The 144,179-nt window shown below is 34.7% G+C and overlaps 7 protein-coding genes, 1 long non-coding RNA gene and 3 pseudogenes across 24 annotated transcripts; 7 read left to right on the plus strand and 4 right to left on the minus strand.

Moving 5' to 3' along the window:
* The first annotated feature begins 27,158 nt into the window (after nt 1-27,158).
* Nucleotides 27,159-35,040, plus strand: LOC132627528 (uncharacterized). The gene is made up of 6 exons (XM_060342923.1): nt 27,159-27,714; nt 27,805-27,928; nt 28,204-28,345; nt 30,463-30,496; nt 30,616-30,919; nt 34,517-35,040. The coding sequence occupies exons 1-6, from the start codon at nt 27,532-27,534 to the stop codon at nt 34,591-34,593; spliced, it is 864 nt and encodes a 287-aa protein (XP_060198906.1). The 5' UTR covers nt 27,159-27,531; the 3' UTR covers nt 34,594-35,040.
* Nucleotides 35,041-53,908: 18,868 nt separating this feature from the next.
* Nucleotides 53,909-55,390, plus strand: LOC132622856 (protein TRANSPARENT TESTA 1-like). Its single transcript, XM_060337531.1, has 2 exons — nt 53,909-54,453; nt 54,848-55,390. The coding sequence occupies exons 1-2, from the start codon at nt 54,085-54,087 to the stop codon at nt 55,256-55,258; spliced, it is 780 nt and encodes a 259-aa protein (XP_060193514.1). The 5' UTR covers nt 53,909-54,084; the 3' UTR covers nt 55,259-55,390.
* A 10,469-nt stretch (nt 55,391-65,859) lies between these two features.
* LOC132627533 (probable receptor-like protein kinase At2g39360) lies at nt 65,860-71,154 on the plus strand. Of its 17 annotated transcripts, XM_060342928.1 has the most exons (6): nt 65,893-66,105; nt 66,549-66,728; nt 67,157-67,208; nt 67,373-67,421; nt 70,607-70,639; nt 70,768-71,154. In XM_060342928.1, exons 2-6 carry the CDS (start codon nt 66,699-66,701, stop codon nt 71,078-71,080), a joined length of 477 nt encoding a protein of 158 aa, XP_060198911.1. In that variant the 5' UTR covers nt 65,893-66,105; nt 66,549-66,698; the 3' UTR covers nt 71,081-71,154. The 17 variants fall into 17 exon arrangements, 5 of the variants coding, with proteins under 5 accessions (XP_060198911.1, XP_060198913.1, XP_060198915.1 ...); XM_060342930.1 differs by lacking the exon at nt 66,549-66,728 and having other exon boundaries at nt 65,896-66,105; XR_009577900.1 differs by lacking the exon at nt 66,549-66,728 and having other exon boundaries at nt 65,860-66,105; nt 67,373-67,434; nt 70,607-71,154.
* A 1,033-nt stretch (nt 71,155-72,187) lies between these two features.
* On the plus strand, nt 72,188-74,961 carry LOC132627531 (7-deoxyloganetin glucosyltransferase-like). Its single transcript, XM_060342925.1, has 2 exons — nt 72,188-73,124; nt 73,719-74,961. Exons 1-2 carry the CDS (start codon nt 72,608-72,610, stop codon nt 74,672-74,674), a joined length of 1,473 nt encoding a protein of 490 aa, XP_060198908.1. The 5' UTR covers nt 72,188-72,607; the 3' UTR covers nt 74,675-74,961.
* A 3,307-nt stretch (nt 74,962-78,268) lies between these two features.
* LOC132627530 (uncharacterized) lies at nt 78,269-83,891 on the plus strand. The gene is made up of 2 exons (XM_060342924.1): nt 78,269-78,655; nt 80,997-83,891. The coding sequence occupies exon 2, from the start codon at nt 81,473-81,475 to the stop codon at nt 83,651-83,653; it is 2,181 nt and encodes a 726-aa protein (XP_060198907.1). The 5' UTR covers nt 78,269-78,655; nt 80,997-81,472; the 3' UTR covers nt 83,654-83,891.
* A 3,522-nt stretch (nt 83,892-87,413) lies between these two features.
* Nucleotides 87,414-88,843, plus strand: LOC132627535 (uncharacterized). Its single transcript, XR_009577906.1, has 2 exons — nt 87,414-87,984; nt 88,653-88,843. It is a non-coding gene; the product is annotated as an uncharacterized LOC132627535 (long non-coding RNA).
* Nucleotides 88,844-95,640: 6,797 nt separating this feature from the next.
* On the plus strand, nt 95,641-97,994 carry LOC132627532 (7-deoxyloganetin glucosyltransferase-like). The gene is made up of 2 exons (XM_060342926.1): nt 95,641-96,565; nt 97,008-97,994. Exons 1-2 carry the CDS (start codon nt 96,463-96,465, stop codon nt 97,976-97,978), a joined length of 1,074 nt encoding a protein of 357 aa, XP_060198909.1. The 5' UTR covers nt 95,641-96,462; the 3' UTR covers nt 97,979-97,994.
* Nucleotides 97,995-98,907: 913 nt separating this feature from the next.
* Nucleotides 98,908-100,817, minus strand: LOC132627536 (7-deoxyloganetin glucosyltransferase-like; annotated as a pseudogene).
* Nucleotides 100,818-102,618: 1,801 nt separating this feature from the next.
* LOC132627537 (7-deoxyloganetin glucosyltransferase-like) lies at nt 102,619-105,901 on the minus strand (annotated as a pseudogene).
* A 15,432-nt stretch (nt 105,902-121,333) lies between these two features.
* LOC132627538 (7-deoxyloganetin glucosyltransferase-like) lies at nt 121,334-123,158 on the minus strand. Its single transcript, XM_060342935.1, has 2 exons — nt 122,509-123,158; nt 121,334-122,414 (listed from the first exon to the last, which is right to left on the minus strand). The coding sequence occupies exons 1-2, from the start codon at nt 123,029-123,031 to the stop codon at nt 121,465-121,467; spliced, it is 1,473 nt and encodes a 490-aa protein (XP_060198918.1). The 5' UTR covers nt 123,032-123,158; the 3' UTR covers nt 121,334-121,464.
* A 5,461-nt stretch (nt 123,159-128,619) lies between these two features.
* On the minus strand, nt 128,620-129,727 carry LOC132629005 (7-deoxyloganetin glucosyltransferase-like; annotated as a pseudogene).
* Nucleotides 129,728-144,179: the final 14,452 nt, after the last annotated feature.

Raw genomic sequence — 144,179 nt, forward strand, 5'->3', positions numbered from 1 at the left:
CCCGCGTGCAACGGCCACACGGACCAACGGCTACTCGGACCTATGGCCACACGGACCAACGGCTACTCGAACCAACAGCCGTACGGACCAACGGCCACGAATGCTCGGGTCACCGGGCTTGGTCGTTCCAATGACGAAGAAGGCAGATCAGTCGGTTCCCTCGCTCCACCGGTTTGCCTCGCATCCGGTTTTTACCGTATACACTTTCAGCTTTTTTGAGTGTTTGGCTGGCCAGCTTAAAGTCATTTTGTGCTTAAAATAAGCTCAAAAAAATAATTGGACCCATTTGACTTAGTTTATCTAAAGCAGCTTATAAGCTGAAAACAGCTTTTAAGCCAAAAAAAAATAAGTTAGACTAGGGCTGTTCACAGTTTTGGTTAAAACCAAAACCAAATCGAAAATTTAACCAAACCAAATAAAATAACCGACATTTGGTTTAGTTTGGTTTGGTTTGGTTTTAAATTTGAAAAACCGATAATATTTGGTTTGGTTATGGTTATAGTAAAAAATAACCGAATAAATAACCGAACCAAACCGATAATTATATACATAAAATTTATAATTATTTATATGTATAATATTAGCTTTTCATAAATAATTAAAGATATTTTATACCTTTTAATTATTAATTTAATTTTGCTCTACTTATTTTTAAGGCCCATGTCTTAAAAGAATATGTCCAACAATCCAAGTCCAACTCTAATAAGTCGTAAGCATAAGGGTTGTTTGTATTTTGAAATCTCTGTTTGACTTGTTCTTTTAAATCTAAACTGCGTTGCAAGTTTGGTCCACCTGATTCGCCAACAGCGTGTCTTTCCCTCAATATGCAGCAAAGTTCATCCTTGTGAGCTATGAGGAAAAAAGAGTTTCATAAGAAATTTGAAGAATGTAGAGAGAGAATATTTGAATTATCACGGCTAGTCATAACCCGAAAAAACCGAACCAAACCGACAATAACCAAACCGGTGGTTATTATTTTACTTGGTTTGGTTATGGTTTTAGACATTTAAAAACCGACTAAATTGGTTTGGTTATGGTTTTAACCAATAACCGACCCAAACCGAACCATGAACACCCCTAAGTTAGACTACCCCAACTTATTTTTTTTAGCTATAAGCTGCAAACAGCTTATAGGCATAAGCCCATCCAAACAGGCTCCTAGTCCCTAGTACTATTTTCCGTTAAAGTCTTCATACTAAAAACTTGTACTTTAAATATTTTTTTAGTCCTAGTAAGATACGACTATTTAATTAAGATATTTTTTAAGAAAATAACCCAAAATGTGAGATGAGAAATGACATTGTACTCATATTCAACAAGAAAAAGTAATGAAATTGCATAAAATAAAATGATCATATTTTAAAAGTACTAAGTCATGCTATAATAAGTACGTTTAAATTATAAGGCATACAGAAAATGATCATAATCTAAAAGTACTAAGTCATGCTAAAATAAGTACGGCTAATAAGTATTAATTACATGACTAAAAATTAAAGAAAAAATAAAATGAAGTTATGTATTTTCACTTTCTAAACCAATATAAAACTAAAGAATAGATATACAATATTATTGTCATTCCTAGCGTTAGAATTGAATTTCTTTTGTTAGCATTAGTATTGATTTGATTTTTGTTGAGTTTTATTTGAGTTAATACTATCTAGCTATGGGCTATAAAACTTATTGGACCATTCAAAATTCTAATTCGAAGTGAAGTAATATGTTAAAATACAAAAAACTATGAAAAAGTTTAAGAAATATTTATAAATTACATTATAAATAAATATTTTTATGTATAAAATATTTTTGAAATTTAAAAAATGTAATGTCGGGTTGGTTTGATTCGGTTTGACTTTTTTTAGTTAAAACCAAACCAAACCAATAGTAGTCGGGTTTTTCTTTTTTAAAACCAAACCAAGTCAAATCAAATTACTAATCGGGTTTTTTTCTCGGTTTGGTTCGGATTATCGGTTTGTTGGTTTCCTTTGTACACCCCTAGTCACAACAATGTCCTTTTGCGCTAAGTGATGTAGTCCTAATTATAATTACAGTAAACCAAAAAATATGGATCACAAATGCAGTACTTTGAAATGAAACATGACATACACAAAATGAGAGATAGAGATATGAAAACAACACAGCAAAGAAGAATCAAGTACTGATTTGGTTCTTCAAGATGGTTATCCCATTGCAAAATTAGTCTTTAGACATGTAACTAAGATATACGCAAAGCGGTTCAATGAACTGTTTACCCACAACTACTTTATTTTTATTACAGAATTTGTAAATGGAATTGATGTGTAGTTCTTCTCAGTGCTCCTCTGGCCCCTCATTTCAGATCAGCAGTATCCTATCCTGCAGTTTACAACAAACGAAATCAAACTCCCAATTCCCCTTCAAATTTCAAACATCATTATTTCAAAATAGTTCCAATCTGATCCCAAAATTCCCCTAAATGGAATTGTGCTTTTGCTCAAACTTCTGATTTTCTGAATCCCCGATCATGTCTTTGTTTCAATCCACTAACTCTATGTACTACTTTCAGCACAATTTTACACCAACACATCAGAAATTACAATTAAAATCAAAATATCTGAAATTAATGCAGCTACAATTGAAAGCAAATTCCAATGAATTTGACCGGACGGCAACATATGAACTTTAGAATTGCTACACAGACGAATAAATCAGAAAGTCACCAACTTATTAGTTGAAAAAGGTAGAACAAAGCCTTTTAACTTAGAAATTCCTCTTCGCACATACATACACACACAAATAGGAGAGGGCAACATATGAACTTTAGAACATCGATAAATTGCTACACAGACAAACAACTCAGAAAATCACCAAATTATCAATTGAAAAAAGGTAGAACAAAGCCTTTCCGCACATACATATACAGGCCAACAGAGAATGAGAACATCGACGGCAACATATGAACTTTAGAACCTCAATAAATTTCTACAGAGACAAATAAATCAGAAATCACCAACTTATCAATTGGAAAAAGGTAGAACAAAGCCTTATAACTTAGAAAATCCTCTTCACACATACATATACACGCAAATAGAAAGCGAGAACATTGACGGCAACATATCAATAAATTGCTACACAGGCGATAAATCACCAAATTATCAATTGAATGGCAACATAAGAACTTTAGAACGTCGATAAATTGCTACACTGATAATTAAATCAGTAACATGTCAATTGAAAAAGGTAGAACAACGCGTTAGAAAATCCTCTTCGCACATTCATATACACGCTAACAGAAAACGAGAACAACGTATGAACTTTAGAACGTCGATAAATTTCAATCAACTAAATCTACGTACTACTTTCAGCACAATTTTTACACTAACACTTAACAAGAAAGCAACACATCAGAAATTACAATAAAAAAAATAAAAAACTGAAAATTTAGTGCGGTTACAGTTGTAAGCAAATTTGACCTGTAGAGAACATCGACGGCAACATATGAACTTTAGAACGTCGATTAATTTATACAGAGACAAACAACTCAGAAAATCACCAACTTATCAATTGAAAACCGTAGAACAAAGCCAATCAACGTAGCAAAGCCTCTTCGCACATACATATACACACAAACAGAAAACGTACCACATACCGTGAATTTGCGACTCGCCGTCCTTCAAGTTATCTTTCTCAGTGTCACCATAACCCACATTCTCCTCTGAAATAAAGCAACAGTAGATTTATGTTTATATTTTGATTTCAATCATCAAATAAAGTTACATAAACAAACAATACGCATTTTTTACCTTCACGTTGATCCTTCAACTTCAAAATTTCGTCCAATATCTTCTTCATAGTTTCAGCAGTAGCAAAAAAAAAATCATCAGGCTTACTGCATTTTGCTTCGAGCAACTTAAGTTTACCATTTAGTTGCTTCAACATCTTTCGGAGGAGTTTACACTCCTCCGATTCAGTGCTCTTTTCAGTGAACATAGAGCTCTTTTCAGTGAACATACTTTCAGATTGTTTAAACGATTCACGAATATCATCAGCTCCAACTTCATGACCATAATCCTCCTCCATTTTTCTAGAATAATAGAGAATCTGATCAGCAATTGAATATACAAAAAAAAAAAAAAAAAAAAAAAAAAAAAAAGGAATTCAAACAGTGTAATACGTGATTGTGCTTGGATAATTTCTTACTGAATCAAGTGAGATAGTTGGAGCCAAGCAGAAAAATATGAAGTATGCTCGACTGCAGTATCTATATCGTTGTAACTGCCTGGCATGTGAGGCCTTATATCTCACGTGCCAAGTGAGGTTGTTTGGTTATAATAATGAATATGTGTTTAACCCCAATTTTGTCACTAGATTAAGTAGGTGTTTGGGTGATATTTGAAAAACAAAATAAAGTATCTAATATTTAAAATTAAGTTGAAAAGAGTATTTAAAAATTGATATTTTAGTTGAATATACATTTCATTTGAAAAAATATTGAAATTTTGTGAGAGCAAAAAAATTTCTTAACTTAAAAGAGTAGTTAGAACTTGTTTTTTAAAACTTAGCTACAAAATCTTTTCCCTACTAGGACGTGCATCTTTATGGCTATGCGGTTCTGAAGACGAATGCGATCGGAAGAAATGGCTCTAGAAAGTGTTGCTGACTTAACAAGGATCTCGAGTAATCGTTGTTGTTCATTGGATTCCGGAGGAACTACTTCGTTAAGATTGGGGAATTCCTACGATTCTTCTTGAATAGCCTAGATTCTCCCGTGCATCGTAAAATGTCAACTTCAAATTGGAAAGAAAATTAATGACAATGGATAACGAATAGTACTCCTTTCGTCCCAATTTATATGAGGATTGACCTATTTGAGGAGTCAAACAACTCTTTTTGTTTTACTCAATTTCAAACATAAATTCTTCAAGTATTTTATAATAAAATTTACATATTTAAAAACTACATAAAAAGTATCAATATAAGTCTGCATATTAATAATTCACAACATATGAAAAGAATTGAAAAAAATTATCTCATCTAATAAGTCAACCCCCATATTAATTGAGACGGAGGGAATAATTTTTTTGAAGAAAAAAGAAGAAGAAGTTGAAAAAGGTAAAAAACTATGTATCCAAACAAGAAAAGTATAGACATTGCTGGTTGTAGAGGTGGTCATGTACGGTATGAACGGTTTTGAAAACTTTGGTGGAATTTGGGCTTCTGACTATATCAAAAATGCTCTACTATTACCGTATCGAATATTTAAGTGTTCGCGCAATACAGTAAGTCAATAACCACGATTTGTTCAATTACGACACATATAATGCAAAATAATGATATCGACAATAATGGGAACTGTTTCATGCTTGAAATGAAGAAAATATTTCTGGTGTTGGCTGAAAACGACACACATATTGAATAATTAATATATATTGTATATGACTATATGTAATTAAGTATTTAATAACGCTTTTAGACCTTTTATTAGTTAATATAGAGGCCAATTATAACTATTACATATATAATAATAATAATAATAATAATAATAATAATAATAATAATAATAATAATAATAATAATAATAATAATAATAATAATATGAATTGTGTATGTGATTAAACTTTTAATACAGTGTCATTTCAATATATTCTTTATAGATATTGAATATCGTACCGAGTAACAAAAAAAAAAATGCACATCTAATGCCATATAGAAAATTTTAATTTTGATACGATAATTCGATGTTTATTACCGAAATATGCATGCCCGTAGTCAGTTGTGATGATCTTTTGGTACGTTGTTTTCCAATATATATTCACTTTGTCTCTATTACGAATTGTATTTAGTTAATTGACATAGGCATAAATACGTTTGATCTGCTTTAACAAATAATTAGAAATCGCACTAAAGCATAATCCAATAATATATCTGTCAACGCCTATAATTAGAACCTTCAAAACTTCGCACAAAAAATTTACAGGATTCATCATTAACTCTTGATACGGAGCTTAGTTTTTCCTTATGATGGTTATGCCACTATAGTACTATTTCATTGCAATGGGCTTCACTCCTAAGTTTGGGATACTTTGAACCATGATGGCTGATAGAGACATATGAGGTGGAGTTAGAATGTAATTCAGCTGAAGTCATTAGTTTTGGCTAAAAAAAATTATATTTGTATTAAAAAATCTACTGAATGTATACCATGTAAGCTGTCTTTTCTAAAGTCTAGAACTCATATAAACTCAAATTTTTTGTATCTTCCTCTAAATAAAATTCTCCTGTTTAAAGTTCACTCCGGCCTAATTCAGGATGTATTATCAGGCTGAACTTGCATGCATAGATAGATGATTTGAGGATCGCTTTTTAAAGAACAGATGAAATTCATAAATATTTGTAGGTTTAGTCGTTTCAAAATCAACTTCAGAATAACGGATATGAAGTTTTTAAAAACTTCATATATTCGAGGGGGAAACTTCGGCCATATTCGAGAGTTCAATATTACTATTATAACTTCGGCCAATACAAGCGGCTTTTTGTGAAAAGATGAGGGGAAACTATACACATTTAAATTTGTGTTTGCCAAAGCCTAACTTCAAACATGCATGTTTGGAGTTGACATACGATCAAAATTCAAACATTTATGTTTGAATTAAGCTTGGCAGTCTCTGACCACAGATATGCATGTATCTCTAAATTTTGACTGGTGATTTATGTAGTAGTTCTGTATTTGGTGTAATTCTTTTTAATGTTTCTTTTACCTTCTTTTCTGAAGCGTTTTAAGGTTTTTAGTCCCTCAATAATTTAATAGTGGACTAGTAGCTATTAATGAAAAGCTTTGTTCTAAGGGATTCGTTTTTTAGTTATTCAATTTCTTCTACTTAATAAATAGGGTAAAAACTTATATTTGCTTTAGTTTTATCACACATATGGTGTCGATTTGCATGTTCAGTGGCACTCGATTAGAGGCTTAAGTCTTTCTTTTCCCACTTAGAAAATTGTGCCTTTTTTTATTTAAGCATGCTTTTGGAAGACTACTCTTATATCTTAATAAAAAAGATATTATAACTAAAAAAATTTCTTGAAGTATACCAATATTAGCTATAAGTTTAATATTTTTGAAAAATATAGACCTAACTTAAATAGTAGGGTGAGAATAACTCATCTGTTGAAAATTTTACGCATTATCGACATTGAAATAAGATACTTGGCTTGGGTGGGTTTATATGTGAGGTTTTTTTTTTTTTTTTTTTTTAATTTTTTAAGATAAGGGGCAAAAACACACCTCGACTATCACATTTTATTTTTTTTGTGTTTCATACCTAAATTATCCGATGTGAGACTTTTCTACCTAAACTATCACCAGATAGTTTAGGCAAAACGCACCTCGACTTATATATGATGGCCGGTGTACACACTCTCTTTTAAAAAAAAAAAACGTGCCACGTGGATAAATAATTCCACCACGGCAGAACCAGTTTTTAGGTTAAAAGTAAATTACACGTGGATAATCTGCCCACATTTGCAAAAGACATACTTCCTCATTTTGACAAGAAAATATGACCAATGAAGAAGATGACGGGAAACAAAATGAAGGGATTAGCTCTTACAGAAGAAGAAAATGAAGAACAAGGCTGATAATGAAGAAGAAATAAATGAAAAAAATCTGCACAAGAGAAGAAGAAATGAAGAAAAATGGTTGAGAAATGATGATGAAGAAGGGGGAGCTTAGGATTTTAAAGAATTAATTGGAAAATTAAAAAAAATATTGAGTCAGCTCATATATAGCTGTTGCATATGCCAAATGGACGAAATCTTTTGAGCAAATTAGGCTTCATGCGCGTTTTGTTGTTTGAGGTCAAACATTTAGTCTAGTCAGCATTCATGTGTGTTTTGCTATCTGGTGATAGTTTAGGTAGGAAAGTCTCACTTCTGATAATTCAAGTATGAAACACACAAAAAAGTGATAGTTGAGTTGTGTTTTTGACCCTTATCTCTTTTTTTTTTTTTTTCCAAAATTGTTCCTTACCTTTAGAGGTAGGTCTATCTTTGTCATTTCGATATATCCTTAAGCATTTTTAATTCTTTAATTTTGTTAAAGTGCACTTTTAGTTTAGCTAATAGACAGAGGCTAATTTAGGGTTAAAATTAAATTAAAGGTGAAACTACATGTGCATCTCATTGGACTTGGTAGAAACAAAGACCATTGGCAAAATTGTTTTCTCCTCTGTTCTCCATTATTCACGATCACTCTAGAATTCAATCGTTTTCTTAAGGGCCCGTTTGGAAAGCTACCCAAGTAATTGGAATCGGGTGTAATTGGATGTAATTACACAGTTTGGTCTATTTGTTTGACTAAGTAATTACACAGTTAGGTGAGAACTGAGTGTAATTAAGAGGGTGTAATTACACTCTCCAATTCTTAAGGGGGTGTTGAGAATTGGATGTAATTACACCCTGTAATTACAAGGTTACTTTTTAGTTTTTTTTTTTTAATTTCGTTTTCTTTTTAATTTATTTTTTATTTCTATTATTTTTATTTCTTTTTATTTTTATTTTTTTATTTCTATTATTTTTATTTCTTTTTTTTTTACTTTTTAATTATTTTTTTTAAATCTATTTTTCTTTTTATATTATTTATTTTTCATTTCCTTTCCCAACCTTTACTTATGTAATTGCTCGCATTTATTTTTATTTTTTTATTTTATTCATTTAGCATCACCGTCTTATTATTCTAATTTTTGAAACTACACATCTTAATATAGGAAAGAATGAGTCATTAACAAACTTGACATATAACGAGTGACGTTATTAAAGTGGAATTTTGTTGTGAATGAGGTTATAGTCTTATATTTTCTCTTCCTTTTGAATTACTTACTTAAGTTACGTTAGAACTTACTTATGTAATGTTGGAGTTTGACATAAGAGTATTATGACAAACTTTTTCTTTTGGATTTTGAATTTAGGTTATATTTTCAATTTTAAGTTACTTGCTTTCACATTGCTCTTTGTTTATTTTTCACTTACATTTGATGGATTTTTTGTGTCAAACAATTGAATAATGTTATGGCATTATATTTATAAATATTATTTTTTGGTCAAACATCCAATCCATGACGTTCTCACAACAAAAAAGTCTTTTTTAAGTTTTATAATTAATTAAAATTAAATATTATTTATTTGAAAAATATATCTCAATTATATTTTACAATATTAGTCACATATATATGGATATTAATTAATATATTTTCAAGAAACAATGTGATATTAAGTAACTAATTTAATATCATTTATAAAGGCAAATATTTTTTAAATATTAATTTTAAATTTTTTATAATTAAATTTTATTTTTAAATTAAATTAACTGTGTAATTACACTTGTGCAACCAAACATCACACTTGTAATTATACTGTAATTACGTTATGACAAACAAACAGTTCTTTATAATTACACTACTGTGTAATTACTATTACTAGGTTGTGTAGTTACTACCCTTGTAATTACACCCATTCCAATTAACAGGTGGCTTTCCAAACAGGCCCTAAAAAGATTTAATGTAATTTTATAGTTAATAAACTCATAAACTTTTTGTAGCTTGTTACCTTATGTTCACAACTTTTGTTAGAAAATATGATGGAGGATAGAATTAGCTCGAGGCTTGTCAAAGATAATGTCCTTAAGGATATGTTGCCCACACAACAAATAAAATAAGTAGGTATATTGTTAGAATTCAACAAATTCTTCTAAATATAAACTCGAGGCAGAAGCAACAAAATTTTAGAAGAAAATATAATTCAAAATATGTGTTTAGCTCCCCAACAACTATTTATATATAAGTATAATATTGACGGAATCAGGTTATTAACAACAAACACTAGTATATTAGAATTTAATTTAAAAAAGGGTTAGTATATTAAGAATTACTAACTAGAATCATGCTCTATTATATTTACTGACAATTTGGGACTTGGCTAATTGATATCATATTAGTTTTTTTGCCTCATTTCAAGGTATAAAATCAAATAAATAAATATTATGTAGATGTAAAAAATATTTTTTTTCCCGCAAAATGTGACTTAGATAAGACCTCGCAAAATGTGACTTAAACTGGCCCATTTTTCCTTGCAAAGCAACTCTTGTGTGTGTGAGCCCAATTCATACCCACATATCTCAAAAGGCATTAAAAATAAATATTATTTTCTCCATTTTAATTTATTTGTCTTAATTTCATTTTTAGTCCGTTAAATAATACTTCTTTCCTTTTTTGGAAACTCTTTAATTCTAACTTTTCATATGACATTTTTAAGACCACAAAGTTAAAGGACATTAGCTACATATCTGTAGTTAATACCAAAGATTCAAAAAATTTCTTTACCTTTTTAAACTTCGTGTCAAGTCAAAACCACACAAATAAATTGAAACAAAAGGAGAAGCAATAAGAAAAAAATTGACTTTAGTTGAATTTTAGGTATTGATGAATTCATTTGGTGCCTTTTGAACTATGAACAAATTAGATCAAATAAGATTTAACTTACAAAATAATTGATGAAGTTATAACTTCTATGAACAAAAAATTGTGATTCACAATTTTTGTTGTTTCGTTGCGGTTTTGGGCTAATAGGTCATACACACGCCTGATTTTCATGAGTGTTGTAGGGAATTTTTGCCATAAATTTCATAAAAGCGATCCCATTTCATACTCATATAAATTCATACATCAAGCTTATTTTGCAGCACAATACACCATCTTGCAATTTATTGGATTATGCTGGATTGTATTGTTTGTGTAAGAGATGGTAGTTTCTGATTTTTGACTGATGTGAATAGTGGGGAACTCGAGAAAAGATTTAATTTTTTTATGAATATCTCTAAAAGACAAAAATAGACCTGCTTCTAAAGATAAGGGACTATTTTGATTAAACTTAAAATCCTTGACATGTGTTGGTAGAATATATAGTGCTTCACTTTAATACTTACGGTTATATTTTGTATTATTAAAAGGCCAATGAAAATATTTTGTATTATTAATTAAAATGCCAATGAAAATACTAAATTGGGGTGAGAGTGGCTCGAAACTCTCGGCCTCAGGATTACTCAGAAGCTATGAGACCTACGCGCTAGCCAACTGCGCCACCACCCCGTTGTGAAAACCAGGTTTAACTTCGTTATTTAAAATCTAAAAAAATGAAATTTAATAATACAAAAATACTGAATAAATATATGCTGTAACTAATATCTGAGATGTGAAGATGCATTTGTACACTGGTTTTAAATAGAAGATAATCCATATGCTGACATGCTAAATCCTTTAATATTTAAAAAAGTAAGTTGGAATGAACTTAATACTCCAAGCACATTTCTCATTACAATGGATAGTTTTTGAACGTAAGGTTCATAAAATGAACTATATCCAATGTGTAGTTAGATGATTAGATCTAATTTTATCATAAATATTCAAATAGGTGAAAGAGAAACTTGGACTTAATAATTTGAAATATGAAGTTCAACGATCCCTTCAACCAAACAGGAGAGGATTTTCATTGAGACTAATTTTGTTTTATAAGTATGTTTGGTATGACGAAAGTAATTTTTTTAGATTTTTATTTTCACGAGGAAGTCACTTTCTATCATTTGTTACCGAAAATTGTCTTCCAAGGAAATGATTTTTCATCAAACAGGGGAAATGATTTTCCTTAGTTATGAACGGATATAATTTTTCTTACAATTAAATTAACTTTAATTCAACAAATTCATCAAAATAGTATTCGTTTTGCTAATTTAATTATCACATAATATTTTATATATATATATACACACAGATAATAATAGTCTTCGCTCACTTATCTAACACCAAAGACTAATTTTTAGAACAATATTTTTCAATGAAAACATTCTCCGTGAAAAGTGGCCTCTATGCCAAGTCCAAACACAAATCATTTGTTATAAATTTTTAAACATAAAAATGGAAGAACGCATATGCTTCGGGCAAGGAAGCCCTAATTTGCAATTGTATTGACTTGATGTTGGGCCTTCTAATTGCGGTACGACTTATTAGGATACCCACACATTGAAAAGTTATTGGACATCAAAGAGAACTGCTACGATTCCTACTTTAAAGACTACATTTACAACGAAAATGCTTTTGATGTCTCAAGGAAAGAAGCCAAGAAGGTGAGTTGGATAAATGTGTCCCGGTAATTTTTGTATTTCTTAAAAAGAAACAAGGAAAGTAGTATTGGGTCTATTGTTCTTGGGGAGAAGTTTCATGTTTGGCTGCTCAGCCGAAAATACTTACATTCGCCAGCCAACATATGTAATATATTTATTATGTGTATATTATATATTTTTCGGCTATTGTTTGATTGGACGATCATTTATGTCAATTTTATTTCTTTTGTAAATCGGATGTCCCAAAATGAATAGTATTTGGGCCTTCTTTTTAGCTGTTTATTAGTTGGTAAAATTACAAACAAATACCATTCGGTTATCTAGTTCACAAAATATGTACCCAAGATATAGGTAGTGTACACTTTTTACCAAATATACATATACTATACATACCTACACATATAATATACATACCTAGCTATACACAGCATATACAAGCGAGTATATAGGTAGTGTATACTTCGGCCATGTTGGTAAAGTAATTGGCCAAAGGATACATTTGTGTAAGTTTTCCTTATCAGTCATGGATAGGCCTATATTACTAAAGTGCTAAAGCAAAATACGTTGTCGATAAAGTATATACAAACAAGATCATTATATTAATTAGGAAATGAACCTCGATCTATACTATGTTCCTGAAAACAAAAACAAAAAACTCTGTATTTTGTTGCCTTCATTGAAAGAAGTTTGGTTTTGCCTGACAGGATATGTCCAGACTAAACTTCCCCCCTCTCTTAACTCTAATTATTAGTAACCTCAATTAATTAAAATACTTTTCACGTTTCATCATCACAAGTAACAATGTGTAGATAGATCACGCACCTTCTAGATACATGGCTGACCCATATGCATGGCAAGGGGATTCATCCCTTTATCGGAGTTTTTATGCATAAATAGAGTAATAATAATTGTTTTTATATTCATAAAATTTTGAATCCCTTAACATAAGAGCGATATAGATTTAAAGTGGTGTGACATTTTTCAATTCTTTTTTACTCTCCTTATTCGAATTCCTACTTAATTAGTTTCTGTGATGTACATACTATATTTTCCAAATTTATAAATGGATGTGTGTAATTACACATAATGCAAAACTGACGAAATATTGAATGCTCTTTTCACGTAATAAAATGTGTCTAATACATTTAATTGCATGTGACGAGTAAGATCGTCAGACAGAGTTTAATTTGATGAAATATTATAATTCTTTACTTCAAACGAGCATTGATAATTAGCTAATTATAATTCCTGTTTGCCTAGCATATATATATATATATATATATATATATATATATATATATATATATATATATATATATATATATATATATATAGTCGAGTAGCTTCTAACGATGTTTGCTTTGAGATATACCAAATCATAATCCGTTTGAACTTGTAACTTTGAATATAGTATCTCCACTAGTTTAGCAAAAAAACAAAAAAAAAATTGCGAGCAAATTTGACAATTCATGCAGTAGTAATTATTGGATTGTCGTCGTCCTGAAATAAACACACATATATAGTAGTACTTTTTGGGTTTTGGTTTATGGTCTGGAAGTTCAATTAGGTCAGTGTGATGGTGGTGGATGGATGTTTTCTTGCTAGCCTGGAATGCATTAATCATTCACAATCAATGAGATCAAACATTTAAATTCTTTTCTTCCCTATGCTCATAAACTTTCTATAACTTTTTATTTTTATTTTTAAAGAATCCTTTCTTTTAAAAAAAGGACCTTGTACTGCTGGCCACATACTATTATGAAAAGAGAATTAAGAAAACAAGTATTAAATAGCTCATCAACCCGTCACTTCATCTAATTCTATCTTCTTCTTTATAACGTTAATTTCCTTGGTTTACATACTTACGTCGAATCTTGCAACTAGCTATCGATTATCGAATCTTGGTTTAGTAATTTGGCTTGTAAATAATGTAACTTCTTAGTCTAAGACGTGTGATTAGAGCTTGAATTCGTTATGGATTAACATTATGGTTGATTACTAATTAAGTTGAGGCTTGACCGATCAATGGATAAAAATTGATGGTTTTGAATTCTCGAGCAAGATTGGTTGAGTTTATGGTTCATGTAAGGGTGAGGAGTAATTCTGAGACTTGGTCAATTATTGATTGACCCATGATATGTATGATATTAAGGCTGTTTTATATTAATGTTAATCGATTTGTAATACGTACTTGCATTTGATATGCTGGTTTTAATTGACGATATATGATCGGTAGTGTATAAGATTTATATTGTAACACCCCGTACCTTTAACTTAAGCTTTGACCATGATTCTAGATTTAGAAAACCAGATAAAGAATGTGGGAATTGAATTTTCTCTTCAGTTGTCAGATGGGGGTTTACGCCCCAGAACACGGACCATATTTTAGTATACGGCCCGCATTTCAAATTGTAAGTTGGCATCAAGATCACTGAGCATTCTGGAATTTGGCTTGAGGGATATACATTGTTAAATACGGATCGTATTTTGAAATACGGATCGTATTTTGAAATACGGCCCGTATTTAACAATTAATTGGAATTTGGGAAAACTTCCTTGATGAAAGTTGTAGAGCTTTGAAATAAATTTCCAACAGTATATTATGGGGGTCAAACAGACATCTATGCAAAGAGTTATGACCATTTTACTGAAGAATCACAGAGTTGTCCAAACAAAATACGGATTGAAATACGACCCATCTTTCAAAATACGGCCAGTATTTTGTTGGGCGTAAAATTTAATGTTCCAGAATAGTATATATTCGTCCATATCAGTCCAAATCATTATTTTTCATTCCTTCAAGCCCTAGAACGACCTCCTACCCTCTCCCATCATCAAGAATACCCAGGTAAGCCTATTCTAATCATTCCAAGTCAATTCTAATATATATCCTTGTAATCTAAACAAGAAATCATCATTCCTAACCTAGGGTTTTCAAGAAAACCCATCTCAAGGTTCAAGATTCAAGATTTTGGAAATCTTCTTCAAAGTTCAAGTCTTTAATTCAAGTTTTGGAGCATTACCAGGTATGTAGAGTTTCTATCCACGTGTGGGAACATCTTTGTTCTTCCCCACGCCACGTTCTTCCATGATCATACAAGTTACACCAAAACTAGGATTTTAGCTATGTTCATAATAACCCTAAGTATATGTACCATGATATACAATAATTGTATGATTACTTCGTTATTGTATTCTTAATAGTCCTTTTTGGTTATTGAGAATCTGTCCGTAATCTATGAAAATCCTTACTTTGCATTCCATGGGTTCACATATGCAAGTTATTAAATATAATGCTTATTTTTATGAATATCCTACATATCTACAAGTTTTCATGCAATTATATTATATTATTATATCCATGCTATGATACAAGATACTCATGTTTAATACAAGTCATGTTTTATGAAATTCATGGGCTTCTTAGCCAATTATAACATGTTCATGTTTTTGGGAGTTGCACAAATTACCGAAAAGGTTTCATACCTGAAACTACGTATGCCAACGTAGGATAAGGATCGCTCCGCCCAGTAGGACGATTCCTTCATATTTTCCCCATTGAAGGATTTGGATCCATTCATGTCATGTTCACGTCTTGTACCCCGGCAAGGTCCAGGACGGCTTAGATGGTCGGGCAGAGATCGGACGCCACGTATTAACGTGGTGGTTACATGTCTGTTATATTAATGCTCTCCCAACTTAAAATGTTTTTACCCATGTTATATATGTATTTATGTCCATGTCAGATACACATGTTCATGACCAGGTTTCAGTTTCAATTTCAGCTCTCATCATGTTGATTTCATTCAGTTGCTTTACATACCAGTACATTCAATGTGCTAACATCCCCTTTCTATTGCCCGGGGGCCTGCATTTCACGATGCAGGTACAGATACACAGGACGACGGATCTACTCCATAGGACCACCCATGTATTAGCTTTGGGTGAGCCCCATCTTCTTCGGGGTTTAGTCATTATTTACTTTATGTTAGTTATGCATTTAAGGTATGCTGAGGGCCTTATCCCATCAGTTACGTTTAGCAGTTCAGACTCATGTTAGAGGTTTCATAGACTAGACAGTTATGTTATGTCAGATGTTTAGAGTCGTATAGCCATCTTTGGCTCATTATCTATGACAATCCATATTCATGTTTTCTTAAAACAAGTATTTTATTTAATATTTATTATATCCCATGTTAGGCTCATCATGTTAGGCTCATCATGTTTATGTCATATTCCGCTAATTTATGCCTCATGATGATTCAGTAAGCCATGTGGTTCGCTCGGTCACATGCACTAAGGCACCGAGTGCCGTGTTACGGCTAGGCCATGGTTCGGGGCGTGACATATACATAGGAGTAGGTTTAAGAAGTTTTTTATATTTGAAAAAATGGAAAAATTTGAAATGTTATATTTTTAATGTAATTGATTTATATTACTACCACCAATTCTTAACTTCTTTTTGAGAATCGAAAAGTGTATTTCCATTAACTCATTGTCAATCAATTCAACATGGACCAAATTGATTAGATAAATATGCCAAATTATGCAGTTACAGTAAAATCTAGTTCATACGTATGGATTTCCAAGTGCGTTCATAAAACATTCAAATTAAGTATGTTCATGTTCTTGAGTTTTCCTCTTTTTTTTCCTTCTCTTTTCACTTCTCGACCAATCAGCATTTAAAGATCCATTTTATTTGTTAGGTGTGCAAATAAAGTACCACAATTGGTAGCTGAAAAGAAAAATGAGCTACTTATAAGGTGGATACTCTTCATGATGAGAGACCTTTTGGAGAAAACCGTGAGGGTTTGGCCCAAAGCGGACAATATCACATCATGTTCAGAGTATCTTTGGACCGTTTAGCCCAACAATTGGTATCAGAGCCAACGGTTTGGCGAGACGAGCATGAAGATGGCAGAGTATGGTGTGAGGCCCGTCTTAGAGCCTTTGCCTGTCTATGGGCCGACTTATGACCTTTACCCCTAGCTTTGAAGACGCATACACAACCTTTGGGCTTCGGTCACCATAAATACTCTGACGATATGGGTGACACACAGACATGTTAAATCTCTGACCTGTGAATTATGGTAATGAGCCATGTGGAACTTAGTTCGAGGGGGTGATTGTTGGGTGTGCAAACAAAGTATCACATTGGTAGCTGAAAAGAAAAATGAGCTCTACTTATAAGGTGTTGGATACTCTTAATGATGAGAGGCCTTTTGGAGAAAATCGTGCGGGCTTGTCCCAAAGCGGACAATATCACATTATGTTAAAAGTATCTTTGGACCATTTACCCCAACATTATTGTAGTCATATACTCCTGAATTGCTTGAGTTTTGACTCTAGAAACAGTGCTTGGCTCTAATCAGGGGCAGATTTACATGATGTCGAGGGTGTTCACCCGAACACCCTCGACAAAAACTTGCAGTGTATATATAGGGTCGATTTTCTATGTTTATGTACATATATTAACTTTTGAACACCTTGAATAAATGTAAAAGGTTAGCTCAAGTGGTCTAGGGGTCTCTAGCGTCCTAGGTTCAATTCCCGTCAACAACATTATATTTTATATTTAGCTTTTGTTGTTTTTTCGAACCCCCTAAGTGAAAATCCTGAATCCGCCACTTGCTCTAATTAGAATCTTATTACGGAGAAAAGGTCATTTGCTTCGCTAGAATTTGCGATGAGAGCATCAAAAAAACAATTAAAACTCCACCAATCTTCAAATTTTACGCGCATATTGATTAAGAAGTATTTTCTGTATAAACTGTTTATAAAATAAACTAGTTTTCGAACACGTGCAACGCATGTGTATTCCATGCTAATCAATACAAAACATTTTTAAACGATGTAAATAATTTTAGAATATGCAATGCATTACACGAAATTTAAAAGGTAAAATTCATGCTCAAACTGATGAATAGTGAGCCCACTCTATTGATATTTATTGTCACTTAAAATAAAAATACCTTTTACTTTTAAATAAGGATACATAATATTTCTTAAACTCTATTAAAGAATTTATATAAGAAGGAATTCAATAAAAATTCTAATACTAAAAAATTCACCACAAGTATTAATCTCCTATATTCTTATAATACTTTTTTTCCCACCAATTCTGTACCTCTCAATAATAGTTGAATGGTGTATACAATTTTCAGGCTTTTTAATATTAAGACAAAAGAAAAATAAGGCAGAAGGACAATAATTTTTTAAAGTAAATAATTTTCCAACAATGAATGAAACATGACTGTAAATAATTGTTAGAAACTTATCGGTTATAGGCTAATTTTCACGTGTGAGATCTACTTTGCCTGCAAAATATTTTATGAATAAAATTTAAATTAGTTTTCCAAAATATATATCTTTAAATATGGAAGAAAAGAAGAAGAAATTAAAGAAGCACCAAAAGTGAGGGTGAAAAGACAATAGAAAATTACAAAAAGTAATATATGAGAACTCAGATGAATATTTAAAAAGTAAAAATTCACGTACAATTTCATATCAAATAATCTCCATCTTATATTGCCACAAAAAAGAAAAGAAATAAGAGATTAAAAAAATACTAAACCGAAAAGCACCCTAAAGGAAAATGGATACCATTTCTTGCCTTTATATAGTTGTTCATTGATTAATGTTGTTTGAACTTTCGTTTCACATATTTATTAATTGAATAAGCCTATATTTATTTAGTTGATAGCTCTTCAAATTCTACAGTTTCTTACTTTTGATTAATAATCATTGCCTAGTTAATATCAGACTACTATTTAAATGTAAAACTTTTCATGTTCTGCTCGTTAATCTTGGCCTTCAGATATCAAGCTTTGTTTCCACAACAAATACGGTCATTGATTATTTCATTTGGCAAGATAATGCACAACGAATTAAATTGGGCATTAATTTGAAATCCTACTAAATTTAAACAATGTCTAAAGTAACTGTTACTTTAACCCTTTAATAAAATACAATGTAAACAGTATGATTTCTGAACGTTACTTATCCAAAAGTGTTTTGACTTGAAGTAAATTTGCTATTGATTTCCTATTAAAGATGCACGATCTTTCATTTTTCCTGATGCTATTCATTTTTAAAATAGTTTTATGTTTTTATAATAAATTGTGTTTAAGTGAAGGGTAAAATGGTCTTTCAACTTTTAACTTGGAAGCTTCCCACTTTTAGTATTATATGATGATGATAAGTATATACTCCACCAATCTTCAAATTTTACGCGCATAATGACTAAGAAGTATTGTCTATATAAACTGTTTATAAAACAATTAAGTATATATAAAAGATTTCAATTGGTCTCAAATAAGTACACATAGCTTCATCAATTATAAGGTTTCATACTCTTTATAGCAGTACCACAATAAGTCAATAACAATTCAAATCACCAGTCAGTATCTCTTTCGTATTTTGACGATTTGAAATTTGCCTAGAATATTAGTTTCCACCCACTCCTCCTAGTAGAGTTGATCTCTCGATACAAAAACTATGCTTCCGATCCTTTTTATTTTATTTTCAAAATATTGCCTCAAATCTCTAACAGATCAACTATAGAAAGAACGTGCCTATGTTGATTGACAACCACTTTTCGTGAAATCTCTTAATCATTTGAGCGATTCTAATAAGGACATGTTTATCCTAGGAATTTAAAAAGCTGGAACTATAAAAATATATCTCTAAAAAATTGATTAAGTGATTTTGTCAAAAAAGTTGCTTATAATGACGAGACTTTTTCTCAACTGTCCTATATACATTATCGAAAAAGTAGCTTAATAGTAAGAGTTTTAGAAAAAAATTGTTTGAATTATGATTTCCTAGTAATCAAAATGTTTTAAGAGTACCAACTTTACAACAATAGAACATAGGAGTTTCTAATGAATTTCAATCAATTAAAGTTGAAGTGACGACTCCAGTTATTTGATGAAAACAATTTTATTCAGGAAATCTAATTATAATTCCGACCAAGTAATGTTTAAAGTGGAAGACACGATCATTACTTGAGCCTTCCATTTTTGTTTTCTAAATGTAGTCCAGCCAACATAACACCAGAAATATAATTAACTACCACATGGATAGCAATTAATTTATGTTTGGTAGATATATAACATAAACAATTAATTGGAGCATTACTAAAACAGTTGAAAACACATTGACTATGATGAAGGAAAATTAGTTGCTGAAGATGCTAGGATTTTTGTGAGATACGAAGTAATTATAATATGCACAGGCTTTAATTTAGCTTTAGCACCAACTGGAATGGAAAGCTGCTTTGCAAGAATGATATGAATGAATAAAGATAAGAGAAACACAATTGTTTCTTTTGAGGTGGAGATTAATAATTGAAAATGAAATATCAAAATCCCATCCATAAGTGGATCACCTTGAGGAACAGTATCTAGTAATTTTACTTTATTTGCTCAAAACAACTCAACCATGGGGCTCTATATATGACCAATGCCTACCCATTTATTTGCAGCCTTTACAGGGTGGGGTTCCTTCATTTTACTAGTGGGGGTCTTTCCCTGGGTCACTCATCAAATTAAGATTTAACTTTTATATACAGATCGTTTAAAATTTTTTAAACTAATATTAATGATAATAAAAGTACTATCCATATGTAATAAGTAGAACTTAACTTGAATAAATAATACAAGTAATTGTTTATGTCAGATTAAATTGCACAAACTATATAAAAATGTTATTTAAGCGGCTAGTTGAATATAATATATTTTTAAAAGTTATCTAAACTCCAAAAAGTTATATATGTGCTGGTTTTCCTCACACCAATAGTAAACGAAGTGAAGATCAACCGCTATTTAGTGATCGATTGTGAGAATTATTGTTTACTTCAAGCATTTTATTACTGTCGATGTAGACTAGAGTGCAAGAATCAATATTCCTTCATTTGTTTATTTCAAACTTATAATTCCTTTAGAGAGGTATATACTAGTTAAAAGGAAAAAGAAAAACATTATCCCTTAAAGAGGTGACAAACGTTGATCGCACGTACTAAGGTCAATAAGAACCTTTTTAATACTCGACTAAATATGTCTTGCAGAAAAAGAACAATAAATTAATACTATCCTAGCTAGGTCCCCCGTTGCAAATTGACATTATATATGGAGTAGTAATTTACCTACTTACAAATGGCAAGATTAATTAGTTCGTATTTATATTTAAGCGTACGTAGTAAGTTATGTGTACTGACATACTGATACTATAACATTTTCTACACAATCAAATTAAGTTGACATATACAATAGCGTTTATAACAAACACTAAATGTGTTAACCTAGTGATTTTTATTTGTAAAAAGATACGTTACTTATTTGTTTTTGGGAGGAAAAGAAGGAGAGGGGGTAGGGGGGGTGGGGGTAAAAGGGGAGAAAGGTAGATGAAATCCAGCTCATAGGTGACAGGACCCCACGTGGAGGGACTGCCAGTTCACGGATTAGTACACTTCTCATAAACTATGGAGGACCCTTTAGCTGTCTCCTCGTCTCTAACGCTGGCAACAACCCTAGATTATGACTTCTTCCCCTTTTCTTTTCTCTCCTCTTCTTTTCTCTGTGGATAGGAGAAACTTACTACTACTCCACTATATATATTACTTGTATTATAACATCTTCTTTTCTATTATGATTATTTTAAGCTGACTTCACTATAGTTTTTCTTTGGGACTGTATGTTTCTTTTTTATAATTGTGTTGTTCGAGTTAGTTGGTGTGATGTCCTGATGAAAGGCGGGTCAAAACAGAGCTGGCACGTTTTTAAGTTGGCAACTTTTGAAAATGGGGGCAAATGACACCTTATATTAGACGAGTACAAATCGGAGTGTGAGAGAAAAATTAAGTTCACATGGTACGTGTGCTTTTGGGGCTTGATGTGTCATAGCTCGAAAGACAAATCTGTGCAGGCTTACGTCCAAAACGGAGAATGCATGCTATATACTTGGGTTGTGACAATGTTCACACTGAATTAATTTTACAGGGTACTTATTATCTCTCATCGATAGGGGTACCGAGTGACTTTGTTCACTAAGCTTGGACAGATGAAATTATCGAGAAAGCATAATACAAGGACAGGTGTGCATAAGCATATACTCCCTCCGTCCCAATTTATGTGACACCATTTGACTTGGCTCGGAGTTTAAGAAAGAAAGACTTTTGAAATGTGTGGTCCAAAACAAGTCTTATATAATTGTGTGGTTGTAAATTATTCTATAAAGTTAAATTGTTTCTAATTATAGAAAGATGACATTCTTTTTGGAACATACCAAAAAGAAAATGATGCCACATAAATTGGGACAGAGGGAGTAATTAGAATTGTAAACCGTGTAAAAAAATACATTTTAAATGCGAAGAAGAACAATTGCAAGAGTATACAGGTTGACAAAAGCATGATTCCAACCCAGCTGGTGCAGCTGATGAATTCTTCAAAGTCATCTACTCGTATTTGATGAATCCACCACACAGCACTGCGTGCATTCAAATATTATACTCACGTTAGAGAGAGAGAGAGAAGGGATGTGGAGAACATTATGGGCTTCCATTAACATATTACAGTACTATTTACAAACATAAGCAAAAACAAGATTAGCCTGATATAATGATTTAACTTTTTCTCAACGGGGTTTGACTGAAACTTTTGACTGTTTTAATCATTATGCTAACGGTTTAGTTATAGTTGTCTTTTTGCAGTTAAGTCCAGAGACTTTCGGTTTCATCGCCAGCCGCTCATTTGGTAACAAGTTAGGAGTACATAAATGAGAAAGAATGATTTCTTTTGTTTCTTTTCATCTCTGGAATCTGATTGATCAGAATTCAGAGCGGTCTTTAATATAATATATTATTATAATAAATAAAGAAAATAGGCTACTAGGTCAAAGGGATCTTAACTGTTCTATCAACATGTTTTTTCTTGGCTGTAAGGACAGTTGGCCATGTAACATCTTACTATGAATATTGGAATCGTTAAGAGAACGTGGGATGATGTGTAGGAATATTATTCTATATTCTTTTTTATAAGGGTCTTGAACTTTTTATTAAATCGAACCATCATCCTGACTTTGGCCTTAAAAACATCGGACCATTGTCACACAGACAGAATATTTACGTACGATTTCTATATGAAATTCTACTACAAAGTTAAACTAGTCCGATGGATGACACGGTGAAGAAGTGACTTGAAATAAAAAAAAATAAACACAAAAAGAAAAGGGGAATATAGAAGAAGCAAAATTTCTCCATATACAATTTTAAGTTATATATACTAATAATGTAAATATTTTAACACCATTAATAAATTTTGCCTTGCAATGTTAGGTTAGTTATCATTTTACTAGATTATTAATTAATACAAATAAAAGAATGCATTTGTAATTGTTGGATTTAGCTTGATAATGGTTTGTAAGTAGTTCATGTACGAACTAGTTCTCAACGATCATCCTGTACGAAGGAATTTAGTTGATCGTTCATATACGAATCGGTTCAGTGAATTGTTCTTGAATTGAAGAAATAACTAATTCTCCACTTTCTTTGCAGCTTTCCACTATGTAGGCCATGAATTTTGTGCTCTCTACTGCTCAAAACCATTCTTGATGAAAGAATTTATATATACAATATTTAGTTCAAGAAACTCTAAGCTCAAAAATTACTCGTTCTGAACTTCATACTATCTAGAGTGAGGCTTTTCAGTACTTAGAAAACTCTTGAATAAAAAATCAATGCTGCAAACGATTTAGCTGCGATTTTACTTTTTGTTTGTGTTAGATATTTTTAGACGATATAAAATGTCTTATAATAAATGACCTGCTTAAAACTTAAACTGCCAAGTACATGCTACAAACCAAATTCATGGTAAAATTAATGATGGGAAGGTGGACCACTGAATGTGAGAAGACCATAGTTTAGTTAGTGCACAATAAAAACCAAATGTGGGTGGTTCGTCTGGGTTTAACCAAATAAGGGAATACGATTCTCCCAACTAGTCTTGCAAGTAGTACAACGTCATCAATAATGATACTTAAAATGTTTGATACAATCCTAAAAAAAAGTGGACCCCCATTATCAAAATTCCACATACCTATTCAACAAAATCTTGATTATAAAATAGAATAACAACAATAATTACAAAATACAATAATGCAGAACAATGACAAATTTGATAAGAGTTTAGGGGTTAAGACAATTGCCAAATTATGCAAAAGAAAACAAAGAGAAGAGACCGCAGGGACAACTAAAAATGAGAAAGAACAGAGAAGACTATTGATAGAGAGGAAGGTATTTTTAATGCTGAGACAGAGAGGACAGAGTCAAGTGCTTCTAGTCTCGCAGCTGTCATTCGTTACTCAAAACCATGAGTCCGAAACCAAAATGTCCAAAAAAAAAAAATTAACTTTGAAACAAAATACTCCAACAAAAAAAAATGTTACAAAACTACCTTTAGCTGCGTTATAGAAATAGTTAAAAAAAAAATTCTATAACGCAGTAAAATACTGCGTTATAGAAACAGTACCAAAAAAAATAAAAAATTGACCAACTTTATTTTTTGCAACACTTAGTATTTTTTTCCATATTTTGACCAATGATTAGTCGTGTGTCAAGACTCCGAAACGTCAATAGTTTATATAGAACCTGATATTTTTTTCTGCGTACAATAATGTAGGCTCAATACATCAAGGATACGTAAACGTTCGGATCGTCATTTTAGGGGTTGAATAGGTGCCCGAAATAAGTTTTGTTTGTAAACTTTAGGTTTAAGTGTTCTATATACAGACGTCCATTTTTGTTTGAAGACTTGTTGTCATTAGCTTAAAGTTTTTTATTTTTAGGGTTTAGATTTAAGTGTGTTATTTTTTAAAGCGTAACTTTATTTTGAATATACGCGATTTTTTTCGCTCGAACGTCCGATTTACGCGTTTTTTTTTTTTTTTGCAACATATTCAAAAGAAAGTTACGCATTAAAAAATAACACACGTAAGGAACTTAGTGTTTTTTTCCATAAAAAGATCGCAACATCTTATTTTAATAAATCTTTTCTTTGCAGTGCTTAGTGTTTTTTCCATACTTTGACCAACGATTAGTCGTGTGTCAAGGCTCCGAAACGTCAATATTTTATTTAGAACCTCATATTTTTTTCTGCGTACTATAATGTAGGCTCAATACATCAAGGATACGTAAACGTTCAGATCGTCGTTTTAGGGGTTGAAAAGGTACCCGAAGTAAGTTTTGTTTAAGATTTAAGAGTTTTATTTTTTAAGGTTTTGATTTAAGCGTGTTATTTTTTAATCAAGACATAACTTTATTTTGAATATAAATATAATTCTAAAAAATATAGGGAGAAAAGCTAGTTGTAAAGTGGTCAAACTTTAGATGGTCATAACTTTGAGCTCGGATGTCCGATTTACGCGTTTTTTTTTTTTTAACTTACGTAGTTTTTCGAGATCTATGCGGACAAACGCCGCAAGGCGGTTTGGCCGAGCCGATTTTAAAAAAAACACCTTTATCCCATTCAATTTCAAATTGTCCCCCAAATTGACCTGAAATTTTCAGTTTTATTTACCTATAAGATGATAATACGCAATAGATTTCAACGTAAAAATCCCGGGGTAATGTAGCTGTGAATGTCAAATTCATTTCTGCGGTTTCAATTTATGAAAATAAAGCTGACTAATTTTCTCGACATATAAAGTTGACTAAAATAACTTTACAGTCAAATACTAAGTTTTTTCAAACAAAACTTATTTCGGGCACCTTTTCAACCCCTAAAATGACGATCCGAACGTATACGTATCCTTGATGTATTGAGCCTACATTATTATACACAGAAAAAAAATCAGGTTCTATATAAAATATTGACGTTTTGGAGTCTTGACACACGACTAATCGTTGGTCAAAGTATGAAAAAACACACTAAGTATTGCCAAAAAACAAAAATTGCCAATTTTTTTTTTTAGTGCTCGCTATTTTACTGCGCTATACAAACAAAAAAAATATATTCTTTAGCGCAGTAAAATACCGAGCTAAAGCAGTTAAAAACCTTTTGGCAACGGCTTTATTTTCAATAAATCTAAATCCTAAAAATAAAAAAACCTTAAGCTAATGACAACAAGTCTTCAAACAAAAATGGACGTCTATGTATATAGAACACTTAAACCTAAAGTTTACAAATAAAGCTTACTTCAGGCATCTTTTCAACCCTTAAAATGACGATCCGAACGCTTACGTATCCTTGATGTATTAAGCCTACATTATTGTACGCAGAAAAAAATATCAGGTTCTATACAAAATATTGATGTTTCGGAGTTTTGACACACAACTAATCATTGGTCAAAGTATGGAAAAAAACACTAAGTATTGCAAAAAATAAAGTTGGCCAATTTTTTTTTTTTTTTTTTTGTACTGTTTCTATAACGCAGTATTTTACTGCGTTATAGATTTTTTTTTTAACTGCTTCTATAACGCAGTAAAATACTGCGCTAAAGCAGTTAACGACTCCGTCTCCGTGAACTGCTTTAGCGCAGTAAATTACTGCGCTAAAGGTAGTTTTGTACCATTTTTTTTGTTGGGGTATTTTGATTCAAAGTGATTTTTTTGAGGACATTTTGGTTCCGGACTCCAAAACCATTAACCCTAACCCCCCCCCCCCCCCCCTTCCTCCCCACAACACCTCATTGCGGAGCCAGAATTTATACTAAGGGGTTTAAAAATATAAAGAGAAATCGAGGGAGTTCAACATCTACTATATACACAAAAAAATAATTTTAACTTTGTATATACTGTGTAATTTTTCGCCGAAGGCGTTCGGATGATCCCTGGGCCCATCCTAGCTCCGCCCTACTCACCCCCAATCCTCTATAGAGGCGGAATCACAATTTTTAATTTATGAGTTTTGAATTACTAATTTATTTTGCTTATTGAACTCTAAGAAAATTATTTATACCCATTGACTGAATTTTTCGAAGCAAATACAAAATCTAAATCAATACTATTAAATTATATCGAACTCGTAACTCACATTGTTCCTCCCCGCCCCTGCCTTATAGTTTGCCGCTGTCGAATCCCCGTCTTATCAAAACATTTTATTTGTTAAACACAGAAGCAATAATTTATAAACATTTCCCACTAAGCTATATCTGTTCTTTCCCACCCTTTTTCTCTCTCCATGATCTTTTTCTGCTACAAGAAGACTTAGAGAAAGGGAGAGAGAAAAAAAAGAAAGCTAGCAAAGGAAACAAACATTACAAGAGAAAAGAAGAACAAGGTACAACGCATATAGCATTGTTAACGGAGCCCCCTAGCCATTCGATTTTTTTGTGAATGGTAACACATTATTTTCTTCCTTAAACGACAAGTCTATAGTTGAAAGTTTTTAGATGCTATGGCTTATCAACATTATCGATCATCCTTTGGGGACACAACTTACACAAAAGTCTTCGTTGGAGGACTGGCTTGGGAGACCCCAACGGATAAAATGCGACATTATTTCGAGCAATTCGGAGAGATTCTTGAAGCCGTTATCATAACGGACAAGAGCACCGGAAAATCTAAAGGATATGGTTTCGTAAGTTAATTAATTCTTCTTCTTGTCTTTCGCATTATGTTTTTTTTAGCTAGCCTCTCATTTTTAATTTTGTGTTTTGGACATTTACAGGTAACTTATCGTGATCCGGATTCTGCAAGAAGGGCTTGTGAGAACCCGAATCCAGTAATTGATGGAAGGAGAGCTAACTGTAACATCGCTTCTCTTGGACGGCCTCGTCCTTCACCACCTCGAGGTACTCTACCTTTCTGTTTGATTGTTCATTTGACTAGTCAAACTTCATTTCTCGATAATCGCACCACCATATACTCAGATGAAATAAAAAACCTATCTCGATTTTAATTCATGTAGCATACTTTGACTTTGTACAAAACTTAACTAAAAAAGAGAAATATAATGCTGTCTTTTTAGAAATCTATGTTCTTCTTGAAACAAACTTAAAAGAATCTAATATCAAATAAATTAAAACGATGAGGGTAAACATTAATTATATTATTATTATTATTATAGGTAGGGAACAAGGAGGGAATCCTTACCAAGGTGGAGGAATACCACAAGGACCATCATCATCATCTTATAGTGGGGTGGCAGCAGCAACACCATTGCCACTAGCTCCACCACCTGCAACTCCTATGATATATTCACCATATGGGTAAGTGAATTAATTTGGTTATTATTATTATTATTATTATTATTATTATTATTTTTGCAATTTATTGATTGATTGTGAGTCCATGCTATTAAATGAGAAAAAAAAATGGTCCATCATCTGATGATATATTGCATAAGGAAAAAGATGTGTGATAAAATGGCAGGTATTTGCCAGTGGTATAACAACTAAAACCTCTCAATATTGATGTTGTCGTTATATGTCTTGATATAATCATACAACTGGAAATAAATATTTATTCAAAATATATCATCTAGTAATTTTATTCAATGCAGGTTGGTATAGGCAGATCAATAATAAATAAATTGATAAATGGTAACTGCTATGAAATGAGTTGTCAGTGCAGACAACGTGTAATGCTTTTCCTTTCCGTGTCGTTAATATTGGACTTTGGCTCGTCTAAACTTAAGGAAATTCCAATTAACCTTGCTTTTCTCCTTTTGTTTCCCGAAAAATCAGAGATGAATATGATGCTTTGTCCACAGCCATTTTGACAGACTTTAAATCTTCTTCCTTTTGACTTTCATGATTTCTAATCAAATATATTTTTTCTTCGTATTTTATTTTATTTTATTTTATTTCGACACCTTTTCCTCTCCTATTTCACATTTTCTTGCAATATATTTTTGTCACTTTATTTGGTTGGTCAATAAATTTTAGTGACCCGACCATCTTTGCATGCCAACGAACTTGTTGGCGATGCTTCGATACTCTCACAAATGATGGGCAAATGGTTTTGTTTACTCTCGATAAATCTCTCTCCTCTCTCTCTCTCTCCCTCTTACTGTGACACAAAAAGGCTGAACAAACCTTGGGCTTTTGATCAATTTTGCTTGTACTTTGAACAAGGCGTGAATGATATATGTATTTGTATAATTGTATAAGTATAGTACTGTAGCACAAGTGGAAGAAAGCAACCAGCAATATTATACCACTTACATATGAAATCTGACAATGCACATTGCACTCTTTCAATAACCCACTCCTCATCAGGCCATTCCAAATAGCTTGCTTTTAATCATCACTATGAATGGCTGAATTTTATCTGTGTCTTTTCTAATTAGATTTTATTCACCTATGGCAAACATTATTTTCGCTATACCTATCATCCGTAAACCATAACTACATTTTTTTGAAATGCGACTACTATATAATATATCCATGTGTAGCTACCTAAAATATGTCAAACTATACAGTAGGCTGTTGTATCTATGTACACGTACTTCCAACATTTACTACAAGGGGTGCTTGTCGCTCCATTGTTTTGTCTCACTTAACATGTAACACGTCGTGAGAACATACCGTTTATAGAGTACCGTTTACATGAAAGCTACTTGCACTAGTTCCGTAACAGTTTCATATATAATACTATTGATTTTAAACATGTTAATTTAAAGAGTTTGCAATGTTATGCATATTGGTGTACGGGTTTTTTTTTTCTCCGAAGATAAATTACTTAGAAAAATATTTTCTAGTATTTGATTGGCGAGTGTGAAAATTGTATTTGGAAAAAATATTTCTTTAAAGATTGACAATAATGTTAGCATATTGAATAATCTTCTAATGAAAATTTTGAATATTAAAGCCTGGTCATAATATCTTACTTACTATTGATAGGAGCAGTGTTGAAATAATTTTGAAAGAACATGACTTTCGCTAGAAAAGTATCCCACCTTCTTTGCCGGAAAATGTTTTCTAAGGGAAATGTCGTCTAATCAAACATCAGAAGAAATGGGAAGAAAGAGTTTTTGGCCCTTTATAAAAAAAAATTCTTAGTTTTATGATTTTTTTGCAAGAGATCTTCATTTTTTACACGATCTGGAAAACACATATAAGAGATTTGAAAAAATCATTTTTCGTCTATTCAAATTGTAAGAGGCCAAGATATCTTATTTCCTCGAAAAAAATGACTTATTTTCTTGGTAATTTTTTGGAAAAATATTTTCCATCTTACCAAATCATGCATTCTGACTTTAAATGAGACGCTCATCTTCATTTTTGCTTTCTGCGATTTCTCCTTAAGAAGTTTTTATACAGTACTTGTCTACCCCTTACCAAGAAATTATTAAATATAATCATTGCTTTTAAACATTCTGCAGGTATGCAACCTATCCTCCTGATTATTACCATCAAGTTAGTAACATCTTCTCTTGGTCTTTCAATATTTCAAATTTTCCTTATTCACATTCAAAATAAATTAGAAAAAGAAGACAGTAAAATTGAAAATGACAAGAGTTTTCATGAATGAACAGGGAATGTACAACCCAGGGACGTACCAGCAAGCAGCAGCAGCACAGTATTATCAACAAATGTATGGCAGTTCCTCACCATCTCCATATTATTACGGATATTCCATGCAAGGATCAAGGGGAACATTTCCTGCACAACGCTTTCAAGGACCAGCTACTACTTCTTATCTTTATTATCCAACTACTACTACTCATCACTTGCCCGCCGATGCTGCTGCTGCTGCTTTTACTCCTCCTCCTCCGCCTCTACTCCAACACCCTCCTCCTTCGGGTGCCACAAGGCTTCAATTTCCTTCTCCCACTACTGGTAAGTATTCTCTATATATAATTCTCCAGCTTTGAATACCAATAGGCATGCATGCAGGATGTGGTTTAATTTTCATATACACTGCTACCTACGATCAGATTAAACTTATATATACTGATAGTGTAAAGAGTAATGTTTATGCTATCGACATATATGTCGTTTTAACATGTTATAGCAAGGAACCTACTTTACTTCTATGGTACTAATCATATATGTTATGGTCGTTTATCTGTAGTTATCTATTTGATGACATGATAACATAAAAAATTATCTTAATGTAAGGTGTATAGGAGTTAAACTTTTTCAGATAACTGATCAGGGGGGTAAAGACACTATCAAATAGCCAAGTTGACGGGGTATTTAGGACTACTGATAATTTGGATGGTATCTAAATAAAATGCGTCAAGTTTAGGGGAGTCTTTAGCTAATCTGCCGTAAGATAGCATTTAATATGTTAGGAAACCACATAAGAAGCTTAAGTTGCAGAACAAATCAAACAAGATATGCTACATATATTAGATGTATGAAAGATGCATAGTAATTATATCTTTCTTATGACGCTGCTATCCTGGTTAGCTCGCATACACCTTGACTTTTTCATCGGTTATCTGTTATCTCCCACCAGCACACGTACCGTGTAATACAACCACTAAGGTTTAACAGATTAAAAAATAACCTACTCCCTCCGTCCCAATTTATGTGGCACTTTTTCGCTTTTCGAGAGTCAATTTGACTATAGTTTGAAGCTAAATTGGATTAAATTAACTCGATATTTTAACATTAAAATTTATATATTAGAACATTACATGAAAAGTACTATAAGTTGCAACTTTTCTCATTTCAATTCGGTGAAAAAATTCTACTCTCCCAACCCAATTTATGTGATACACTTTACTTTTTAGTCCAAAAAAGAATAATACATTTCCTTATTTGACAACAATTTAACTTTAAACTTTATCTTCTTTCTCAAAAAAATTTAAAACTTTACCTTTTTACGCATAACGAGATGATTTATAACCACACAAATACCTTTGGCTTGTTTTAGACTACAAGATTCAAAAGTTTTCCTTTATTTCTTAAACTCCAAGCCCAGTCAAACTATATCACATAAATTGGGACGGAGGAAGTATCTTAAAATGTTGGTCAAAGTTCATGCGATTTGAATCTCGAAAAGCGAAAAATACCACATAAATTGGGACAGAGGGAGATATATTTTTTTGGCTCCAGTGAAATATGAATGTGAGACCTTATAATTCTCCACCATTTCATGGACTACTTAAACTATATCCTTAGGATGCACAAAGATTATACTTTTAATGGCCAGATTTATTATTATAGTTTGTTATAGTTGTAAGTATATAAAATTTATGTGAAATAAATATGAAAAGGTATTAGAGTAAAGAAAGAGGCTGGGGCAGGGATCCATGTGGGGAAGGCTAGCCATGTGCATGAGCTGTCTGGGCAAAGGCAGTGATGCATCAATGGGTCAAATGAAAAATCATATGCCAGGGAGGCATGTGTGTATTTGCTTCTGTTGAGGGTAAAATAATAGTAACTGCATGTGAATATGGTCAAACAATCTAGGACTAGATATAATGGATGGTTCTGAATAGGCAGTGAATCAAGTGGCTGAATGAATACATATGAATTATCCCCCATTATCCCTATGTAAAACATTATGCTTTTTTTGGTACAACATGTAACTAGTCATCTGTTGTTTCTTTCGGTGCCTGTCCTCATTTAGGAGATTCAATGGGGGCCTTTTCTTTCCTTTCGTTTATGCTGTGGTTGACAAGATTGATTAGTATTTAATTCTGAAAGACTTGCATTTTTATCCTTTCCAAAAAAAAAAAAAAAATTAAACATGTGCGTGGGAAGACTAGAACATGCTTCAGAACTCTTAGCCGAACTATGTCAACGAACATATATGAGTTAAGTGGTAGTAATAATTAGTAGGTTGCAACTTCAATTAATAGGTTACATATCAGTAACATGTTTCAAACATTGCCATGGACCGCTGGTGCACCTATTGACATTATATTTAGCAGCTGTTAGGCACTTAGGAGTTAGGATAATTGAGTGACCTAAGAGATAAGACATACTTAGATTAGAGCTGAACTCCTGAAGGTTTAAAATTCAAATATATTGCTGTATAGTATGTGTAATCCCACATTCAGCGGGATAGGATTAGCATAGCTCACATATAAGAGTCCTACTTGGATTCAACAGTGCTGTAACAAACCTGTTCTGTTGAAGGAAAGAAAATTTAGATACTTTGTTATATAATGTTTGGACATTGATGGGCAAAATTAGGAAGTAAAATGCTACTACCTCTCTATAACGGCATCTGCATTTAACAACACCTCTTTATAATAGCCAAATTTTTTTGGAACCGATTTTTTATGTTATATTTTACTTCTCTATAACAACATTTCACCTATAACAGCAACAACCAACTTTATAACAGTACGCTCTTTGTAAAATTACCCCATATAACAACTTTTTTTTTTTTTTGGGTAATATAATAATTAACCATCTTTATAAAAATAGAATATCTATGATTACTAATAATAAGTGTAAAGATTTTGACAAAATATTTGATCATTTAATACACTATTTATGACAAAAATATCACATATATATTCCTAATTTCATCATTAAAATTTTTTCCTTCGTTATACAAAGTGTGATTAAGCTTAGAATTTGGGAATTAAAAATGAAAAATTAGATTCTATGCATCTTTTTTGTCTATAACAACGAAATATTATTCAAATGTTAATGCTATTATAGGTGTATAACAGTCACTCTATATAACAACCAAAAAATTTTGGACCCAAAGACCCTATTATAGAAAGGTTTGACTGTAATAGGTTGGTGCATCAGTAAATGATATATGCCAGTTTATTACAGACCATAGATTGGGATTCGAAATTTACTTTCCTATTTGGTATTCTTTTTCCTGCAATTTCCAGCTGTAGCTATTAAGAATTAAGATGAAATTAATGCAAATACAACTTACTCCGTGTAGACTCTGTAGGTAATTACAGCAAGATCACTGTTTTTGCTTTATCAATCACAACTGCATCAAGATAGAAATGATGACATAATATTCTCTTACACAATGTATGCAGATATTGAAAAGATCTTTTACATGATCATAATTTAACATGTTATAGTTAGTTAGTTATCATTTCTATCTACGAATTAGCTCATTTGGCAGTATTTGATTGGACATGTTAGGAAAGAATGAGATATTTTTGAAGCTTATAATCTTAGATATGCTATGAGATATTTGTGACTATAAAAACATACCAAGGTAAAATATGAATTTCGAAATATCAACAAACAAGAACAACATACCCAATATAATTCCACAAGTGGGATCTAAGGAGTATAGGGTATATGCATACCTTAACCCTTCCTTGAAAGGTAGAAAGACCGTAGTCTAATAAGAAAATACTGCCACAGAAAATAAAATAGATAAATTTTATCATCAAAGTTTTACTTATACTTATTTATGTAAATAATTACTCACACAACTTGAGTCCCTCTGTTATTGATTTATTGATGATATTTTTGTACCATTGTTACTGGCAGAATCACAAATTCCACAGCAGACCTCGGCAGAAACAACAGAAGTTGGGCCTGTGAATACACAGAGTCCAAATACTTGAGAAGAGAGTACAAGCCCATTATCATCAAAGCATATTTATCAGTCAGTCATGCATGGTGAAAATAAATAAAAAAAATTGTACAATCTTTAACAAACAAATTAATTAACGATGTCTTCTCAACAATCTCAATGACTTTACTCTATTTCAAAAGTTTATCCATAATTTTTCTTTAGTCCGTGCTTAATTATGCATCCAGAGTAAGATTGATTTCAACAACAATGGCTGATAAAGATCGACTACTCAGAGATACATGGCCACTTCATCCTTTATTTTCTTTCCTTTTTTTTTCTCCTTATTTCTTTTTCCTTTTAAAAAGGGAAAATATTTCAATTGTTGTTCATTTATTTATTTTTCATTTTACTAAACATCGTTTATTACTGTATCAACAGTAGGACGGAAATATTAAGCCCTCAATAACGAATTATGACATATTTACCACTTTTTAAATTTGTTCCATTATATTCTTTATTTGATTTTGCGTATGTGTAGTTGTCTAGAAGTAATAATAATGTATATCGGTTTATTATTTCTTTATTTTCTTGTTTTGTTTAAAGGTTGGAATCACCGTAAATCATAAGCAGCTGACCTGCCTGACCGATATTATTTACGGAGCTCTATAATTAATAATTGAACAGTACCTTACTCAATTTAACTTATCATCAGTGTTTGCTCTTTGAAGGAATATTTAATGTATTTTAGAAATGCTCTTGATATATACTTTCAGGTTAAATTTCATGAATGGTTCACTTAACTATTATTTTTTGAAAGTGCAGGAGGGGGGGGGGGGGGGGGGGGTGAATTGTTAAAATTTTTCGATCTGTTAGTCGACTACCTACTCAGTGAATACTAAAGTAAGGTGCAGAAAATAAATGACACGTATTTTATACTAGTTCAGATTCAATGTGAATCCTAGTCCTGTCCCCTTGGGTTGCAAGGGTGATCTCTGCAGCTCTTTAATAAGGTTTGGTACAATGAAGACTTTGAATGAAGTTCCTACGTCTACACTCAAAACACTCTTATTCTTTTTGATACAAAGCCTCACAAACTATAACTCTCCTTTCTCTCTTATTACACTATGAATCACTCAGACTAACAATGTTTATTTGAAAGTAAAGCAGAGCAATGGAGGTAATGAGACAGTTGCATAAATCTTGCGTTTGTGGAGCAGCCCTTTTTATAGTGTTTTAGGCTCTTCACGCAGAGAGATCAACCCAAGGGATTTGATCCCTGGAAATAAAATCAGAGATCCTATTTCCAAGAATAAGACTGAGCTTTTTACTGCTTTCCTTGTGCGTTGAGGCAGCAGCAGATTTATTAACCTTCATGAGATATGCCTTTGATGCTTTGCCTTCTTGAAACGATTTGATGCTGCTGGCAGATATCTTTTCCTTTCTTGAAGGATTTTATACGGCTGAAGATTACAGCTGTTTGCACCGTTAGGGCTGGGAAGCTGTTACATCCGGTATTTTTGTATATTCGAAAAGTTTGAGATAACTTGACTTATAATGAATAAGGTCATATTTAGACTTTACTTGGTATGACTGTGTCGGTACATTTTTCGTACTGACCCCCGGTTCTTCGGGGGCTGCGTTGCATGCCCGCAGGTACAGACGCACCTGAAGATACGCCGCCAGTCTAGGGCTCAAATTCTGCTATTTTGAAGAGCTCCTTTGTTCCGGAGCGTGTACTTTTGGTATATATCTTCTGTCTTCTGTATATTCTGTATGTATGGCAACTCCGGGTACGGCGGGGCCCTGTCCCGTCATATGACTCTGTATATCTGTTAGAGGCCTGTAGATATGTTTGTGGGTTAGGGTCTTTCTGTACGGATGTGTGTATATGTTGTGTTTGGGGCGACCCCATTCGCCGCGGCGGCCGGTCCGCATATGTTTATATATTGCTTTGTTGGCCGGTGTGGCCTTTGTTGGTATTTTCTGTGCGCAGGGTTATTTTGGATAGTATGTAAAACAAAGGAAACTCTGCCAAAATTTTTCTGGAAATTATCTAAATTTGAAATATAGCATTGACGGCTTCTGTTTTATACTTGAATGTGTTTGATAACAGTTGAGATAGCGTTGGATAGATGTGTTTGGGTGCCCATATCGGGTACTTGTCACAGCCTATATGCTTTCATAACGTATTTTCTCATATCCCACACAGTCACTGGGCCAAGAATTATATTCCAGTAACAGATAAATGCCTTTCGCTATTTCACGGACGTTATGTCTCTTCTTCCCTTCCTTCAAAGCTTTTCAACATTATAATTAATATCACTTCTTGTCACACCCCTCGGTTCCTTACCACATTATCATAATCTCACGTCATACCAAACAAATTCATAACTGGGATCGGACGCACAGGAGCGTATCGGACTGATTCGTAATCGGAGGCAAACGTACTAAACTATGGCGGACGGATTCGTAGTTAAAGTCAGATGCATGGGAGGCTATCAGACAGATCCGAGATCAGAGTCAGACGTACAGAGATGTATCAGAAAGATTCATAATCGGAGTCAGTAATGTGAAGAATTACTCCATCATTTTGGTAAAGAATCCATATCGGAAAGTCAACAAAGGACGATTATAAAAAGAACCCTCCCGAAGTAGTAAGACGCCCCATGAGGTCAATTTAACATTCGAGGACGAATGTTTTAAAGGGGGGGAGGATGTTACATCCGGTATTTTTGTATATTCGAAAAGTTTGAGATAACTTGACTTGTAATGAATAAGGTCATATTTAGACTTTACTTGGTATGACTGTGTCGGTACATTTTTCGTACTGACCCCCGGTTCTTCGGGGGCTGCGTTACATGCCCGCAGGTACAGACGCACCTGAAGATACGCCGCCAGTATAGGGCTCAGATTCTGCTATTTTGAAGAGCTCCTTTGTTCCGGAGCGTGTACTTTTGGTATATATCTTCTGTCTTCTGTATATTCTGTATGTATGGCAACTCCGGGTATGGCGGGGCCCTGTCCAGTCATATGACTCTGTATGTCTGTTAGAGGCCTGTAGATATGTTTGTGGGTTAGGGTCTTTCTGTACGGATGTGTGTATATGTTGTGTTTGGGGCGACCCCATTCGCCGCGGCGGCCGGTCCGCATATGTTTATATATTGCTTTGTTGGCCGGTGTGGCCTTTGTTGGTATTTTCTGTGCGCAGGGTTATTTTGGATAGTATGTAAAACAAAGGAAACTCTGCCAAAATTTTTCTGGAAATTATCTAAATTTGAAATATAGCCTTGACGGCTTCTGCTTTATACTTGAATGCGTTTGATAACAGTTGAGATAGCGTTGGATAGATGTATTTGGGTGCCCAGATCGGGTACTAGTCACGGCCTACGGGGTTGGGTCGTGACAGAAGCCATTTGTCGAGTGAGCCCTAGCTCGTTGGGCTGTTCTGTGGGCTTCCAATTTGTTGGGCTGTTTTGTGGGCTCACATATATTCCTTGTGTGATTTAATTACTATACCTGCACAAGTAAAATTGTCATCATAAAAACTTGACACTAACAATCTCCCCCTTTTTGAGGATGACAATTCTAGACAAAGTGTAGTCAACTTCCCTGTAACGGATGCTCCCCCTGAATAGGTGGAGGCTCCCCCTGACTAGTTGACTAGTCCTTGTAGGCTCCCCCTGAGCAGTTGACTGTCCTTCTCCCCCTTTGGCATCACTAAAAAAAAACAACACAACAAAACAAAAGCAAAAGCAAAGAACCAGCAAACAAACAACACAACAAAACAGGCTAAACCAAGGAACAAATAGCAAAGAACAAATAGCAACTAGCAGCACAACCAAGCACAAGTCCCACAAAAACATTGTTTAAACAGTTCAAAAAAAAGACCACTAAAAACTATTCCTGACGGCGGAAGACTGGACGACGAAGAAAGTAGGCTAATGTATTCACAATAGCATCCTTCATTTCCGTCAATGGGGTAGTAAGACGTTCAGGCATGGCGGCAACACTGGCTTGAAGCTTGGTGGACAGTTTGACCGCTTCCTTAATAACAGCATCCAGTTTCTGCCTCAGCTTAGAGACATCAGCACCTGTTTCCTTAGTCACATCACGAATCTTCTCTACTTGAAACAATGTGGATGCCATTAAGTCTTTGATGGACTCAATTTTTTCATCCATAGAAGAAAGTTTGGAGAGAAGTTCTTCATAGCATTCAGTGGAAACAACGGAGGGATCTGATTTTTTTTCTTTGGTGGAGGGACCATGCTGAGATGCCTCATAGACGTCCTTTAACAACCAGGAATCATTGCTCAAAACATATCCCATGCTACCAAACGCCCTAGAGTTGTAGCATTGCTTAACTGGAGTGACGGGATAGTCGACTAAGTCGATTTTGTGGACTTCTAGGATGTGGGAGATAAGCATACCATATGGAAGATTAGAAGGATTAGAAGCACACTCAATCATGTAATTGATAATGATGGAGGACAAATTGATTTTTTTTCTTGGACAGAAGGCAAAATGCAAAAATAGCATCACGCTGGGAGATAGTAGAGTAGGACCCAGCACGAGGAACAATGGTAGTTGCAACCATATGATCAAGCACACGAGCCTCAAACGAGATATTGGTCGGACCAATTTGAGCAGGAACAGAGGTGGAATTTGAGAGGGTTTTCTTAACATCGTCAAAAGACATTTCAAGAGATTCAGGCCAAAAGTTTTTGGGTAATTCCGAAAATCCAGAGCAGGTGCAACCAAAAATAGAGTCAAGGACAGAGCAATTTAGCACAACGTGAGTACCAAGAACCAATGTTTCAAGTTCATTAGCTTTAGAAGACCTAAGATTGGCATAGAACATACGAACAGGAATTTCATAGACATGAGGAGGGGTTTTAAAAAAGTTTTCCCATCCTTGATAGACAAATAATAGTTTAACTTTACAACTTAGAGAGAGCATAAGGTCAAGATCGACATTCCTACCAGAAACGATGGTTTTGTGCTCAAGAGACGAGAACAGTACTTGATGATTGTCATCCCAAAATTTCTTCCGAAGATCAAGAGGTTTATCACAGATTGTTTTGAGTTTCTTGGAGGAGGTGGAGCATGCAGCCTCAGAAAGGGCTCGCTTACCAAGATTACAAATGGGAGCACAGTTGGAGTCGTCAGATGAAGCAGGGTCATCGGAGATGACGGGGTCATGAGGAATAGAGAGGAGATTCTTACCCATTTCCTGAAGCCTTGAGCTTTGACGGGTGGAGGGAGTAGGGGTTTTCGCGTTTTTTGCCATTGAAGAGATGAGAGGATGGGCGGAAGGTTTGGAAGGGAAAGGTGAAGAGGAAGATGGAAAGGGTTTATGGGGATACGGAAAAACAAAAGGTTTTATGGAAAAGGTAAAAAGTAAACATGGGAAGATGGAATGTCATAAATATGATGAGAATACAATTTATGGCAAAGATTTGAGTAGCCGAAAATTTGGCACGGGTTGTTAAAATTTTAGACAGATTATCAATAATTCCTAAAGAGCTTCTTAGCATGTAGAAACTTTCCTCAAGAAGGGGTTTAGTAAAAATATCAGCCAACTGGTTTTCACTGTTAACAAAAACTATTTCAAAATCTCCCTGAGCAACATGACTTCTGATAAAATGATGCTTAATATCTATATTCTTGGCCCTAGAATGATGCACAGGATTTTTGGATAGACAGATAGCACTCGAATTATCACAGAAAATTTTTACAGGTTTAAAAAACAAGTCATAATCACTTAGTTGATAAGACATCCAAATTAGTTGTGTGGAACATTGACCAACAACTATATATTCAGCCTCAGTAGTAGATAGAGAGACCGATCCCTGTTTTTTGCTATTCCAGGAAATAAGAGATTTTCCTAGAAGCTGGCAAGTACCACTGGTACTTTTTCTATCATCTTTATCACCTGCAAAGTCTACATCTGAAAAACCTTCAAGCGTAAGTGGTGTTAGGATACCATAAACCATAGTTAGTTGTTCCATGAAGATATCTAATGATACGTTTAACAACAGTAAGATTAAATTCCTTTAGAGCAGCTTGGAATCTAGCACACCTGCACACACTAAACATAATATCTGGTCGACTAGCAGTTAGATAAAGTAGTGATCCAATCATACCGCGATACTTGGTTTCATCAACTGGTTTTCCTTTTTCATCCTTATCAAGAGAGCAAGTAGGACTCATGGGAGTTCCCATAGCTTTTGAGTCAGACATCCCAAATTTTTTGACAAGTTCTTTAGCATACTTAGCTTGACATATAACTATTCCAGTGTCAGTTTGATGGATTTGTAGTCCCAAGAAGAATTTTAATTCTCCCATCATACTCATTTCGAACTCGTTTTGCATAAGATCAGAAAACTCCTTGCACATAGAGGGGTTAGAGCTTCCAAAAATAATATCATCAACATATATTTGTATAATAAAATTTCCTAAGGAGGATCGTTTAATGAAAAGAGTTGTATCGATCTTTCCTCGAAAAAATCCATGACTTACCAAGAAGGAGCTTAAGCGATCATACCATGCCCTAGGTGCTTGTTTAAGACCATATAAGGCTTAACTTAATTTAAAAACGTGATAGGGAAATTTTAAGTTTTCAAAACCTGGCGGCTGTTTGACGTACACTTCTTCTTCAATGAACCCATTTAAGAAAGCGCTTTTGACATCTATTTGAAAAAGTTTGAATTTTTTAAAAGAAGCATATGCAAGCAAAATTCTAATGGATTTCAACCTGGCAACAGGAGCAAAAGTTTCATCATAGTCAACACCTTCCTGTTGTGAATATCCTTGAGCAACGAGTCGGGCTTTGTTTCTAACTACTTCTCCAGCCTCATTTAGCTTGTTTCCATATACCCATTTTGTGCCAATTGTTATACCCCATTTTAACCGGGTTGAAGCGGAGTACAACATATTGGAGATTCCTAAATTGTTTGTTTTAAGGAGTCGCCACCTAATTATTTATGGTGAATTAGGACACCTAATTTTTATTAAAGTCATGTTTAAAGTTAGCTGCGTTTAAGGTCTGCGAAACTTAAGATTATAGGTAAGGGTTCAATTAGTCTAAAGGGAAGGTATTAGGCATCCTTTAAGACCCATTAACAATAGTTAACCGACCGGACTTATGATTAGTTAGGCTAAGTGCAAATATTATAGAAAGAAAGGAAATAGCTTTGTAAGGATTGCTCAAGTTATAAATAGAAATAGAATGTTATTCAAAGTAACACTTGTAGAAAAGTAATAGTTGCATAAAAGAGTTTAGTTACAAATAAATTAAAAGAAAACGAGATGTGTAATGTTTTTATGTATTTGGAGAAAGTAAATTATGCCGATTAATAAATTTAGAACAGTCGTTTGTAAGATTAATATTAATAAACTTTTTAAAGGGTTTTATAGAAAGCAGTATTAGTTCAAGGTAAATTATGTTATAGAAAAAATACCAATTCAATATAAACTATGTAAATGTTGTTTCAACCAATACGTGATTCAAATGTTGGAAAGGAATTAAAGTGGAATAGTGACCCGTTGAAACTAGTTTGCCTCTTTTTTTTAAAATAAGCTAACGTTAGTGTAAAATTTATGACATTTTAAAACTTATAAGTAAGTATAAATTATAATTCTTTTAGCCAAAATATGTAGTCATGCTATTTGAAAATCAATTACTCAAATAAATGTTGTAGATAATACCATAAATAGTTTAGAACATAAATGGAAATGAATGTAATTTGTGGAATTAACTACCCATTACTAAACTAAAACCCTTAATGTTACTAAGGTTTATCTAAATTAGCAAACAAAATGTTAGTCATACAATACACATTAAATGCACATAAAATAAAGATAGAGGAGTAGATATAATGTAAATGGGCACAGCCCATTGTGAGGCTGCTGCTGTTTGCTGCCAATGTGATGGGCCTCGGCCCAGAATTCTTTTATTTTTTTATTTTTTTGCGGGTGGGATGACTTGAGGTAATACAATTGTTTGATCTCGCGACAAAGTCGAGTCTCATTCTCGCAATCCCGGATGTCATGCAAAAGAAAAGAAAAGAAAAGCGGGATTAGCAAAGGGAAAACATAGGCAGTCGACTAATAAGAGTGGCTTCATGTAATAATTGAAATGAACACAGAACACTTATTTATCTAACCCTCAGAAGAGGCATATAAAGATTACCAAAACACAGAAAACTTCATTCTACACATAACATTTTATATCAAATTACACACGTAATAGTCCATGATCCTCATGATGTCAAGTTTGCAATTAAATCTCAAGTATAGACAGTCTCAAAAGCAGTTTCGTGTTCAACTAAGTACATAGACTATATGAGAGAAGCAAAAAAAAACAAATCATACTCAAACTCCAGGCAGAGATACATACAAGAGGTGATTGATATGCTCAAATGGAATTCTTATGTCAGAGTAGGACAAGGGAGCATGCCCGTATTCAATCCTAGATCTTAACACAACTCCATCTTAGGGATGATTAAGAAAGGAATGGCATGGAAGATACTTGGCATGAGAAATGTTGCTTCGGATTTTACTCTCACAGTATCAAAGTAGGTGACACGATAAAAAAAAAAAGGCTCAACTACATCTTAGTTTCATAACCACACATATACAGTCTAGCAAGCTAAACGAGTTTACACCAAAACAATGTTTGAATCCCTTGAATACCTATGATCATGGGATTTTTTTTTACACTTAAAGATTCCTGCTTCAGTTAAACAACAGGAGACCTCTCAAGACTCGAATTAACCTGCACTTAAAACAGACACACAAACAAGCTATAATCCAGGCTTAAGGCAGCATTCATCTCTGGTTTGACAAGGAGCTTTCAAGGACACACACGGGTTAAACATCCTAGTCTCATGCTCATGTCATAATCTCGAGCTAGTACTTCATTGAACACTTATTTAAACCAACCAGGATGATTACTTGAACCCAATTGTATGCTAACAGCTACCATACAACATTCATGCTAATTCATCCCCCCAAATGACTTGTGAATCAGTTCTTATATTGGTGCTAACCTAAACTAATCATAATGAGAAGCAAAGCACAAATCATATTATGGTTAAACCAACAATACTGCAGTATTTAAACGATTGCCAACACCCTTTAAAGCTTAAGACAACACCACTTTTCTGTCATCATTAGGCTACATATTTTAAAATAAATCTTCTCAAAACAAACCAAAATAAACACTTATATGCTAATGCGAAAATGAATGATAGGACATATTACTTGAAAAAATAGAGTAAAAGAGAGACAATGCTGGCCTGTTCTAATCGTATATGTAATATACCTAAGATATACATACAGTGGAGTGTATATCAGATGTATATCGAATGTATATCTTTTCCTTATCTTGATAACCCACTGTATATCCTATGTATATGCGATTTCAAATATGTCTTAAGTCCTGGAAATTCATTCTTAAGCAACAATAGACATCTTTCAAATTCGAATAATGATTAATATCCTATCCTAACAGCTCCCAAACATCAAACAAATAATGCGACGACAACGAAACTACATAACCACTGAACATACAGCAGAATAAACTAAAAATCTTAACCAAAATAGAAATTAAAGCTTATGAGTGATAAGGTATCGAAGTTTACCTCTTTTGTGTGCAATGAACTGAGGTCGTCGGGGCCTCGAATCTATGCTCGAATTCGAACGAACGATTAAAGTAACTAAAGTTCCCAACTGGAAAGTGAAAATAGAGTAATATGTGGTTATTTTTTAGAATTGAGGCTATCTATTCGATGATAATTTCAGTCCCAAACCGTATATTTCGACAGAAAGGGTTTTCTGATTTAAAAGAAAATCCAGACCAAAATAAAAAAAAAATTAAGACTCGATGACAGAAAACTCGTGTATCTTCCCAAAAAAAATTGAAAAAATCCCCCTTTTATGAATCAAACCAGATATAAAGAGATTAGGGGGTTCCTTTTTCTTCCAAACCCCTTTTCTTCAAAGTGCAAGCTTTATGTTTTTTTTTTGTAGAAAGGTTTTCCGATCTCCTAGATTTTGGGGGTTTTCGATCTGTTTCGATCTTGTTTTTTTCTTTTCTTCGACTTTTCGATCCCTGATCCTCTCCCCTCGGCCGAGGACCTAGCGATGTATTTATAGGAGATAAAGGCTAGGGTTTTCACTCATTTTTTGGGCGGGGTTTTTGAACTTGAATTTCGGAATTGAGTCAACGTTTTGCTAATCCGAACGTTGAGGTTTTTCACGTGGTCCGCTCCAAATCTTGCTCAAAAGGATAGATCTTCTCTGGTATTGAGGATCGTCCGCGTCTTGAAAAAATGAAAGATTCTCCTCTGTCAACGACAGAGTAAGCAAGTGAAGCAGAGGTGGGGAACAAAGGTGACAGACGCATGGGGGACATGGGATGGAGGAGACAAAGAGGATGGCAGAGGCATGGTGGAAGGAGACAAGGGAACGTGGGAGAGATGGAAAGCGTGGGAGAAGAGAGGAACAGGAAAGAGAGGGGGGAATGCGGCTGAAGGTTGAAGGGGAAAGAAAGAGAAGGAGAGAGTTTAGGGTAAAAAAATAAGGAAGTGGGCCGGGTCGGTCGAGAATGGGTAATGGAGTGGGCTGGTCCGTTGGGAAATAGATAATGGGCTGGTCCGTTTTGTATTTTAGTTGGGTTAAAAATGTGGGTTGGGTATTAAAATGTGGGTTGTTTATTTGGGTAGGGAAATAATATTGCATTTGTATTTTGGGCCATTGATTTGGCTGAAAATTGTTGATCCTTCCTCCTCTATTTAATTATTTTTGGGTTTCTAATTTAATAGCTAGTACAGTACATGCTATATAAAGACAATTAATAATTAATATGTAGAAGATAAGGATTTTACATAGTGTTGTCTTGTAATTAATTTAACGATTCCAAACCCGAAAATGAAACGATGACGAACATTTAAAATTTGTGATAAAGTAATACTAGTAATATTGATAGTAAAGTAATGAAAATGAAAGTAATGATATTAATTATAGTAAAATAAAGTGTTTGGCTTATCAATGAATTTAGAAGCCCGAGTAAATAAAATTAAATAAGGAGGGACAAAATTGGGTGTCAACACCAATGATTGAAGCATTCTCAGGTTTGGGAACTAGATTCCACACTTTGTTCTTTTCAAATTGATCAAGTTCCTCTTCCATAGCCTTAGCCCAGTATTCATCTTTTAAGGCATCACCAACTTTGTTTGGTTCGTATTGAGAAATAAGAGCAAGATTTACATTATTTTTAGTAGATGCTCTAGTTTTCCTCCCTTCATGGATGTCTCCAATAACAAATTTCTTTGGATAGTCAGGTTCACTTCTCCATTCGTTTGGAACTGTTCCAATAGTAACATCAGTCGACTGAGGTTCATCAGAAGTCGACTCATAGGATGCCTTTTCTTCAGTGGGTTTTGTAACCACTGCAGTAAGTATTTGACTGTCTTCTTCATTTGCAATTTTTCTTTTCTCGGCCAGGTGATTAGTATCATCAAATACAACATGAATAGACTCTTTAATAGATAAAGTACGTTTGTTATAAATTCTATAAGATCTACTAGTAGGAGAGTAACCAAGAAATATACCTTCATCACTTCGAGGATCAAACTTACCAAGATTTTCTTTCCCATTATTGTGAACAAAACACTTACATCCAAACGGATGAAAGTAGCTAATATTCGGTTTCTTACCCGTCCATAGCTCATACGGAGTTTTCTTAAGAATTGGTCTAATTAGGCATCTATTCAAAATATGACAAGCTGTACTTACCGCTTCTGCCCAAAAGTGATGTGGTAGGCTTGTTTCTATGATCATTGTTCTTGCCATATCTTGAAGGGTTCTGTTCTTTCGTTCAACTAAACCATTTTGTTGCGGAGATCGGGGTGAGGATAAATTGTGTGTGTATCCTTGATCATTACAAAATTCCTCAAAAGCTTTATTTTCAAATTCTCCTCCATGATCACTTCTAATGGAAGTGATGTAATATCCTTTCTCACGCTGAATTTTCTCACAAAAAAACTTAAAATTCTTTAAAGTATCATCTTTATGAGCAAGAAATATTACCCAAGTAAAATGAGAGAAGTCATCGATTATAACAAATGCGTACCTTTTTTCTCCAATGCTAACAGTTCTAGTAGGACCGACTAGATCCATATGAAGTAATTGCAAGGGCTTTGATATAGATACAATATCTTTAGAACTAAAGGAGTTTCTAGTTTGTTTACCTTTTTGACACGAATCGCATAAGTGATCTTTTGTGTAGTTGAGTTTTGGCAATCCTATTACAAGATCAAGTCTTGCTAGTTTTTCAATTAATCGCACACTAGCATGCCTAAGCTTCTTGTGCCACATCCACGGATCTTCTCCCATTGATGCCAGGCATATATGACCTTTAGGATTTTTGACAGAGTCCACAGTGTACACATTTTTATTTCTGCTTCCAGGAAGAATCTTTGTTCCAAAGAAGTCTTCTATGACACAACCTGATTTACTAAATCTTATCTCAAGATCTGAATCACACAACTGACTTACACTTAACAAGTTATACTTAAGTCCCTTCACCAACCAAACATTTGAAATGTCACATGAATTATTAAAAGTAATAGTACCAATACCAATTACCGTTCCAGTTGAATTGTCTCCAAAAGTTACCAATCCTCCATCAAAGTCAGCGACTGATTTGAATAGATTTTTGTCGCCTGTCATATGTCTTGAACACGCACTGTCTAGATACCATTTTCCCTTTTTCTTTTTCTTGTGGTGTTCCTGCAAGACAAAAAATTTATTCTTGTTTAGGTACCCAAGAGTTCTTGGGTCCTTGATGGTTAGTTTCAAAGTATTTAATTTTCTTGGGTTTCCATATCAAACCAGGTGCAGTTGAAAAACGAAATCTGCAGTTATAATAGTTATGCCCGAGTTTTCCACAGCAGAAACATGTTTGAAAAGGTTTTCTTTCCACAATATAGGAATCGGCTGAACTGTGCATTCCAGATTTCCTTTCAGTTATTTTAGGAGTTCCAGTCGACTTATCAGTGTTCAAAGGACCAGTGTTCTTTCCTTCAAAATTACTAGTTATTTGCACAACCTTTTTTCCAGTGAACTTATGTGTACAAGTTGATTGGTTTGACTTGACATGGTTATGGTTGGAAGGTTTCAATAAAATATCTAATCTAGGTTGTAGATTGTAAACTTCATTTTGAATAGATTTTTTTCTTTTTCACAAATTTCTAATCTTGATTCCCATTCCTTTTTCTCTCTCTTCAGTTTTCTATATTCATCAAAGACGTTATTTAGATCTATAAGAGTTTGATCTAATAATTCTTGAGTTTCTTCACATTTAGCACAGGAATGAGAACTTACCTTACTGCCTTCTTCGAGAGCCATGAAACACATATTTTCACCTTCTTCAGATTCTTCATCTGAGATCTCATCTTCACTCCAACTGCTGAAGGCTCTTTGTTTTTGATAGCCTCTGGTTGGTTTTTTTCTTATCTCAGGACATTCAGACGCAATATGGCCATATTTTCCACATTCATAACATTTTCCGTCATTCTTTTGCTGTCCAGTGGGGGTCTTGCCTTTTCTAAAGTTTGAGCTTCCTTTTCTGTTACTCCTTGATCTTCTCAGGGCTTCTATCACATGCCTCGAAATCATAGCTACTTCTTCTTCTTTAAAATCATCATCAGATTCGTCAACTTGAGCCTTGAAAGCTACCACTTTCTTCTTCTCGTCCTTCTAGTATCTTTGGATATGATTCTTTTAAAAAGCTATAAGATTTCCTCTTAATTCATCATAGGTGAACTTATCCAGATTTCCGTCTTCAAGAACAATGGCTTTGGTTTCCCATGTCTTTGGCAGACTTCTAACGAGCTTTCTAACTTGTTGTGAGTTGGTATAGGTTACTCCAAGCGATTTGAGTTCTCCAATAATCTTGCTGAATCTTGTGAACATTGATTCAATGTTCTCATCGTCTTTCATCATGAAAGCTTCATAATCGTGTCTTAGAGCATCAATTTTTGTTTCTCTTACTTTTGATGTTCCTTCATAAGTGACCTCAAGTTTATCCCACATTTCTTTGGCAGTATCACAATTTGAAATTTTTGCATACTCTTCTCCACTCACTGCACAGTAGAGCAAAGCTATTGCCCTTGCATTTATTTGCAGTGTCTCTTGTTGTTCTTTAGTAATGTCGTGTGACTCTAGATCAATTGTTGAAGTTTCTGCATCTTCTTTGTTTTCAGTGTCCGCTCTGGGAACGGGTTTAGGTCCTTTTTTAATCACGACCCAGGCTTGATAATCAGTTGATTGCACGAATATTTTGAACCTTTCCTTCCAGTGGCCATAATGTTCACCATTAAAGTATGGTGGTCTTGTTGTGGAGTGCCCATCTTGCAATATTGCTCCAGGAATTTGATATCCAGCCATTTGATCTTTTTTCACGTGTGGTTAAGCACTGAAGGTGAGACCTTGCTCTGATACCAATTGAAAGTGCGAGGGGGGGGGGGGGGGATGAATTGTTAAAAAATTTCGATATGTTAGTCGACTAGGTTAAACCAGTAGTCGACTACCTACTCAGTGAATACTAAGGTAAGGTGCAGAAAATAAATGACACACGTATTTTATACTGGTTCAGATTCAATGTGAATTCTAGTCCAGTCCCCTTGGGTTGCAAGGGTGATCTCTGCAGCTCTTTAATAAGGTTTGGTACAATGAAGATTTTGAATGAAGTTCCTACGTCTACACTCAAAACACTCTTATTCTTTTTGATACAAAGCCTCACAAACTATAACTCTCCTTTCTCTCTTATTACACTATGAATCACTCAGACTAACAATGTTTATTTGAAAGTAAAGCAGAGCAATGGAGGTAATGAGACAGTTGCATAAATCTTGCGTTTGTGGAGCAGCCCTTTTTATAGTGTTTTAGGCTCTTCACGCAGAGAGATCAACCCAAGGGATTTGATCCTTGGAAATAAAATCAGAGATCCTATTTCCAAGAATAAGACTGAGCTTTTTACTGCTTTCCTTGTGCGTTGAGGCAGCAACAGATTTATTAACCTTCATGAGATATGCCTTTGATGCTTTTCCTTCTTGAAACGATTTGATGCTGCTGGCAGATATCTTTTCCTTTCTTGAAGGATTTTATACGGCTGAAGATTATAGCTGTTTGCACCCTTAGGGCTGGGAAGCCATTTGTCGAGTGAGCCCTAGCTCGTTGGGGCTGTTCTGTGGGCTTCCAATTTGTTGGGTTGTTTTGTGGGCTCACATATATTCCTTGTGTGATTTAATTACTATACCTGCACAAGTAAAATTGTCATCATAAAAACTTGACACTAACATTTTTTTCACTAAAGTCACTTAACTATGTTTTCTAACACAAAAGTCACATAACTATCACTTTTTTCCACTAAAGTCACCAAAACTGACTTTAGTGGAAAAAAGTGATAGTTATGTGACTTTTGTTTTATAAAACATAGTTAAGTGACTTTGGTGAAAAACGGTGATAGTTATGTGACTTTTGTGTTAGAAAACATAATTAATTGACTTTTGATGGAAAAAAAGTGATAGTTAAATGACTATTCATGAAATTTACCCATACTTTCATCTATACTCTTGTAAATATAAACTCTCTGGAGCATAGTAATGTACGTGTCAATCCTCCTCTATTCGTTAGCTGGCCAATTATTCGATCGACTGGATATTATTTGCATTTGCCAATTGGTGCGCCGCTCATCGAGCAAAAACGTTTTACAACTTCTTTGAAAAAGATGGTGCCACTAAAATCATATACTGATAGTCGTAAGTAGTTTAGAATGGTACCACGCGTGAATATCATTTTTTATAGTTGATGGATAACAATGGGATTTTAACCCATGCCCTTTACTTTTTTTCGGTTAAACAAATACTATTTGATAAATTAAATAGGCAAAAATCATAGATAGCGCCTTAAACTTTGCCACATTTTTCTCTGAGGTACCTAAACCAAGGGTTGTACCTATTGGGTACCTAAACCAGTCCGAATTTATACCACATAAATACTTTTTACTGATGTGGCAAAAAAAAGTGAAATGCACTCTCCTTGGGTCCGTGAAGTACTCTTCAATACTAATTTTTTTTTTTGGTTGAAAGCTTACCTCTTTTAAAATATGACTTAAATTAAATTAAAAAAATAAAAACTGGACAGCCCCGTCAGTCACCTTCCCTCACCCCTCTTCGTCTTCTCCACCACTGCTTCTCTTCTTCAATTTTTTTTGTTCTTTTGTTTTTTGTTTCTTTTGATTCTTTCTATAAAAATAATTTGTGAATTAGATATATGTTTCTTTTGATCACCATTTTCTTTATTTTTTCTAAATTTGAAAAGCACCATCTTGTTCACCGGAAAAAATGGAGACTCACAACTGTTAGCACTCTCTTTTGTCTCACCACTGTTAGCACTCTTTTTTTTTTTGAAGTGTGCATTCTCACCTTTCATTGATTAACTTATATTTAGCAAGAATTTTAAAGATTGAAGGACCATAATTTTAGTGGTGGTCCAGCGGTGGCCGTCGCCGGATTCGACGGTGAAGAAGTAAAAAGGGATCCTAAGGAGAGGGGAAAGAAAAGGATAAGAAAGGAGGGGTGGGTCTTGGAAAGGCATTGGTGGACCTAAATGAAGGAAGAAAAGGGGAATAATTGTTGGTGGGGTGGGCGGATGGCTACTGGGGGTGGGGGGACGGCGGTTGGGGGTGGTGGTGCGACAACCAGTGGTGGGGGAGCAGTGGCCGGAGATGAAAATGGGGGGGGGGGGGGGGGTGGCGAAGGAGATGAAAATGGGGGGGGGGGTGTTGTGTAATTTATTTTTTAATTATTATGATGGACCCTGCCGCCACCTGTCATGTTTTCATTTGACAAAGTTGTCACGTCATGGAGAGTGCAATACACTCTCCTAATTTTGCTGATTATTGTGAAAAAGGTACCCAATTGGATCGAATTCGGACTGGTTTAGGTACCCAATAGGTACAACCCTCGATTTAGGTACCCCAGAGAAAAATGTGACAAAGTTTAGGAGGTTATCTATGACTTTTGCCTATTAAATATCGACATTACTAGTTACATCAGTGTTTATGGCATGAGAGCCATTTAGTTGTTCAAAAGAACCACTCCCATGGGTGGTACAAAAAGGTATAGACATTTGTTTTTCTATCATGTTGGGTTGTGTTACCACATTCATCTGCAAGTTCAAATTGTTAGCAAAAATTCATTTTTTTTTTTTGTTAATTTAGGTTTGCAACATTGTGGTAGTTTGGCCTAAAATTAATACTATTGTTTGAAGGAGGTCTGTAACAACATAATTAATTTAATTATTTGTAAACCTTTGATTAAGCGATCAAACCCGTAAATTGCAATTGAAAACCTAGGTGAGACGGTTAATAATAATCAAAGGACTGAAGAGTAAAAGAAATGGAAATTGTTATTCGATCTCCTGAAATAGTAATGAAAATTGCTTGATTGATGAATGAATGCTTGAACAGTAGTGGGTTTTTAGAGAATAGTAGAGGGTAATATTGTATTCAGACAAAAAATTAAATGGGGAATAATTAAAGGAATAATGGAGTAAATAATAGAATTGAGCTAAGTAACTATTTCCCCTTAAATTTACACATGAGGTCGCCGTTACTGGCGTGGGATCATGACTCTTGATATAAGATAGATCGTGATTCCTTGAAAGTAGAAAGTCGTATCGAATAGCAAGTTTCATATCATTTCCAGAACCACGATGGGTGGTGTGATGAATCTATATTACAACGTGCCCTATTAATTCTTCGCCACATGCCTAGTCTTTTCTCTTGGCACGTTTTCACCAATTCAATTTACAAAGGTTAAGACTTGTAATATACGTGCGACAGTATTACCAAAAATAATTATAGTAAGAAAAATATGAGAATCGATGGTCAATAATTTGTTATAAGAAATAATGCCATACAGTCAGACCTAGGGCAAAAATCAAGTTGAAACGCACTTCAAAATTTTCGGTGATTAAGGAAGTATTCATATTCTTCCTGTAGCTAAATTAGATAAGAAATTGCACTTCAGAAACCGTTCCTTATTGCAAGTCAAAACATCATCGTATTTAACAAAAAGTATTTTTATCAGATAAAATAAGACCTTAGCAAGTAAATTTCAGTGGGGTTGAACCTCATAAAGGTAAATAAATTAAAGTGACAAATTCTCTTGGAAAAAATCCTCAATTGAGATTTTCAATACGTAGATAAGTTACACTTTTTCCCTTTTACTTTTTGTAAGTCACTGCCTTCCTACGCTTTTCCTGGAAAATTCCTCTGTGAAAGTTAATAGCTCAGTAAATATTTCATCTTCTGTGACACTTGCATCCAAAAACTAAGTGGTTCAGGTCAATATGTAGCAAGGGAATGGGTCAGTTCCTCGAGTCATTGATGGGCCTAAGTTACTATAATCAACTAAACACGTAGTTATTTCATGGCTGACCTATGCATGTTTGTTACAACATTAATCTTTGTACTACTAATTTAATGCCTGCTATTTGTGATACCTGCATTTAATTCTCAAATCTTTTCCATCTCACTATCTCCATTTTTGTCAATTTAACATTTTCTGGGGACCCATTCTCTTTAATCCACGCCTAAAAATACAGTTGGTTCGTGGATTAAATTAACCTTAACATTACAAATTTATTGTTGCCTCCCAAAGCACACGCTTGTCCCAAAATTGACTTTTCTTTTCGACGTTATTCAAACCGCACTAATAAAAATGATCATACATGCATTACTAAGAGATCCCTTTTTGTGATTTTCGGTCCTTAGTTAGCAATTAGAGTTTAATTATCGATAATCTACCACCTGCAAACCTACAGCAAGAAGGCAGTTGAATTATATTGTCAAAGAAAGAAAAATAAGTTATATACATATATATAGTGCAAGAAAGTTTTACACCATAGGTTGGGTCACTGGCCTTTACCTTGTAGCAGATAACTTGTCTTATTTTCAAGATTATATATCCCATATTTTAAGGAGGGCTTACGGGATCCTGTAATAGATATTCTTTGGGTGACCTGATTATGTAACTTTATTTTTCTTACACTGAGTTGTAGTATATAACTAAACTTTTTAAATTAAATAATGTTGGTGAATAAGATGTTGCCATAAATCTAAATCCCACTGCAGTGAGGCTCATGCAAATTATAGAAGCCATGGGCCACCATAATTAAGTCTATTACATCGCATACTAAAAGGAAATAAAGTTGACAAGCAGTTGGGATTAACTATCCCTTCCCTTAAAACAAATTACTAATTAATGTTGTTTACATTCAACGACCAACGTACCCCATTTTCTCCAGTGTCTTTTTCTCTCATTTTTTCCCTCTAAAAGATAACTTTTAAAATTAAACCTAAGGACAAACATTCTTCTTCGGGCTATAAAAACACCTTGAAAATCCTAGGATATTGCTCCATCTTTCATTCATACTAGGTTTTATCATTGAAGAAAATTGACAAGAAATGGAGAGATCATATTTGGCTTCATCTTCTAATGTTGAAGATCAGATTGAACCATTTGATTTCTTCGCGGATAAAACCCAAAATGCTTTTGAATTTCTTAGCTTGTCTCAATCATCTGAGAATATAGAAAAGATATCCAATGATCAAGAAAATCCTAATGCTTACACAGAAGATGATGTGACTGTTGCCTTACACATTGGTCTTCCAAATTCCAGCAATGCCTCAACTAATATTATTCCAACTGATGGAAATACTATGGGAGCAGCCACCCAATATTGGATACCAACTCCTTCACAAATTATGGTTGGCTTCACCCATTTTTCATGTCACATTTGTCACAAAACCTTCAATCGTTATAACAATCTTCAGGTGCTTTCTTTCATGCTTCAAAATACCTTAGTAGCATTCATTGTATTTCTTGCATTATTGTCTTCTTTTGGTTGAAAGGAACATATTGTAGATACTTTATATGCGGCATTACAAAATAAGGTGCTAGCCACAACATTATGTTGTTTCAAAATACAATAATCCGAGTAAAGTCTAACAAAAGAAGTTTTTAATTTGTCTGTCTCAACTAATTCTTCGATGACAAACATACGAGGAACTTCAAAGTGGACAAAAGGAATATCACTAATTACTATCATTCATATCATCTTCTATATGTTGGTTTACGACCAAAGATCCAATACGTAATCTTAGCATTGTGTATTCCTGAATAGTTTCAATTTTTTGTAATGATTCAACCATTTCATCTTACAAGCAGATGCATATGTGGGGTCACGGTTCACAATATCGAAAAGGACCAGAATCACTTAAGGGAACACAACCAAGAGCCATGCTAGGGATTCCATGCTACTGTTGTGAGGAAGGCTGCAAGAACAACATAAATCATCCAAGGGCTAAGCCATTGAAGGATTTTCGAACACTGCAAACACATTACAAGAGAAAGCACGGGACGAAGCGTTTCACGTGCAGGAAATGTGGCAAGTGCCTGGCTGTGAAAGGGGACTGGAGAACTCACGAGAAAAATTGTGGGAAACGTTGGCTATGTGTTTGTGGTTCCGATTTTAAACACAAGAGATCTTTGAAGGATCATATTGCGTCGTTTGGTGAAGGTCACGGCCCTTGTCCTCCTAATTCATTTGAAGGAGTTGATACAATGAAATTTCTTTAGGAATTGATTAAAAAAATCACCAATTGGGAGTTCTTGTTGTCTTTGTTTTTGTTGTGCCTAATGAATTACAGCTTATACCACAAGTTAGTAAACCGTATCGAAATAAATGCCTCTATTATTTTTCTTTTTCAAAAGAAGAACCGTAAAGGATTTTTTCTTTTCTTGCACAACTTATATTGGTGCTACGTAAAATAGAAAAGATAGCTAGTACTCACAAAATAGTCTCTCCTTCGAGTATTGGTCACATTAGAAGACTATGTTTTGCCTAAATCGCAGAAAAGAACTCCTCCATCTGAATTTCTCTGCTACTTTTCAATAATCAAATATCCGTGAGATCAAATCTTGGAACTAAATCAAATTGAATATTTTCGTTTTTCAAGTTAAATGGCTATTCATTTTGTATAATTTTCCAGTTCAGATATATGCAAAATTTATTTTGGCCAGAGTTTCAACCCTTTTCAACTTTATATATCACCGGTATTTGGAATTTTTGGAATTTTACATACATATCCTTACAAAACTTACTATACATAACGATTTTAATGAAGTTTCTCTTTACTATTCCTTAATGATTTTGATGAGATTTTGTTTCTCTAACTTGAAATTTCGTACTAATGTACATAGACTTGGTCCGAATGGTTTCCACCAATGTTCTAAATAGTCGCTTACCCAATAGCTTAAACTAAAAATAGATAGCAGATGAATATTATATGTATAATCCGTATATAATATGTGTATAATCGTATATAATCTATGTAACCGACTACGAAAAGTAAACAGTGAATCCAGTCTGCTATTTTGTGTAAAAATCCCGAGTTTGATACTATTATATTTGGGCTTTTTGTGGACTATAACAACTGATTGTCCTTCAAAGTGAGCATTAATGTTTTATTGGACCTTTTTGATTGGGCTTCAAAAGATTGGCATAGGTTTGTTGAGTAGGAGGCTGTTGGTACTTGGGGCAATTCGCAGAATTGCCCTTCTTTTGGGGTGGTCTTTAAATTTTACCCTTCATATTTGAAATCTTTAAATTTTGCCCTTCGGCTAAACCCATGGGTTCCAGGTTCGAACCCCAACACAGTAAAAAATTTTAAAAAAAATCGCAAGACAGAGTTTAAATTTCGCTATGCCCCCACCGGCATACACTTGTGAAGGAATTACCAAAGTTATGTCGGATCCGGCATACTTATGCCTTATGGGCAGACTTGGCATAAGTATGCCGGGTCCGGCATAACTTTGGTAATTCCTTCACAAGTTTATGCCGGGTCCGGCATAAAAGTTTGCCCATTAAAGTATGCCCCCATCGACATAAACTTGTTAAGGAATTACCAAACTTATGCCGGACCCGGCATACTTATGCCTTATGGGCAGACTTGGCATAAGTATGCCGGGTCCGGCATAACTTTGGTAATTCCTTCACAAGTTTATGCCGGTGGGGGCATACTTTTATTGGGCAAACTTTTATAGTATGCCACATAAGGCAGAATTTTTCCTTAAGGCATAACTAAAAGTTTGCCTTATAAGGCAAAGTCTATACCTTAAGAAAAAGTTCTGCCTTATAGGGCATACTTTTGGTTATGCCTTAATTAAAAGTATGCCCCATAAGGCATAGTTCCTTAAGGAAAATTTTTGCCCCATAAGGCATAACTAAACTATGCCTCGAGGAAAAGTTATGCCCCCTCCGGCATAACTTTAGTTTTTACTTAAGGACTTTATGCCGGATCCGGCATACACTCCCCCAGCCCTGCCTTGCGATTTTTTTATATTATTTTATGCCTGAGCGGGGGTTCGAACCCAGAACCTCAGGTATCCAAGCGAAGGGCAAAATTTAAAGACCACAAATATGAGGGGCAAAATTTAAAGACCACCCCAAAAGAAGGGCAATCCGTGCAAAAAAAATGTGGTACTTGCCTCTTTGTAGTGGTCCTTATTTCTTCATTTAAAATTAGGCAAACTTACTGATATAACTATCTTATATGAGACTCTTACTATATGTAGCTACGATTTGCCAAATTACAATTCGTAGCTAATGTATTTGACTTGGCCAAATACACTCATCTCATATGTATTTGAGCGAGCCAAATACGCTCATCTCATATGTATTTGGCTCATATACATTCAAATACAAGACATTCAAATATAAGTCAAATACATATGACGAAAAATACACTCAAATACAAAGAGAAGAAGTTAGGAAAAATATATATAAAAAAAAAAGTAAAGTTGTTGGTTAGGTTCAAACCTGGGTGGGAAGGGGCAAAGCCACGCCAAATAACCACTTCATCCACTCCAACTTGATGATATATATGAAGAAATACACTTAAATACACTCAAAATATAAGAAGAAGAAAACTAGGAAAAATATATCAGAAAAGTAATGTTGTTAGTTGGGTTCGAACCTGGGTTAAACCACTCCAACTTGATGTATTTTGATATAACTACGAATGGTAATTTACAAAATTATTGTAGCTATTAAATATAAATAAATTAAAAGGTAGTTATTATCAATAATTATCTCTTAGAAGAAGCTACACCAAATAAAAATTCCTTTAAAATTTGAAATGAAATGCACCTGGACGACTCCGCTGTCTAGCACCAAGTCCATCAATATTACAAATGAGATAGATGGTGAGTTGTGTGGCCGCAAATTCATAGCCCAAAGTTTTAGGCATGGGCCCATTGCTGAATGGACGGATTACAGTAAATTGCCTGAGTTAATAGTCTCTCAATTTTACATTGGTCCCAAAAGCTGTCAATACGAGCTTGACCCGCGAGGTCGGCCCAATTCAGTCCTTTATTTAAGTAAAGTTGGGCTAAGATTTCTTTAGTCCATATAGAAGTGAGGCTCAAAAGTCCAGCCTCTCTTGGCCCGCCGGCCTCAAGTGTTGGGCTAAGGCCAGTCCTTGAGGCCAGAAAAGAATAATAAATTAATTAATTATTTTAAAAATATAAGTAAATTAAACAAAAAGATAAAAAGTAATGAGAAAAAAAATGTACTTATTACTTATAAGTAGTAATTTGAAACTGGAGTAATACTTTTTAGTCTTAGAATTTATATTATGTATAATTTCTTTCGAACGCGATCTGAATTAGTGATTAAAAATAATAATTTATATTTGTTCTCTTGATTTTTTTCCTCTATGATATGGACTTGCGCAAGAATGAGTGGTAGAAGATTCTATTTCATATTGCAAAAGTTTCATGTTCAAATTGTACCAAAAATCACTTAGAAAATGTTGTTTCGGAAGACGAAAAAACTTAAAGGGCTGACCCGTCCTAACCCGCGGCCCACTTAGGGCTGGGTTGGGCTGCCATTTTGCTGGCCCTTCAATTAAAAGGGCCAGCCCGTCCTAGCCCATTTAATTCTTTGGCCCTTTAGGGCTAGGTTAGGTTGGGTTAGGCCAGCCCATTTTGACACCTCTAGTCTCAAATACTGATGATTCATTTTTATTAAACACGATTATGTAATGAAAATGAACTAAGTAGTAGTAATATTCTTGTGAGAAATTTAATATGCTATAATTTGACTTTGTGATAGTAATAGAGTAGGAAGATGATAAAATTGATGAGTTTGTCCATATTGTCGATCCCACATTCATATTTGAAATAAAGGAGAGTTACAGTAAGTCGATACCGACTTAAAATTAGTCAATGATGAATTCTCGCAATACACGAACTTGCTGGCCTAGACAAACTTTAAATCTACACCGTGTTTGATGAATGGGCAAGGTGTTCCGTCACATCTAACACCTGGATACAAGGGAGTATTAATAAGGATTCCTACATGATAGACGGATGTGGATAAAAAAGCTAGTCCCACGACTTAGGAAGTTAATTATTATTTTAGAAATATGATGAAATTGCAATTGATTTTGTGAAGGATTAAAATTGTACGTTGAGGAGTAAAAGTGAGTCCTTGAGACATGAGAAGCAGGTCAATTAGTTTCGTAGGTAACCACCATTTTCTTTTTGTATTTATGTCGTATCTCTCAAGATTTTTTTTTATTTTTATAGGGCAATTCGCAGGAATGCCCCTCATTCGGGGTGGTCTTTAATTTTTGCCTCTCAAATTGCTGGTCTTTAATTCTTGCCCTTCGCGTAGAAATCCTGAGGTTCTGGGTTCGAACCCCAGCTCTGGCATAAAAATAAAAAATAATTTCGCAAGACAAGCCTTGGAGAAAGTTATGCCGGATCCGGCATAAGCGCCTTAAGGCATAACTAAAGTTATGCTAGATCCAGCATAACTTTAGTTATGCCTTAAGGCTTAGTTATGCCTTAAGGAAACCTCTGCTGGAGACAGCATAGGTTGTCTTAAGGCATAACTAAAGTTATGCCGGGTCCAGCATAAGTTGCCTTATAAGGCAAGATTTTAGTTACTCCTTAAGGCAACCTATGCCGAATCCAACATAACTTCAGTTATGCCTTAAGGTCCTTATGTCGGATCCGACATAATTTTTTCCAAGCCTTGCGTTGCAAAATTATTTTTATTTTTATACCTGAGCGGGGTTCGAACCCAGAACCTCAGTATTTTCGGCCACCTTTTCATGCGAAGGACAAAACTTAAAGACCACCAATTTGAGGGACAAAATTTAAAGACCACCCCAAAAGAAAGGCAATCCGCGCAAAAAAATGATTTTTATACGAAAGAGGCCTAAAAATAAAACACGAGATGTCCGTGGCTTTCATATTCTTGATACTATCTACCAATTGGTTCAATACCAATTATTATGAAGCCCATGAATCATACATATATATGGCTAAAGGACACAAATGACCGCTGGGCCATAAATAATCTCATGCGCTGGCCATCTATTCCTAAACCCAAAAATTAGCCCCAAAAGACTTAAAAAGTCGCCACTAAAGGCTGGGTGGTCCAACAGCCCCATCGCTTTAAAACAAAAGTCAGAATTTTTGTGCGACTTTAGTGTCACACCCCAACCTTGGGGTGTGGCAGGCACCCGGCACCCGAAGGGCCGAGCGAACCAACTGTGGTATCTAAACTATGTAACATGAATCATAGACCGACGAGGCCGCTGAATAACAATAGTAAGAAGTATATCATAACAACTAGCAAGCAGAAAAGGCCCAATAACACATATATGCATTACAAGGGCCAACAGGGCCACAACTAAGAAAGACAACTAGTCAGAAGGCCGGCAAGGCCAAACACAATACCTGTACACTGACTGATAGTCTGTAAGCCTCTAAGAGCACTAATATGCATCAACCGATCGAGACAGTGGCCCCGACGTACCCATAGCCATACTTTCTCTATATATATGCATGCATCCTATTTAATGACTCTGACCAGCAACTCTGGAGAATGGAGTGCTAACATTCTTGCTGAACTTTGGTATCCTACTGAGAAAGGTACAATAATCCGTCTACCGTACCTGTGGGCATGGTCATAGCGCATAAAATGCGTCAGTACGGAGATGTACCAAGTATGTAAGGCAGTAAGCATAAACATAACATAAGCATAAGAGATACAAATATCTTGGGAAAAGATGCAGAGACAACCTGAAACTCTGAACGAGGCCACTGAGGGCGACCATAATCATGACATAAATGTAAATGCATGCCCGCAAAATCATTCCTCACTGTGGAGGCATATATCATATCATATAACAATAATAAATCCCTCTGTAGGGTGAGCTCATCATCATAACATCATCTTTTCCCAACTGATCAGTGGCAATGCACAGCTACGTGCATACCCGGCCGCCTACAACACGACTCAGTAAAGAAATAAATACATCTAGGTGCATATATAAGTGCCGACCCGGCCGACTATAGCGCAGCTCGGTAATGAAAATAAATACATATATACAAGTGCAATGCAAGACTGACCTTAGAAGAGACATCATAGAAAGAGTCGGAGTGACCTGTCGTCGTTACCCTCCGATTTTCATTATTGTCGCTACGTTTATCATTATTTGATCATTAGGCCAAAGAAGTAAAAGTACAAGAAAACATCTTGTTATGAATTATTCACGAAGCCAAATTTAGCCAAACTCTTATGAAATATGATCGACACAACTTTTATCAGAAAGAATGTGCCAATGAGAGGTTCGTCACCTTGGAACAATAGACAAGAAGATAAGGATTAATTCAATTAAAGGAAGTACAATCAACTTAACTTTGATGTGAAGAGTACCATAACTAATATCATTATTCATTCGATAAACAAGAGGGGTACGAAATGTGAAAGGTACTTCAATACAAGCTATTCATGAGAAAAAGGTAAGCTTAACCATTTTGGGACATAATCGACACAAGTTAAACGGAAAGTCTTTTAATCGATAGCCAAAAGGAGATGTGGACCATAATTTGGTACAAGTCATAGATGAGTATGTGTCAGCTCAATTATCATGGAACGCGATCGACCCAAGTTAGCGGAACAACTTTTCAATGAAAGGTCATTTGAAATCTAGTCATGCCACAAAGAGAATAGAAAGCCCTACATACCTCGTCGATGGAGTTGTATACATTTCCCTGAGTCCTCGAACGTCTTACGAATGATTTCCTACATAATACAGACTATTCAAGATCAAAACCAAGGTCATAGCTTATAGAAATCTTCATTTAGACATTTAATCGAGCAACTCAACGACATCAATTTATAGGACTTTTTGTAGCGCAATTTCCTCGTAAAACGCTACCAAATTCTACTTTTCTACTCCTTCTCGTCAATACGATCCAATCCATATCAACACAGCTCCAAACAACGCGTTAAAATCACATAAAACAGCCCAACTATCAAGCTAAGTCCATAAGAGTTCACAAGAAGACAACATCATCAACCAAAACAACAACCTCATATAGCAATATAAGCAAATAGAAATCTCTCAAAGTTCCAATCAAAAACAGCCCTCAAGGCAACCATATCAACCAATTAATCTATGACTTCATAACATAATTCCCTTCACATTAAACAAGGGAATTCTCCCATGAATGACTTAATTAACAAGAGTAGAGTATATTACATACCTTATTGCCCAGAAAACCCAACTAAAATCCTAGCTCCAAGCTTCAATAATCAGCCACACATCAAGCACCAAATACTATAATCCTTTCCTAACTAGTTTCCAATTCCTAAGATGAAACCTTGGTTTGATTTGGAGGAATTCAACTTGAAAGATTTAGAGAGCTTTAGGAGGGTTTGGTAGGGTTTAGGGTGAGAGAGAGAGATAGAAAATGGTGAAAAAAAATCAATTTTTTGGTTTTTAATTTCCTGGTTTTTACTGTTCACCGGGTACTGTTCATCCGCGTCTACTGTTCACCGTGTTACTGTTCACCCGCGGAATTATTTCATGGACTCAAAATTTTTTTTCCATTGTTTTTCACGGATAGTCTCATTCCCGAGCTTACATTAATCAATTTACGATGTGAACGACGCAAATTTTTTTCTGAGGTGTAACATTTAGTCGCAACAAAAGGGCTGTCAGAAAAATCAGGCTTTTTAGTGGCAATTAAACAAGTCGCCTGTAACACCCTGTATCTTGGAACTAAGTTTAGACTCATATCATTAGAGTTTTAGTGGAAAAACTTAAGGTTTGAACGTTTTGCGAAAATGGTTAATAGGCCTACTTCGGGCAGTGATAACTCCTTGATTAGTTGGGAATTTGGGAAAGTACCCTTAATGAAAGTTGTAGTATGTAGAAATACCTTTCTAACGATATAAGGACCAAGCCAATCAGAGATCGGAGCAAGGAGATATGATCGTCTCAATATGGCTAATAGTAAGGCACTTAAAATTCGATAGAATCGGCTAAATTTTCGATACGTCTGTCTTCCAGTCCAATTTAATGAACATCCGTTGGGAATTTGAGGAAACTTAAAACATGAAAGTTGTAGACCTGTGAAATATCTTTCCAACGGTATATTGTGGAGCCCAAACAGAGCTGTGTACAAAAAGTTATGTCCATTTTACCGAACACTGTACAGAACCGACACCCGTCGCTCTTTCAGGCGCGTGGGGGCGCGTGCGATGGCCTCGCATCGCGGGCTGATCTCGCAAGTCTGAGTATTGAGCTGTAGAACATTGCGCGATGGTCCCGCATCGCGGAACAATCGCGAATCAGGTCAGATTCGGGTCAAAAAGTCGGGTTACGCATTTTTAGTTATATCTAAGGTTTGGGGTTTATTTCCCCAGCACCCCATTCACGAAAAAATTACCCTAAAGTCAATAAGAACAAGTCCCAAGCCTCAAGAACCATACAAGGTAAGTGTTATCATGATTCTAGGTTGAATTCAAGTCCCTAATCTCTTTCTAACTTGAGTAAACCCTTCTAATCAATAGATTTGTGAGTGGAACATTATTGTTGGGCGTGGAAACCCTAGAACTTGAATTCAAGAGGATTGAACGTCAAAAAGGTAATGTTTCTACACTCTAATCATTCATAATAGTGAATTGATGAGTTCCTGGGAGAATAGTAAATGGGTTTAGTAAAGAGAATTACACGAACTATAGTAGGGTTTTAAATTGTTGACTTGAGACTGTTATAATGATATGGGTGATGGAGAATGATGTTAATTACATCTAATTGAGATTGTAGAATCACCTAGAAGTAATAGACTGGGAATTGGGTGAAGAAACACCATTAATGGAGATTGTGGAGCTTTATGCCCACTAAGTGTTTGATAAAATGCTTAGATGACCAAAGCATGAATATTATTGCTAATATAGAATCCCTTTGGCTTGTATTGATATAGATCAAAGTTGAAAGGGGTGACGAACATTGTATTACGCTCAAAGGCTGGAATTAAGGTATGTGAGGCTAACTATCTACGTTAGGGAATGTTCATGATTCTCCCTACGCCTCATTCTTTATACTTGTCAGCAATTTGACTCAGAATATAGTTAGCCCTAATTTCATGATATGATATAGAACTGTTATCTTCTAGGGTTGCAGTTACAGAATTCGTTCATGGTGGTCACTTTGAACATCATGAACTCAGCACGTAATCTTTATAGACTTATGCATTGTTATCACATGAGTCTCAGTCAGTGTATAACCAGTTATTTGCATGAGTCCCATAATCATAAACAATTATCATGCTATCAGCTATAGCCAGTCTCAGTTTTGTAAATTGTTAATGTTGAACACCTGTATCTGTACTTTTGGGCCCTAGGCCACAGTTTATGCATACGTATTGCTTGGGCCAGAGGCCACAGTTTTGTGCACATTATTTGGGCCCTAGGCCACAGTTATATTTACAGTTTTACAGGTGATTCTTCATCCAGAACAGGGAGTACTTTAGCTTCTTGCTTTCCTGTTTAGTTCAGTTTCAGTTCCAGTATTTTATTGCTTCAGTTGCTTTACGTACCAGTACAATTCAAATGTACTGATGTCCCTTTTTATTGCTTGGGGGCCTGCATCTCGCGATGCAGGTAACGACATACAGGTTGACGATCCAGCTACTTAGGGTGTTCGTATCAGCTACTGTGGTGAGCCCCAATTTCCTTCAGGGCGATATCAGTCATGCAGTTCTTACAGCTTTCTAGTCAGTTACCTTTTTGTATTCATTAGAGGCTTCATAGACACAGTTCAGACAGTCAGATATTTATTATTTTAGTCTTGTTGGCAGTTGTTCAGTTGTTTTGGTTTAAGCCATGTTGGCTACGTTCAGATATTTCAGATTGTCTAAGTATTTCCGCATTATGATTTCAGTCAGACCTTTAGTATATCAGCATGTGTTTAGTTGTTTCCACATTCAGTTATGTTTTTGATATCACATGTTGATTCAGCCAGCCAGTTGGTTCGCTCGGTCACATGCAGTCAGGCACCGGGTGCCGTGTTACGTCCAGGCCCAGGTTCGGGGCGTGACATCGCCACTAACGGTTAAATATCCCAAAACATGTATAATATGTGTATATGTGTATATTTAGTAAGAAATATCCTAAAAAACTCTGAGGTGATTTTTGTATATAATATGTATCGTTTGTGTATAAAAATATGTATCAGTACCTATTTGTAATGTATAGAAACTGTATAAAATATGAATCACTAAGGTATGTATCATTTGTGTATATAATGTGTATTATAGAATAGAAAATTGTATCATTTTTGTATATAATATGTATCATTTTTGTATAGAAAGTGTATATATGATTGCAACATGTGTATATAAACTATATCAGTCTTGTATAGAAAGTGTGTCATACGTATAAAAAATGTATCATAGAAACCGTATCATTGTGGTATATAATATGTATCACTATTGTATATGTTAAAAATAAATATCATATCATTATTGTATAATATGTGTATAATAAATGTATAATTTATTTATAATAAATGTATGATTAATTTCAGCATATGTATATAAAATGTATAATTCTTGTATATAAAGTGTATATATAATTCCAACATATGTATATATGCTGTAGCAGCCCTTTAGTGGCAACTTTTTATGGCAACTTAGTCGCCACAAAAAGTCTTTTTTTTTAAGCGCCTGGGCCATCTTTTGGCATTATTTTGGACTGAACGGACACCTAGTAAAATTAAGCCCAAACAATAGTTAAATGTGGGATTAGTTTGATTGAGTGAACACATAGTGTCCTTTTTCCTAAAATAAAAGCAGGCCAAAAGGCACAATGCAGTATCTGCATTTATCTATTTTTACAATTTTTTGGCAATTAATTCCCTATTTTCTCGCCTAAACAACTATTTTGGCACAAAAGCAAACACCGCTTCGCTGGTTGTACAGCGACAGAAAAAGACGCCTCTTTATTTTTTCTTCATTGCCCTACGCCTCTTCCTTGTTTCTTAGAGCGTCCTTTACACTCCTTCCTTCCCTTGAAGATTTCAACAAATTCTATGTAAAGACGCCATCCTTATAAGGTATCCATACTTTTTTTCCCTATAGTTTTTAATTATAAGTTATTTCTTTCAGCAATCCCTTCTCCTTTGGGCACATTTGAAGTTATTAGATCCTTTTTCATAACTGTGTTTTGTTTTTGAATTAGTTGAACTTTTTACTGACCCCTCTCTCAAACATGTATCTATTAATCTATACTTACTCAGGCTGGTAAATGCGAGGAATTAGCCCCCGAAGGTTATTTTGACATTGCCAAAACTGACATACACCTTCATCTTGGGACTTATTGATTTCAGATTTTCTGTAGGTTTAGTGACATATGTATTGCCTACATCCTTCTATTATGCGGTCTTACTACACTGACTGATTTTTCTTATTCCTATTTTGTTCTTTGTGCATTAAATAGGATTTTGGCAAGATGCTTAGCATCATAGATTACTAACCAGTCAGTCTTTGTGGATTATAGGCGATTCATCACCTTTATGTGTTTTGTCAACTTTATTATCTTGATGGGTGTTGAACAAGTTGTATTATTCGTCCATCGCTCTTTTACATCTCTATTTGAGGATTCATGCGGCATTGATGCCCTTCTACATTGAATGTTTTAGCAGATGTGATGATATGCTTTCCTTTTCTTAATTTTAAGGTATTACTAAAATTTTACTGAATTGATCAGTTGCTTCTTTTTGTATATACAAATTTGAGAATTCACCCGTTTCTTCAATTTCAAGAATTTGCGTTTTAGTTTTGAGAATTTGTCTATTAATTCTACTTTTTTGCCTTGCAGTATTAAAAATGAAAAACCACATTGCATGAATTGTTAGCTTTTATGGAATTTTCTTAAAGTCTATAGATATACTGTATATATACAAAGCAGAGACAAAGCCCTGCTTAGGTGGCATATCTTAGAGGTCAGGGTTCTTAATAAGATGGTACATAATTTCTATAAAATCGAGTAAAACTTTGCTCCTACAAATCTGTTTTTACTCTCTTACTCTATTGAAATTGAATATCCATCTTCATCGAACTGACGTCTCGGATGCTCACTGGATATGTGCCAAATGCCGAATACAGCCAGCATCTCTATTTCCTTCGATGGCTGCCAAATGCCCTCGGGCCGATTACGGTATGTATACCTACTCCCGTGCTCTTTTTGACGTGATTAATTTTGGTTAACTCATTCTAAATTGTTGTTCTCTTCTGACCTAGCAAAATCTAGGTATTTTCTTTTACCTACTCCCGAGGGTGTGTTCTTTTACCTCAGTAGACAACTTATTTTTGTGCTTTCAGGGGAGATATTACGGAGAAAAGAACGATCTTTTAAAGAATGTCTAGAGAAGTAAGCGGAGCAAGTACAAACGCCGTTCTTTCTCATTACATGGTTATAGATGCATTATGGTTACTGACATCATTTGATTAATCTTCGGAACATTGTTTTTGCAAAAGAATAGTAGGAAAAAAAACTCCAAGTAGGATGTCTGTTATCTTGTAATGCTGTCACGACTATTTGTTCCTTTTTACCTTCACATGACTAGCTATATAATTACTAATTATAGTGTCCAACCATTTAAAAATGAATGAAAAAATAGAGATAACAATGTTCGTTATAGCTGTGAAACCTTATTGACTGAAGGTAGCATAGCCAATTAATTCTTGGAAGACTAGAGAATTTTCAAGTAACAATTCCGGTAAAACTTTTTCTCATCATCTTCTTCTTCCTTTCCATTTGGTGTCCACATTGTTTTCCTTGAGATGGGATTTATGTTCAGGAAAAAAAAAAGAGGATAAGATAGCACTTGCAATTGGTGTTCACAGCATTTTATAGGTTCTATAAATATATTGAAAGTACAGTTAGTAATGTTAAATATAACATAATTTCCTAGCTTTCAGTGTGTTTATATTTGCCATTAACATTGATCTATCCTAATTATGGGAATAAAGTTGCCGGAATTATTTTTCTGCTTGTGCACACTGAAGGTTAAGGTCATCTACAACTTATTTTATAATCAGTGCACTATAAGAATTTTTTAAACTTAAGATCCACTACTTTTAGAGGTGATTTTTTTTTTTTTTTTGGATCTTATCTTATTTTATCGAAACTCGGCAGGTATCATTCTCTCGCTTCATTCTCATAAAATTGTGCTCACACTGTGTATGTGTGTGAAGCCATGTCGCTTCTTTCTCATAAAATTGTTCTCATGTTGTGTTTGTGTCTGAAGCCATTTTTTGCTAAATTTGTGGAACTTTTAATACAGTTAACTGATACAATAGATACATATGCAGCGGCGGATTTAGAATTTTCACTCAGGGTATTCGGAAAAATAATTGAACCTAAATATTCACTGTAATATATGTTTAGGGTGTTCAAAAGTTAATATATGTATATAAACACATAAAATTTACCCTAAAATCCTAAATATACACTATAATTTTTTGTCCAGGGTATTCGGGTGAACACCCTGGGCTCTTGGTACATCCGCCCCTGTACATATGTATATGTGAAAACCTCATTTTTGCATGAGCTTCTGATTTACAATTTAAATATGTTTTTTCCCTCTTTAATCTTTCCCAACATAATTTGGAAAGCCCCAAACACATAGCAAAAGCCCGTCTACGAGAAGTCAGCGCCAAGAGATCTTTCGATGAGAAAATCTGGCGCAGAAGAAGTTTACAAAAGATGGTCCACTTTTACTTTTTTGCTATGTTATCTTTGGCCATCCTTCTGTTCTTCACCTCTTCAGTTTACTTTGAGCTTCAACGTTTGATTTTGTCCGCCCAATTTTATACCAGTTTATTATTTGTCCTACCCAAGTTTGTTGCTTTTCCTCTAAAAACATAGAGGTAAGGATCAAAAGAACTATTTTCCTCGGTAAATAATTTAACTGCTTGTGATTTCAAAGCCTTTAACATCAGTCATCGAAGAACTATTATAATTCTCAGAATAAATCATCAGGTGCTCGGCTTTTCTTTCCATTTCTGACATCTTATGCATTATAATTAACTTGATTTGAGAGGAAAGATAAGTTAAGAAGACTGACTCTTGGCATGCTTTTGAAAGCGATGGGGAAGATGTTTTTGATGTCTTGGTCAATTAGTCTCTTACTCTTTTGTACAATTATTTATCCTTCTATTTTCTGGTTTGGTTTTTTTAATAGGAATATGTCAAATGATTGGTCATTATAGTCACTTCAACTCTGAAATTTCTGACTTGATTTCTCCCGTTTGTGGGGTTTGTGTTGATTTCTTTGTTGCTTTTCTATTTCTGTTACTTTCTGCTCACCGCGCGTACAAGGAAAAAAATAGTTCTGGTAAAACCATGTGCTTGCGCCCTTTGACGATGAGAAGTTGCCAGTGGACTCTGGTTTCAAAGATTCGAAGATTTACGAGAAACCGAGTTAAAGTGAATTACTTGGATGTCTTGGTTTTATAATTTGCAAAAACTGACGTTGCAAAATTAGTGATAGAGTTTGTGGAGAAGTATTGTTTGATATGTTTTTGCCAAAGAAAAAAAATATTTTAAATACTTTCTACCTCTGTGAAACATTAGCAAGATAACTGAATTCTGTTATGTATACTTTAATAGAATTTCTCTCAATGAAGTTAACTAATCTGAAACTAGGAGTGAACTTCAACATGGATTGTCTTCTCTCCACAGTGCAAGTCAGTCAAACATATGATAAATCACTCATGAGTTTTTGGTTTTTTGTAAATAATTGTTCGTCAATTGTGACAATTTCAGATGATCCAATCCATTAGATTGTTGCATCATACTAACTGAAGTAGTTGTAGAGTTTGGATTTTGAATTTACCAAGCTGGTCTAGAGAAAAATTAAGTTCCTCTAAGTCAGGTTGTACTAAAGAACTCATATTACATACATTATTCCTATATCAGCTTGAGACGGCATCATCTCCTCTTTAGTAGCATTATAAGCCGTCTTTCACTTTCGTTTTCGAGTGTAATCTATTGTATTTATGTTTTTCTTGTTTATAATAATTCACTCTGTTTAAGATGGCTTTATTTCATTTTCATCCACATTCACTTTTTACATTTTGATGATTTAGAGTATCATTTGTTGGTCTTTTTAATTGATATGTCAGTCACTGCATATAAATTCTTTATCGGTGATTTAGACTATCAACAAAACATGTTTAATTATTGTCACTTGATGATTCATGCTTGACGGTCCGGTGGATATCATTGTCTCCACATTTTGATCACATTTTCACTTCTTCTAACCCTGACAAATGAACTGTAATCTATTAGATATATTCTCCTTTTAGAGTCTTTTAGCAAATATCCTTTTAGAGTCTTAATAAACTTGTGATATCTTTCATGTTATTTGATAGAAGAAAATTCAAGGAAGAAAAGTTTATCTGCTTCTTCATTGAGCCATTTGTAGGTTTATTTCTTCTGTCATAGGAAATATTATCTGCTTCATTGCTGCTTGTGATTCCTAACTGTGAGTAGTGAATTTTTCTCATTTTCATCTTATGATTGGGTTGCGTCGACGTCTTCTGTGGCAGGCCTGTTATCAATCCCGCTCTTCCACGGAATAGGTAAACTGGTCGAATGGGTGATAAAATGTTTCTTGCGTGATCCTAGGATTCCACGCAAGAAAACACCAAAATCCTTGATGAATAGTTTGTAAACACTATTGAAGAATGCTTGGCTTAATATGGTGCAGGACTATGGGAGAAGTTTTGTGGAGCCTGGAATACGCATTGAAGCTTCAGGAAAAACATGAAAAAACAATACTAGAGAATGATATCTCGAACAATAAGTTGGATAACAATGTGTTAAGTACCAAATACATCATGGGGAGTGTGGCTGAACTTGCTGGTGTTTCAATGAGTAAAGTTTTTTGCCAAATGGTGAAAACTGAAAACAAAGACTTATGTGACATGTTAGACTGTGCCTCTTGGTTGTATATTTGTCTTCTTTGCTTTAGATTAACGAATAAATGTTACAATCCAGTAAAATTTATAGAAGATACGTAAGACTTTAGAAGTTCTTGAGATATATTGATAACGTCAAATTTTGTAATTTAGAATGTTCTTAATATCTTTAGTTTTTTTCCTTATTTTTAACATTTAATTGTAAGTTTAATGAAGTCATCAATGATCGCGCGAAGCGCGAGCAAATTACCTAGTTAGATATTATAATTAAAACGGCAACCCTCCGTTGGTCCATAATCTCCTTTGATTTCTCTCCACAATTTTTCCTGTTGTTTTAAGGGAATCTTCATGCCAAATAAAATCTCCCAAATCTTTTGTTTTTAATTAATTTCAATCATGTCAATCAAAATTAGAGTAATTTAAAAATCATTCTGTCATTTGTCTACAGATCACTAAGATTGTAATTCATCCCCAGTGCTACGTCTTGTTCATTGGTTTGTGTAAAGAAATGAAAGGACCCGATCCACCAAATTCCATATGTTTTTCCGCCATCAACTTCAATTATTTTTGAAGAACAGTTTTTATTCATATAATAACATCACCTTTTTGTTTTGTTATCGTTGTGGATTTGCATAGAAATGATGCTGACGCAAAAGTGATTATGATAAGCTCAAGCATAGTACATAAAGTCGACATTTTCCTGCACAATGACGACTTAAAAATAAAAATAACTACTGATACAGTGTGCTCTCAGACATTTTCAAATTACATAGCAACTCCTTTTTTTTGTTTTTGTTTTAGAGCTTGCTTAATATTATGGAAATTATAATGTAAAGAGCCGATGTTATGCTCTCGACTAGTTGATTCTTGTTCTCACTTAAAATCTTTCTCAAGTCACCAATCTATACTAGCCTAAACAGTTTACTTGTATAGTAGTTACCTTTCACATTACATGATAGTTTAAATGCTTTTTATAAAGTTAATGTATAAAATATACTCATTCTTTTACTTATACTATTTCCTTATTAGTTTTTTCAATAAAAATGACACTTTCTATAGTTGAAAATAATTTAACTTTAAATTTCTCACTTTACCCTTAATATCATGAATTTATATAGCCACGTCATTGCAATGTCATATTTTAGATCACAAATTTCATAACTCTTTTTTTCCTTAAACTTTGGGCAGAATCAAACATTGCCATATAAATTGAAACGGAGAGGGGTGTTGGACTCTCACATCGGTGAGTTAAAGGATACATGGTCTCCTTATATGTTTTTGGACACTCCTTACCTCTGGGTACGTATGTTGTTGTTGTTGGTATCAAAGCCAGACCCACCCAATTCATTGTTTACGATGTTGGGCCCGTTGTCCTATGTTGTCCACGCTTCAGATGTTGGAGTCCAACATCTGTGAGCTAAAGAGTACATGTATGTTCTTGGACAGTTCTCCTCTCATGAACTAACTTTTGGGATTGAGTTAAGTTCGTGAAGATTCATTTCTTTATCAAGGAGGTACATTTTTGTTAATCATAAGCAGCCGGCCTGATGTGTTGACTGTTATATATAAGTGAGCAAGCTTGCTTGAAGGTTGAAGCCTACAAGTCACAATTCTTTTAAAAAAGGCAATATGAACCGGGCAGAGAAACCCATATTGTCCAAGCCTCATGCAGTATGTATTCCATTTCCAGCACAGGGCCATATAAATCCAATGCTCAAATTGGCCAAACTCCTCCATATCCGAGGCTTTCATATCACCTTTGTTAACACAGAGTTCAATCACCGACGATTGCTCAAATCGCGGGGTCCCTATTCCCTCAATGGCCTATCTTCCTTTCGTTTCCAGTCCATCCCTGATGGACTCCCTCCCTCGAACGAGGATGCCACACAAGATGTTCCGTCTTTGTGTGAGGCATGTAAGACAGTATGTTTGGCTCCTTTCAGAGACCTTGTCACAAGACTAAATGATAATTCCAGTTTCCCTCCTATTAGTTGCATAATTTCTGATGCTGCCATGAGCTTCACTCTTCAAGTTTCTGAGGAATTGGGTATTCCTTATCTTGGCTTTTGGACTGGTAGCGGTTGTTCCTTGTGGGCTTTAATACAATATCCTAAACTTGTGGAAGGAGGTTATTTTCCACTAAAAGGTATGAAAATGAAATCAGAACGTTGTAGTAAATAATCTGTCTTGTTTTTTAGGTTATCAATTTCAAGTTTTATGGACAATTATCTATAGTTTCCTTTTAAGTGACCTAATAGGTTAAAAAGTTCGTTGAGTGCCCGTTTATAAATATTTACGTCATAACATCCCTTGTAAACCTTCGCAAGTTGCGGAATGGCCATAGGAATATTTTTCCTTTGGTTTCCGAGGCCGAGCACCATTTTTTTTCATCTTTAATTAAGAATATTACGATTTTACAAGGCTTTGGTTAATGTTTCTTTGGAGGTAACATAGAGATCAAGTATAATACTTGGAACTAAGAACTTACAATTCCTAGACAATTACTGTAGAGACACAGTGCGTGATTTTTTTTTTAATTATTATTATTATTTTTTTTTTTTTTTTGGTTTTTGTTTGTTTTTAATTGTATATTCCGTAACCTTTTCCAATTGTCCTTGAAACGCGACTTTGTCCGTTACCTGTCCAGCTATATTTTATCTGCAAGATTACCATTAGAATTTTTGTCAGGTTTTACAGTTCCAGAATTAATTACATTTTCTTGTTACTGGTTGAATTTCAGATGAAAGTTATTTGATCAATGGCCATTTAGACACGATTATAGATTGGATACCTGGCATGGAAGGCATTCGTCTAAAAAACTTGCCAAGCTTCATCAGATCCAGAGTCGATGAACCTAGCTATATTGTAATGAAATATATAGTGGAAGAAATCGTGGACAAAATTCCCAAATTCTCTGCACTCATTTTCAACACTATCGACACGCTAGAGAGTAACGTTTTGCAACAAATTTCGACCAAGTTCCCTGCAGTTTATACTATTGGACCGTTACATCTCCCTTTGTTGAATAATCTAACTCAAGACGATGACTTGAACTCAATTGGATCAAATCTATGGAAAGAAGATACTGACTGTCTCGAATGGCTGGACACAAAGAAACCAAATTCCGTTGTTTATGTGAATTTCGGAAGTGTTACAGTAATGAGCAATGAGCAGTTAATTGAATTCGCATGGGGACTTGCAAATATCAAGATGAATTTCTTGTGGATCACTAGATCAGATTTAGTCATGGGTGATTCAGCCATTTTGCCACATGAATTTCTCGCGGAGACTAAGGAAAGAGGTTTATTAGGTGGTTGGTGTCCTCAAGAACAAGTTCTAAGTCATCCATCAATTGGAGGATTTATAACGCATTGTGGATGGAATTCGACTTTAGAAAGCATATCATTTGGTGTGCCAATGTTATGTTGGCCATTTTTTGCAGATCAACAAACAAATTGCTGGTTTATTTGTAATCGTTGGGGTGTGGGGATGGAAATTGATAGCAATGTGAAGAGGGAGGTGATTGAGAAACTTGTGAGAGAGCTGATGATTGGAGAAAAGGGTAAAGAGATGAAAGAAAATGCATTGAAGTGGAAAAAATTAGCAGAAGAAACTATTACTTCTTCAAATGGATCTTCTTATATGAATTTTGAGAAGTTAGTTAGTCATGTGCTATTGCGAAACGGTCCTTCATGACTTCTTCCATTAGACTGACATGTTAAGGTCTATGGTACTTGCAATATTTGGCTCAAAGATGAAGCTTGTGAATGTCAAGTTTCTCCAAGACTGTAATTTGTATTTGCAATATTTGATGAAAATAAACTTTTCCATTCTGGCTGGAATACGTGCTAGGAAAGCACTATTATCAGACCATGTCATTGTCTTATGAAAAAAAAAAGAAAAAAGAAGTCATTGTCTTATGAAGAACTTTTTAAGCCCATGCCTTTAAGGATTCCCAGCGGGGTGGGCCAAGTTGTGGCCTAACCTACAAAGTTTTTAAGTACAATTGACATTTGCATACAAGTACTCTAAAGAGAATTGATATTGGCATTGTTACCCAAAAAAATTGACATTAGGTAACTCCTATAACTTTGTCTCTCTTTCTTTACATTTTTCCCAACTCCACCTTAGATATTTTCTCCAAGAACTTCTCAATAATTCATACAAATTTTCAAGGAAGTTCTTTCTAGCCGAAAAAAATGGCAGGTTGCTGGAAAGCTTCATTTTCGGCACAGTGTATGTCCATACGCTAGTGTATACTCCATACGCTAGTGTATACTATGTGTGTATATCGATGTATATCACACACTGATTTTACTGATGTACATTGAGATACACTGATATACACGAAAGATATACACAAATCCTTATGAGAGAAATGCCAGGTCGCCAGAAATTAAAGCTCATTTCCGGCACCTTTTATGTCAATACAATGATGCACGTCTGTATATCACCATATATCACAGACATTTCTTTTGATATAGGAAAGAGAGTAAAATAGAAAAGAAAGAATAAAAATTAAGGCAAGTAAATCAAAGTTAATCGAAATAGCCATTTTGGACATGTAATTGAAAATAGAGTCAAATTTAAATGCAATTGAAAATAACTACTTTTAATGGGTGAATATGATTTAGACAAAAGTATCCATTATCCTGGGAGTTTGAACTTATATTGTGAAAACTTTGGGACTTCCAATTTCTATCAGTGAAACTCCAGGATATTGTCTTGGAGTCTACTTCAATACAAAAAAAAGATTCAATATTCTCAATCATTTGCTTGAAAGGCACGTCAACAACAAAATTATGCGTCGCTTTTATTAACTCTTGATGGAGAACCTTTTGAATCAATCACCAGAGTAAAGTGACGGTTGTAAACTACAACAATTATACAAAATCATGATTGCATTCTCTTCAGGTTGTTGTGTCTAGGAGTTTGAAAAAAGCAAAAAAATAAATCAAGAAGCAGGTCTATGTCTATGGTTTTTTCAAGCTAAAGTTATTTTCATTCAAATATTTTCACAAGAAAAGGTGATTAAATTTTGATTAATTTTGAAACTGTGACTTGTTTCCAAAGTAGCAATTGTAGTTGTTGTGAATTTTATCCCTTATTTATGCAGAGTACTAATTTCAGCGATCAATTTTCAGGTTTTCAACACCAATAGGTGACAAAGGGCAGTGGAATTGAAGGAACAGAAAATCAGAAGATAAAAGATGGTGGAGAAAGTTGCAGAGAATGCATATCTTTGTCCTATTTTGCATGTCTATACACATACACACTTAATTTTACATGTTTTGAAAAATAATTCAGGAGTGATTTACATTGTTTTTGAAAAAAATTCAGGAGTGCTTTACATTTTGTCGTTGATCGAATTTTAATTAGAAAAGTTAGATTTTTAAAGTATTTTCATAAAACTTTATTGAATTGATCATGGTTCATAGATATATATGTGAACGATCATCCTCTCTGTTCTGGTTAGAATTCTGAGGCTTTGAGATTCGTCTTATTTTCACTTAATTAGTCCAACACCAAATCTGGAAATGAGACTATTTTATTTTCATTGAATGAGGACAACAATACCAATTAACCCCAAACAAACTTAAGGCTTTAGTCTCGATCAGCCTCAAGCTGGAAAAAAAGTCTTGGTGTTATCTTTCAGTTGTTTCATCTATATAAAGCAGCAACCATCCGTTAGGTCGACCAATTTGTTTGCCTGGTGGATTATTTATTAGTATTTCATATTTTGTTTTTGGCCACTTTGCAATATGCTTGAAAAAATCTTCATAAGACACTGAGAATATGGTCTATATAAGAGGAGGAAGCTTGATTAAATCTCTCAACAACACATCCCAATATTCACAATATCTGAGAAAATAAATGGGCACTAAGAACCTGCAACCTATATTGTCCAAGCCTCATGCAGTATGCATACCATTTCCAGCACAAGGTCATATTAACCCTATGCTCAACTTGGCCAAACTCCTCCATATCCGAGGCTTTCATATCACCTTCGTTAACACAGAGTTCAATCACCGTTGATTGCTCAAATCCCGAGGTCCGAATGCCCTCAATGGTCTATCTTCCTTTCGTTTTGAGTCCATCCCAGATGGACTTCCAGCGCCCTCCAACGAGGACGCCACACAAGATATTCCATCTTTGTGTGAATCATGTAAGAAGTTGTGTTTGGACCCTTTTAGAGACCTTGTCACGAGACTAAATAATAGTAATTCAAATTTCCCTTCTATTACTTGCATGGTTTCTGATGTTGGCATGAGCTTCACTCATCAAGTTTCTGAGGAATTGGGTATTCCAAATGTTGGCTTTTGGACTGCTAGTGCTTGTGCCTTGTGGGCTTGTCTCCAATTTCCAAAACTTGTGGAAAAAGGTTACTCTCCCCTAAAAGGTAAGAAAACAATTAGAACACTTAATTAATTACCACCATACATTTTAGAAACCTAACTATAGATTTTAACTTCTTTTTTTTTCCCGCTTTTATATATCCAGTATTTGAGTCTTGGCGATGTATATTATGTTAGGATTTGAATCCCAAATCCGACCTTTGTAAGCAGGTTCCCAGAAAAGATTGGAGGTTCACAGCTGGACCACTTAAATACCAACTGTTGACACCCAATTTTGTCCCTCATTTATTTTAATTTACTCGAGGTTCTAAATTTACTGACGAGCTAAATACTTTATTTTCACTATTTTTTAAAATTATTATTGCTACTACTATTAATACCACTGCTGTTATTTTTCAACACTACGAGCATTACTTTACCACAAATTTTAAATGATTCGTCATCATTTCATTTTTTCGGGTTTGGACTCGCTAAATTAATTATAGAACAACACTTTGTTAAATCCTTATTTTTTTTTTAAAATATTAATTATTAATTGTCTTCATATAGTATATATTTTACTAGTTGTTAAATTAGAAGCTCAACAATAATAAAATAGAGGAGAAAGGATCAACAATTTTCACCTCATAAAAAATTGCTCGGAAGTATATCAATATTGGACTCATTTTGAAGCTCGTATTTTAAAATGACGTATTATAATTTTTATTTTTGTCAAAATATTATTTTACAAGGGACCAATTCTTGATAATTCTATTTACCTTTTTTCCCTATTCCATAAAAAATAAAATAAAAAATTCAAAAATCATTTTCAAAGTTTCCATCTGTGTCTTTCTCCTTTGCCTTTTTTTTGGGGTTCCACACGCAACTTTCCATTTTTTATTTCTTCCTTCTTTTCTTTTTGGGGCTCCACATATTTTCTCTTTTTTGACTTCATACCAAATTTTCCCTAAATTGCTCCATCTCCTTTCTCTTTCTCCTGCAAACCAGCCGCCTCCCTCATCTCCTTTGTCCTCTCTCCTTCTCTCCGTCCCTCACCTGCGCTCCCTTTCCCCGATTTTCCTCCACTCTCATTCGTCGCTGTCCCCCACTCGCTACACCCCGCTCCTCTTCTTCTTCCATCTAAAACCCTAATCACAATCCTATAAAAAGAGGGGAACGAGGAGAAGCGAGGAGGACGAAATACCTCTCATTTAAGCTATTTTTCTACTTTTGCTAAAAAAAAAACATTAGCATTTTATATCTTTCAATCTCTGTCCGTTTTTATTTTGTAAAAGGAGAGTAGATCTGAGACTTGACGCCCCGTTCACTGTGCTCACAAGAGGTCAGCCTTTATTTTTTTCCCCTTAATTTCATTTCTCTTTTAGTTGTTACAATATGAAATCTGAACTTGTCTTGTGGTTGTCCATTTTAATGAAATCATGTGTTTCTTAATATTAGAAACCATATCAATAAATAGTTTCTATACTTCTGTCTTTGATAAAAGTAATCATATTTTTCTTTTTCAAAAGAAGCTTGAGTTATAATTTTCTTAATGAAATCTATCGCCTGTGTCCGGCACTATAGTTGACATCGTAAGTACATGTAGTATGTTATGAATATTTGATTCTGAATGGGAAGATTGCTTTGTCATATAGTAAATTTTGTTTTAGTTATGTTAGATTCTGAATAGGTATATTATTTAGTATCATATATTACGAATATTTGATTCTGAATAGAAATATTATTTAGTACTTTTAAAAAATGAGGTACATAATTATGTTGCAAGATCTGTGTACACGTGGTGGGAGTTTTTATTAATGAGCTACGGATATATGCAAGTTCAGTGATTTTTTTAAATCATCGTGTCTAAAGCTGAGATTTTTTTTATTTATTTTTGTATTTCTCTATCCATCAGTTTCGTTATATAAATCAGAATAGATTTTTTTTTTATTATTTTTTTCTTTCTAATTTCCATTTCCTTTTTTTTTTTCGCATGTACACCGGAGCCGAAGAGTTTGACTTCGAAACTCAAGGACACCGCTTATGGAGTCCACATATCTGCGCGAATTTTTCTTGTCTCTCAAATATCAATTTACAGAGGGGATTTTGTCCTCCCATTAAAGCCGAATGTGCTACTTAATCGTCCCTCTTTTCTCTGGTTGCTTTGCTTACTTATGATGGTGAATGATTTTATTTTCAGTTATGTATTTACCGTTAAAAGTAGGATTGTTATACAATTAATTAATGACTAAGCCTTAAGTAATTATTTAAAGTCCTTGCCTTATAACATTTTTTTAGGATTAATAATTCAATAACTTTAGGATATTGAACATTGATTTTGAGTGGTAATTTGGTTTCAAGCTAAAAAAAAAATAGTAACTTTTTTTAAAAAAATAAACCACTCTAGTTTGTAAGTGATTCTACTACAATCAGAGTCGTTTTCTTCTTTACGTTTAGTATAGTTAAGCTAACTATTAAGAATTGTTTTTCAATTCTAAACTCACTTTTTTTTTCAACTTTGAATCCAAACTTTTCCCATTAACTAATTTTGACTTTATATAGTCTATTAAAAGGGTCTAAAGTTTGCCTAGTTTTGCAATAGGACATTCTCAAACTTTGGTACATTTTGGTCCCAAACATTCTTTTAAAAATCAAGTCTTAAATCAGGAGTTCAGTTGTCCAAATGCTATGCAGTTTTAATATATAAGTTTTTTTTTTCACGAAATGCATTAGCACTTGTATTTTAACGACCTCCTAAAGCCTAATTAATTCATCTAAGTCCTGTCGGTTAACCATTGTTAATGGGTCTTAAAGGGTGCCTAATACCTTCCTTTTAGACTAATTGAACCCTTACCTAGAATCTCAAGTTTCGCAGACCTCAAACAGAGTTAACTTTAAACATAACTTTAATAAACTTTAGGTGTCCTAATTCACCATAAATAATTAGGTGGCGACTCCTTTAAAACAAGCATATTTAGGAATCTCCAATACGTCATACTTCTAATTTAACCCTCCGGGGTTAAAAAATGGGGTGTGACAGCTTGGCGACTCCGCTGGGGACATCACCTAGGTTCTGACCATAACGGACTTAGTTCAAATAGGTTTTCTGTGCACTTTATTTATTTTTTAACTGTTTTACATGCTATTAATTGTGTTTGATATAAACTGTATGTTTGATATAAACTTGTTATGTGTTATTTGCGTTGATAAAACTGTCATTCCGTTCATATTTCTTCCACTTCTGGAAAACTCACACATATTCACACACTTAAAACGGTTTCGCGGATCGCGGCCGTACACTACTAAAATCACCTTTAGTTGGATCGATCTTGTGGATTTAGTCGATCGGCGGTGCAGTCGACGGCCACGGACTTTCCACTCCCAAGTTGTCCGCTTGGGGGAACCTTGTGTCATAGGAAGCCAACTCTTAGTCAGCCTAAGATAGAGCTAAACCAACACACTTTATTGAAAGCATACATTTCATGACCTAGGAGGTTTAATACCCTTGGTGTATTAAATCCGTTAGATGACTTTACCCAAACGTCCAAGCGGGTTCACGACCCCGAGTGACACCAATCATACTTTATATGCATGTTTGAAGGATAACTGTGCCTAAATATTGACTATTTGCTCTAATTAATTAAACTTTAGAAAGGAGGGAATGACTAACGTTTCTATGACAGGTATGCATTAGGGTACAACAAATGACGAAGATCAAGGGCATGACAAATGGCGCTAGAAGTTAGGCATAGAAATTTTATTTACTTTATTTAGATTAGGAAACACTTTATGTTGTATTCATTTGACATGTAATAAATATTATTTTGTACTTTTTTTTTTTGAGAAATAGAATCTGCTTAATTAATCAAAGCAACGGGATGACATATTATGGCACATTTTATCCTTTAAACAACGTTAGGCCCACCTCTGGCGCGAAGAGGTCACATGCATATTAGGACGCGCTATTTCTTTTGATATAATCGTTTACATTTGTTTGACAACTTGTTTGACTCTACTTGATGAGTTATTTGCTACATGCCTTACTTGACTTTACGTGATCATGACTTTACCTAGATATGTTCATGAAATTAACATCGTTTATACTGTATGTTTAATTTATCTTATTCCCAAACAGAGAGTTGATTCGTGTTGACACTCAATGGCTGACCATCCTTACGTTACAAGGTCAAAGACGTCATCGTTACCTGAACGTAGTTGGGTTGTTCAAGGAAACGAAATTACCATGTCTGATCCGGCCGCATCTATTCCAACTGGTGTAGAAAATATCGTGATCTCAAGCGATCCGCCCGAGACTTCCGAACACGGAACTGCTATTCAACGAGATGAACATATCGCCCGCCTGACTCAAGAAATCGAGAATCTACGTGGAGAACTAAATCGGGTTAGGGACTTGACCAATTTATTCATCACACTCCAAAATTCACCTTCTGAACCTAGCAATACTGCACCCGAACCACCTCGTTTCCCATCACTCGAATTCCCAGTTCCTGAGCATTTTCCTCCCCAAAACAATGCACCTACCAACAACAACTTACCTCCGATCATCCCTGCAAATCCACAAAATCCATCATCCGCCTATACTCCCCCGCTAAGTCAATCACCCACTTACACTAACTATACTCTCCCACAAAGTCAACCACCCACTTACACTAGCTATACTCCTCCACAAAATCAACCACCCACCTACACTACCTATGCTACTCATAATCCACCACCCGTCAACCCACCAAGTCAATCGCCAGTTCACACTCCCTCTGTCCCTTTACCCACCAACACCAATCCACTACCCACAACCATTCATCTAAACCCACCAAATCAACCACCTATAAACACTACTTATAACACACCACCACCGGTCCAGAACACCCCCATCGCCCAAACTTATCCAACCCAGCATATACACGGGGCACACTTTGCCACCCCTAATGCACAATATGTTCCTCCAGTATACGCCACAGAAACACAAGCCTTTACCAATCCAGTAACGGTCAGGTTCCAACCCGAAGTAGATCAGTACGAAGAAATGGAAAAGGATGCAAAGGCAGGGGCAGATAACATGTTGCTAAAAGAGATCCACAGTCTCAAAGAAGCAATGAGAAACCTTCAAGTTGCTAGGGGAACTAAGAGTGTAGAATATGAAGATCTCTGTGTTCAACCTGACGTCGATTTACCCGTAGGCTACAAACCGCCGAAATTTGATACATTCAATGGAACAGGCGACCCTCATACACACTTAAGGGCTTATTGTGACAAACTGGTTGGAGTGGGCAGAGACCAGAGCATAAGGATGAAGCTCTTCATAAGAAGCTTATCTGGCGAAGCACTTACTTGGTATACACAACAGAATGTCCGTAAATGGCGTGGTTGGAGTGACATGGCGCAAGACTTTATGGACAGGTTTAGTTTTAACACCGATATCACACCAGATAGAGTTTACATGACTAAGTTAACCAGGAAGTCAACTGAGACGTTCCGCGAATATGCGCTACGTTGGAGGTCAGAAGCGGCCAGGGTTCAACCTCCGATGAATGATAGGGAAATGACTGCTACCTTCATTGAATGTCAGGCTGGCATATTTTACGAGAAAATGATAGGTATGATGGGACAAAAATTCACAGAAGTTGTTCGAATGGGAGAAGCCTTGGAAGAAGGAATCAAATCGGGGAAAATTCAGGATCTTATTGCTTTACAAGCAATGAACAAAGCTATACAATCTGGTTCTATCAACGGGATTAAAAAGAAGAAGGAAGATGTCACTGCAGTCATGAACGCTCAAGGACATGAGCCGAGCCAAGCCATTCCATACTTTAACCACCCACAACAAACTTTCTACCCTTACCACTACCCTGAATCCTACCAAGCTCCAGTACCTCCTTACCCCGTTTACAACACCCAAGCAAACTACTACCAACCCCGAGCGCCTCCGCATCAAAACCCACGCCCGTATCAACCCAACCAAGCACCAACTTACCAAAATCGACCACATACTATACCTAGAGCCCGTCCAAACCCTGACACCAAAAACACCCGTAATTACACTCAGATCGCTGAACCCTTGGCTCAATTGTTCGAAAGAATGAAAGCAGCAGGTATAATACAACCGATTGAAGGGAAAATTCCCGAACCTATCCCAAAATGGTTTGATGGTTCCAAACGCTGTGCATACCACTCTGGAGTTGTTAGGCACGCCACTGAAGATTGCTATGGGCTTAAAAACAAAATCGAAGCCTTGATTAAAGAAGGAGTAATCCAGCTCGCTGAAGCTAAGCCCAATGTGGTCAACAATCCTTTGCCTGCTCACGGAGATGCCAAGATTTGAAGGAGTCCAGTACGGAAAGGGTCATATCATCAACTTTTGTCGTTACCGTGAACAATCCAAAGACAAACACACATGAAGATTACTGCTACGACTACTCACAACATCGAGACATCTATCACACGAAGTGCCGAACCAGGGGAGACTCTGAAGAATTGGACTTGTACTCCGTCCTTGATTCGTCGGGAGCCTTGGTAGCATGAACATGTAGTGAACTTGTTTTCTTTTATTGATGCTTGAACCGTACCCACAATTTTGTTTGTTTTGCTTCACCTTATGGAAGCTTGAATTGCAAAAACTATGAATGCATTTCTAGTTTTCCTTAATCGTCTATTTTCTACTTTATTTATCAAAACTGTCAACTCTACGATTGTGAGATGAAATGTACGAATAGACAACATACAAAGAAACTAGGGGACAAGACAAGATTCCACTAAAAAAAAATTGAAATAGCCGATAGGTGATGACATAAGCCTGAAAGCTGGCAATCCAAGAAGAGATCAAAGTACGACATTAGGTAAGACAACCTAGTTTGCAACCTTTGCTTTAACAACCAGGTACGAACTACGTTCTGACCTGATTCTCATGGTGAGATACGTAGGCAGCCCACATAGGGTTCAGTTGCATTTAGAACAAAAAATACAAAATATCTTATGTGCGAACTACGCTTGACCTGATTCCTCGGTGGATACGTAGGCAGCCCACATAGGGACTCGGTCATACTAGGTTAGAATTTTTCCCATTGGCATGCATACGAACTACGCTGACCTGATTCCTTTGGTGGGATACGTAGGCAGCCCACAAAAGGTTCGGTTGCTTTACAACAAAAAAAAAAAAAAAAAAAAAAAAAAAACCAAAAAATATCTTATCCGTACGAACTACGCTGACCTGATTCCCATGGGGGATACGTAGGCAGCCCACATAAGGTTCGGTTACGCTATAACAGAAAAATCAAAGAAAACCACACAGGGCCTGATTCCCTCGGCGGGATTCGTACACTATCAACATATAGATCCGTCACACCTAGATAAAATCCAACAAATCTTTTACCATTTATATAACAGAACTACGCTGACCTGATTCCCTTGGTGGGATACGTAGGCAATCCACGTCGGGTTCGGTCCCTTTATTAGAAAATTTCAGACCACTTTATGTATTTTACGAACTACGTTCTGACCTGATTCCTTGGAGGGATACGTAGGCAACCTATACAAGGTTCGGTCGCACCGCATCATAAATTTAGCATGCTTTTCTGAACCCAAAACTGGGGCATATTTTGGAAAAATATAGACGAAAGAACAGTTGTGCATCGACAAGATTAAGGCTACCAGACAATAAGTATTATGAACCAATTACTATAGAAGTGTCACAATCCGAAGTTGGCAGAATATTTTACAACTTGCATGCTTACACTCACGTATATATCTTTCGGATGAAATACTTCCTTTCGATCATTTTCACTACTGGTCATCTATCGAGGTTTGTACGGAGATCACAAGATCCAAACAAACAAGACAAATGGAGCGTCAACAACATCAAGATTCGAGTCAACACGAATCAACTTCCCCCTCCCAAACTAAGAATTTTTCTTTGAGTGCAGGATTTAAAGGACCGCAAGATCAATAGTCAAGTCTATCAATCACGGCGAAGAGACATCATCCACTTTACAACTTTATCCTGGACTTTACGGGAATCATCATCAAATCTCTGAAGACAACCAGAGACGTCACATGGCTACACGGCCCCATACGCATAAGCCAGACGGCTGCACTTTGACTTTACCCTCTACTTTATCATTTATTTTACCAACTTTAACGACTTTACCCTGAACTTTACAGGCATTATCATTGAGCCTCCGAAGACAACCGGAGACATCGTTTGGCTGTACAGCCTCATCAACATATCATTGAGTCCCGAAGACAACCGGAGACACATCGTCAAATCTCTGAAAACAACCGGAGACACAACATCAAGTCCCGAAGACAACCGGAGACATCGCATGGCTATACAGCCTCATATGCATAAGCCGGACGGCTACACTATGACTTTACCCTCTATTTTATCATTTATTTTTACCAACTTTAACAACTTCACCCTGAACTTTACAGGAATTAGCATCAAGTCCCCGAAAACAACCGGAGACGTAGCATCAAGTCCCCGAAAACAACCGGAGACATAACATCAAGTCCCGAAAACAACCGGAGACATAACATCAAGTCCCGAAAACAACCGGAGACGTATCATCAAGTCCCCGAAGACAACCGGAGACATCGCATGGCTACACGGCCTCACCTGCATAAAGCCAAACGGCTATACACTTATTTTACTCCTTACTTCATCTCTTTATTTCATCATCTACTTTACCTACTTTAAAGAGTTTACCTTAAATTTCACAAATATCATTTATCATCGAGTCCCGGAAGACAGTCAGAGGCCGTATTACTATCATCTTCAAATGCAACTAGAGGCATTATCACATCCTCAGCATACACATCGCGCATTCATTCAAGTCCCTGAAGACAACCAGAGACGACATTAGCCACACAATTTCATTTTCATTCCCACACTCATATTTACTATCATTTTACACTCTTTATAATTTCAACCTTATTACTAATGCTGACATGAATTTCAGTTTTAGCAGAAAGTACAATTTGCAGAGGCGCAAAACAACGTGGAACTTTATCTTACGCAGTGAACTGGGGCAAATTTGCTGAAGAGGAATATCAAACTCACAAGCAAGGGTCACGGATCTACTCTCGAACTCAACTCCGCCTACGTCCACAAACACGTGATACGTAGGTTAATTTCTCTTTTATAACCTCCACTAAAAAACTCTACTAAATCTACTCCTTTCACAATCTTGTAAGCCTGTCTATATCTCAGTGTCTCCATAACTCAACACTGGGGCATTTTTGGAGAATTTACATCGTGTCTAGTAGAGTCCTACTTATGGGTGTGTTGTGCACCACATTTATAATTAGGAGACTATAAACATACGGTCCATTCTCAAACACTATTTTCATCTGTCTTCGACCCGCGAGGATATAAATGACATCTCATCCAACATCCTTTCAAATCATTAACACCTCTCAATACTCCGTCAATCTTCGCTTCCCAACATCCTAAATTCCTTCTGCCCTCATAATATTTTCCACCAAAAAAACCATATTTTCTTAAGTTCGTATCTGTTGGTCGGAATAAAATTGGCTACTACGTCAACTTCTTCGCCCGAAAACTCTTACATCGTCTCCGGTCGAAGAGGGGCATCTGTTGACACCCAATTTTGTCCCTCATTTATTTTAATTTACTCGGGGTTCTAAATTTACTGACGAGCTAAATACTTTATTTTCACTATTTTTTAAAATTATTATTGCTACTACTATTAATACCACTGCTGTTATTTTTCAACACTACGAGCATTACTTTACCACAAATTTTAAATGATTCGTCATCATTTCATTTTTTCGGGTTTGGACTCGCTAAATTAATTATAGAACAACACTTTGTTAAATCCTTATTTTTTTTTAAAAATATTAATTATTAATTGTCTTCATATAGTATATATTTTACTAGTTGTTAAATTAGAAGCTCAACAATAATAAAATAGAGGAGAAAGGATCAACAATTTTCACCTCATAAAAAATTGCTCGGAAGTATATCAATATTGGACTCATTTTGAAGCTCGTATTTTAAAATGACGTATTATAATTTTTATTTTTGTCAAAATATTATTTTACAAGAGACCAATTCTTGATAATTCTATTTACCTTTTTTCCCTATTCCATAAAAAATAAAATAAAAAATTCAAAAATCATTTTCAAAGTTTCCATCTGTGTCTTTCTCCTTTGCCTTTTTTTTGGGGTTCCACACGCAACTTTCCATTTTTTATTTCTTCCTTCTTTTCTTTTTGGGGCTCCACATGTTTTCTCTTTTTTGACTTCATACCATATTTTCCCTAAATTGCTCCATCTCCCTTCTCTTTCTCCTGCAAACCAGCCGCCTCCCTCATCTCCTTTGTCCTCTCTCCTTCTCTCTGTCCCTCACCTGCGCTCCCTTTCCCCGATTTTCCTCCACTCTCATTCGTCGCTGTCCCCCACTCGCTACACCCCGCTCCTCTTCTTCTTCCATCTAAAACCCTAATCACAATCCTATAAAAAGAGGGGAACGAGGAGAAGCGAGGAGGACGAAATACCTCTCATTTAAGCTATTTTTCTACTTTTGCTAAAAAAAAAAACATTAGCATTTTATATCTTTCAATCTCTGTCCGTTTCTATTTTGTAAAAGGAGAGTAGATCTGAGACTTGACGCCCCGTTCACTGTGCTCACAAGAGGTCAGCCTTTATTTTTTTCCCCTTAATTTCATTTCTCTTTTAGTTGTTACAATATGAAATCTGAACTTGTCTTGTGGTTGTCCATTTTAATGAAATCATGTGTTTCTTAATATTAGAAACCATATCAATAAATAGTTTCTATACTTCTGTCTTTGATAAAAGTAATCATATTTTTCTTTTTCAAAAGAAGCTTGAGTTATAATTTTCTTAATGAAATCTATCGCCTGTGTCCGGCACTATAGTTGACATCGTAAGTACATGTAGTATGTTATGAATATTTGATTCTGAATGGGAAGATTGCTTTGTCATATAGTAAATTTTGTTTTAGTTATGTTAGATTCTGAATAGGTATATTATTTAGTATCATATATTACGAATATTTGATTCTGAATAGAAATATTATTTAGTACTTTTAAAAAATGAGGTACATAATTATGTTGCAAGATCTGTGTACACGTGGTGGGAGTTTTTATTAATGAGCTACGGATATATGCAAGTTCAGTGATTTTTTTAAATCATCGTGTCTAAAGCTGAGATTTTTTTTATTTATTTTTGTATTTCTCTATCCATCAGTTTCGTTATATAAATCAGAATAGATTTTTTTTTTATTATTTTTTTTTCTAATTTCCATTTCCTTTTTTTTTTTCGCATGTACACCGGAGCCGAAGAGTTTGACTTCGAAACTCAAGGACACCGCTTATGGAGTCCACATATCTGCACGAATTTTTCTTGTCTCTCAAATATCAATTTACAGAGGGGATTTTGTCCTCCCATTAAAGCCGAATGTGCTACTTAATCGTCCCTCTTTTCTCTGGTTGCTTTGCTTACTTATGATGGTGAATGATTTTATTTTCAGTTATGTATTTACCATTAAAAGTAGGATTGTTATACAATTAATTAATGACTAAGCCTTAAGTAATTATTTAAAGTCCTTGCCTTATAACATTTTTTTAGGATTAATAATTCAATAACTTTAGGATATTGAACATTGATTTTGAGTGGTAATTTGGTTTCAAGCTAAAAAAAAAATAGTAACTTTTTTTAAAAAAATAAACCACTCTAGTTTGTAAGTGATTCTACTACAATCAGAGTCGTTTTCTTCTTTACGTTTAGTATAGTTAAGCTAACTATTAAGAATTGTTTTTCAATTCTAAACTCACTTTTTTTTTCAACTTTGAATCCAAACTTTTCCCATTAACTAATTTTGACTTTATATAGTCTATTAAAAGGGTCTAAAGTTTGCCTAGTTTTGCAATAGGACATTCTCAAACTTTGGTACATTTTGGTCCCAAACATTCTTTTAAAAATCAAGTCTTAAATCAGGAGTTCAGTTGTCCAAATGCTATGCAGTTTTAATATATAAGTTTTTTTTTCACGAAATGCATTAGCACTTGTATTTTAACGACCTCCTAAAGCCTAATTAATTCATCTAAGTCCTGTCGGTTAACCATTGTTAATGGGTCTTAAAGGGTGCCTAATACCTTCCTTTTAGACTAATTGAACCCTTACCTAGAATCTCAAGTTTCGCAGACCTCAAACAGAGTTAACTTTAAACATAACTTTAATAAACTTTAGGTGTCCTAATTCACCATAAATAATTAGGTGGCGACTCCTTTAAAACAAGCATATTTAGGAATCTCCAATACGTCATACTTCTAATTTAACCCTCCGGGGTTAAAAAATGGGGTGTGACAGCTTGGCGACTCCGCTGGGGACATCACCTAGGTTCTGACCATAACGGACTTAGTTCAAATAGGTTTTCTGTGCACTTTATTTATTTTTTAACTGTTTTACATGCTATTAATTGTGTTTGATATAAACTGTATGTTTGATATAAACTTGTTATGTGTTATTTGCGTTGATAAAACTGTCATTCCGTTCATATTTCTTCCACTTCTGGAAAACTCACACATATTCACACACTTAAAACGGTTTCGCGGATCGCGGCCGTACACTACTAAAATCACCTTTAGTTGGATCGATCTTGTGGATTTAGTCGATCGGCGGTGCAGTCGACGGCCACGGACTTTCCACTCCCAAGTTGTCCGCTTGGGGGAACCTTGTGTCATAGGAAGCCAACTCTTAGTCAGCCTAAGATAGAGCTAAACCAACACACTTTATTGAAAGCATACATTTCATGACCTAGGAGGTTTAATACCCTTGGTGTATTAAATCCGTTAGATGACTTTACCCAAACGTCCAAGCGGGTTCACGACCCCGAGTGACACCAATCATACTTTATATGCATGTTTGAAGGATAACTGTGCCTAAATATTGACTATTTGCTCTAATTAATTAAACTTTAGAAAGGAGGGAATGACTAACGTTTCTATGACAGGTATGCATTAGGGTACAACAAATGACGAAGATCAAGGGCATGACAAATGGCGCTAGAAGTTAGGCATAGAAATTTTATTTACTTTATTTAGATTAGGAAACACTTTATGTTGTATTCATTTGACATGTAATAAATATTATTTTGTACTTTTTTTTTTTTGAGAAATAGAATCTGCTTAATTAATCAAAGCAACGGGATGACATATTATGGCACATTTTATCCTTTAAACAACGTTAGGCCCACCTCTGGCGCGAAGAGGTCACATGCATATTAGGACGCGTTATTTCTTTTGATATAATCGTTTACATTTGCGGTGGTCTTCTCCTTTGCCACGTTGTGAGCAACGTTCTTTGACAGCGTCAGCCGAATGACTCCCAGAACTTGTCTGTCGAAGAGATCCCAATCTGCTTGCTTCATCTCCTCTGGTTTCGGACTCAGAGGTTCATGAAGCTTTCTGCCATATAAATAATCTTCAGAACGCAAAATCTGTACCATCGAATTTACCGATGCCGTACGTCGTACCATCTTCGCCTCCCATCGTTTCTAAATCACAACACAACCTGTTGCTCTGATACCGGTTGTTAGGATTTGAATCCTAAATCCGACCTTTGTAAGCAGGTTCCCAGGAAAGATTGGAGGGTCACAACTGGACCACTTAAATACCAACCTCCTTAGACAGAACCTACTTGTTGACACCCAATTTTGTCCCTCCTTTATTTGATTTTATTCACTCGGGCATCTAAATTTATTGACGAGCTAAACACTTTATTTTCACTACTATTATTTTTTGCTACTTTTATTTTTCAACATTATGAGCATTACTTTATCATAAATTTTAAACAGTTTATCATCGTTTCATTTTCGGGTCTAGACTCGTTAAAATTATTACAAGAAAACATTTTGCAAAATCTTTATTCTTCTACATATTAATAGAGGAATAAAGGATCAACAATTTTCAACCAAATAATTAGCCCACATCTTTAATACTCAACCCACATTATCAGCCCATATTTAAATTAATAGGCCAGCCCAAACGGACCAGCCCATTACCCATGTTTTTTTACCCTAATGCACCAGCCCATACCCGTCATTAACCCGACCCAGTCTGGCCCAATCTTATTCTTTTACCCTAAATCCCTAACCTCTTTCTCTTTCTCCTCTTCTCTTTCCGCCTCCCCCACCTTTTCTCTTCTCCTTCCTCTCTCCTCCACCTCCCACGCTCCTACTTGTCTGCTCCCACTCTCCCCTGTCTCCCTCACGTTCCTCTCCACCACACCTATCTCTGCACCTCCACACTCCCCTGTTCCCCACGTTTTCTGCCGCCTCCACACGCACCTGTCCCCCACGCCTTCGTCTTCTCTCATACGCTCCTCTTTTTCTTCAATACAGATGAAACCTATATATACAAGGCGAATGGGATCACTATAGGGGGGGGGGGGGGATTTTGGTTTGGTTTTTGGAATGGTTTATTTTTTAGGAACAAAAAACCCGACTCAACAGAAAAGATTTAGAGCCAAAATTCCCTACAAAACATAAACTTTAATCAACAAAGACAGCAAACAATTGCTCCATTTTTTCTTTCGTTTTCTGTTCAAAACGTTAGTTACTTTAATCGATTTCGAGCTCGTCGTGTTCGAGTAGATTCGTGACCGTCGACACCCATTTCACTGTACCAACAAAAGGTCAGTGCATTTCTCTTTACTTCGAATTTAAAGTTTTTCTGATATACGCATGCTCTATTATGTGTTTGGGGTTGTTGGATTTTCTTCGAATCTTTATGTGTTAAGTATCATGAAATTCTGAATGTCCGTTTCTGATTATCGATGATGTTTGAATATAAGTTATAAACTTGTGCGTGATAGATTGATTTATGCAGTTGATGTTGTTTAGATTATGATGCCAAACTAGTGTCTTTGACTAAAGTATGATTAGGCTTTTGAAATTTTCATATAGTTCTAGGTTATAAATTAGTTGGTTAATTTGGCTTTGCTGTGGACTAGCATACAAGCTCAGATTTATGTCCCTTTTATCTTTGGTCTCAGTTCTGTTCCATGAGAAATGGGGTAAAAAGGTCAGTTTTGGGTTTAGTTCCAGTGTCACATATTATAGCTTGGGTCGAGACATTCAATTCTGTTTGATTCATGAAAATAAGGTCTAAACTGCATTCATTAGGATTGGAATGACATTGACCTGGTACTTTAAGTAAAGGAAGACTACTTGTATGTCCATCTGAATGACTCATGCTCAAACTATGAAGCCTCTGCAATTAATGTTCTGTTAATAGCAATATTACAGATTTTAAAATAATGTTAATAAGGTGGAACAACACTTTAAATTCAACTTCAGCATCTTCAAATACATGCTAGGCTCTGCTGAATTCTGAAAGTATACTTGAGGTTCCCTATTGACAAAACATGCTAAGTGTATGCTATATGTATATTCATTTGCTTACCTGTTTTAAAACATGATATGCATACTATATGATTACCCCTTTGACCTGTATGAACAACCTGTTTAATCTACCATTCTTGGTCATGGAATAATTCAGTTTCTTTTCTCAGCTTTTTCCCTCTGGTTAACAAGCTAGTCTGAAATTTCAAGACATATATCTATGATGGTTTTAACAAGATGTAGGTGTTTAAACTGATCTAATTCTGTATGCTTAAAGTCTGTAATTTATCTAAATGTCACTGCTTTGGTTGATCAGTCCAACAAACGCTTTGACATGCAACGTGAAGTCAAAAATCTATTAATAACATAATTAATTGAAACCTGCTACTTGATTTCATAAAGACTAACAATGAGCTTATTTGGACATTATAAGTGAACTATGGTTGTATCCTATATTGTGACTTGTTATTTAGTTGTTCCCATGAACCTGAAATTTCGAAGTTGGAGAAAATTCTTTCCTGTGTTAAAATTACTTGATCCCTTTGGCTGTGTAATTTGTGACAGGCTGTTGAGTATGAAATGTTTGATTCTGCTTATCTATAACAAGTCTCAGTCTGGATTAAATCTGATATGTTCAGTTTAGTTCTTTAGTCAGTTTTCTGTGATTGTTGGATCCATTGTAAAAGAATATGCCAACTGTTCTTCTTCTCTCTGGTTTCTCGGAATAGAAACTGTTCGATCTTCTGCCCAGTTCTCCTGATTGTAGTTGTTTTACTTACCTCTTGTTGTCACTGCTAGTGTTTGCCTAATTATTGGTTAAATAATGTGCCACTAGGTTGATTTAATTGGTCATTCATGTTTAAAATATGTTGTACTTCTACTTTTTCTTGTTACATGTTTAATCAATCTCATAATACTTTATTTGATCCATGTTGCTGTTCGTCGACTACGTCCGCTGAATATTAAGTGCTTTCCTTAAAATTGGTTAAGGCAGTTTGGGCACATGACTGAATGTGTATACATGTGCTTTCCTTAAATCTTCTCTTTGTGAATGTGTATACATGAGATATACTCAAATATACAGAGCGTATACATAGTCCACTGATTTGCTTTGAGTTATATCTTACATGTTTGACTTTGTTTATTGATCGTATATTAATCTCTTCTTTCTTTTTGTGCATGAACATTGCCTACGAGTCTCTCGGACTCGTCATCTCCCGCATTCTGCGTCGGGCCAAAGCCCAACAAAACCTCCTTCTGGCCCGGCCTGCCCAGAGCAATAACAACAACAAAAGGGGCCTTTCTGGGTCCAAGCCCAATAACAAAATAGGCTGCAGCAGCAGTCTGAAAATGGACTGTTCCATTTGCTCTTCTTTCCTTCTATCTTACTTTTGTTATGTATTTCTTATTTACGTTGTATGACTAACATTTTATCTTTTTAGGTAGTTTAGATACATTCCAGATATTAAGAGTTTAGTTTAATAATGGGTAGTTAATTTCATAAAATTACATTCACTTCTATTTATGTTCTAAACTACTTATATAGCATCTACAACATTTATTTAGAATAATTGATCTTCAATAGCGCAAATTCATATTTATTTGAGTTAAAAAAATCAAGATTCGCTCTTACTATCTTATACATTTAAAACATTACATATTTGACACTGATGCTAACTCATTTGAGAAATAAAAGGGAAACTAATTTTACGGATAACTCTTTCACTTTAGCTCTTTTTCAACGCTTCAAATGTATATTTGTTAAAACAATCCTTACATATATATATATTAAACTATTAGTCTTTATATGAACCTTTAAAATTTATTTAACATTAACCTTACAATAACTCTTTTAATTTGTGAGTCGGCATAACTCACTTTTTTTTTCAAATACATAAAAACATACATGTCCTATTTTTTTTTAGTTTATTTTAATTAAATTAAGTTTTACTTTAAATAACTTTAGGAATACTTATAAGATATTTTCTTAAACATTTAAACATTACATTTATACTTAGCCTAATTAATATAAGTTCGGTCGGTTAACCATTGTTAATGGGTCTTAAAGGATGCCTAATACCTTCCCTTTAGACTAATTGAACCCTTACCTAGAATTTTAAGTTTCGCGGACTTTTTAAAACAGAGTTAACTTTAAAATGACTTTAATAAACTTTAGGTGTCCTAATTCACCATAAATAATTAGGTGGCGACTCCTTAACACAAACAAAAAAACAGGAATCTCCAATATGTCGTACTTCTACCTTAACTTTAACCCGGTTAAAATGGGGTTTAACACTATTTACGCCGTGATGTAAGCGAAGAATAAATAGCACACACAAATTTATAGTGGTTCACCCTCAATGTGAGAGCTACGTCCACGTTGCTGCTGCAGATCTTATTAAAGAAGAAATATTACAAGTGTTTACAACACTCAACCTCACAACCCCAATCCCAATTACACTCAAGAATTTTACTACAGAGAATTCTCTCAAAGACCTTCTCTTACTTAGGCCTTTCACTAAGAGTATTTCTCTTAGATTTTTTTCTCTCTTTGGGATGTGTTGTCTTCTTCAATTTTTAGTTGTGTCTAGCAAATGAGAAAGCTTCCCTATTTATAGGTATGAGATGAACCTATTGATGTAATTAGTGACTCAAGCAAGCACTTGACAATTTGCCAAAGACAAGGAAGATGTTTTCTTCCTCAAAATAAGAGAAGTGTTTTCTTCCTCAAAATAAGGGAAGTGTTTTCTTCCCTAAAATAAGGGGATGGACCCAACATATTATTCATGAAAAAACACAAAAGGGGAATGTTCGGGCAGTAATTACTACATTCCTACAAATCTATAAGGCTATATAATTAGGGAACAAAAAAGTTGGCCTTATCATATCTTATCCTAATGCTAGGTAGCTGCATTCAATCCAAAAGAAAAGGACCTTTAGGACCCCGGTAACTGTTCAAGTCTGTGATAGAGAATATGTTCATCCAAAGTTATGGCCAATTTAGCAAGATAATCAGCCACTTTGTTGGCTTCTCTATAGTACTGGGAGAAGGTGAAATCAGCACTGTCGATTAAGTTAGCAATATCCTCCACAATAGTTTTCAAGTTGAGGTTGTGAGAGGTTCAGTTCTTCATCATATATGGATTTTATATTTTATAATCCAATAGTAGTGTAGAGATTTCTATATTATTGTTAGTATATTTTATCATATTGTAGTAAGTAATCTACCCGATTTTCCAGGCAATTAACTCCAGTTCTCATACTAGTTTTTTTTTTTTTTAATTCCAAGTCACAATTTTATTACCACTTTGTCAAAAAGTTACAGTTTGTAGAGGGAGGGGATAGCCTGGCCCTCTAGAACACTTTGTGGGTCTGAATCAGACCCTCTAATTTGAGGAAAATGAGCCTAAGAACAACATTAGTTCCAACCCTACGGTGGTAATAAAGCTAAAAAGGTCATGGTGGCTCCAATGGCACACCCGGTCTTTTTCCCCTGACTCGAAAGGTTGGTAGTTGCTTGTAGTTTTCTTTCAGATAACCTAACCTGATAGTGTAAAAAATCTTTTATTGTATGAGCGTATAGGACATGGACTAGTGGACGTAATATCTAACCTGTCCAATTACACTATTTAAGTTAGGCATTCCTAACTTTGTACATTTGTTACCTCTCAAAAGATGTAGTACCAGAATACCACAATTACATGTAAGTTTCCTTATATGCATTTGATCCCAGCCAAGGCATTGTAGCTATGTATATCAAGTATACAACGTTGACAAAGGTTACACAAAAGATCATCCCATCATGTGCAACTTGTAATTGCAGTTTTCCTTCTAATTTGCCTAATTCAGAAGGTAGGCAATTGGAGAAATCCATTCAGCAAGTTGGCAGTGTGGAACTTTCATCTTTAGTTGTTGTATATCTTTTCTGATCTTTATAACCCTCTCCTCCAGTTCTCACAGCATTGACATGCTCCGTTTGATCATATAATTTATAAACTTAGAGTCCTCTATTTTATTTTTTTAAAATCCTTCAACCCGTACGCATATCTATTAAGAGTCCTAGTATCATTATTTCAAAGTCTTAAGTGAATTTTACCATTTGAACAGAGCTTTGCTTAAGCTTTCCTTAAAGTTTATATAGAGTCCAAATTTAACGCATCAAAATTCGAACTTAATTCGTTACAATTCCTTAGCAATTACAATAAAGACACAACACTTCATAAGTTTTCCTAATTTCTTTTTTTTACAATTTTGGAGTTAGTTACAATTTCTTTGTTTGTTTGTTGAATTTCAGATCATAGTTATTTGACGAATGGACATTTAGACACTGCAATAGATTGGATACCTGGCATGGAAGGCATCCGTCTGAAAAACTTGCCAAGCTTCATCAGATCCACAGTCGACGAACCTAGCTACGTTTTCATCAAATTTATAATGGAAGAAATCTTGGACAAATTTCCCAAGTTCTCTGCGCTCATTTTGAACACTTTCAACGCGCTAGAGAGTGACGTTTTGCAACAAATTTCAATCAAGTTCCCTGCAGTTAATTATACTATTGGACCCTTTCACTCTTTGTTGAATAATCTAACACAAGACGATGATTTGAAATCAATAGGTTCAAATCTATGGAAAGAAGATACTCACTGTTTCGAATGGCTGAACAATAAAAAACCAAAATCAATGGTTTATGTAAATTTCGGAAGTATTACAGTGATGAGCAAAAAGCAGCTAATTGAATTTGCATGGGGACTTGCTAATACCAAAATGAATTTCTTGTGGATCATTAGATCAGATTTAGTCATGGGTGATTCGGCCATTTTGCCACATGAATTTCTCGCGGAGACTAGGGAAAGAGGTTTATTATGCGGTTGGTGTCCTCAAGAACAAGTTTTAAGTCATCCATCAATTGGAGGATTCTTGACACACTGTGGATGGAATTCGACTTTCGAAAGTATATCATACGGTGTGCCAATGTTGTGTTGGCCTTTCTTTGCTGATCAACAAACAAATTGTTGGTTTAATTGTAATCGTTGGGGTGTAGAGATGGAAATCGATAGCAATGTGAAGAGGGAAGTGATTGAGGAACTTGTGAAAGAGTTGATGATTGGAGAAAAGGGCAAAGAGATGAAAGAAAATGCATTGAAGTGGAAGAAATTAGCAGAAGAAGCTCTCAGTTCTCCAGATGGATCATCTTACATGAATTTTGAGAAGTTGGTTAATAAAATGCTATTGCGAAAAGAATCTTCACTTCTTTCATTAGATTGACATGTCGATATAATGATGTAGTTCTTTCTTCTCTGTTTATTGTGTTGTTGGCTTATTTACTTGATGATCTGGGGTGTGTAGATTAAAGAAAAACCAACTTGTAGGAGAGGGGCTTAATGTCTGACAGGATAGAGAAGCCAAATATTATAACTGAGGAAAAAGTTCATTAAACTATACTGTCTATTTGGACAGCAAAATTGGAGGATGAAACAATTTTCTAGGTCCTGGAATTAACTAGTTAAAACATGAAATTTGAGTATATAATAAATACCTTTTTGATTTATGAAGTATTTGATGAGTTGGATGTTGATCCCTGACACTGGGATCTTATCGCTTTAAGTTTGTCTTGATCTTTTGATCAAATTAAAATTGGAAGTTTGTGAAAGTAAGGATATTTGTCAGGATTACTGATGGTAAAGCATTTGTTGTATAGTGTATATGTCCCATATGGAGTCAAATTTCTTATTTCAGCTAATCAGATTCATTCATCTCGCTGTAGCACACATTACACATTGTTCTAGTCATTTCAGTACATTAGTCCTGTCTATAGTATAGCACGGTTGTATGACAGTGACGTCAAAAATAAATTAATAATCTGCTATAATCGATTTAATTGCAGAGCATAAATATAAGATTTTGGTTACTAAGGGGATCTTATCAACTCAGTTGGTTGACCAACTGAACTTCCACTTTATTGGTGAGGGTTCAATTCCCCACCTTATAGTCCCCTTCCTCATTTCTCCTTTTCCTACCTCGTATGTAATAAAAAAAGAGTTTGGTTACTAAGTAAAACCTATCTCCATTTTATGAGTAACTTCTCTTTCGGTTCCTCTCAACTTTGATAAGTATGGGACGAGTTGTATTTCTTTATTTTCTTGTTAAGATGGGGGTCTAACAGGCGTGGTGCTCTGTGGTGACCAAAGACCTGGTGAAGCAAGAGAAATTATTCCTTATAGTTACACAGATGACAGTGCAATATTACAATATAACGAAAGAAGAAAAACAAACATAATCTGATATCTCAACAGATGTGAAAACAAGCTACCTATTGATTAGTAAAGCCTAGTGTTTAGGAGAGATGAGAATTTCATTGATCAGATTGTTGATGTTCCCATAAGATGATCCTGCTGGTCTTTGAGTAGCTTCTTCAGCTAATTTCTTCAATTCCAATGCCTTTTTCTTCATCTCTTTGCCTTTCTCTCCGGCCATCAACTCTCTTACAAGGATTTCAACTTGGTCCCTCTTCACATTATTGTCAATCTCCATACCGATGCCCAATTTGGTACAACAAAACCAACAATTAGTCGGTTGTTCTGCAAAGAACGGCCAGCAAATCATTGGCACCCCACTACTTATACTTTCAAGAGTCGAATTTCATCCACTGTGAGTCAAGAATCCTCCAATTGCAGGGTGGTTAAGGACTTGTTCTTGTGAGCACCAACTAGCTAGCATCCCTCTTTCTTTAGTTTCTTCCATGAACTCGGGTGGAAGAACTATTTCTTCTCCTAATACAATATCAGGCCTTATAATCCACAAAAATTCCAGCTGCCTATTGGCAAGTCCCCAGGCAAATTCGATAAGTTGATTTTTAGTCATGACAGTAATGCTTCCAAAATTGACATAGACAACAGAATTTGGTTTCTTGGAATCAAGCCACTCTAAACACTTTGGTTCTTCTTTCCAAAGATTGGATCCCAAATCCTCCAGATTCTTGTCGTCAACATGTTTCACAAGCAAATGCAATGGCCCAATGGCATACACCGACGGAAGAAGTGTTTGCAGTGATTCGATAACTTCCTTCTCTAATGGCTCAAATGTATTGATAATGATCGCAGAAGCATTTTTTGATCTTTCTGTTTCTTGGAAGACAAACTTAATCATGTAATCATCTGGATCTGTAGTTCTAATAAAACCTGGAAGATCCCTCAACTGGATGCCTTTCATGCCTGATATCCAATCCAAAGTCGTCTCCAAGTTCCCGTTTGTCAAGTAACTTTCATCTACAATTATCCAAGAAGAAGAAAAAAAAAATTAACAAGACAGAATTCAAAAAATGCAACTGAAACTGACTATTTAAAAACAGGAGAAATCAGACATATACCTTTAAGTGGAGTGTATCCTTTTTCAACAAGGTTGCAGTAATGCATATAACTTAAAGTACCACAAGCAGCAAAAGTCCAGAAGAAAACTTGAGGAATGTCCAATTCTTGGGCAGCAGCAAGAGTGAAGCTCATGACACCATCCGAAATGATGCACGAGACCCGTGGAACAGATGAAGTATCATTAAGCTTAGCAAGTAACTCCTTGAAAGGAGCCAAACAAGTGGTGGTTGTGGATTCACACAAAGCAACAATATATTGGGTGGCATCAGCATCACATGGTGGTAGGCCATCCGGAATGGTCTCGAAACTAAAGGATGGCAAGTTCTTGAGCCCATCGGGGCCTCGGGACTTAAGGATACGTCTATGGTTGTATTCAGTGTTGGCAAAGGTTATATGAAAGCCTTTGTGATGGAGGATTTTGGCTAAGTTAAACATAGGGTTGATGTGACCTTGGCAAGGATGTGGTACGCAAATTACATGAGGTTTATCAAGTTCAGCACCAGAGGAAGCCATTCGTTTCGTATTTCTCTCAAACTGCTTGAAAACGAAAGATATGTATGATTTTGGCTAGAGGAAGAATAAGCAGAAACTTATAAATTCTTTTATGAAAGAGTAAGAAAATGCAGCATGTAAGAATTCAAAAACCAATGGGAAGTTACTCAATTTGAATTGAATACGCTGCCAACGGATAGGTCAAATGTGACAGTATTGATTTTAATATATTTTGTTTCCACGGTCTGATTAGTTTATCACATCTCACATGTCATTTGTCACTTACTGAGGCGATTCAAGTAACTTTAGATAAATTTGTTGAAGGTGCAACTAAAAAAATTTCGACAAAACAGAGCAAATTAGCAAATATGGAAAATGAATGACTTACAGAGAGCAATACTACATATAAACATCTCTCTCTCTCTCTCTCTCTGTTCAATAGCAAGGTCTAACTTGGTCATCTAAAAGAATTAACATAAAATCACACTCATAGAAAGGATGATTTCAATTCCCAGTATACGAAATAAAATTTAAGTGAATATATCGGTTCTAATACTACTCAATAATGAGAAAATCATCTTCTTCCATAGTTTCTGTATATAAGTATGTTTAATTGTAGCAATAAGCTGCCAAAGCATAAGATGCGACAGTGCTGATTTTGATTATTTATTTCCAGGACCTGATTAGTTTATGACATCTCACATGTCATATGTCACTTATTGAGGCGATGTCATCCATATATAGAGCCTGTTTGGATGGGCTTATGCCTATAAGCTGCAAACAGCTTATAAGTTTAAAAAAATAAGTTGGGTAGTCTACTTTATCTTTTTTTGGCTTATAAGCTGCTTTAGATAAGCTAAGTCAAATGGGCCCAATTATTTTTTGAGCTTATTTTAAGCACAAAATGACTTTAAGTTGGCCAGTAAAACACTCAAAAAAGCTGAAAACAGCTTATAAGCAACTTATAAGCCAATCCAAACGGGCTCTAGTAAATTACTCACTAATGAGTAAGACCAATTTACCCCTAAAGTCATTATAGTTTAGAAAACTTCTTGGATAATTTTATAAACTTTCCATAAGTTTGGTTTCGTAACATTAATTTTCCTTAGTAGTTTATGATATTACTTTATTTTAATTTTCTTTATAATAATTCTCTTACCTAGATAATTATTAGGAATAATTTCATAGACTTCCTTCCATATTTAGTTTTGTAACACTAACCTCTCTTGTAATATTACACATATTTTTTTTATATCAGTTGTCTTAAACCATTTATCATTAACAAAAAATAATTATAATTTGTTTAATTTACCCTATAGTTACTTTAAAAATAAATAAATTAGTATAGGAATACTGTTTAACTAAAGGATGCAGAACAATATGATATCCGTACTCCGTCCTGTTAGATACTGCAATTGCACTTAAAAGATTTATCAAAATCTATCTTTGATGTCATCGAATTTTCAAAAAGAAAACGAGAAAGTTTATGGAATTCTTACGAACATAATTAGCCAATAGCCACATGAAACATGCGAATTTTGGAAATATCAAAGACTTCTATTACTGTATTTTAATAAAGATTTCCAGTAACTGTGGTAGACTTACTTGCATATTCAAAGGCTTCTTCGCCAAATAAAAGCTCTTTGCTAGTTATCTTTTTAGTATTAATTTGTCCTTTATGGTATAACTTTTTGTTTAATTAATTTTTTAAACTCCATCATTGTTTCCTATTTCTTGAAAAAAAGATGTTTATAAAATTAATTAAACAGAATATACCATAGATGACTAGTCAAATTACAATTTTTTTTATATATAATATAATCAAGTTAAAAGAATTTATATAAGAATTTTTTAAAATAATATAATCAGAGAAACGTAATATAACGTGAGTGACTTTGTTGATAGAAAATAAACATAAATGACTTTAGTAAGTAATTTATTAGACCTAGATTACCATATAAGTTATTTACTATTGAGAGCTACAAGAAGCTAGTTGTTTGTCAATGAAAATTCGATTAAAAGGAGTCGAATAATTAGTAAAAGGACTTTTTGAGGATGCAAGTGACAATTTTTATTTTATTTATCATACTATTAATGGAAGGAGGAGGGGAAACAAGTACTATAACAAAATCTGATAAGATCTCAACAAAGGAAAAGAAGATGAAAATCAGCCATCTATTGATTAGTACTATTGCCTAGTACTGTTTGGAGGAGAGGAGAATCTCGTTCATCAGTTTGTCAATGTTCACATAAGATGATCCTCCTGGTTTTTGAGCAGCTTCCTCAGCCAATTTTTTCCATTCCAGTGCCTTTTTCTTCATCCCTTTGCCTTTCTTTCCGGTCATTAACTCTCTCACAAGACTTTCAACCTCGTCCCTTTTCACATTATTATTGATTTCCATTACAAAACCAACAATTTGTCTGTTGATCTGCGAAGAATGGCCAGCAAATCATTGGTACCGCACTGATACTTTCGAGTGTTGAATTCCAGCCACTGTGAGTCAAAAACCCTCCAATTGCAGGGTGGTTAAGGACTTGTTCTTGCGGGCACCAACTTGCTAACATTCCTCTTTCTTTAGTTTCTTCGAGGAATTCAGGTGGAAGAGCTGCTTTTTCGCCTGATACAATATCAGGCCTTATGATCCACAAAAAATCCATCTTGCTATTGGCAAGTCCCCAGGCGAATTCGATAAGTTGGTTTGGAGTCATGAGAGTGATGCTTCCAAAATTGACATATACAACTGAATTTGGTTTCTTGGAATCTAGCCACTCTAGACATTTGGTTTCTTCTTTCCAAAAGTTCGATCCCAAATCTTCCCAATTCGATCCCAAATCTTCCAAATTCTTGTCCTCAACATGTTCCAGAAGCAAATGCAGTGGCCCAATGGCGTAGATTGGAGGAAGAAGTGTTTGAAGTGATTCAAGAACTTCTCTCTCTAATGGATCGAATGCATTGAATATGATAGCAGAGGCATTTTTCGATCTCTCTGTTTTTTGTAAGACAAATTTAATCACGTAATCATCTGGATTAGTAGTTCCAATGAAACTTGGAAGATCCCTCAAACTTATTCCTTTCATGCCCGGTATCTAATCCAAAGTTGTGTCCAAATACCCATTAGTGAAGTAACTTTCATCTGCAGTTTCCAAAGAAGATTAACGAACCAAAATTAATGCCGAAAGATAACTCAAAGGAGTTAATGATATAGGCGACGACCAATTTAAAACAGGAAAAAACATTGTGTATGTATTTACCTTTAAGTGGTGTGTATCCTTTCTCAACAAAATTGCGGTAATGCATGTAAGCTAATGAACCACAAGCGCTTGGGGTCCAAAAGAGAACTTCAGGGATACCCAAATCTTGAGCAGCAGCAAGAGTGAAGCTCATTGAACCATCGGAAACAATGCATGAGACAAGTGGCACGTTAGATGAAGAAGTATTATTGAGCTTTGTAAGCAACTCTTTGAAAGGACCTAAACAAGTAGAGGTAGTGGATTTACATAGAGAAGGAATGTCTTGGGTGGCATCAAGATTACATGGTGGGAGGCCATCAGGAATGGTCTCGAATCGAAAAGATGGCAAGCCCTTGAGGGAATCAGGGCCTCGAGACTTAAGGAGACGCTTATGCATGGTTGTGTTTAGTGTTGACATAGGCTATATGAACGCCTTTGTGATGCAGGATTTTAGCTAACTTTAAATAGGGCTAATGTGGCCTTGGGCAGGAAATGGTATGCAAACTGCATAAGGTTGGTCTAGATCTCCAGCACTAATGGAACAGATTTTTTTGTTTCCTTATTGGGTTTTTCTCTAACAGAAACACAAATGATTTTTATGACTTTTGCAAAATGAAGAGGATGCATATATTTATAGATCACTAGTGATATTCACCGCGCTTTGTGCAGTAAGTAAAAAGTTTAGTGAAACTTTTAATTAGTCTTTCGACCTCGTCATATCATCAATTTCACAACAACTTTGAATAAATACAATAAATATCATTGTACATAGATAAGAGCTGATTGAGAATGTGAGAAAAGAAATAAGGTGATAACCACTAAAACAATGTCAGAGCTCACATTTCAGGGATTACAAGTTGGAGACTTAAAAGTAAAACGATTAGATACCTCTTTTAATTAATGTAGTATGACAGATACTGTGTAAACCTCTTTCAAATTAATTTAATCTGGCAATTACTATATAAATGCTTTAGCTAAGAGGAGGAGACAATTGAAATTGTTGGATGTTTGACAAAATGAGAGATAAAAGCAAAAATATGACAAAAATATAATTAAAATTTTCTTTTCCATTATTTCTCCTATATTTATAATAGAAAGAAGAAACCTAAAGAATAAGAAATAATTAAAAAAAAAAAAAAAAAGGAAAAGATAACGTTAGCGCCATTTTTTTTTTACTCTCGCCGGGAAATCTGTCTCTGAAAATCATTACTTTGTTTCTAAAGCCTTTTCGTCTCAAATCAAAAAACAAATCTCTTTTTTTTTTCCTTCTAAAAAAATGGTTGTCCGATGAACTAAACTCCCGCTACTACAAAAAAATTGGTAATTTGCGGAGATTGAAAGTTGCAATTCCCGGGATTTTAGCCTCCTCAAGCAATTAGCAGAGGCTAAAACCCCCGCGAATTGCAACTTTTAACCTCCAAAAATTACCTTTTTTTTTAAGTATATATGCACTGGGTCAGGGAATAATCGAACCACAAGGATCTATGTTTTTCCTTCTAATTTGATGTGAAATTCAAAATTACATTTCTTTCTGCAAATAACAATTCTTACCATTTTGACAATTTGATAACTCCTCTTTATATTAGTCTCTCAAAACGAATTGTCTTTGGGTGTTGTGTGATTCTTTTGCTTAGTTAAATAACAAATATTTCAGATTCCAACCCAAAGAAAATTCAGGCAGCAAACATTACCTCCATTCTTTTGTTCCTCAACAATAACTCGCTTCCTGTATGACGCATTGATAAATGTAGGAGAAAAATAGAAAAAATCCAAAAAGAAGGGGATAAAACATATTATCATATACAAGAGTCAATTAATTAAGTTTTAATAAAGTACCGTAAGAGATTTTTTTGCTCCTCATAATCTCTCAAAAATGAAGACCATGTGGAAGTAATGGCGAACAACAAAGATCTGTTGAAAACAATAGAGGAGGGGGGGCGGGGGGCGTGTATAATTGATTAATGAAAGGGCTTCCTTTAAATAACATAATAGAATGGAAAGGCAAGTGTCCTTTAAAATTGCCAACGTTATCTCATTAATTGTTGCAACCGTTCGGTTTCACTGGTTTTGGAAGGAAACGACTTTTGAGTTGTATTTCTAATAGAAATGAACAAAAAATGTCTTAAAAACAGAAAAAAAGATAAATAGTAATCTATATATAATATAAAGCTAGGCATAAATAAGGTGATGTGGCACCTCTATATGACCTCCATTGATATTTATCTTTTTTCTCCTTTTTTTGATTTTTTTTATACATAATCTACTACCAAATTGGCTTAGAAAAGCCTCACAAAATAAATGTTGAAGCCCACGTATCAGTAATCACGTCAAATCTTAATGCTAATTAATTTTGTTTGCATTAAGCAGCTCCCTAATGAATGAGGAAGTCAAAAGACACAGTTTCACAAATATCGAAAAGACGCTGTTAATTCTGGTCAAAGGATAATACATAAGAAAAGGAAAAGACACCAGTTCAAAAGATTTAATTGACATTGTTTCAAAATTTTAATTAAGGAAAGAGAAATGACACCGTTTCAAAATTGTAATCTTAAAATCAAAAGAAACGTAATAAACATCTTTAACTGTCCAGTATAAAGAGGAGTAATTCCATTGCATGTGCAGATTTGCTTCTTCTCCGATGACTATTAGTTATTTATCCAATAGAATGTAACAATTAAGTTCACCAAACATTTGATACAAGAGCTTCTGATGTTAAGGAGATTGAGAAAAGATATAACATTATGACATGGGATTCCTGTTGAAGCTCCCATTAGGGAAATTGCCATCAACTAATCTCAATCGCTTTGATTTCTACTTATTTCGCATAATAAGGTAATAACATGTGTTTCCTGTTAGTTTTTTTCTCTCTTCTTATTTTATTTCCTTTTGGTCCTCTTTTTTTTTTTATCACTTTCTTATATGATTATTAAGGTACATAGAGAAAAAGAAAGCAGTTGGGAAACAAAATAATAATCTATTGATTGCTTGATCATTAGAATTGTAGTGTTGGGTAGAAGACTTTTGATTGCTTCAGTAACTGTTCACCGTTTGTTTTTCATTTCTTCTCTGCTTTTGATCATTAGAATGGGGAGATCATTTAATTAGGAGATGTAATTAAAGTGGGCAAATTCGGAACTTGTGTTGCCACTTTTTTTTTCTCTTTATGTGATATATTTCTTCATGCTTTCTTTTATTTGAAATGAAGCTTTTGAAAAACTAAAATTATATTATCGAATTTTAGAAATCTAATATTACTATTGGAAATGAAAATCTTCTTTTATATCTTTTTTTAAGGAAAATATAATAATAAAATTACAATTCATCTAGCCTTTATTCTCATATAATATTTTACAATTGCAATTTGAACGATATTTGCAATTCTTTTTTGCATATACATGAAAAGTTTTATCTTATTTGTTTTTACAAAACTAATGCACCGCGCGAAGCGCGGATATATTTCCTAGTACTCAATAATGGATGGTGCCACATAGGAGGGATCTATGTCCCTCAATATATATTGATGATTTTAATCGGTGTATTCTAATTTAGCACTATGATATAATGGCCTTACCTTTGATTCTGTCCAAAACTTCAATGACATGCTGCTACAACATCATAATGAGGTAATGACATATTGCTAACGGCACAGAATAACGACAAAGTCTTCCTGAAATTTCTTAATGAAGTTTAATGTTTTTGGCCACAATCCTCACCCACCACCCTGCCAACCCACGTGTTGAAAACTAATTGGGAAATTTGTCCAACTTGTTGCAAAACGATGGCCCAATGCTTCCCCAAAAATGGTAAATAGCAGTTAGCTCAATCTATTGAGTAGGCGTCTCTTATTTAGATAGCATTATTGACATACATATACATATGGCCTAAATAAATGACTCGATTTCTTGAATACTTTTAGCGGGCACGACACGACACTTTATCAATATTAATTAACTCACCAATCCACTAACATGGCACGACCAACCATTACGGTTGAAACTAGCGGTGTCAAATAGGCGGGTTGAGCTGAAATTGACTCAATCAAAATGGGCTAAGTTAATAAATGGGTTGGGCCCCAAAAGTAACTTGGGCAGAAATGGGCTAAAAATGGGCTGGGTCATGCATGACCCGCCCAACTTGACCCAATTTTTTTGAAGGGTCAATTTTCTAGAAAAACATTTTCTGTGGTAAATATTTTTGAGAAAAACATTTTTCGTGAAAAATATTTCCTTTTATATTAAGCATACCACAAACTTATAAGATACACGATACAAGAAAAGTGTATACATAAAAAAAAAAAAAAAAAAAAAAAGAAGTACATCTCAAGGAATAAACCCAAATTTAAGTAAAACTTAAAAATGAGATAGAATTGGGCTAAGTTGGAGATCACTTTAAAATGAACTATGTTGGGTTGGGCTAAAATCAGCCTAATATGAAATTATCTTGAGGCCAACTCATAAAATTTTGGGCGGGTTGGACGGGCCATCACCTTTTGGGCCAAATTTGACACCCCTAGTTGAAACGATGTATATTTTAGGTTAACCGTACCGTCCCGTCCAAGTCAAAACTCAGTGGTTATAACATGCCACGAAGAAATTTGTATATATGCTTCCAGAATCACTACAATATTATTGTTCTCCTTTTTGAATTCATAAGGAAAGTGATGGGTGTTTAGGAAGGTAAGGAGACTAAGGACTAATCAAGGGAGAAATTAAGTGATTTTTAGAATTTTGCGTAAAGATTAGCAGGAGGAGAAAGGTGGATTAATTTGGCTAGTTAATAAGGGATAGCACATTCTCATTTTCTAGAGGGGATTAGGGAAGGGTAGAATTAGGAGAAGAAAAGGAGAGATTAAAATAGAAAAGAACAACTCAAAGGGAAAACGTGGACACAATGTGTGAAGTGTATTGAGGTTAAACCATATTACTGAACTCGAGATTTTAGAATGTGCAAAATCAGTGGATACAAAAGTTACTTTGCTCTTAGACACTTGAAAGAGAGACGTTACAATCATGTATCTAGGGGTACTTTTAATTGGAAATTTTAAACAGAGAAAGCATCTCATATTTGAAAGAAATTAGCAAATTAGTGGAGTAAATACTCAAAATACCCCCCAACGTTTGACCAAAATCCCAACTACACACCTAACCTTTGCGTTGGTCCTATTACCCCCCTGGACAATTTTTTTCAGTATTAAAATGCCCATTTTTTGCTGATGTGGACAAGAGCGTGACTACACCGCTCAGTGGCGCGTTATAGCCTTTAAAAAAAGCATCTGACGTGTTTTAAAATGCAACTAGACTGCCACATAGATGCCACATAGATAAATTTAAATTCCCTCCATTTTTAGGCTACTTCATCTTCTTCTTCACCCTATTTAATACCCATCTCCATTTTTTTTGTCAAAATAATACCCATTACAAATTCATAAAACATAAAAAATAATACCCATCCCCCAAAAAAGTACTATATAGCAAATTAATACCACCAAAAGAAAAGATCATCTAAGATCTCATAAAATAAAATAAAAAATCAATTTCAAGACCCAAATTCCTCACAAATCTTAGCAGTTATTCTTATAATCACTGTTTTCCCAAATCAAATTCAAAAAAAAATCTGAAGAAAAAAAAATGAAAAATCTGGAAAAAAAAAATACAAGTTGAAAATCTAATCTTGTTAAAGAAAATCTGATTGGAAGTTGCTTGTTTGGAGTTGCTGCTTGTTGCTTGGTTGGAGTTGTTTAAGCACTAATTCTTTGAGTTGATTTGGGGAGAAAATTAAACTCCATTGCTAGGAATTTGGAGAAAGCTATGAAGAACACCAAGTGGGTTTCTTTAAATTCTTGATTGTTTGATCAAATTAATGGATGAACTTTGTTCTACTTGGTGTTAGGAAGCTTCCTTTCACATTTGAGTTTGTTTGGATCAGATTTGAGGAAGTTGGTGTGATTTGTTTTTTTCAACTCCTAATGATGATGATGATGATGTTGATGAAGATGAAAGAGAATTGGGTATGGGTTTTCGAATCCTTATATTGAAATGGAGTATGGAAAATTGAGAGTTTTTTTTTTTTGAAGAAGAAGAGTAAATGGATGGAGGAAGGGGGGGGGGGGGGGGGGGGGGGAATTAATAAAAAACGGGGGGAAATTAAAGATGTGGCACGTGGGCCAGACGCGTGTGGACAAGCGCCTGTTAATAATTGGGGGCTGTCATATTGGACTGTCACATCAGCAAAAAAGGGTCATTTTAATACTGAAAAAAATTGTCCAGGGGGTAATAGGACCAATGTAAAGGTTAAGTGTGTAATTGGGATTTTTGTCAAACGTTGAGGGGTATTTTGAGTATTTACTCTAAATTAGTGTATGTTTTGGAAGAAGGAGGAGTATGCAGCAAATTTATAGATAATTATTTAAGAAAGAAAACAAGTAAAACATGCATGTAAGAAATCAAAAGCCAATGGAAAAGGACAAGAAAGTTAAAAAACGTGATTTGATACTCCATATTTCTTTGAGTATAAGTTCTATACAATGGGGTATAAGATGTATATTTATGCAATCGGTCACTTATTAGTAATTAGAGGCATATCTCCAGCTGATAAGCATTAGTTGGTAACGCGGTAAAATAGTAAGTAACCTGTTCATAATTATAATTAAGGCTCACATATCAAAATTGGAGGAAACATCTCATACTGTCGCACATATTTTTCTTTCCAAGATAGCAGTACTATAGTTTTGTTACGTGTTTGTTTTGATCATTTGGACTGGTGACTATTCCCATGAGCATTATCTCCTGCTTACGTTGACATTTCGGCAAAATTTGGAAGTATTTGAAAGTCTTGTCAAAGTTTTCTAGAGCTAATGGCGATAAAGCATATAGCGCAGTATTACTACACCACTGAGATGAAATTAAATTGCTGACTCAGCTTCTATAAGCATACTCCCTCACGGAATAGAAATCTAAAAAACAAAATTAGGCACGAGGTTGCTATTTATGAGAGCTACATGCAGTAAGTTGCTTGTCAAGAAAAAAATCTAAAAAAAGGAATGGATTATAGTTCAATAAAAATACGCAACAACGGTTACGTACAGTACATGCCAATAATAATAGTGAAAGTGACCGTTACCATTATGAAATTCGACCAAATGGTGTCAAGAGCAGACTTAATTAGTAAATGACTTCTTGAGGATATTGCTGTTAGGTTTTGGGTTTTCCCTTCCTATGTGGAATTGGATTAATAAAACTCAAATCAATTAGATTTTTGGGTTTTTTACTTCCTATATGGAATTGAATTAATAAAACCCAATCCAATTTGGACCAGACCAATTTTTCCCAAAATTTCCTCTCTATATAAGATCAATTTAGGTCTTATTTTGAGACCACAAGAGTGAATTCATAGCAGTCATATAGAGAGAAAAACGTGAGAGAGAAAGCAGATTTTCGTCCAGAAATTTTCTGCTACAGCAGTCCGCTTTAAATTGTGTTTCCCGATTCGTTAACCGTTGGATTGTTCTGAATTTTGAACTGGAGGTTCTCAACATATGGTTCTTTGATTTCAATGGTGGAGATCTGATTTTGTAGTCTGTATATCCAGTTTTCGAGTACGAATAGTAGCTCATTGTTTTAGGGTGATTTCTCTCCTTTTTTGACTAGTTTTGGTGCTATCTTTTATGTATTGTTGCTCCGTGCTTGGCTTTGTTGTTGTAGAAATTTGGAGAACATTGTTGTAACTATTGTTGTTTATAGTGTAGCTTTTGTGAGCCGGAGGTCCCGTAGATGTTTCCTTTTCACCTTGAAGGGGTTTTACCATGTAAATTTGGTGTCTCTTCCATTCGATTTATTTTTGCTTGCTTTGCTATTTTATTGTTGGTATAGTTGCTTCCCAGATTTTCATTTTTGCTAGTGTTTATTGTCTTCTCTTGGTTCAAATAGTGTGGAAAGTTTCGACTTGGGTATTTCTTCCGCTATTACCTCGTCGTGCAATTTGGTTATTGCTTGTTTCTTCCCAACAAAGTGGTATCATAGGTTGTGGTTGTATTTGGTTATGTCAATTGTCTATTTGAATGATGGAGGCAAATACGAGCAAGATGATTGTTTAGATGACAGTAATGACCATATTTGAAAAAGCAAGATGAAAGATCTTCTATTTGTCAAGAAATTGCATTTACCTGTGTTTGCTTCTAAGAAACCCGAGTCTATTGAAGATGAGGATTGGGAATTTGAGCACTTACAGGTTTGTGGCTATATCAGGCAATGGGTTGAAGATAATGTTCGAAACCATATTGTGAATGAGACAAATGCTAAAAGCTTTTAGGAAAAGCTCGTGACACTTTATGCTATAAAAACTGGCAATAATAAGTTGTTCCTACTGAAACAATTAATGAATATTAGATACAAAGAGGGCAGCCCTATTTCTGATCATATCAATAATTTTCAGGGTGTCCTTGATCAGCTGTCTGGAATGGGTGTCAAGTTTGATGAAGAAATACAGGGACTTTGGCTTCTTAATACTCTGCCAGACTCTTGGGAAACTCTTCGAGTTTCTTTGACTAATTCTGCCCCCAGTGATGGTGTAATTATGGAATATGCTAAGAGTGGTGTTTTGAATGAAGAGATGAGAAAAAGATCTCAAGCTTCGTCTTCTTCAACTTTACACTCCGATGTTTTGGTTACTGAAGACAGAGGGAGAAGTAACTTCAGAGGTCAGGATGACAGAGGCAAAAGTAGAAGCAAGTCAAGATCCTCCAGGTACAAGAATCTTACATGTGACTATTGTCACTTGAAAGGGCACATCAAGAAACATTGCTACAAGTTTAAGAGAGACCAGAAAAGGCAAAAGAAAGAAGGCGATAATGAAAATCGTGTTGCTGTTATTGCTGAAAATGATCTTATTGTTGCTTGTTGTAAAAATGATATCAATCTTGTTTGTGATGAGTCTACCTGGTTTGTGGATTCAGGTGTCACTTCTCATGTCACGCCAAAGAAGAATTATTTTCTTCTTATACTCCGGGTAATTTTGAAAATTTATGAATGGGCAATGATAGTGAGGTTGAGGTACTTGGTATTGGCACAGTCTGCTTGAAAAGTAAGAACGGTTCGAGGTTGGTTCTTAACAATGTCAAGAATGCTCCAGATGTTCGTCTGAATTTAATTTATGTAGGAAAGCTTGATGATGATGGTTATGATAAAACCATTGGTGGTGGCCAGTGGAAGCTTCTTAAAGGTTCAATGGTTGTGGCTCGAGGTTACAAGATGTCTGACTTGTACTTATTTCATGGCTCCATTTGTAGAGACTCAGTAAATTTGGTGGAGAATGATACTTCATCAGAGTTATGGCATAGAAGGTTGAGTCATATGGGCGAGAAGGGGATTGATAATTTGGCTAAGAAGAATTTGCTTTCTGGAGTGAAACAAGCAAAGTTAACCGTATCGTCCAAGTCAAAATTCAGTGGTTATAACATGCCACGAAGAAATTTGTATAGATGCTACCAGAATCACTACAATATTATTGTTCTCCTTTTTGAATTCATAAGGAAAGTGATGGGTGTTTAGGAAGGTAAGGAGACTAAGGACTAATCAAGGGAGAAATTAAGTGATTTTTAGAATTTTGCGTAAAGATTAGCAGGAGGAGAACGGTGGATTGATTTGGCTAGTTAATGAGGGACAGTACATTATCATTTTCTAGAGGGGATTAGGGAAGGGTAGAATTAGGAGAAGAAAAGGAGAGATTAAAATAGAAAAGAACAACTCAAAGGGAAAACGTGGACACAGTGTGTGAAGTGTATTGAGGTTAAATCATATTACTGAACTCGAGATTTTAGTATGTGCAAAATGAGTGGATACAAAAGTTACTTTGCTCTTAGACATTTGAAAGAGAGATGTTGCAATCATGTATCTAGGGGTACTTTTAACTGGAAATTTTAAACAGAGAAAGTATCTCATATTTGAAAGAAATTAGTAAATTAGTGTATGTTTTGGAAGGAGGGGGAGTATGCAGCAAATTTATAGATAATTATTTAAGAAAGAAAACAAGTAAAACATGCATGTGAGAAATCAAAAGCCAATGGAAAAAGACAAGAAAGTTGAAAAATGTGATTTGATACTCCATATTTCTTTGAGTATAAGTTCTATACAATGGGGTATAAGATGTATATTTATGCAATCGGTCACTTATTAGTAATTAGAGGTATATCTCCAGCTGATAAGCATTAGTTGGTAACACGGTAAAATAGTAAGTAACTTGTTCATAATTATAATTAAGGCTGACACATCAAAATTGGAGGAAACATCTCTTACTGTTGCACATATTTTTCTTTCCAAGATAGCAGTACTATAGTTCTGTTACTTGTTTGTTTTGATCATTTGGACTGGTGACTATTCCCATGAGCATTATCTCCTGCTTACGTTGACGTTTCTGCAAAATTTGGAAGTATTTGAAAGTCTTGTCAAAGTTTTCTAGAGCTAATGGCGATAAAGCATATAGCGCAGTATTAGTACATCACTGAGATGAAATTAAATTGCTGACTCAGCTTCCATAAGCATATTCCCTCACGGAATAGAAATCTAAAAAAAACAAAATTAGGCACGAGGTTGCTATTTATGAGAGCTACATGCAGTAAGTTGCTTGTCAAGAAAAAAATCTAAAAAAAGGAATGGATTATAGTTCAATAAAAATACGCAACAACGGTTACGTACAGTACATGCCAATAATAATAGTGAAAGTGACCGTTACCATTATGAAATTCGACCAAATGGTGTCAAGAGCAGACTTAATTAGTAAATGACTTCTTGAGGATATTGCCGTTAGGTTTTGGGTTTTCCCTTCCTACGTGGAATTGGATTAATAAAACTCAATTCAATTAGATTTTTGGGTTTTTTTCTTCCTATATGGAATTGAATTAATAAAACCCAATCCAATTTGGACCAGGCCAATTTTGCCCAAAATTTCCTCTATATATAGGATCAATTTAGGTCTTATTTTGAGAACACAAAAGTGAATTCATAGCAGCCATATAGAGAGAAAAACGTGAGAGAGAAAGTAGATTTTCGTCCAAAACGTTTCTGCTACAACAGTCCGCTTTAAATTGTATTTCCCGATTCGTTAACCGTTTGATTATGCTGCAATTTAAACTGGAGGTTCTCAACATCTGGTTCTTTGAATTCAACGGTGCAGATCGGATTTTATAGTCTGTATCTCCCTATTCGATAACCGTTAGATTATGCTGAAATTTGAACTGGAGGTTCTCAACATATGGTTCTTCGATTTCAACGGTGGAGATCTGATTTTGTAGCCTGTATATCCAGTTTTCGAGTAATAATAGTAGCTCATTTTTTTAGGGTGATTTCTCTCCTTTTTTGACTAGTTTTGGTGCTATCTTTTATGTATTGTTGCTCCGTGCTTGGCTTTGTTGTTGTAGAAATTTGGAGAACATTGTTGTAACTATTGTTGTTTGTAGTGGAGCTTTTGTGGGCCGGAGGTCTCGTAGATGTTTCCTTTTCACCTTGAAGGGGTTTTACCATGTAAATTTGGTGTCTCTTCCATTAGATTTATTTTTGCTTGCTTTGCTATTTTATTGTTGGTATAGTTGCTTCCCAGATTTCCATTTGTGCTAGTGTTTATTGTCTTCTCTTGGTTCAAATAGTGTGGAAAGTTTCGACTTGGGTATTTCTTCCGCTATTACCTCGTCGTGCAATTTGGTTATTGCTTGTTTCTTCCCAACAAAGTGGTATCAGAGCTCGTGGTTGTATTTGGTTGTGTCAATTGTCTATTTGAATGATGGAGGCAAATATGAGCAAGATGATTGTTTAGATGACAGTAATGACCATATTTGAAAAAGCAAGATGAAAGATCTTCTATTTGTCAAGAAATTGCATTTACCTGTGTTTGCTTCTAAAAAACCCGAGTCTATTGAAGATGAGGATTGGGAATTTGAGCACTTACAGGTTTGTGGCTATATCAGGCAATGGGTTGAAGATAATGTTCGAAATCATATTGTGAATGAGACAAATGCTAAAAGCTTTTAGGAAAAGCTCGAGACACTTTATGCTATAAAAATTGGCAATAATAAGTTGTTCCTACTGAAACAATTAATGAATATTAGATACAAAGAGGGCAGCCCTATTTCTGATCATATCAATAATTTTCAGGGTGTCCTTGATCAGCTGTCTGGAATGGGTGTCAAGTTTGATGAAGAAATACAGGGACTTTGGCTTCTTAATACTCTGCCAGACTCTTGGGAAAACTCTTCGAGTTTCTTTGACTAATTTTGCCCCCGGTGATGGTGTAATTATGGAATATGCTAAGAGTGGTGTTTTGAATGAAGAGATGAGAAGAAGATCTCAAGCTTCGTCTTCTTCAACTTTACACTCCGATGTTTTGGTTACTGAAGACAGAGGGAGAAGTAACTTCAGAGGTCAGGATGACAGAGGCAAAAGTAGAAGCAAGTCAAGATCCTCCAGGTACAAGAATCTTACATGTGACTATTGTCACTTGAAAGGGCACATCAAGAAACATTGCTACAAGTTTAAGAGAGACCAGAAAAGGCAAAAGAAAGAAGGCGATAATGAAAATCGTGTTGCTGTTGTTGCTGAAAATGATCTTCTTGTTGCTTGTTGTAAAAATGATATCAATCTTGTTTGTGAAGAGTCTACCTGGTTTGTGGATTCAGGTGTCACTTCTCATGTCACGCCAAAGAAGAATTATTTTCTTCTTATACTCCGGGTAATTTTGAAAATTTATGAATGGGCAATGATAGTGAGGTTGAGGTACTTGGTATTGGCACAGTCTGCTTGAAAAGTAAGAACGGTTCGAGGTTGGTTCTTAACAATGTCAAGAATGCTCCAGATGTTCGTCTGAATTTAATTTATGTAGGAAAGCTTGATGATGATGGTTATGATCAAACCATTGGTGGTGGCCAGTGGAAGCTTCTTAAAGGTTCAATGGTTGTGGCTCGAGGTTACAAGATGTCTGACTTGTACTTATTTCATGGCTCCATTTGTAGAGACTCAGTAAATTTGGTGGAGAATGATACTTCATCAGAGTTATGGCATAGAAGGTTGAGTCATATGGGCGAGAAGGGGATTGATAATTTGGCTAAGAAGAATTTGCTTTCTGGAGTGAAACAAGCAAAGTTAACCGTATCGTCCAAGTCAAAATTCAGTGGTTATAACATGCCACGAAGAAATTTGTATAGATGCTACCAGAATCACTACAATATTATTGTTCTCCTTTTTGAATTCATAAGGAAAGTGATGGGTGTTTAGGAAGGTAAGGAGACTAAGGACTAATCAAGGGAGAAATTAAGTGATTTTTAGAATTTTGCGTAAAGATTAGCAGGAGGAGAAAGGTGGATTGATTTGGCTAGTTAATGAGGGATAGTACATTATCATTTTCGAGAGGGGATTAGGGAAGGGTAGAATTAGGAGAAGAAAAGGAGAGATTAAAATAGAAAGAACAACTCAAAGGGAAAACGTGGACACAGTGTGTGAAGTGTATTGAGGTTAACTCATATTACTGAACTCGAGATTTTAGTATGTGCAAAATGAGTGGATACAAAAGTTACTTTGCTCTTAGACATTTGAAAGAGAGATGTTGCAATCATGTATCTAGGGGTACTTTTAACTGGAAATTTTAAACAGAGAAAACATCTCATATTTGAAAGAAATTAGTAAATTAGTGTATGTTTTGGAAGGAGGAGGAGTATGCAGCAAATTTATAGATAATTATTTAAGAAAGAAAACAAGTAAAACATGCATGTGAGAAATCAAAAGCCAATGGAAAAAGACAAGAAAGTTGAAAAATGTGATTTGATACTCCATATTTCTTTGAGTATAAGTTCTATACAATGGGGTATAAGATGTATATTTATGCAATCGGTCACTTATTAGTAATTAGAGGTATATCTCCAGCTGATAAGCATTAGTTGGTAACACGGTAAAATAGTAAGTAACTTGTTCATAATTATAATTAAGGCTGACACATCAAAATTGGAGGAAACATCTCTTACTGTTGCACATATTTTTCTTTCCAAGATAGCAGTACTATAGTTCTGTTACTTGTTTGTTTTGATCATTTGGACTGGTGACTATTCCCATGAGCATTATCTCCGGCTTACGTTGACGTTTCTGCAAAATTTGGAAGTATTTGAAAGTCTTGTCAAAGTTTTCTAGAGCTAATGGCGATAAAGCATATAGCGCAGTATTAGTACATCACTGAGATGAAATTAAATTGCTGACTCAGCTTCCATAAGCATATTCCCTCACGGAATAGAAATCTAAAAAAAACAAAATTAGGCACGAGGTTGCTATTTATGAGAGCTACATGCAGTAATAGTAGCTCATTTTTTTAGGGTGATTTCTCTCCTTTTTTGACTAGTTTTGGTGCTATCTTTTATGTATTGTTGCTCCGTGCTTGGCTTTGTTGTTGTAGAAATTTGGAGAACATTGTTGTAACTATTGTTGTTTGTAGTGGAGCTTTTGTGGGCCGGAGGTCCCGTAGATGTTTCCTTTTCACCTTGAAGGGGTTTTACCATGTAAATTTGGTGTCTCTTCCATTAGATTTATTTTTGCTTGCTTTGCTATTTTATTGTTGGTATAGTTGCTTCCCAGATTTCCATTTGTGCTAGTGTTTATTGTCTTCTCTTGGTTCAAATAGTGTGGAAAGTTTCGACTTGGGTATTTCTTCCGCTATTACCTCGTCGTGCAATTTGGTTATTGCTTGTTTCTTCCCAACAAAGTGGTATCAGAGCTTGTGGTTGTATTTGGTTGTGTCAATTGTCTATTTGAATGATGGAGGCAAATATGAGCAAGATGAATTGTTTAGATGACAGTAATGACCATATTTGAAAAAGCAAGATGAAAGATCTTCTATTTGTCAAGAAATTGCATTTACCTGTGTTTGCTTCTAAGAAACCCGAGTCTATTGAAGATGAGGATTGGGAATTTGAGCACTTACAGGTTTGTGGCTATATCAGGCAATGGGTTGAAGATAATGTTCGAAACCATATTGTGAATGAGACAAATGCTAAAAGCTTTTAGGAAAGGCTCGAGACACTTTATGCTATAAAAACTGGCAATAATAAGTTGTTCCTACTGAAACAATTAATGAATATTAGATACAAAGAGGGCAACCCTATTTCTGATCATATCAATAATTTTCAGGGTGTCCTTGATCAGCTGTCTGGAATGGGTGTCAAGTTTGATGAAGAAATACAGGGACTTTGGCTTCTTAATACTCTGCCAGACTCTTGGGAAACTCTTCGAGTTTCTTTGACTAATTCTGCCCCCAGTGATGGTGTAATTATGGAATATGCTAAGAGTGGTGTTTTGAATGAAGAGATGAGAAGAAGATCTCAAGCTTCGTCTTCTTCAACTTTACACTCCGATGTTTTGGTTACTGAAGACAGAGGGAGAAGTAACTTCAGAGGTCAGGATGACAGAGGCAAAAGTAGAAGCAAGTCAAGATCCTCCAGGTACAAGAATCTTACATGTGACTATTGTCACTTGAAAGGGCACATCAAGAAACATTGCTACAAGTTTAAGAGAGACCAGAAAAGACAAAAGAAAGAAGGCGATAATGAAAATCGTGTTGTTGTTGTTGCTGAAAATGATCTTCTTGTTGCTTGTTGTAAAAATGATATCAATCTTGTTTGTGATGAGTCTACCTGGTTTGTGGATTTAGGTGTCACTTCTCATGTCACGCCAAAGAAGAATTATTTTCTTCTTATACTCCGGGTAATTTTGAAAATTTATGAATGGGCAATGATAGTGAGGTTGAGGTACTTGGTATTGGCACAGTCTGCTTGAAAAGTAAGAACGGTTCGAGGTTGGTTCTTAACAATGTCAAGCATGCTCCAGATATTCGTCTGAATTTAATTTATGTAGGAAAGCTTGATGATGATGGTTATGATCAAACCATTGGTGGTGGCCAGTGGAAGCTTCTTAAAGGTTCAATGGTTGTGGCTCGAGGTTACAAGATGTCTGACTTGTACTTATTTCAGGGCTCCATTTGTAGTGACTCAGTAAATTTGGTGGAGAATGATACTTCATCAGAGTTATGGCATAGAAGGTTGAGTCATATGAGCGAGAAGGGGATTGATAATTTGGCTAAGAAGAATTTGCTTTCTGGAGTGAAACAAGCAAAGTTAACCGTACCGTCCAAGTCAAAATTCCGTGGTTATAACATGCCACGAAGAAATTTGTATAGATGCTACCAGAATCACTACAATATTATTGTTCTCCTTTTTGAATTCATAAGGAAAGTGATGGGTGTTTAGGAAGGTAAGGAGACTAAGGACTAATCAAGGGAGAAATTAAGTGATTTTTAGAATTTTGCGTAAAGATTAGCAGGAGGAGAAAGGTGGATTAATTTGGCTAGTTAATGAGGGATAGGACATTCTCATTTTCTAGAGGGGATTAGGGAAGGGTAGAATTAGGAGAAGAAAAGGAGAGATTAAAATAGAAAAGAACAACTCAAAGGGAAAACGTGGACACAGTGTGTGAAGTGTATTGAGGTTAAACCATATTACTGAACTCGAGATTTTAGAATGTGAAAAATGAGTGGATACAAAAGTTACTTTGCTCTTAGACATTTGAAAGAGAGATGTTGCAATCATGTATCTAGGGGTACTTTTAACTGGAAATTTTAAACAGAGAAAGCATCTCATATTTGAAAGAAATTAGTAAATTAGTGTATGTTTTGGAAGGAGGAGGAGTATGCAGCAAATTTATAGATAATTATTTAAGAAAGAAAACAAGTAAAACATGCATGTGAGAAATCAAAAGCCAATGGAAAAAGACAAGAAAGTTGAAAAATGTGATTTGATACTCCATATTTCTTTGAGTATAAGTTCTATACGATGGGGTATAAGATGTATATTTATGCAATCGGTCACTTATTAGTAATTAGAGGTATATCTCCAGCTGATAAGCATTAGTTGGTAACACGGTTAAATAGTAAGTAACTTGTTCATAATTATAATTAAGGCTGACACATCAAAATTGGAGGAAACATCTCTTACTGTTGCACATATTTTTCTTTCCAAGATAGCAGTACTATAGTTCTATTACTTGTTTGTTTTGATCATTTGGACTGGTGACTATTCCCATGAGCAGTATCTCCTGCTTACGTTGACATTTCGGCAAAATTTGGAAGTATTTGAAAGTCTTGTCAAAGTTTTCTAGAGCTAATGGCGATAAAGCATATAGCGCAGTATTAGTACACCACTGAGATGAAATTAAATTGCTGACTCAGCTTCCATAAGCATACTCCCTCACGGAATAGAAATCTAAAAAAAAAAAAAAAATTAGGCACAAGGTTGCTATTTATGAGAGCTACATGCAGTAAGTTGCTTGTCAAGAAAAAAATAAAAGGATTATAGTTCAATAAAAGGATGAAGGGAGGATTATAGTTCAATAAAAATACGCAACAACGGTTACGTACATTACATGCCAATAATAATAGTGAAAGTGACCGTTACCATTATGAAATTCGACCAAATGGTGTCAAGAGTAGACTTAATTAGTAAAAGACTTGAGGATATTGCAAGATGGAATTTTATTTTATTTATCATATGGTATAATGAAAGCAGGGAAACAAGTACTATTAGAAATCCGATGGGATCTCAACAAAAGGAAAAGAACATGAAAATCAACCAACAATTGGTTAGTACTAATATTGCCTGGTGGTTTTGGAGGAGAGGAGAATTTCATTGATCAGTTTGTCTATGTTCACATAAGATGATCCGCCTGGTTTTTTAGCTGCTTCTTTAGCCAATTTCTTCCATTCCAATGCCTTTTTCTTCATCTCATTGCCTTTCTCCCATGTCAATAACTCTCTCACAAGACTTTTAACTTCATCCCTTTTCACATTATTATCGATTTCCATTCCAATTTCCCACTGAGTGCAACAAAACCAACAGTTTGTCTGTTGTTCTGCGAAGAACGGCCAACAGATCATTGGCACCCCACTGCTAATACTTTCTAGTGTCGAATTCCATCCACTGTGAGTCAAGAACCCTCCAACTGCGACATGGCTAAGGACTTGTTGTTGCTGGCACCAACTTGCTAGCATCCCTCTTTCCTTAGTTTCTTCCAGGAATTCAGGGGGAAGAACGGCTTTGTTGCCTGATACAATATCAGGCCTTATAATCCACAAAAAATCCACCTGGCTATTGGCAAGTCCCCAGGCGAACTCTATAAGTTGGTTTGGAGTCATGGGAGTGATGCTTCCAAAATTGACATACACAACAGAATTTGGTTTCTTGGAATCTAGCCATTCTAGACACTTTGGATCTTCTTTCCAAAGATTGGATCCCAATTTCTCCAAGTTCTTGTCATCGACGTGCTCCATAAGAAGATGCAAGGGCCCTATGGCATAGACCGGAGGAAGAAGGGCCTGAAGGGATTTAAGAACTTCCCTCTCTAATGGTTCAAATGTATTAAGAACAATAGCTGAAGCCATTTTGCTTCTTTCAGTTTCTTGGATGAGGAATTTGATCATGTATTCTTCTGGATTTGTAGTTCTAATGAAACTTGGAAGATCCCTCAAACGTACTCCTTTCATGCCCGGTATCCAATCCAAAGTTGTCTCCAAATACCCATTTGTCAAGTAACTTTCATCTACAAGAAAAATAATGTAATGAGATGGATAATTCAAAAAAGTTATATCTGAAAACAGAACATTTTAAAACGGGAGAAATTAAAGCACGAATACCTTTAAGGGGAGTGTATCCTTTCTCAACAAGATCGCGGTAATGCATGTAACTTAATAAACCACAAGCACTTGGGGTCCAAAAGAAGACTTGAGGGATACCCAAATCTTGAGCAGCAGCTAGAGTGAAGCTCATCGCACCATCGGAAACGATGCACGAGACTGGTGGCACATTAGATAAAGAAGTATTATTAAGCTTTGTAAGCAACTCTTTGAAAGGACCTGAACAAGAATTGGTAGTAGATTCAGATAGAGAAAAAATGTCTTGGGTGGTATCGGGGTCACATGGTGGGAGGCCATCAGGAATGGTCTCGAATTGAAAAGATGGCAACCCTTTGACAGAATCTGGTCCTCGAGACTTAAGGAGACGCTTATGGTTGTGTTCAGTGTTGACAAAGGTAATATGAAAGCCATTGTGATGCAGGATTTTAGCTAACTTTAACATAGGGCTAATGTGGCCTTGGGCAGGATATGGTATGCAAACTGCATGAGGCTTGTCTAAATCTTCAGCACTAATCGAATACATTCTTTTGTTTCCTTATTGGGTTTCTTTCAAATAGAAGTGCGAGAGATTGATACACTTTTTGCAAGAGGAAGAGAATGCTCTTATAGACGATTTAAAAAGAGTCCATATCTAAAATATTTTAACATTAGATGCTAGATTTCTAATATATATAAGTGGCTAAATGGGACGAACACTGCTCAAATTACTTGTACCTTTTGTTACCTAAATTGTACAAAATGGGCGGTTCTAGATTGTACTTTAAATGTGGACATATCTTATTGGTTGGTGATTGAATTTGTCCTCTGCTATATTTTCCTTTTTTGTGCTGACTTCTCTTTTTTTCAAATTGGTTTACAGCCCAACACCTGTAATTCTTGGTCACACGTGTTTTACACGCTTTTTTCTTTCTTTAGACTTATTCTCTCCATTCACTTTTATTTGTCCACTTTTAATTTTGTACGCATCGTAAGAATTAATAAATGAAATATGTATTTTATTATAATACCCATATTAATTGGTATATTAATCTTATTGGACTTGGAAATGATTAGGAAATTAGTAATTAATGTTAACGGTAAAACAAGAAAAAATAATTGTCAACACAACAATGAATGCTTCTACCAAAAGCTATATAAATTGTACACTTAAACCAACTATTTTTTTATCCCACGTGGACATATGTCATAGTACTGAATATTTATTCTTTTCTCATGTACACACGTATGTACTTAAATTTTAATTCTCCGACGCATTTATTTCCTGTGTGCACTTTTATTTGTTCACTTTTGACTTTTCAAGTTCTTTAAGAATTAATAAATTAAGCACTCCCTCCGTCCCATATTACTTGGCCACGTTACTAAACTACTTTTTTATCCCACGTTGACATATGTTATAGTACTGAATATTTATTCTCTTCTCATGTATATACACGTATGCACTTCAATTTTAATTCTCTGACACATATTTATTTCCTCCGTGCACTTATACTTGCTCACTTTTGACTTTTCACGTTCTTTAAGAATTAATAAATGAATACTCCCTCCGTCCCATATTATTTGGCCACATTACTAAAACTATATGTTCAAATTACTTGTTCATTTACAAAACCAAGATACATTAATTAAATCTTTTTCATCTTACCCTTAGTAATAAATGTTCTTGAAAATAGTGAATTTTGATCCGAATGTATTTATTGGAAAGAGATAGGGGTAAGATAGTAAAATAATTCTTTTACTTATGATTTCTTAAGGGGCGTGCAAAAGGGAAAGTAGCAAGTAATATGGAACGGAGGGAGTATATATTTTATCATAAAATTCATATTTATTGGTGTAAGTCTCAATAGCCTTGGAAAATAATTTGAAAATGAGTAATTAATGTGAAGGGTAAAATTAATAATAAGAACAAAAAAAAAATTATCTTGATATGTTAACATGAACAAGTAAAAGTGAACGGATGGAGTGACTTTTATCCCCGTTTTTCTTCTTTGTCAATATTTTAAACATGAAGAAAGGACGAATAATGGCAATGCAAATTTGTACCAAATGTTATATACATCGTACACTTTAACCAACTACTTTTTTTATTCCACTTGGACATATGTCAAAGTACTGAGTAGTTACTCTCTTCTCATGTATACACATATGCACTTCAATTTTAATTCTCCTACACATATTTATTCCCTCCGCGCGCTTTTACTTGTCCACTTTTGACTTTTCACGTTCTTTAAGAATTAATAAATGAAGTATATATTTTATAAATAATATCCATATTTATTGGTGTATATTCTCAATAACCTTACAAAATTATTTGAAAATGAGTAATTAATGTGAAGGGTAAAATGATAAGAAGAAAAATTTCTTTCTCCTGATATGTTAACGTGGACTAGTAAAAGTGAAGGGAGGGAGTGAATTTTATCCCCATTTTCCTTCTGTGTCAATACTTTACTTATTTTACTCTCCTTTGCATTCTCTCATTATTGTTTCTTTACATTTATAAAATGTACTGTATTACTTTATATTTTCATTTCGGAATTAAAATTTGATAATTTGTTATATAACATATATCTTTCTAATTTTGATTTCTTTGTAACAATTATTTTTATCTATAATTATTAATATAAAAAATTATAATTTATTTTTTAATTAATTTAATAAAAATATTTTATTAATTTTGCTTTTAAAAATCCAATATATACAACAATGGTTCTTATATTTGGATCTGAACAGTTAGTTAATTGTGATGGGTATCAACCTGTCGGTATATACATAAGATATTAAAGAATTTAAAAGAAAAAATCTAGAATCAAAATATTAATTTTCCCTCATATTCTTGCTAATTTTGTTTTTCACATCGATGAATAACTGTGATTGTCATGACAATGAGAAAAACATCCGACTCTTTCCATCTCAAAAGCTTAATTCCATCATATGTTTTTTATTTTTAAACTCCATTTTTTAATTATAATAACTAAAGTAATAGTACATAAAATATATTTTGTATATGTTGCTATATATAATAATAATTAGAATGTTTTTAAAAGTCATTTTCAAAATATAAATTTTAAAGATTGACTAATTAGAGTGAATAAACATGTTCGGCTCGTGCATCGCACAGGCATATATTGCTAGTTTAGCACCATTACGTAATGGGCTTACTTTTAATTTTGTCCAAATCTGCACGTTGCTACAAGCCTACAACATCATAATGGCATATTAATAACGACACGCAATAAGGACAAGGTCCAATTAAAATTTCTGAATGAGGTATAATGCTTTTGGCCACAATCCTCACCCCACGTGTTGCAAACAAGTTGGCAGGAATCCGAATTTTACACCCTGTTGCAAAACTATGGCCTAATCCTTCCCAAAAATGTTAAATACAGCAATTATCTCAATATAATCTTTTAGGTAGACGTCCCTTGTTTAGATAGCAATACTAACAAAATTTAAACATTGCCTAAATTAATGACTATATTTCTTGAATATTTTTTAGCAGGCGCATGACACGACACGTTTCATATTGACTCACCAATCCATTAACATGGCTGACGGCACAGTCAACGATTACGGGTTTGGTAGGAGGATAAAGTGAGATATCTTAGTATTAAGTGTTATTTTTGAGTGTTCAAACTTGTAGTTTACTGAAATCAGTAACTTATCAGTAATGTACCAAAACTAGTAACTTACTTAAATTAGTAATTTTTCAGTAATTTACTAAAATCAGTAACTTTCCAGTAATTTACTAAAATCAGTTTTTGTTTTATAAAAAAAACCAAAAACGTTAAAGACAGAAATTAGATGAAACAAAAAATTTCTCAGCCCATAAGTTTCTTGTGTGTCCTCAAGAAATCTAATCCCCTCACAATTGCCAAGGTTAATGGATTAATTTCTCCCAGGATAGAATGGACAACTCGGAATTTATAGCCAGAAATTTGGGTGTGAACAGGTGCAGAAATACCTGTACTTCAAGTGTAGTGTCTATTCGGTAATACCAGTTGTTACTGTTGGGAATAAAAAGTCCTCGAATTTTTTTTAATTAAAATTCCGCGCGAAGCCGAGCCAAGTCAAGCGACAACGACGCGGAAGGAGTCTCTCTTCTCAACTCTTTAAGAGCTAAAAGAGATAATTCTATATATAAGCACATAAGAAGTGCTTTTCGCCCACCAATGTGCCACTAAGTGGCTTTGCAAATAAAATTTATTTGAATTTCGTTTCCCTCCATTTTATTTTCCCGCCATTTCTCAATGCGCACTACACTCATCTTTAAAGCACATGTCTTTAAAGCCCAACAATAAGTTTGAGATTAAATTTATTTTGTGTATGATTGACAATAAATAAATTTATATTGTCAATCATACACAGTGTAAATTTTGTCTCAGACTTAATTCTGGATATCTCACCTTATTCCATCAAACTTGGGATTACTTTGTTCCACTTTCCAAGTGGAATAAATTAGTCTAAGAATTATAAACCTAGGACTATAGTCTGGGATAATTTAGTCTGCAAATCAAACATAAGTTAACACTACAACTAGTTTAATTAAGTGATTTACGCAATATTAAAAAAAAAATCATTTAGAGTTTTTTCTTATTTTTAAAGTTGCCTAAATATAGCTCTTGGACTAACAAAACATAAGATTGTCAATTTTGCTTTCATGTCCAATTAAGCATCATATATATATTTTTATAAGAATTAGAAGTGTAAAAGAGTGTACTTTCATGTAATGAATGGAAGTACAAGCTTACTAATGCTTGTATTAGGGTAGTTAAGTGGTCTACATCACACCTAAGAGTACAACTTTTTTTTGCACCCTTCTAATGCTGGGTGATTTGTGCACTGGGCTGGCCAATAAAAATCAATATCAAGCTCAGAGAAAGCATCTCATATTTGAAAGAAATTAGTAAATTATTATATTTTTTATTTGATTATGTTTTAATGAGTTGTACTTCTTTACCTTATGGATATTATCTCGTGCTTCTTCGGATATTTTCTGAAAAGAAGAAATTGGAAGTATGATGAAGTTTCTAGAGTAGATAACGGCAGAGCATCTATAGTAGAGAAAACTGAGAAACACAAGCAACAATGAGGGATGGCTTGGGTTAATAAACAAGAATAAAAAGAGAGATAATGACACCAAAATTTTTACGTGAAAACTCAAAGGAAAAAAATCACGGGCCGAAAAGAGCAACTGACATCACTATAGTAAGAATTTTATATTTTGTAGGTCTGAGTAAAATACTCCAAAGACCACTACACACTCAAAATAAATAACCTTTTCTTAAGATTTTCCCGCCTCACTATAATATCGCTCACACTCTATATTTTTCCTCACCGACTATTTCTCTCTCTATGAATGCCTCACTCTTCTTTCTCTCTTTGTTGGTGTGTTTACAAATGAAAAAAATGCTCTCCATTTATAGGAGACCAAACTTGGCCTCCAAGCACAAAAAGAAGAAAAAGAAAAAGATTCAAAATTTATAATTCACAAATTTTACATTTGGCTCCAAGAATTTGCCTTTAGCTCCAAGGAAGAATTTCTGCCAAGTAATTTGGCACATGCCAATTACAAAATGGGATGGGTCTCATCAGGCGTTCCTATCAATCAAAGCTATCAATGAGACTTGGACTTGCATATCTCACTGGCAAATGCCATAGCAAATTTAGGGTGGCCCTTGTGGGACTAATTTTTGTCATGTGGGTAATTGCTAGGCATAGAATAGTGCCCTGTTGGGAGTTGGGACCAATATAATAGACATTGAGCTAGCAAACAAGAAATTGTTTATAATTATTAGATCACGTCATAGTAACAACTAACAAGTTGCAATACTAGCTAGGAAAGATGGGAAATGATGATTTAAAGATGTCACAAGATCTCAACACGGGAAGGATAAAAATCAGCCACCTGTTGATAATTAATGTTTAATGTTAGAGGAGAATTTCCTTGATCAATTGATCAATGTTCATGTAAGATGATTCTGCTGGTTTTTGAGCAGCTTCTGTTGGGTTTTTGTGAATGGGAAATGGAAGAGGCACCTTTTGGATGGCATCTTTTCATCATTATCTATAAGTTCAGACATCACCTCATATTTTAGACGTCAAAATACACCAAGATTTGAAAACTTTCTCCCCTCATTTCTACATTTGATTTCGACACAAAACATAGCAGAGTCATGTGATTTGCTTCGTTTGTTGAGTTCGCTGAAGTTCTACGAATTAAAGTGGCGCTTTTACACAATAGTTTTTCCGTTCTATCCTGGGAAGAATTAATCCGTATACCTTGGCCAACATTGAGGGGATTAAATTTCTTAAGGACACATAAGAAACTTGTAAGCTCGTTATAATTTTTGTTTGTTTATGTTCTGATTAATCCAACGTTTATGTTTTTCCTGATGAACACAGTTTGGTGATAACAGCTTCTTCAGCTAATTTCTTCCATTCCAATGTCTTCTTCTTCATCTGTTTGCCTTTTTCTCGGACCATCAACTCTCTCACAAGGCATTCAACTTCACCTCTCTTCACATTATTGTCAATCTCCATTCCGATTACCTTTTTGGTGCAACAAAACCAACAATTAGTCAGCTGCTCCGCCAAGAACGGCCATGTCACTATGTACCCCACTACTTATACTTTTAATAGTAGAATTTCATTCACTGTGAGTCAAGAATCCTCCAATTGCAAGCTGGTTAAGGACTTTTACTTGTGCGCACCAACTTGCTAACATATCTCTTTTGTTTATTTTTTCTGAGAATTCGGATGGAAGAACTGCTTGTTCCCCTAATACAATATCAGGCCATACGATCCATAAAAAATCTACTTTGCTATTGGCAAGTCCCCAGGCGAATTCATTAAGTTGGCTTTTAGTCATGACAACAATGCTTTCAAAATTGACATAAACAACAGAATTCGATTTCTTGGAATCTAGTGATTCAAGACACTCTGGATCTTCTTTCCAAAGATTGGAGCCTAATTCCTCTAAATTCTTGTTGTCAACACGTTTCACAAGCAAATGCAATGGTCCGATTGCATACACCGGAGGAAGAAGTGCTTGAAGTGATTCAAGAACTTCCTTCTCTAATGACTCAAATGTATTGACCGCAATAGCAGAAGTATTTTTATTGACTAGTCTATGGATACGTGCAACAATGTTAATCGGTACAAACTTCTGAAAATAATTTAGTTTTAAAGGAAGCAGGGTTAAGTAAAATAGTTTTCTACCAAAAGAAAAAGTAAAATAGTTTTACAAACATTTACTTATGAAGCTGACATAATTTTTTCTTAAAAAGACAGCAGTAACTTGAAAAAACCTATAAGAAATAATATGCCAAAGCAGGGAACCTAGAAGCAGTATGAATTTGGAGTCAAACTTTCCCATTGGATAAGCAGCATGAATAATGAGTCACATTTGTGATTGGAAAAGTTGCAACTCGAATCATATGTTAGCCTAAGTTACACGGACTCGCCATTTTGGGTGCCGTCCCTATCCGGGATACGGTCGGGTGCGGGTGCGGGGACGGCAAACGTCCGGGATACGGTCAATTACATACGGATACTTTGACCGGAGTCCGTCGACAAATTTGGTGGAAAAATTTGAGATTTTGATTTCTCAAAATTAAAAATAAAACAGACTTAAGATAAAGAAAATGACATACCTTCAATTTTATAGTACTTTTATCGCATGTTTGCTGCTTCATGTTTTAGAAAAACCCAAGAATACAAGGTTGTGTCGAGTTGGGATGGCAGAGAGAAGCAGTGATATAGATGGAGGGTTTGTTTTCGGTATTGAATGACTTTCTCTTTCTATCTTGAGGAAAGAATGAAAGACTGTGAAAGAGACGGCCTAGAGGCTTGAAAACTTTGCTCTGTAAAAGCTTGAAAAGGAAATTCCTAGAGGCTTGAAGACTTTGCTCTGTAAAAGCTTGAAAAGGAAATTTGGGGAATATGAAGAGGACAACTGTTTACAACTGGAGGAGACATGTAGTCATGTACAAGCTGAATTAGGGCTCTTAAAAGTCTTAACTGTATTAACGTACAAAAATAACCCCTTTATTCTTCATATGTGCTATTTTTATCCCCTTTATTTTCCATTATATGCTACTTGTGCACAAAATTGAAAGACACATAATTATGCTATTTATAAATGTTTCTTTCTTATACAATATAGGGATAATTTTAAAATTAATTATTAGCATGTCAATTTTTTGATAATTAATTTATATTTTTAATCGCACAAAAGCACGGACATATTTACTGGTTGAACATAATAAAATTGACCCCTTTGTACAATGGATTATTCTTGGAACGTATTTTTTCATATGCCTTTTATATTTTTTCATATTTACAGCCGAATCCCCGCACCCGTATCCATAACTGGATACGCACCCCTGAATCTTAAAATTTAGATTTTGCCGAATCCGTACCCGTATCGGATACCCGCACCCGAGTCCGTGTAACTTAGATGTTAGCACAGTGCAAATAATTACGGGATATTACCTTTAGGCGCTCTGTCCTCCTTAAGCTTTTCCCTAGATTAATTATCAGTGTAGAATGAAAATTGGGATTCATATAAAATTCCAACTGAAATTTGCAGCCTGTATAAGAATTAAACTACAATGAAACAAACCTGGACAAGCATCATTTCCTCTCCTCTACCATCAATGCATTCAGACCTTTTATCATATTTGAGTATCTGAAATTTTTTTCTTATTTTTTAAGTAGTTCCTGCAAAAAGTATATTCAAATATCATATCAATATTATATTTTTAATGAATATTGTGGGGACAAGCATGTAGCAAGTAGCAACAATCAAAAAAATGTAGAAGAAGTTTAGCACAAAATGAGAAACACGTGATAGCACTTTGTACCTGTAGTTGAGAATGTAGAAGAGTGCACTGTTTGAGATTTACTAAGCTGCAACCCTTGATCTTCATCAAGATTCAAGTTTATTTTGAGTATCACATTTTAATAATAATAGTTCTTCATTTGTAACAGTCGGATATACTTTGCATTGAATTAGTTTTAAATAAATGTAGTCAATGTTGAATTATTAATGCAGCTCTTCAACTTCTCCAAAAAATTTACAGCAGCGAGGAAAAATGTACACAGCCAACTTAGGAAGGAATACGTTTTTTAAAGGATATTATAGTCAAATGATGACGGGAAACGTCATTAATTGTGAATGAAGGAGCAATAAAAAAATCAACATAATGGGTGAATAATTTTAGGGAGAATGAATGGGGAGCATTAACATAGGATTGATGAACTTCTTATTCATTCACCCTTTATGCAATTTAAATTCTACTATTTAATTAGATATTCAATTAGGTTGTGATTCACCATTCAGGTATATTAGTAATATTTAATTAAATGTTTTATTACAATTTAATTTACTGCAATGACAAAATTATAATCCAACTTTTAAGGTAGGAGTTTTTCACTTTTAGTATAACTAGTATCTATACTCGTGCGTTGCACGGATATCTTAAGTCAAGTATCACATAATTTGTACAAAAGATAGTACAACTTTAATTGCATATTATTCTAATAGGTGTGAAAATCATTTGCACCCCTCAATTTTGCTTTTAAAAATCAATTTCTCCCTCAGTTTTGAACATAGATATTTTCCCCTCATATGTGAATTAACTTTTTTAAATGCCTATTTTACCTTTTCTTTATAAGTGTGGTATCTGGATCAGCTTACGCGCACCTCGACTAATTCATATAATATGACTTAAACCAACGCATTACTCAATTTTGAAAATTAAAAAAAGAAAAAAGAAAAAATAAGAGAACTAATAATACCTTTGGAGAACGTTGTTTTTTTTTTCCTACAGCAAAACCACAATTTATGTCCAACCCTAAAAAGTTATGATAAAAAATGTTTAACAATGGCTTCTTTTATAGTAACATTTAACTTATTCTTGTTCTACTTGGATTCAGCGAATAAATCTAAATCACATACAAATTGGAGAATCAAATATATGAACAGTGCATATAGTTGTCCCAAAACAATTATCCTAAAAGAATTTTACGCAATATCAACTTTGTAGGGTCGGCATATGTGTAGTTTAAATCAGAAAGAATTTCATCCTTGGTGATTTACAATTATATCCTTAAATTAGACAAATATTTAGGGAATTAAAAGTCGATCAATATTTAGAAGATATTTTTGTTATTCAACTATAGCGTTTTAAATATTATCAACACAACATTAAGGACAAAATACATCAACAACCAAGAAAATCGATAAAAGCCTGTATCAATTCTAGCGCATAGCTCAAACTATGAACATGAAATTTGATCTTCTAAAATTACCGCAATTGTATCCGGTTAGTGAATGTGACTTTATTATATCTAAAGTTGACTGGGCATGTTTATAAGTTTGTTCCAAATCTATGCAAACTTATAAAGACACCAAGAGCACACGTGCTGCTACTGCAATTTGGAGGCTCAAATATTTATTTAGAGCATACCAATTATTTATAAATTTTTATGGATAATGCATGCTCGCTTGTTCCAATTGAAACCCACATTAACTAATCTTTAAGACTTTTCTACGAATACCTTGAAGACATACTAATTTGTGAGAAAGAACTTTAATAAAGATATATCTTAATTCAACTTGCAATCCTTCTTTTCAAATAATGTATGCTCCAACCAATCAACTCCCGTCGAAATACTTGAAATCTACATCAAATTTGATTAAACTAGATCAACAACAAATCTTCTTTCAACCTTCAAGAACCCTAGTTTATGTTCAACTAGTGAATGGTTGATTTTTTTTTAATTAAATAATCTATGTATTAGAGTAGCTTCTATAATCAAAATCTTAGTCTCAATAATACTTCTTATTACATAATGTGGTGAGTAACACCTTCTGTTTTCTTGCCGACATAAACTAATCAGTAATCAAATAAGCAGTCTAATTAAAAAAAAAATCTATAAACTCTTGGTCTAGAGATAGAACATGTAAAAGTACAATTTGCTAACAATTGAAAATTACATACAGTAAAGTTACCTTAATTCTTATAAGGAAGATCGAAGTTATATCTAATCTTTTAACTCTCCCACTTTCATAGTCAAGCAAATGACAAAGCAAATTTGCCTAACTTTTGCCCAAAATTAGAATCAACATTACCAGTTTCAAAAAAAAAAAAAAGGTATTGACAAAAAAAGAAGATTATGCAGATAAAAATTCAAAACGTTCATACATAGTAGGTAAGCCTGTACATTAATCCCTAGCAAACTGAAGATAATTATATTTGTAATCCAATTGAATTAAGTCTAAAATTGTCTAGAAATTTAAATATAAAATTTTAAGTAAACAAAAATGAGTAAGTGAATAATGAAAAATATAACCCTATGAAATGCTAAAAGATTTTTGTAGGTCGATAATGACAAATATAACCCTATAAAAATAGGGAGACTATACCACAAAGAAAAAGCTATTATTATATAAACTATATTAATTTAAACTTCTAAAAAAATGGTTAGTTTAGCCAGCTATATTAACATGATGTGGAAATTTAAGTAATTAAAATGTGAAAGTCGTTAAGTCACTGATAATATAAAATGGACTTCAACTTTCATGTTTTTTTGTCGCCTTATCTTTTTATTTTTTTTCTAAATTTCAAAGATAATTATCACATAATAATTAAAGACAAAATTCTTGAAATTGATCAACGTGATTTTTTTTAGATAATACTTATAATAAAATAATACATCGGTCATATTCCTTTTTAATCTTATTGAATAATTTTTTGAATTGACCAGAAATTAAAATAGTCTTCATAAACTTCATACTTTCATTGCCTAAAAGATATTTGCTCATGAGAAAATCCACCAAAAGAAAAAAAACAAAGATATAAAGATAAAAAACACCTCAAGCCGTCAAGCTCTTCGTTTTCCAGCTCAAAAATAGAAACGAAACCCAATTTCATTTCTTGTCCCTTCGTTGCCACTAAAAGATGTTTCGCGGTAGAATTTCTGACCTTCATCTCCTTCCGCTCTCTCTCTCTCTCTGTGTCTACTATATATTGAAGTCGTTAGCACGAAATCATCAAGTTTTACTTACATTTTGAGAGCTTGTAAGGAGACCATATTATGACCTTTGCAACACCGAGAAATGAAGCTTCGCCTTCATAGGAATGGGTAGTCGAAACTTGAAGAGCGACTCCGTCTCCCACAAATAATCTTCCATGTAAATGGTTGGCTCTTAAAAACAACTTTAACAATATCTTCAAAACCAAAATAGTCCAAATCCACTAAATTCACACGTCGATCCCTGCAGAAAATAAGAAACCTAAAATCAACAAAATATGTAAAATTTTAAACCATAACGGGAAGAAAGAAATACAGGAAACTAAGACTTTCATCACCTTTGATTTTCAATTTTCAGTAATTCAAACATAAAAAGCCACAAACAAAAATTAAAGCACAACATCTCAAGCTAATATCAATTAATATAGGTGACAAAAACAGGAAAGAGTGATGATTATTATTCTAACGTTAAGCATTTGGACAAAGTCCCCAAATACAAATCAAAATATATATAAATCTACCTAACATATAGATAGAATGACAACATTGAATCACAATTTCAAAAGCTGGAAACTTTTAAGAAAATGGAGGGGTAATATGAAGAGGGAAAGGTCCGGTCAAAACTTATAAGAGTTATTAATAGAGGATTGTATTTGGGTGTGGAGGTTACAAATGATATTTAAGGTGTAATTACTTATAAATAAATGAGGCAATTGATGATGGGATTTCTGTTAAAAAGAAATGAGGCGACTGATGGAATTTTAAAAGTTTCTTACAATTTTCCACTGTTTTTCTTTAATACAATAATAAACCAAAGTAATTGCAATAATTATAGGGGAAGTAATGACAAATATAATGCTATTAAATGGTGAGTGAGTCTTCATTATGGGTAGAGGGATGAACTTTTTAATATTTTATTTTATTTGGTAAAATAGAGAAATGAAGAGAAAAATGTCAAAAAATTGAGAAAAAAGATAAATGTCAATGGAGGCCATAGAGAGGTGCCACATAGGATTGTCTATTCCTAATTTTATATTATATATAGATTTTTAACCATTATAGCATTAATGGAATTCTAATTCTAGTAACAAATTCTATCTAACATCACCCTTCATAATCTTAATCCATCACTATAATTAAGGTTGGATTAGAGAAATTCTAGCCAAAAAGAGTCCCTTCTAAGCTTGATGGTGATTTTCTTGAAATCTTAAAATTCAACGTAATTTCTTGTTAAGAATTGTATTAATCTCAAAAGATCGCAAAGTAGTGAAGCACATGATGATGGAAAATATGCATGGCCAAAAAGATCGAGAAAGGCAACCAAAGTAATTATTGCAAGAAAGAAAACCACCTAGTCAAGGAAGAAAAATAAGAAAGGATAAATAAGGGCGCCCAATGTAAAAGAGAACATAATCTTATTTGAGGCCATTAACAATTTTCTTAATTTTTGAGAGCTTGAAATTCAAGTGTTAAATGATTTCTTGCTTCTAACATCTTTTGTTTCGTAGTAAGATGATTTACTAATGTAAAAATCAAGAATCTCTTTACAACTGAAAAGATGAAATAGTGAAAGAAATTATGTAATTGTATTGTCTCTATATGAATAATAAAAAAACTCAATGTTAAGAGGTTAACGTATCCATATCATCGACGGCTCAAGTACATCTCAGAATAGTAGGTTTGTGTCAATGCAATCCTTATACAGAGATAAGAGGCAAGTCAAAGTGTTCTTCTCCATGTAGAATTGGTATGGTTTTAATTAGACATAAAGTCATGTCCTAATTTTATGAGAATTTCCCATCCAAACTGAAAAAGAATTGATGTCAAAAAGGAATTAGTATAACCGTCTAAAACTCCTCTAAATGAATCAGGATATTACAAAAAGAATTCTATATATTTTGGACAATTATATCCACTATTATATAAACTTTTAAGGATATAATAGTCAATTAACATTTAAAGGATATTTTTGTCGTTCAACATTTTGCGGAAATTATTCGTACTTTTAATAGTTGTAGGTAGATATGATTTCTCTGTTCCTTGTAAGACAAATGTAATCATGTAATCGTCTGGATTCATAATCCTAATGTAACTAGGAAAATCCCTTAAACGTATGCCTTTAGTGCCTGGTATCCAATCCAAAGTAAATTTAACTAGACAGATACTTCGCAAAATTGAAGCTGAACATCTAAAAACAGGGGAAATACATAATAATAAATTAGCAAATATGAAAAATAAATGACTTACAGAGAGAAATACACATATATAAATGTCTCTGTGTGTAATAGCGATATACCGATTCGATCCGAGTTCTTGGAATTGGAATAAATTCGGCAGCGGATCGCGAAATCTTGGTGATCTTCTCTATCTAATGGATGGGGAGTCCGCTTTAAAATCGTCCGCCTTGCACCCACACCCCGAGTATATGCTTCAACAGAAATCACACAAGGATAGATTAGAAACCTCAGGTAAAATGCCCGCCCGGAAACCAACAGATAAAGTACATTACATAGTCCAGGTATTGGCGACTTACCCATTCAGTGACTTTGGCATTGGACGTTCCCAAAATGGGGACTATCGGGTAAATTCAATATAATAGACGCCTGTTGGCATTCCAGCCTTCCTTCTCCTTATGTGAGGATTGAACCATTAGATCCGTATCATAATTACGAAGCTATAGCAAAAAGAATCGTCGTGTTTCGCCTCCGTATGAGGGAGTTATGACCATTTTTGTGTGGACTGTTAGCGGACTTAGGCTGCCGTAGCGGAACCGCCGCAGTGACCGACGGGGGCAGAAAACCTTATTTTTATATTCCAACTCCGAACCATTACCCACAAGACCCCAAAGTTAGTTTTCAAGAAAGAAAGAGGCAAACTTCATTCCATTCATTGGTGAAAGCATTTTCCGTCGCCTCCCACCCATAAAAGGCAAAGAAGGGACAAAAAGAGGAAGAGCACAAAACCCATCAAAGGCAAAGAAAGGACCTCTAGTTGCCATTCCTCTGGCTTCATCAAGAAGGCCTCATCCCGATCTTTTCGGTAACCGGAAAGAGTGGTACGCGGGATTCGGCACCTTAACCGGATACAGTCATGAGTGAGCTAACAGTCAAGTCTCTCAAAAAAGAAATTTTTCAAACATATACAACCGCATATTGGCCATGGGATGGAGTTCTTTGTTTGAGCAACCAGGACCGGTGAATTTTCATTTGATCATGGAGTTGTATGCCATTATTAATTTTCTGTTGAATAAAACCTCTGTGAACCTTCGGAACAATTAGGTCCCATTGACGGCTGCTAATTTGTGTGGGAAAATCGGAGTCCCGAATGTGCCAACTGAGCCCTTGCTAGATTTCATCAAACGACCCGATTACAAGGCTATACGGGAAACTCTTTGTGGGGCTAAATCTAAGTCTCAATGTGCTAGGTATACGGGACCTCGCAGGGTGTAATGACCCATTTTGTCGTTACAGTGATTCTTTTGTTTTACCCTCGCTGACCCTTTCCTGAGTCTTGTTAGAGTTGTTTTGACCTGAGGAGATAGTTGTCATGACTTCCTAGGCATCGTTTTGGGCTTTGGAATGCTTTTTAGAAAAATTTGGCTTTAAGTGAAAACCATTTGATCGGGAGTTGACTTTTGGGTGAACTGACTTTTTGCGGAAATCCATCCATTTCGAGAGGTCCGGATGACCATTTGTGATTGATTGGTGGGTTTGGTTTGGTTTCCAATACACCCGGTTGCGTTTTGGGACTTGGGTTGGAAAGTTGATAATTAGGCCATCGGGTGTTGACTTGGTCAACGAAGCCTCCGATGGAAATTCTGAGGCCACGAGTGCGTTCGTAACATATTTTTATGTATATCTACATATCTTCGTTGTCTGTATGGGGCCTCGGATGATTGTCGGATTTCGGAAGAAAATCATGAAATTTGGTTTTTGGGATTCTGGTGTTTGGTCCGCTGGGGCGGCACCAGCACTACTGCAGCGGCACCGCTGTAGCGGTGGGATAGCCGCTGCAGCGGTAGTGTGTATTTTAGCCAAGATCGCCATAGCGGTCTGCACAACCGCTAGGGCGGTACCGCTGAGGCGGCAATTTGACTGTTGTAGTGGTGTTGACCGAGACTGACCCTACTTTATAAGTTGAAAACCAAAAACCCTATTCATTATTCTATTTTCGTTGGAGAGCTTTGTAGAGGCGAATTTTAGGGTTTCCAAGAGGATTTTCATGAAGGTAACTCCTCTAACTTGTTATTAGTTCTTTAACCTCTTTTAATCCTTAGAATTACCTTGAATCTAATCGGTCTTAAAATGGGTTTCTTGAGTTGAGTTCTAAAATCAATTTGGCTTCCTAGAGTCTTCATAAATAGTAAAATTAATGTTGAATGTGCTTGAAAACATTGTGAATGGATTAGTTAGATTCATGATTTTCCATAAAAGCTTAAGATTAAAAGAAGGGTTTTGTGAGTTTTCTTCCTAATGAGTTCTTAGCTTTGAAATCTTGTATCATTGGTTGGGTTAGCTTCTTGTATCAGAGGTAAAATTTCGGGATTAAAGTTAGGGTTCTTAGACCCAAATTTGGCAGTTTTCATAATAATGATGATTTTGAGAATTAATTGAGTATTCCTATAATTAAAGTAATAGGTTTTGACCTTTTGATATTGAATTCGGAGAATGCATGTGTAGGAATTGGAGATTTGGGATGGAATCCTAGGATGGTATTGATGTGTGATTGTCTGTTCGGGCTTGTGGCCTGTAGATTATTTTGGATGTATGATGTCGTCTTCTTGAAAATTAGTGGAATTTTATGTGACTTGGGAGTAGTGAGTGATACTTATTTCTGTGCCTAATGATGAGAATTCCCGTAATAAATGATTAAATGTGTTATGCTATCAATAATGAATCTATTTGATAAATGGAAGAATAAAATGCACCAACGATGGTGACTGAGTTCTAAATTGAGTTGTGACGAATGAGTGTGAGTGTAGGGTGAGATTACCTGTTCTAAGCTAATAGGCTGACTTAGGAAAGTGGTAATAATATATATCGATTTGATTAACCTGTTGCGTGTTGGGAATTAGCCACCTCGTTGTATTGTGCTTGATTGTTCTATTGTGCCGGCTTGATGCCATGAGTTGTTGATAAATATTGGATTCTGTTATCGTCTTGATTACGATATTGTTGGCATACCCACTGTTGGTATTTGTGATTCGGTATATTGTTGGCATACCCAATTGTTAGTATTTGTACTTGGATATGTTGTTGGCGTAGCCACTGTTGGTACTTGTGATATTGATATATTGTTGGCATACCACTGTTGGTATTGTGCTATGATACATTGTTGGTACTTGTGACATTGAATTTGATTGTTGATGATTGATATATGCATTGCACGCATTCTCACACATTCATGATGCATGGCCGATACCTGGTGATGATCCGACATCGTTGATTAAGTAAACTGATATTTTGATAAACTCGTTTACTTGAGTGATTGTGAAAAGGCCGATGTCCGAAGATCAATTCCGGAATCGTTAATTGTATAAAACTGAAATTTGATAAACTCTTTTGCTTGACTGATTATGAGAAGGCCGATGTTCGAGGTTCAATTCCGAAATCGTTGATGGTGTGAAACTGATACTTGACAGACTCTTTTACTTGAGTGATTGTGAGATGACCGATGTCTGATGATCTATTCCGGCATCGTTGTTGCATGGCCGATTCCGATGATATTCCGGAATCGTTGTTAGTGCATGGACTCCGTGGGTCCCCCAAAGTGGTGCTGGTGAGACTCCCTCTGTGAGAAATTATCCAGGATCCCGTCTGTCTGTTGGGCAAAGATCCGGAACGGGTGACACTTAGACTTCGCTAGTCACACTGGGTTGTGCTGCTGAGACGTCGATATTTCCGTCCGGAGTACATATGTACACCACATTTGCATGGCATCGCATTTCATTCATACACTACCGCATTGCATTGCATTTATACACTACTGCATTGCATTACATTATGGCTTGATTCTGAGATGCTTTGGTGTTGTACTTGTGATGTTGGATTCGGATTGATACGTTGAGATTTGGAATGGAATTGGGATTAAATGCTATTTAAATAATGATGTATATTTGTCTTGATTAGATTTGATTTTACTGGTTGGTTGTCTTGTGGATCGTTCGTAGGATACGTTGACCTCTAGGGGGATGTATAATAAAGGATTCTTAATAATGAGTTGACTTCTAGATCCAAAGCGTAGGTATAATGACAAATGATTTGGTAAGGAAGGTTGTGGAATTGTCTTGTGATTGTTAGAAAGGAGATAAGGATTTAAGGATCTTGATGTTATAATGAGCGGTGTATGGATTACGATTTGATTTAGTTATATCATGTTTATTCGTGAATTCTTTTATTGATATGTGTTACTAATCATTATCGGCCTATGATACCTGCTCAGTACGCGTGGATTGTACTGATACTGCTTTTGCTACACCCTTTTTGGGTGTAGAGTGTTTCAGGTGATTGATTGCAGCATGTTCGGTGGTGCGCGGTGCCTAATCAGAAGGCCTCCTCCCATTTCATTCCAGGACGGAGGTTGGGTCTTATAGTGTTATTGTAATTCGTGTCTTAGTCGCTCTTATACTAGTCTAGACCAGGTCATGTGAACTTGAAAAGAGTCTTACTTATTTAGCGGTTGTAAATATTTTCAATATTGAAGTTTATTATATATTGATTTCCGCTGTTAATCGAAATTAGTTATTGGAGTATTCAAATTTTCTTACTGATTTCTATGTTATTGATTGAGGGTTTGCCTACCGAGAAGGGAAAGGTAGGTGTCCGCGCGATCCTAAATTAGGTCGTGACGCAGAGCGCATAGGAGCATGAGTATGAGCAATTTTTGTAAAGAAGCCCGGGTTTGGTTGCGCCTTTTAAATGCCAAAATCATGCCACTTCATCATTTCTCGGAGGTACAAAAGGAAAGGGTATGAATAGTCTATTTCTTGATGACAGGGCAGCCAGTGAACATATGTTATTGGATGATGAAGGGGATTATAAGAGTGCAAGAGGGAATGTCTAAAAGGCTGAGCTTCGGCAACACCCTCACTACCTACTCGACGAGGCTTGACAAAAGGTTAGCGGAGTCTCATGATAGAGTGCTCAAGGAACCCACTGACATGCTTGAAATCTCAAACGTCATGGCCTCAGTGAACTCTTCCGTACATCATTTGACTCCAGTGTTATACCCTATTTTAACCGAAGTCAAAATAGTTTACAACATCCCGGTAATTTCGGGGTTAATTAAAGTTTAAGGGAGTCGCCACCTAATTATTTATGGTGAATTAGGGCACCTAAGGTTAATTAAAGTCATTTTCTAAAGCTAACTCTGTTTTAAGTCTACGAAACCAAAATTCTAGGTAAGGGTTCAACTAACTTAAAGCGAAGGTATTAAGCACCCTTTAAGATCCATTAATAATGGTTAACCGACCGGACTTAAATTAATTAATTAAGGCTGAAAATGTAGAATATAATATTTTGCAATATTTAAGAAAATATATTTTTTAAGTATTATTAAAGTTATAGATAGACATATAAAAATGCTATTTAAAATAGGACTTGTAGAAAATAATGATTTGCATAAATAGGGGCTTGGTTATAAGCAAACTAAAAGAAGCGGGATATGTAACGTTTATATGTATTTGGAGAAAGTAAGTTATGCCGACTAACAAATTTAAAAGAGTTATTGTAAGATTAATAGCGGTAAAGTTTAAGGTTTTACAGTATTAAAATATGACGAAATCGTCGGAAATCGGAGAGAGGATTTTAATGTAAAAAAAAAAAAGAATGACCCAAGTCTTCATTATTTAAAAATATTTGAAATCAACATAATTTGTTTGGGAAGGTATGGTTATTATTTAGCCTTTGGCGTCCCTTTGGGAAGTCATTTCGTGTAGCCCAAAATGTTGTAGATACTAACATTTAAATTCATTCTAAGTCTTAAACGATCCTACTTAATCTTCCAAACTAGAATTCCTACAAACCCCGCTAGGATTCATCTAAGCTAAGAAAAAAACAAGAATAAGATAAAGAGCTAGTCAATCCATACAAGTCAAATACACTAAAGAAATAGAGTAGAGGAGGTAAATATAACTAAATGGGCTTAGCCCATTTAAACGCTGTCGCGATCGACTCTTTTGCCATATGGATTTGGCCCAAGAATCCTTTTTATATGTTGCGGATTGAGGATGACTCGAGAAGAAAATTTCGTTGGGCTTTGGCCCAACACCGAATGTGAAAGATGATGAGTCCCGAATTGGGACTCCATTTTTCTCCGATGTGTACATGTAAAAAAAATAAAAAAATAAAGAGGAGTTAACGGGATAAAGACACATTGCAAGTCAAATGTATTTCAGGAATGAGTGACTAAGTGGTAACTAGTCTCACAAATGATCTTAAAATTGAGTAAGAAAATAAAACAAGATAGTGCACACTGCAGGATATGAAATGTAGTACTGCATATTAAGATGGTATCAAAATAAAGAATCAGTCCAGCCCAATATAGTAAACACTTGCTGCAAATTTGCGGCAGCCAAGTTAATTTAAAAGCAAGGATTTTCAGCCAACAATACCTATCACAGTTAACCTATGCAGCTGTACAGAAAACACATATCAAAAAATAATTCGGGAAAAGTAGACAGGATGATACTCGTCTTTTAAATCTCGAAAAAAGAATTTAAAGAAGGTTTCAGCAGTTTATAAGACCGTAAATGTCAAGCTGATATCCAATTGATTAATTCAACAATAATGATTCAAACTGAAAAAAAAAAAAACAGGACAGAGAGCAGGCTGATTACAGAAATGAATTTCGATCACTTAAGTTAGTTTGTCTTGAAATCGTCACATCAAATGAATTCTGCCAAAGAGGTTTAGCAGTCCCCATGTTCAGTTTGACAGAGAAGCAACTAAAATGAGTAAGTGGAACCCCAACTAAACATGTATTAAGATTTGAGAGAACCATTTAGTAGTATTTTAGATTTTAAATACGTAGCATGTTTTGCTTTAGAATGCAATGTCTAAGCAGGACATGGAAAACCACTGCTAGAAAATTTCAGCAAGTTATCTTGTGCAACCTAAGGATCTGCCAGGAAGCTTCGTAACTACTAGATAAAAAGAGAATCTCGCGACAAACGGCCAGTAAAACCAATATTTGAACCAGAATCTTGAGAATCTATCAATACCTTAGCAAGCATCACTTTTTAATAACAAACTTCTTCTTTCAATTTTAGCAACCTAAGGATATATGAATGAACTAATTCGAAATTTATAATCCCCTTCCATTCTTAATGAGTGAAAGGGATAACCAAACAAGTATTCAACAGGACATGACAATATACGCTTGCTCTAGACTAACGACAAACACATAGGCAGGACACAACCGTTATTCAAGCATGGTTAAGTTCATTCTAACGAGGGATCAGGATATAATAAACAAGGTTAATATATTCTCTTAAATGGCACTAACAACATTATGGTTATACTAACAGTCTACTTAATCAGCTGAAACAAAATAATAACTAACCAGTCGTAAATTGAACATAATCATCTCTAATCATACTAAAATTAAGTCCATAACCAGCAGCTAAATATAACACA

The sequence above is a fragment of the Lycium barbarum genome, chromosome 2 (assembly GCF_019175385.1).
Source record: "Lycium barbarum isolate Lr01 chromosome 2, ASM1917538v2, whole genome shotgun sequence".
In the NCBI taxonomy this organism is placed as follows: domain Eukaryota; kingdom Viridiplantae; phylum Streptophyta; class Magnoliopsida; order Solanales; family Solanaceae; genus Lycium; species Lycium barbarum.

Coding starts and splice junctions, on each gene's coding strand:
- LOC132627528 (XM_060342923.1), top strand. CDS start 27,532: ATGGCTTATCAACATTATCGATCATCCTTTGGGGACACAACTTACACA. Junction 27,715..27,804: donor AATCTAAAGGATATGGTTTC/GTAAGTTAATTA, acceptor GGACATTTACAG/GTAACTTATCGTGATCCGGA. Junction 30,920..34,516: donor ATTTCCTTCTCCCACTACTG/GTAAGTATTCTC, acceptor TGTTACTGGCAG/AATCACAAATTCCACAGCAG.
- LOC132622856 (XM_060337531.1), top strand. CDS start 54,085: ATGGAGAGATCATATTTGGCTTCATCTTCTAATGTTGAAGATCAGATT. Junction 54,454..54,847: donor ATCGTTATAACAATCTTCAG/GTGCTTTCTTTC, acceptor TCTTACAAGCAG/ATGCATATGTGGGGTCACGG.
- LOC132627533 (XM_060342928.1), top strand. CDS start 66,699: ATGATATGCTTTCCTTTTCTTAATTTTAAG. Junction 66,729..67,156: donor TTCCTTTTCTTAATTTTAAG/GTATTACTAAAA, acceptor TGCCGAATACAG/CCAGCATCTCTATTTCCTTC. Junction 67,422..70,606: donor TTTAAAGAATGTCTAGAGAA/GTAAGCGGAGCA, acceptor CTTCTGTGGCAG/GCCTGTTATCAATCCCGCTC.
- LOC132627531 (XM_060342925.1), top strand. CDS start 72,608: ATGAACCGGGCAGAGAAACCCATATTGTCCAAGCCTCATGCAGTATGT. Junction 73,125..73,718: donor AGGTTATTTTCCACTAAAAG/GTATGAAAATGA, acceptor GTTGAATTTCAG/ATGAAAGTTATTTGATCAAT.
- LOC132627530 (XM_060342924.1), top strand. CDS start 81,473: ATGGCTGACCATCCTTACGTTACAAGGTCAAAGACGTCATCGTTACCT.
- LOC132627532 (XM_060342926.1), top strand. CDS start 96,463: ATGTATATCAAGTATACAACGTTGACAAAGGTTACACAAAAGATCATC. Junction 96,566..97,007: donor TAATTTGCCTAATTCAGAAG/GTAGGCAATTGG, acceptor GTTGAATTTCAG/ATCATAGTTATTTGACGAAT.
- LOC132627538 (XM_060342935.1), bottom strand. CDS start 123,031: ATGTATTCGATTAGTGCTGAAGATTTAGACAAGCCTCATGCAGTTTGC. Junction 122,415..122,508: donor AGGATACACTCCCCTTAAAG/GTATTCGTGCTT, acceptor TTTTTCTTGTAG/ATGAAAGTTACTTGACAAAT.